The sequence below is a fragment of the Cibotium barometz genome, chromosome 40 (genome assembly GCF_041138505.1).
Source record: "Cibotium barometz isolate CiBa-2024 chromosome 40, ASM4113850v1, whole genome shotgun sequence".
In the NCBI taxonomy this organism is placed as follows: Eukaryota; Viridiplantae; Streptophyta; class Polypodiopsida; order Cyatheales; family Cibotiaceae; genus Cibotium; species Cibotium barometz.
In genome coordinates, this window is record NC_141085.1 from 14,067,783 (window position 1) to 14,211,961 (window position 144,179).

The window sequence follows — 144,179 nt, forward strand, 5'->3', positions numbered from 1 at the left end:
AAATGCACTTTAGGAAGATGTACATTTAAATGAGATAAATTCAAAAAAAGAAAATTAATTAGCCAAGATTGTATGTGCACAAATTTATTTGGGGCTTTCCCCATATGCACATGTGCACCCCCTACACACATTTGAGCTAGAAAGAGAAAAACAGTATAAGAAAATATTTAAAAATAAATAAATAAATTATTTTGAGAAAATTAAGTAAATAGAAACTAATAATCTCCATGTAAATAAAAAAAATCTTGTACTTGATTGTAATGTCCTTGGCAAATTGTAAAATAGAAAGTGAACAAATAACAAAGAGAAGGCCATACATTTAGATATTCTAATATAGATATAGTTGTGTTACTCATGGCCTAGGTAACCCACCCATGCAAACATACAAAGATTTGGTGCAAAACATCAACTACTCATCTCCTAATCAATAGGCGCAATATTTTTTTCTCACTAGTGTGATTATTTTTTCTGAATCATCATTAAAAGAGGGATCAATACTTTGGATGAGCTCGTGCACCTTTTGCTTACTTTAAAAAGTACCTTTCTAAGGTTTGCAAAAGCTTAAAAAGAGTATTCTTTTCACAATTGGGAGGCCATATACAAGAGGTGTTTGTGCATAGAATTTCAGAAGTCTACAATATGAAGAACATTGCTATATTTTTGCATTTATGCTTTACGGTGCTTAAAAGTTGAATTCTTCACTCTATCTATAACTAAATTGAAGTTGTGTTAATTTTAATTCTAACCAGGGTGCATGCCCAACAACATCCTCAAAACATTTGGGTTCAAGCTCTTGCATAACCTTTGCCACATGTATACATAATGGGTGAGCTACATAACCATCATACATCTATCTTTGAATAGGATTTTTGACCCTGCTCGACCTACGTTGTTCTAGATCTATCATTGGTGTCCTTGAGGCTACCTTATCCTTCCTTGCACCAGGTGGCCTAATAGTTGGAATCCCAAACTTCTCATCAAGGCTCTGCTCTGAGAGCGAGTAGACTCTCCATCAACATATGAATGCCTTGATGAAATGCTAGACATACTAAGAGACTGAGTCCACCTTCTCTTTGCCTTTATGTGATGCACTGTAGGGATGATTTTTTGATGCAGCCTGCCACTCTATGATCTATCAACAGATAGATAACTCTCTTAGTACACTCAATGTAATTGTGATTACCGACATGTATGTACAACCACCTGCTCTTGTGTATCAACCCCAGTCGAGTCTTTTACAACATCATATCAATTACTCATCTCATTAAAGACATCCCTGATCACTCTCCTCTCGTGTGTGACAAGGTTGTAACATTTGTACCCTTTTTGTTTAAGGGAGTAACCAATGAACACACATTTTTCAACCTTTGGATCCGACTTCCTACGTAGCTCATCAGGATGTGTACATATGCAATGCATCCAAACAATTTCAAGTGTGATAAATCTAGTTTTCTACCAGTATAATTCTCCACCATGCACTACCTCTGTGGGGATCCTTCTCATCTAGTCAGCCCAATAATGGTAAGGCATGCTCTTATCAGCCCATCAATGCACAAGAAATCTCTGCAATGTGCATATTCTTCCTCTCAGCAGAAAGACCATTTTTCTCTGTGGAGGAGTGTACATGTATGTGAATTACCTTTGAATTCCATGCTTTCTCAAGTACTCACTGAACTCGTGGAGAAGTACTCTCCCCCTCCATACAACCTTAGGCAAGCATACTTGCAAACCTTGCTTAACCATCTATCCAATAGAAACCAAATTCTTTGTCACTAACTGAGTCTAACTAAGTTCTAGAACTTTCCAGCTTCAGTTTGGCTGAATTTGGACAAGATTTGGACCAGTTTGGCTCCCTTTTTTATTTGGTTTGATCCAGGAGAGAGGAGAGATAAAAATATCTTAATATTTTTGAGTTTAAAACTCATTCACATGTGTGAGAAATAGGCACCTCCTTGAAGGCTCCCCCTTTCCTTATACCAAGGTGTCAAAATTGTATGATTACTCCAAAATATCTCATTTTTAAAGTAATATTTCATAATTTTTAACTAATAAATCTTGTACTCAGTCAACTCTTCATCTTATGTGGGCATTTACTCATTTTTGGGTATTTTCTTTTATTCATTGGATTTATCTCATCCCAACACTTGGATTAATCTTATTGGTCCATAGGAACCTTAAGTGGACCATAATCCAAAAATTTTAGAAAATCTTGACCCTTAGGCTAAGGTCTTTTAAATCATTTTTAATTGATTCCTAATGCACCTTGGAAAATTTATTTTGATTTTTTGTTTAAGGAAAATATACTTTTGATATTTGTAGAATTTATATATCCAAAAATATCTCAATATTGAATTACCACTCTCTAGAATTTTTCTTCTCTCTAGACAAAAACAAGGAAAAATAATAATTTCTTATATTCAGAAACAGGGAATGATTACAGGGGATTGAAGTAAAGGCTTATTTATTATTCAGGCTGAGATGGAATCTTAAATTCTCTCCTGCTTGAAAAACACGAGATGTCCTCATCTCGCAAAGTGGGGGTAATCTTTTGCCAGCTCTTCTTCTTTCTCCCAAGTGGCGTCTTCTAGAGGGAAGAACTTTCACTTTACTAAAAATTCTCTGAGGACTCTGATCCTGAGGACTCTGCTCTCCTGAGAATCTTCTCTTGAACGTCAAGGATTTCCTCAGGTTGGAGTACCATCTAGCCTTGAGTCGGAGAGATCAATTGTTCATCATCAAGCACGTGACTCGGGTTGGGTACATACTTCTTAAGCAAACTGACATGGAATACATCATGTACCTTGAGATGGGGAGGCAGAAGAAGTTTGTAGGCTAGATCGCCCACTTTCTTTATAATAACATACGGCCCACACTATCTGGGAGAGAGCTTCTTGTACTTACCTAAAGATAAGGAACTTCTCTTTGGCTATACTCGAATGAAGACCATATCTGATTCTTCAAACTCTCTCTCTGATCTCTTTTTATCTGCATACTGCTTTTTCCTATCTTGGACTGCCTTTATATCTTTATGGATTGATTGCATCTACTGGTCCATATCAAGCATTTGTCTGGACATCTTGACTCTGATCAATGGGTCAGACCTAGTCAATGGTGTAAGGCAATCTTGCCCATACAAAGCTTTGAAAGGACTCATCCCAATGCTTCGATGATAAGAAGCATTGTAAGAAAATTCGACCAGATACAAATGGCTTAACCATTTTTTGGGTTTCCTGTCGCAACATGACCGAAGGATATCTTCTATTACCTGATTCACTCTTTCAGTCTGGCCATCTGTTTTCGGGGTGATAGGCTGTGCTGAGATCCAAGAAAATTCCTACTGCTTTGAAGAATGCAGTCCAGAATTTCGATGTGAATTTGGGATCTCTGCCACTTACTATCCTCCTAGGTAAGCCGTGCAATCTGAAGATTTCTTTAAGGAAAACTCTGGCAACATCCACTACAGTGTATGTTTCTTTCACTGGAATCAGATGGGCAGCTTTGGTTAGCCTGTCAACTACCAGAAAAATGGAGTTGTAACCTGATTGCATTGAAGGTAACCCAGTGACAAAGTCCATAGTGATAAACAGAGAAAGAACACTTGCTCTTTTTTGCAAAGAGTTGCTATTTCCTTAGGATTTCCAGGACCTTGTGCACATGATCTTCATGATCTGCAGCATTCTTTGAGTATACCAAGATATCGTCAAAGAAGACAAGAACAAAATAATCCAAGTACTCTCTGAGAATATCCTGCATAAGACGATTAAATGTCGCTAGAGCATTAGTCAATCCAAACGGCATGACTGTGAATTCATAATGCCTATAGTGAGTATTGAATGCTGTCTTTGGGATGTCTTGCTCCTTGATTTTGATCTGGTAGTACCCGGATTTGAGATCTATCTTTGTGAACATTTGGGTCCCACTTAACCGATCCATAAGTTCATCAGTCCTAGAAATAGGATTTTTTTTAATTGTTAATTGATTCAGTCCTCTATAGTCAATACAGAGTCTTAGCGTTCCATCTTTCTTCTTTTGAAAGAGAACGGGCGCACCCTAAGGTGAGACACTGGGTCTGACGAATCCCTGCTCTAACAGTTGTCCTTAATTTCTATGGCATCAGGTACTGGCATTTTGTATGCACGCTGGGCTACTGGGGCTGAGCTTCGGGTGTAAATTCGATCTCATGATCTACTTCGTGAGACGGAGGCATCTCAGTCAGAGCTCTTCAGGGAACACATCTGCATACTCACTTAACCACTCTAGTTCTTTAGCCTTGCATTTTATGTCTACTGGATTCATCTTAACGACATAAACAGCTTGCCTCTTTTTGAGCCCTTTTAATAATTTGGAAGCCTTGACTAATTGTAGCACTGGGGATCGGGAAATTCTAGTTTCTTGAACTTTATTCCCATGAAGGTCAAGGAAAGAGATGGTTCCTTTGTGATAATGAATGTCAGCCTGATTCTTTTGGAGCATCTATTCCAAGGATTCCATCATAGATTCCCAAGGGTAGGACTCTAAACTGGCACTCTGTTACGTTCCCCATCTAGGCTAAATTGAATAAGGTCTGTCTCAAGGTGTGTGAAAAGAATCTTTCCACTGGCCAATTCCACTTGCATAGGTTTTCGTGATTTTTGATTTAGGACTAATTTACGCAGATATCTTGGGAAAATAAAAGAATGAGTGCTGCTGCCTGAATCAATCAAAAGCTTGAATTGCTTACCCTAGTACTCTGCTGTGCTGGAGTCTGGAGGACTAAAAATTGACGGTTATTCCCCTAATGCTCTATTGCTGCATAGATCTATCCTTTTTTTCCTCCACTTAATCAGCTATAGTTACAGCTCAGGCTGCTGCAATCTGAGGTGAAACTCTCTCTCTTTGGTTACTCCAATTCTATGAGGGAGTTTGGAGACTGCTTTGCATGGAGGCTGCAGGCTGAGCTGGCACTCTTCTAGGGTTGCCCTGATTTTGGCATGGGGGGCCCTGATTGGGACTGATACGAAGGAGTCTATCTCTAAATTCTGGGTCCCTGGCTTCCTTGGCCCACAGAAGGAGATGGGCAATCCTTGAGCTGGTGCCCAAACCCATGACATCCGAAGCACCTGTTCTCACTTCAAAGCTCTTCCCTTAGCATTCTTGAGAGAGCCGGAATTCCTTAGAGAGTACTTCGATGAAAAGATCTTTCTTCATTCCTAAACATTAGGAATTTTTTGGACCCAAAAAGGGCCTTCTAAAGGATTCCTAATTTTAAGGGATTAGAGCTTAAAAAGCTAGGCTTAAGGGAGACAAAGGCAATGATGACCCCTATTTTTTGCTTTGCCACATCAGCCATACCCCCCTAGTTTCACTTTTTAAAGGGAATATTCTCATACTCTCTCTCTTACTTTTTGACTTTTCTCATACTTTCTCTCTTACTATCTTCACTCTCTACAAATTGAATCTTTCTTGTCAGTTTGAAATCTCCTTTCTCATTAACTCCCACCATATCTCCCTTCCATATCAACAAAACATTCTCATATTTAGGTTGGCCCCAAAAAGTGAAAAATTTTTATTTTTTATTTTTTTACATTTTGAGGTGGAAAAAACACCACCCAACCAATATGTATGATGAAAATATTTTTTTCCCTTCAAAAAGCTTGTAATTCAAGGGTCACGTCAGAAGCCTGTCAGGAGCCAATACATCCATAACTAAATGTCAGGTCCCCACAACCCCATAAACATAATTAACTGTCAAGAACCACTACATCCATGAGATCCCGAAATTGTGGGGATCCCAAAAATTATTATTTTTTAATTTTTCTCATAAATGTAATTTATTGATGAAGAACTCCATGTTAGTATATTTGTATATCAAAAATATCATTTTCTACTTAGAAAAACAGATTTGCGTTAAGCCTGCAACAACAGCAAAGTTTTACAGTCTCTCTCACTCACTCCCTCTCTCTCTCTCTCTCTCTCTCTCTCTCTCTCTCTCTCTCTCTCTCTCTTTCTCTCTCTCTCTCTCTCTCTCTCTCTCTCCCCCTATGAGGATCTCTTTGCTTTAGCTTCTTCCTCTGCTTAGCTATGGAGCCTTTACAAGCTGTGTGTGTAGCCCCTTGTGAAGCTAGAAAACGGAAGGTTGATTTACACATTCGTATTCCTGAAGAGTATGGCAGCTCTAAAAAACCCATCCTACTGATGCACAATCTGTCCAAGTTCGTAGGATAGCTAAGGAGAAAAATGTAGATCTTTGGGTTGATGGGAATCTCTATCCAGTTGACCCTCCATTAAGAGCAAACCCTCCTTTCTGCAATTTATCATCTTTTATGCAATTTGTTGGTGAAGGAGAGCTTGGCTTGTTAGGATACTGCAGAAGATTAACTACAAGTGGAGCTTGGCAAACCCATATTCTCCAATCTCAATTGCAAGCATCACAATTCAGTCTTTTACAATGTCAAGAAGGACTTAAAAGATCATCAGATAAAATGAAAGAGATCCTCGCAGAGAATGTGGAGAAGGATGCAAAGATTCAAAGGCTAGAGGAACTTATCAAACGACTCAAAGCAACGCCAAATGGTGCTCGTGAACGCAAAAGTGTTCACCAAAAGTGTGCTAGGTGCTTGGGGAGAGAGTAAAGTAACACACTATATGGTAAGTTGTATAGTAAAAAAATAAACTGGTGTTTTAACCTTGACTTTTTCTAATTAAATTCTATTGTCATGTGTACAACACATAGTTTATGCGCATGGTGCATATTTCATGAACAAGTATGGATCGCTCGACATGAGGAGTACCCAAGGGATGGAGAAATCACATTTTAAAGCAAGAGGGGTTTATTTCAAAAATACAAGACATGGAGGTGGAGCTTATGTAGGAGGAACACGTACAAACTATCTACAAGAGATGTTCAATTGGTTTTATCGCACAACCTTTGGAAGGGTATTGGTTAGGGAGCGGGCCCAACAATCTAAGCTTGCGCAAGAGGTACGCAAGGTTGCAAAAAGTCATGCTTGGCTTGAATGGTTGCAGACAAATGCTCCCCATAGGCATGGTGCTTGGCGTGCACAAATGAGGAGACAAGGGAGGCGTTGGGTTGTGCACGCACCAGCATAAATCTAGATGTAATAAGGCTAAGAAAATAAATTTAGTTAGGTTTTTTTTCCCTTAAAAAAAACTATTAATAGTTCCTTCTCTCACTTTATTTTCATTTCACTTTTTTAGAGAGCTTGAGCTCAAGATCTACGTAGACACCCACGTAAGGACACCAGCATACCACCACGTTAGCATAGTCGTACATGGATATGGCATGCACCAAGAACACCACACGTGTTACCATGCCTTCACAAAACACAGTGCAAGGCACCCAACGACCACATACTGGCGACACCACGGAAGAGAGTGACCCCTTGGATTCTAGGACATGCCCAATGGGATCACCAGAGTCCAAACCACCTCCCACAGCAACACCAGCGCACACACATGCAGACCCTTCTAGTGGGAGCAAGTGTGTGAAGAAGACCCCACAATGCAACCACCCCAGAGATCAAGACAGAGAGACCGATGATGAGCAGTTCGACTAGTTTGGTGAAAACATTCCTACATTGTGCAGCACCGGTGGCAAGACCCTACTACCAGGACAGGGTCCCCTACCTACCTGGGAGGAACTTGATACACAGGTACCACAGCAATAGGAGGAGGAGGATTCAAACTATGAGAGAGACCAAGAGGAGGTTCTTGCTAGTGCGCGCAAGCGTAGAAAGGTCAAGCTCTTCAAGCCAAGGAAGTCCCAACCTCGCCAACGCACTAACACAACACAGAGAGCTCCAAGGAGAAGGATGCATAGGGCTCTACAAGAAATCAAGTTTTATCAGAGAAACACTGAGTTGCTTTGATAAGAAGAGCCCCTTTCTCTCGCACAGTGAAGGAGATTCTCCAACAATATAGAACAGAGTTCCGTGTGCAGGGGATTACCCTTGAAGCATTGCAAGAAGCCTGCGAGGCTTACCTTATTTGGCTTTTTGAAGACACCAACCTCCTTGCAATACATGCAAAGAGGATTACTATATGTGTCCCAAGGACATGCAACTAGCTCGGCGCATTCGAGGCCAGCGACACGATCTAGAGATCTTAGATGTTAACATTTTTTTTGAAGCAACTCTTTTGTTTCAAACTCCCCTTTGTAAACAAGTCTATCTAGCTTTCATTTGTAACCTTCTGATAATTAAAATTTTAAGTTTCTTTTACAATGTCTCAGTGTCATCATGTTTGTTTAACATGGAGTGTCTATCATGACTGAGGAAGCTATGCCAGAACAGTGCGAATTTGACCTCTGCAATGGCGATATAGGCTCAAAATTCGCACTGTTCTGGCACTTCTCCCCTAGCCACTCAGGATCATTTCTTATGCATTTATAATGAAGCTGAGCACACTAATTGTGAGAGAAATAGCAGTTTATAAGATAAAAACACCTTTAATCATGTGTAAAAATATAGTGTTTATCATCCAATGCATCAGAATTGCTCCTACAGGACTGGGGAAGCTATGCCAGAACAGTGCGAATTTAGGCTCTGCAGCGGTGGTGCAGGCTTAAAATTCGCACTGTTCTGGCACTGCTCCCCCAGCCACTCAGGATCATTTCTAATGCATAATGAAGTTGAGCATACTAATTGTGAGAAACAGTAGTTTATAAGATAAAAACACCTTTAATCATGTGTAAAAATATAGTGTTTATTATCTAATGCATCAGAATTGTTCCTACAGGACTGGGGAAGCTATGCGAGAACAGTGCGAATTTAGGCTCTATAGTGGCGGTGCAGGCTCAAAATTTGCACTGTTTTGGCACTGCTCCCCCAGCCACTCAAGATCATTTCTGATGCATTTATAATGAAGTTGAGCACACTAATTGTGAGAAACAATAGTTTATAAGATAAAAACGCCTTTAATCATGTGTAAAAATATAGTGTTTATCATCCAATGCATCAGAATTGCTCCTGGAGGACTGGGGAAGCTATGCCAAAACAGTGCGAATTTAGGCTCTGCAACGGTGGTGCAGGCTCAAAATCCACACTGTTCTGGAACTGCTCCCCCTACCACTCAGGATCATTTCTGATGCATTTATAATGCATTTATAATGAAGTTGAGCACACTAATTGTGAGAAACAATAGTTTATAAGATAAAAGCACCTTTAATCATGTGTAAAAATATAGTGTTTATCATCCAATACATCAAAATTGCTCCTGGAGGACTGGGGAAGCTATACCAGAACAGTGCGAATTTAGGCTCTATAGCGGCGGTGCAGGCTCAAAATTCGCATTATTCTGGCACTGCTCCCAGCCACTCAGGATCATTTCTGATGCATTTATAAAATGAAGTTGAGTACACTAATTGTGAGAAACAATAATTTATAAGATAAAAATAACTTTAATCATGTGTAAAATTACATTGTTTGTCATCCAATGCATCAGAATTGCTCCTAGAGGACTGGGGAAGCTATGCCAGAACAATGCGAATTTAGGCTCTACAGTGGCGGTGCAGGCTCAAAATTCGCACTATTTCTGGCACTGCTCCCCCAGCCACTCAGGATCATTTTTGATACATTTATAATGAAGTTGAGTACATTAATTATAAAAACAGTAATTTATAAAATAAAAATACTATTAATCATGTATAAAAATACATTATTTGTCATCCAATGCATTAGAATTGCTCCTGGAGGACTGGGGAAGCTATGCCCAGAACAATGCAAATTTTGGCTCTACAGCGGTGCAGGCTCAAAATTCGCACTGTTCTGGCACTGCTCCCCCAGCCACTCAGAATCATTTTTGATGCATTTATAATCAAGTTGAGTATATTGATTATGAGAAACATTAATTTATAAGATAAAAATACCTTTAATCATGTGTAAAAATACATTATTTGTCATCCAATGCATCAGAATTGCTCTTGAAGGGCTGGGGAAGCTGTGCCAAAACAATGCGAATTTGGGCTCTATAGCAGTGGTGCAAGCTCAAAATTCGCACTGTTCTAGCACTGCTCCCCCAGGCTCCCAGGGTCATTTCTGATACATTCACAAAAACATTGATGGTACAAACTAAAAAAAACAATGACATACTAAAAATAAGTTTACAAAAATTGTATTATATTCATAAGAAGTGATACATCATCTTTACAAAAGCTTTCTTACAATATTGAGCTTCCTTCTCTTGTTATTGGGCAGAGTGTGCTCAAGGAGTGATTGGGCTATTTCTTTAGGATCCTCTATGCCTATGCTTTTAGCTATACCTATACGAGCAAGAAGCTTACCCCTAAATCCAGAACCAAAAACATCGAAGGCAGGATCATGCTTGTGCGGTCATACGTGATGGGGACTATGCCTTGGTTGAGTTGCAAGATGATTCGAATTGTAAAGAGAAAATTCAAAAAATCTATCGAAGTCGAAATATTTAGATAAATATTTAATTTATTCAGAAAATCTATCGAAGTCGAAATATTTAGATAAATGATTAATTTATTCCTCATCGAAATTCGTGATTAATTTAGAAATCAATTAAGTGAATATTCAATGAATGAGATTCAGTAAAATAGTCACTGAAATATCACCCCTTTTCGAGTAAGACAGTTCATGAAAAATCTTATCAGACTCGAACCCTGAATCAAACTATGTCGGGGTCAAGCTCTTCTTCTTCAGAGAGGGTCTGGCTGACGGCCACGGTTTCCTCGCCTCATGATTCTGCCAAAAATGATATATTATTAAATTTTTATTTTGATATCGTCCACGATATCCTAAGACTTAAGAGGTTCGAAAAATAATTTCTTAAACAAGATAAATGATCTTATTGGAGATCTATGACATATGTCCGGTAATAGATTTTTCTTTATCAGTTCGTCCTCCATAAATAATCACTTATACAATAGGGAATTTTTCTACAAAACATTTCTTTATTTATAGAAAGGTTGCAATATGTACATAGAGCAGCTCGGCTCCAAAAGTCAAAATCTCCTCAGGAGACGCATAAGATGATGGTATTGGGCTATAGCCATGCCTTGATACAAACGTTCCCTTACTGCCAAAGGGAGCTACTATCTTCTCCTTATTAGGAATAAAGCAACTGAGTCTGTAGATTTGGCATGAAAGTCTAAAATTCCGAGGCGTTGATATGAAATAACACCATGTATCACTTTCAGCTTTATCAGAATCATGGTCAATGAGAGATTCTGCCTCAGCATTGCACGCTGGTCGCAAGAGGCGTGGACATACTGCCTTGCAGACCACTTGTGCTGCCGTCTCTCCGTTGGGTCAGGAAAATATAGATCCTCGAAATGGCCTGCGAGTCTGGCTCGGCTCGTTCGAGTTGTAACAGAAGAGATGAGATGTCGGAAGGCAAACGCAGTCATATCTTGTGATTGGGTGAGGTTAGGAACACTAAATATAAGTGTGGAACTTCCATCTATAAAATCAAACTCTTTGATTAAAAATCTTCATTAATGAGGCTTACGGAATGAAAATACAATATGTAAATTTCTGATAAGAATTCATTTTTCCCTATTAGCTTTCAACAAAGCTCTGATACTAGCTGTGAGATTCCCCTCTGGGGGCACCGACGGGCGGCGGAAGCAGCGTCGGCCTCCCGCATGGGGCGGGGATCCACACTCGTCGGGGCCTCGCTCGTGGATGTCCGGACGAGAGACTAGCCCGCGGATGTCTGGAGGAGAGACTAGCCCGGCGGTTCCTTCGAATCCGAGCCCAGAAAAACTCCCCTTGCTTGGAAGGCACAGGCGATTCCGCCATGGGAAAATCTTCTAAAACGGGGAAATTACTCTAACGAGTCAAAGTCTTAACTAGTTAAACTGATCTGACCGAACCTGAAGTCACATGGTCAGATCAAGAAGAGACTTACACTTGGTCCATGGAATCACCGCTTTTTTCCTCCTTTAACGAGGCACAGCTGTTGTTACTGATCCCCTCCCATAGAACAAGGTCTTCTTAGGACTTAATCTAACTAACGTAACTAATCGCATCTTACAACCGGCCCATGGGTTAGCCAACCACCCGACCACTGTATTAGTGGGATTCCTTTATAAAGATTTGATTGTGTTTTGCCCGAGTACCGAGGAAAAGAGTTCCCAGGCCCCCTAGCCGACGATTCATGCAAAAATTAAGGTAGGCATACCATGTACACACCCCAATATGAAATTGCCATTTAAAACACATTCGGCTGGCTTTAAAACAATCCTTCAATAGAAATCATAATATAACTGATCATCATCCTCCAAAATTGTGAGTCCATTGTATTACAAAATGTGTCCTCTGGACTCTCCGTTGAAGACCAGCTAGCCAACCAATGAGATCTAGTATCAAAATTTAATTCACAAAAATCTTTCCTTTTAGTCCATCCGAATCTTCCTCGATGCACGCATGGGTATCCTAGCAACTGCGAGCCCGTGCATCACTTGGTTAGAACCCTCTAGGATCCTCCTTAGGTGTCCTAGCACTTTACTCAGGGACCGCTTCGTCGGTCCTCGCCACCCATCGTACCGAAAGCACACCATTTTAACCGTACGGAGGTTGGTCAAGACCTCGGCAGGCTTTGTCGCGACTCGACGACTCCCCCGCCAGCCGTTTGCAATGAACCTCCTCTTAGTAAAACACATGCCAAATGCTTCCTCTAGCATTCTAGCATAAAACAGTCCTTTAAATGAAAACAGAGGTTCTAATGCAAGTAAAATTCCCAGTTTGAGATTAGTTCCACAAAACTCCTTTTTTCATAATTCCCAGTTTCATAATGAGGGTCCTTGATCGCTCATCAGGGTAATCTACCCATCATTTGACTGATTGCCCAACTAGATTCTTGGTGAGTTTGATCAAAGGAAAACTAGTTTAGTTTAATGGTAGTCTATTCTTTGTATTTAGGAACTAGAATTGGTTACGAAGTTTTTGCTTCATTCACATCAAGGGATGGACAAGTAGGTTTACTGTGTCCGTCCCTCTCATAGTCTAACCAAATTCATTCGGTTTAGTTCTAACAAGGATTCTTCCATATAAACATCTAGTTTTAGATAAATACCAATTTAGTGATTTAACCACATAAAATATCTAAAGATAATCTTTCTACCATTTAATTTCTCAACCTTGATTCCCTATAGGTAGAATTATGGTGGAAATTCATCTTTTGATACTAAAAATTAATTCAAATCCTTATTTTCTTAAATATCATAAAATTTTTTCTTTTAACTAAATACCAATATCTATTTTTTTGAATAAACTTGAAATACCTCCTTTTTCCATTTAATGAGTGCAATCCAAATGTCATGGGAATTCCTCTTTTATCATAAATTAAATCTATCTAAAATTTCTCTTTAAATGAAGTAAAAATATTAAATATTCTAAATATACCAAGAATTCTTCTTTTTCCATTTAAATGATTGAATTTCAAATATGATGGGAATTCCTCTTTCATCATTTAAATCTATTCGTGCATAAAATAATTTTAACTAAAATTTCTTTTAAAAATTACATAAAAATATCCATTAATCCTAATATGACAAGAATTCCACTTTTTCCATTTAAATGATTGAATTCCAAATATGGTGGGAATTCCTCTTTCATCATTTAAATTTTTTCTTTCTCCATTGGAATACATGGATCTCCATTATCATGGGATTTCCTCTTTTATTATAAAAATGAAATTACTAGAAATTTCTCTTTTTCTCTAATTAACTATTTATGCATAAATTTTCATGAATATGATGAGAATTATTCATTTAACCTAGGATGACTAATCCTTGAATATGGTAGGAAGTCCTCTTTTCATATTATGCATAAAAATGATTTATGTATTAATTTTCAAGACTTTCACCATAGCTCCGCTGCTATTATTGATAATTTTCAATAATTTTGAAAAGCATAAGGTTTAGTAATACACTATGATAGAATAACTATCATTTGGACTAATATCCAATTTATGGACTTAATCCCTAAGTTTATCATAATTTAAGTAACATAAAAGCATTAAAAAGTCATTTCTTTGGCCTCTAATTTGACTAGCATAGAGTTTACTTTTAGAATTAAGAATTGCTCCATGAGAAGCATCATTTGAATATAGAATTGGTCATAGGAATGACCATTCTTTGGGGGGGAGAGAGATATGCTTAAAAAATATTTTAATTTAAGTATAAATATAAACTTTATGTGATTAATCACATTAAAATTCATTAGAGAGCTTCATTTGCATTGAAGAACCATTCAATTAAATACTTCTCAAGCTTGAGAGGGGTTGAGAAGTGAAAAACATTTAGAAGATTAAGAAAAATCATAAAGTCACACCTTACCTCTTGTTTTGCTTGATTCTCTAGTCTTAGGAGAGGCCTCCAACCAATCAATTGGTTAGTATGTTGAGGAAAGCTCAAAGGAAGGTTGAAGAGAGAGAGAAACTCCAATCTCTCAAAATTGTAGAGGATTTTTAGGGGATAATAGAAAATATGCTTATTCTAATGTAATATTGGCATGGTCTAGTTCACAGATGAGTATACAAAAGAATGAGAGTCTATTTATAGGTGAGGGAGGCCACTAACTGAGTCCAACTAAGTTCTAGAATTTTCCAGCTTCAGTTTGGTTGAATTTGAAAAATATTTGGACCAGTTTGGTTCCCTTTTTGATTTGGTTTGATCCAGGAGAGAGGAGAGATAAAAATATCTTAATATTTTTGAGTTTTAAACTCATTCACATGTGTGAAATAGGCACCTCCTTGAAGGTCCCCCTTTCCTTACCAAGGTGTCAAAATGGTATGATTACTCCAAAATATCTCATTTTTTTAGTAATATTTCATAATTCTTAACTAATAAATCTTGTACTCAGTCAACTCTTCATCAAGATTATGTGGGCATTTACTCATTTTGGGTATTTTCTTTTATTCATTAAAATTATCACATCCCAACACTTGGATTAATCTTATTGGTCCATAGAAACCTTAATTGGATCATAATCCAAAAATTTCAAAAAATCTTGACCCTTAGGCTAAGGTCTTTTAAATCATTTTTAATCGATTCCTAAGGAACCTTGGAAAATTTATTTTGATTTTTTGTTTCACGAACACATATTTTTGATATTTATAGAATTTATATATCCAAAAATATCTCAATATTGAATTACCACTCTCTAGAATTTTTCTTCTCTCTAGACAAAAACAAGAAAAAATAATATTTTCTTGTATTCAAAAATAGGGAATGATTACAGGGGATTGATGTAAAGGATTTTTCATTATTCAGGCTAAGGAGGAATCTTACACTTAGAGGATTTGCATTGTTACTTTCCCAAAAAAATGTCCCCCTATAATTCTCAAGTGTGTATCCCCTTTTATCCTCTTAAACACACCTCTCCAAAAAATCTTCTTTACCTAACTTATATAGTTGTTCCTCTATTGGAGTTGATAAGGGGCTTTTAGCTTGATGTTGTAGCATATATTTATTCAATGTTTGATCCTCCAAAAAAAATTAAGCATTTATGAGATGCTAAAACATGTTGTGATCCTTTTCTCAGTAGAAGAGGCTGTAATGTTAAATTCCAAAAGTAAAAGAAACCATTGAGTACTTTGTCCCATCATGTAAGGCTTGTTAACAAGGTATAACAATGCCTGATGGTCCATAAAAGTACAAATCATTACGTGAAATATGGACTCTCATTTTTGCCCCTTAAGGATTTCCACACCTCTCTCTAGAGAAATGGGCTCAAGGTGAAATTTTTACAAATCAACTCAAAAGTGAGCGGAGTTTGAACATTTTGAATCTACTCTTCGAGACCTTTCCACTTATATATAGCATGATAAACAATTTTGAATATTCAAGAAGTCCCCAAATTGGTGATGACGTGACATGCCACATCATCACCAATTTGGGGACTTCTATTCTGGGAGATATTCAAGGAAAAGAGAAGAGGTGGAGAGAATCAGGCAAGAGGTGGAGATATTCTGGGAGTGAATCATGGAGAAATCAATGGGATTTGATGCTTGATGTAAACTCTATAAATTGAGGCATATCCCTAATGAGAATTTGCTGGTTTTTGAGTATCCATGCCTACATTAATCTATGTGCTAATTATTCACTAATTACGTCTTAATCATTTACTAATCACTTTGTTAATGATGTTGATTCTAGTGTTTGATCCACCATAGCTCATCATTTTGCTCAAATTTCAACACACCCTTGGTTTCTTTTTGTACAGTTCCTTGCTTTAACATAAAATGCTTTAAAGGTGAATGTTTGAGTAGGAGGGTGAATGTAAAGGCATTTTCTTCTTGTTAGATGGAGAGGCTTGCCTTGGGTGTGGTGTGGAGAATCTGGATCATTTGGAGTAATTGAATTATTCAAAATTATATTGATAACTCTTGCATGAATACTCCACATCCAAAACTTGTGACATCCAAGAGTCTGTCAAATTAAAAAAATTTTCTCATATTTAAGAACCAAGAACTATAGAAAATAAGTCCAAAAATTAAGTAAAAATTTACTGTAAAAATAATGGGTTTTTAATTTAATCTACACTGCTATCAATCTTGGTACATTTAGATAAAAGATATTTCCACACATTAGCAATAACATGCCATCCATAAGAGATAGAATCTTTTTGTAAAGCCACTGGGGCTGATTCAAAAACATATACTCTGCCTCCTTTTTATAATTTGGATATTCATCTTCAATAGCTGCAATAGCTCTCTTGAATGCCCTATTAAAAACCAAATTTGAATATAAAGAAAAATAAAGAATAAAGCTCAATATTCAAGTTATCAAGGAGAACTACTTACAATTTGAATTTAAAAAAAAGCTCAATATTCAAGTTATCAAGGAGAACTACTTACAATATTCAAGTTATCAAGGAGAACTACTTACAATTTGAATTTAAAAAGAAAAGAATAACGCTCAATATTCAAGTTATTAAGGAGAGCTTATAATTTAATCTTCCCATGCATGCCAGTTAGACTGTTCATGAAAATAACAGTCCTTCTCAAAAGATTAATGACACAATCACTCTAATGCCCACTGGAAAAAAGAAAAAGATATAAGAAAGTAAATATCGTATGTCAATTATTTTCAAAACACAAAGGAATCATCAGTTAGAGACAAACCTCTCTACATATGGTAAAATAACAAAACAAATGTTCTTATTTCTCATTGGCCTGAAATAGAATGCCAGCTCGGAAGTCTTCTTCTTCATATCAATCAATGCAAGCAACACTAAGGGATCACAAATAAATATTTCGTTGACTTGATTTGGAAGCAATTCCTTTATAAGTGCCCTACAAAAGTTTATGAAGGAATGAACAAAATATGAGAAAATATTAACATACGAGAAAATATACATATGTGAAATGTAATACCTTATACACATGAAAATAACACTGTCATCGATATCCTTATCCTTCTCTACAAGCATGTAGAGGTCCCCAGGTGCAATATAGAGATAGTCTTCCTCCACTGTCCCAACATTGCAGATTAGCTGCCCTGGTACTTGGGCAAGCCTCTGAGTATTGGCCTTCTCCAACTGCACAAGGGTCTCTAAGCTATCACACACATGTGGTGAGACCTTTTCAATCACCTCCTCCTCCTCCTCCTCCTCCTCCTCCTCCTCCTCCTCCTCCTCCTCAGAACTCTTATCATCTGACTTCGATTTCTTAACCAACTTTCTTTTCTTTTTCTTATGGGAGGGGAAGTAAATTCTTCAACTTTAATATCATCTGCCTTTGATTTACTTTTCAATGATGGGGGAATTGCAAGGATCTCAAAGGCTCTCCTATCCCTCATTGGTAAGGGATGAAGAAATTTATCCAACCTGTATCTCACCTTGCTCTAAACAAGTGTCATGTCTCTATCCATCAAAGTGACTCTTCTTGCATGGGCAACACATATGAAGCTATCATTCATGAAATCTATAAGAAAGTCTTCACAAGCTTCTTGAAGACATGCCAATGCACTGCTCTACCATCTATAATGTCTTTGCCCTTTGATACTGTCACTAACTATTCTTACAGTTCTAAAGAATGGTGCCCTAGGGATGAGCAAATGTGTAGCCTCGTGTGCTTGCCTAATCTCAGCAAACAATTTCTTTTGTCTCTGGAGGAAAGTTCTTGCCTTGGATAAATTGGTTCTGCCCTTTACTTGTTTCTTCTCTAATGGTTGCTTTGAAGTGGTTGCCTCTGGCTCCTGCTCTGTCTCTTGCTCTAGCATTGAATCTTTAGGAAGAGAGGGATCTGGGTAAACCATCCTCACAGTCTGCTTTGTACGAGCCATACTACGAGGAAGCCACAATGCGATAGGAGAAATCAGATCGTGCCGGATGTGTCTACTTGCACAGTGGGAGGAGGGCAAGAAGGTGTTGAGGGCGAGAGGCTAGCTGTCCACGGTGCGATAAAAGGTTCTGGAGCCTACCGGATGTGTCTTCTCGCATCGTGGGAGGAGGGCGAGAAGGAGTTTAGAGAGCGAGACTAGTCGCTTTTGAGAGAGGACACTGTCCACGGTGCGAAAAGCGTGCTGAATGCGGATGGTAGTATTCACGCCGTAGATGGAGATTATGGAATGGTACCCGACAAAACTTTCGCGAGCATCGACAAAAAAAGATTGAATATTTTATCCATTTTATAGAATGCGATGTCATCATTGCAAGTGTGACGTAAGCCCTACAACGTGTCACTCCTTTGGTGATGATATCAGCCCTACACGTGTTATTCAGTGATGATGTCAGCCCTACACATGGCACTCCTGTGATTATGTCAGCCCTACACGTGGCACAACGACACAATTTGTTGACATCAATCCTTCACTTCCGTCATACGTGTATGACATCAGCCCTAAGAAGATCTATATATATTCGTGCCTTGTTTAAATTTACATTTTTTTAAATTTATGTCCTTTGCCTCTTTTACACGTGCTTTATAGTTCTATTCATCGTGCGATAAAAGGGAATGTTTTATAGTTGTTTCTTGCGCCATGGATTGGCTTCCCTTGTGTCTGCAGTTTACCGTGCGATAGTCAATCCTGCTTCTTACTAGTTATTTGTCATTGCGTCATGGCCAGCATGGAGCAGGTGGTTCAAGTGGTTCACTCCTATGATCCTTTGTAAGATGTAGAGGCACTTGAAGAGGTAAAAGATGAGCCTAGTGCCAATGAGAACCTATTTGATTTATTAAGGAAAGCTGGGCACACGATGAGCATCTTCCAAATGTTGAGCCTTTATTTAATGTGCCCTTTAATTAGTAAGGACATGGCAAGCTCCATGGTAGAGAAAGAGTGGGAGGCATGTAGTATATTTGTTAGTACAGAAATTATAAATGAGGGATCATCACAATATGTTTACATGTCTAGCTTTGCCCTATCCTCATCTGCAAAGAAGAGCATGTCAGGCAGGTGGGATTCCTATTCAAAAGATAAGAGGATAAAGATATGTCTTGAACACTGCCTTCCTCACAAGAAAAAGTGCAAAGTTCTTGAGTACTACTTTGGATTTGTGGCTTATCTTTTTCTTCATGCAGACAAAGAGGACTACACAAAGGATGAACTGGAAGTTCATCAGAATAGTCAAAAGGTTGCACAAGCTTCATTTGTCACTCACAGAGATTGAATCTGATGATGAAGTTATGGACCTAGTTTCTGGTGAGATGAGGAGAAGCTTCGAAGCACAGGTTTTGATGTGGCGGATTTTAAGGTATCCACTATTATTGATGAGGGATCATATGTGCATGGAGAACACTTGAAATCAAACTTCATCCATATACTGAAAGCCTAGTCCCCCTCCCTATAGCTTAGTCTCCCTCCCTACATTCAAAGGAGACCAAATGTGCACAATCCTCTATTCCTATTGGTCCGTTGCTAATTACTTTCATTAGCAAAAGGCCCAAAATATTTTCAAATGCCCTCTAATGGCACCAACCTGCACACATGAGGGGAGAGAGGAGAGAGGTGGGGAAATGAAGAAGAGGATGGAAAGAAAAAAAAGGAGGGAGGCTTAGGGAAAAAAGGGGGGAGGCAAGAGACGGGGGAGGGGGGCGTCCAAAAAATAAAGAAGAGGGGGGAGAAGGAGACATTGAGCAATGCATAGAGGGAGGGGGCGGATAACAAAGAAGGAGGGCGGGAAAAAGGGCAGACAAAGGGCAAAAGGGGGGGAGGATACGTAGAGAGGGGAGTGGGTAGAGGAACGAATAGGGGAGGCAGTGCAGGAAGGCACATCAAGAGGGGGGTGGGAAACAAATCGAATAAGGGGGGGAGGAGCGGGCAGTAGAGAAAGGAAGGGGGGCAACGAGCAAGGGGGAGGTGGCAACACGATAAGGGGGTGAAGGCGAGGGCGCATAGTGGATGGGGGGGTGCTTTTTTAAGCTTTCTCTTAACTTGTGGCCTTGACAAAAACCTTCTTGTCTTAACACCCCCAATTAATGGATGGTTTGATTGGAACTTCCATACCATTTGTCGATCTTTTCAAGTCTTTAGTAACTTTAACATCACCACCATGAAGTCCAATGTCTGAAAGTACTTTTTTTAATGTCTTGATTTCTTGATTTCTTTGCTTTTCTTGATAAAGTTTCCAAGTAAATCCAATGTACAGGAATACAATTTTTTAAAGAAGGATGCCATAGTTTTTGATATACTTATAGGATGCTGACGCATGGCAATAGTATGTGAACTTATGATATGCTTTTGTGTGTGTGTTGAGAAAAACAAGGAAATTTATAATAAGTATCTCAAGAGAGAGCTCCAAAGTGGTGATACATGCAATCTCAAGAGAAAGAATCATCCAAGTCCTACCACAAGCACATAGTTTAGAGTGTTAGTCATGTAGACATTGGCATTTTGGGATTATTAGTTTAGATTGTTAGTCATATGGACATTGTCTTTTTGGAATTGTGGACATTGTCTTTTTGGGATTATGGAAATTTTACTTTTAGGATTGTTAGTCATGTGAACATTGTCCTTTTGGATTGTTAGTTTGGATTGAAGAGATGGGATTTTTATTTTTGAATTGTGATTTTGGTTGACGTAAACATTGATATGTTGTGTTGCAAATGTTATTGAACATGAGTAATATTGATTTGTTCTATGTTGTGAATAAAAAATAGTTATTATGATTTAAGATTAAATTGAGTATAATTGTCGAGATCATATTACCTACATTGGAGTTCTTTAATCTTAAATGTGTGTATCATGTTTGCTTTTGAGTTACAACTACAAGACTGGTATTGTGATTTATGGTTGACTCGAGCATGAGTATGCTGATCATATTATGTTTATGGTGCATTATTTATAAAGGTGGACAATTAAATAGTAACTTGAAATGCACTAACCATTTATTGTCTATTGAAATGTAATGATTATAGATAGTCTCCTCATGATGTTATGATGTATGCCTTTTACTCTTCATTAGATTTGGTTATCTCAAATGGTAGTTCACTTATATATTATTTTGCATACAATGGATTGGGTGTGATGAGCTTAATAAAAGTACATAAAAGATAAGAAATATCTAAAAGCTCACCATTTTCAATAGCTCACCAAAAAATCACACCCTAACTACACATACATGGTCCACATACGTGGTGGTGACGAGGGTGGTCACCATGTATGTGTGTTGTGGTCATAGAGAAACACAACACACATACACGACATGATGCAAAGTACACACCTCATCCACATATGTGACCAGGGTCACATGAGAACCACAACCCATACACACATTTGTCAAAGTGTACAAACACACACACACAACACACACACACACACACACACACACTTACTTCAAAATGCACACATACATACACACACTATTCGAACTGCACACATACCATACATACAAAGTCCAAATTGTATAAACTTGATTGATATATGTGACCAGAGCCACAAAACACCAATCCCCCCCCTCCCCCACACACACAAATACATAGAGTTTAAAGTGCACATGCCTCACCCACATACATGACCAAGGTTGTCATAGAGAACCACACACACATATATACATGATTCAAAGCCCAAATATACATGACCACTAAGGTGGTAGTAGAGAACCACACACACACACACACACATGGTTCAAAGTGTATACACCTAGGTAACATACGTGACTAGGGTGGTCTTAAAGAACCCCTCGCACGTTGCGCGCACACACACACACATACATAGAGAAGGAAGAGAGGTTACATGAACTCTCTTTGTCTTTGCCTCTCTCTCTCTCTCTCTCTCTCTCTCTCTCTCTCTCTCTCTCAAAATGAAAACAATTTGGAGGAAAAACAATTCAAAACATTGATTATATAAGAAAGCGAGTATGGATTGATTGATGAGGCCTATCTAGACAATTCATTGGTGTTATCTATTGTTCTCATAGCTTTACCAAATTCATATAAGAAAGCGAGTATGGATTGATTGATGAGGCCTATCTAGACAATTCATTGGTGTTATCTACTGTTCTCATAGCTTTACCAAATTCATACCAAGGTTTTACATCCACACTTTGGCTCATGATAAAGGGTAATCCAAATGCCCTTATAATGAGTTGTTTGTAGTTCTCTTGCAAGAAGAGCAAACTTGACAAAACAGAACTAGTATACGTGTGGGAGATCGGGCATTTGCTACCATTGAGAAGGAGAGTGATAACCTCAAGAAGAAAGGAAAATGTAACTACTCTCAAAAGCCGTGCCAATTTATTATTGAATGGAGCAAAGGCAAAATAAGGAGAAGAAGAAAGAGTCACGCATGGTTGTGGGGTTGATGTTCTTCAAATGCTGAAAAGAAGGAGTCGTTAGACTATGGACAAGATGATTGGGCATATCATATGAATGCCTTGCAAGCATTCCTCCTTCGTTGTGCCTAAATGCATAAGGGTTTCTACTCCATCATACTCCCAATCTTCTATAAGAGGATGCTGGTACACAACTTGCATGCCTAGTTCTTTCCTTGAGGCAGATGCAATGTTATTGCGTGTGTCTAGGCTATCGAGAACTACTTGTGTGGCCTTGGCTTGGGACTGCTGGCTTTCAGTATACTGAGGTGTTTAGGCTGCTAATAGAAGGCTCTTCTTCTTTGGTTTTGGCAGCCTTGATTAGTGCCTCTACTTCTTGCAATTCTTCTAATGTTCTACCATCAGGCATAAGCACTAGTACAGGGGGTGGGTCAATGGTCATAGGTACTGAAGGTGCATGGATGATAGGGATATCAACGTGAACGCTCCCTACTGCTTTGTAGCGACAATACTACATCATGGTGTCTCTCTAGAGTTTACCTCAACTCCTCCATCATATGTGGTTGGTATATACTAAGGTTTGGTTTAGAGATAGCACCTGAGACTGAACCTCTAAGGTAGCTAGCTACGTGGTCAAAAAGGTTGATAACTAGCCGATCTAGTGAGGCCTGGTTAGGGTTCTCACTTCTTAGGATTGGGGATCCTTCCATTGACTCGAAGCCAAAAAAAGTATCACTGGCCCCTATTGCACGTCCTTGTATAATGCTAAACTAGGTTATGTGAGCGACGAAGGTCCAAAGTAGCCTAGTGTAAGCTGGTACTACGCACCTAGCTTAATAGATGCAAAGTCGTCTAAATAGGCCTCTAATACATGTCCGAACTGTAAGTGCATATGAATATGGGCGTATTAGGGTCTAAGAAAACACACTACAAAGTTTGATTATTATTTTTTAAGTGTTGAGGAAACTTGTCCAAAATAGGTTTTAGATAGTTCTAGACACCTTGGAAACTATTGAAGTTCTTTAATGTATTGTAATGAAGAAATACATAAATTTCCATTTATGCTTAATTTATAATGGTTTTTAAGCATTTCTCTCTCTCCCCCAAAGAATGGTTATTCCTATGACCTATTCTCAATTCGAATGAAGCTTCTCATGAAGCATTTCTCTAATCTAAAAGTAATTTCTATGCTTGTCTAATTGGAGGCCAAAATAATAGCTTTTTAATACTTTTATTCTATTAAATTTATGATAAAATTAAGAATCAATCCATAATTGGATAATGATCCAATTAGTGGTTATTCTAATCACATGAATAATACTAAACTTTATTCTTTCAAATTTATTGAGAATTACTAATAATAACAGCGAAGCTATGGTAAAATTTTTATAAAATTAACACATAAATCATTTTCATTCATAATATGAAAAGAGGACTTCCTACCATATTCTAGGATTAATCATCCTAGATCAATTGAATGATTCTCATTATAACCATGGAAAATTAATTTTTATGTTTATGCATAAATAGTTAATTACGAAAAAGAGGAATTTCTAGTAATCCATTTTTATGTTAAAAGAGTAATCCCCATGACAACGGAAATCCATGTACTCCAATGAAGTAAGAGAAAAATTGTGATGCTAAAATAATGCACATTTTAATTAAAAATTAAAAAAGGATTTTAGTTAAATTTATCTTTTTGCATAGATAAATTTTAAATGATGAAAGAGGAATTTTCACTATATTGGAATCCAAATATTTAAATGAGGAAAGTGTAATTTCTAGTGTAAAGGAGTTAATGAAGATTTTTATTTAAAATTTAAGAGAAAATTTAGTTAAATTTTAAGAGAAAATTTAGTTAAATTTATCTTTTTGTATAGATAAGATTAAATGATGAAAGAGGAATTCCCACCATATTGGAATTCAAATATTTAAATGAGAAAAGTGGAATTTTTAGCTTAATGAAATTAATGGATATTTTTATGTAGTTTTTAAGAAGAATTTTAAGTAGATTTAATTTATGGTAAAAGAGGAACTCCCATGATAATTGGATTGCACTCATCGAAATGAGAAAAAGAAGGATTCCAAGTTTATTCAAAAAAATAGGTATTGATATTTTAGTTAAAAGAAGAATTTTTATGATATTTAAGAAAAGATGGATTTGAATTAAATTTTAGTGTCAAAAGATGAATTTCCACTATAATTCTACCTAATGAATTAAGGCTGAGATATTATGTGGCATAAAGAATATCTTTGGATATTTTAATTGGTAAAATCACTAAATTGATATTTACCCAAAATCTAGATATTTAGTTGAAGGAAATCCTTGTAGAACTAAACCGAATGAATTTGGTTAGACTACGTGAGGGACGGACATTAAACCTAATCAGACAAAAACTTTGTGACCAATTCCAGTTACTAAATGCAAAGAATAGACTATCGAAACTAATCTAGTTTTTCCTTGACCAAACTCACCAAGAATCTAGTTGGACAAATGGACAAAATGACAGGTAGATTACCCTCATGAGAGATCAAGGATCCTCATTATGAAACTGGGAATTATGGAAAAAAGGGTTGTCGCAACTGATCTCAAACTGGAATTTTACTTGCATTAGAACCTCTATTTTTTCATTCAAAAGATTGTTTTACGCCATAATGCTAGAGGAAGCATTTGGCTTATGTTTTTGTAAGAGGAGGTTTGTTGGAACAACTGGCGGGAGTCGTCAAGGGATGTTGCTCGTGGCAAAGCCTGTCGAGGTCTTGACCAGCCTCGGTATGGTTAAAATGGTGCGCTTCTGGTACGATGGGCGAGGACCGACGAAGCGATCCCTGAGAGTGAAGTGCTAGGACACCTAAGGAGGATCCTAGAGGGTTATGACCAGGTGATACATGAGCTCAAGGTTGCTAATACACCCATGTGTACATCGAGGAAGATTTTTGATGGACAAAAAGGAAAGATTTTTGAGAACCAAATTTTCCTAGCTCTGATACCATGTTGAAAATCCTAATATAGGATTGATCATGGTGATTAGCAACATAGATTAAGCATAAACTATGATGGGTTAAACCACACCAAGAAATCCATGAGAGAGAGAGAGAGAGAGAGAGAGAGAGAGAGAGAGAGAGAGAGAGAGAGAGTAGCACACTCAACACACAATCTCTATTTTATATAGTGTATCCATACAAAGAAAGGCTTCTAATATAGATAGCCATCATCATGCCATGTGGTAACTCTTTTTCCACATTCTTTTATGTGGCTCTCACCATTCACACAATATCTTATGTGGCATTCTTATCTTTCCACAATATCTTGCACCTCTAGGGTGCATTTGCACACTCAACCAAATAACCCAAGTTTTAGTTTACATTGCACATTCCAACACATATGACGTACCCATAGAGGTCAAGGAAGTAGACTTAGTAGAGCTTGCGGGGGGAGGAGCCCAAATCAGTATTCATTGGCTAAGAATTTGACCCCGAAAGAGGAAAGGGAGCTCATGGATTTTTTAAAAGGTCTACGGATGGATGTCCCTACTATAAATATACCGACATGAAGGGAATACCACTTGAGGTGGTATAACACATGATCCCTATGATGATTAAAGGATCAAGGCCAAGAAGACAAATACCTTACCAAATGAGTTCATCCATTGTACAAGAAGAGATTTACAAACTCATTGATGTAGGATTCATTTATGAAACTGAGCACACCAATTAGGTATCACCCCTCATCATTGTGCCAAAGAAGAATGGAAAATTATAAGTATCTGAAGATTTGAAAAAAGTCATTACAACCATGCACAAGGATCATTACCCCTTGTCATATTCTGAACATGTTTTAGAAAGAGTGGCTAGTGGTGAGGAAGACTACAATTGCTTGGATAGTTTCTCAAGCTACAATCAAGTCTCCATCATACTAAAGATCATCAAGACCACATTCATCATTATGGGAGGCACATTTTCCTACCAGGCTATTCCCTTTGGACTAACCAAATTTTAGTGGCTTATGTGCACATCATTCAAGGACTACCTATAAACTTGGTTGGAAGTGTTCATTTTCCTATCAAGCTATTCCCTTTGAACTAACCAAATTTTAGTGGCTTATGTGCACATCATTCAAGGACTACATGTGTAAAAGTGGTTGGAAGTGTTCAATGGTTATTTGTATGCTCATTCCAAGTAGAAATATCACCAATCTTGCTTAAGAAAGTTTTGAGTGTATTAAATATCCTTAAATCCATTGAAATGTCAATTGTGGGTGAAGCATGGGGTTATGTTAGAACATATTATGTCTAAAATTGGTATTTCCATGGATAAGAGCAAGATCAAGCTAATTTTGGAATTACCTCCACCCACAAACTTCAAGGGAGTACAATGGTTCATGGGATGTGTTGGGTCCTATCAGAGGTTCATTATATTCTATATACAAAATACAAGTCCATTATATGGACTACTAGTAGTCTTTCAATGGAGTGAATAATGTTAGCATGTGTATGATGAAATGAAGAGGGCCTTGGCAATAAGTGCACCCATCCTAAGATCTCCAAAGTGAGACTTAATATTTTATTGATGTTTTGAACTTTACCACCATTGGCACAACTAAAGAGTGGCATTGGCACGACCAATGGAGTACAAATTGGCCTACCCTATTTGTGTTGCTAGTAGAGCAACTAAATGATGTCAAGATGAACTATATAACCATGGGAATACAAATTGGCCCACCTTGTTTGTTTTTATAAAGGCAAATAAATGAGGCAAAGATGAACTATATGACCATAGAAAGAGAAGGGTTGGCTATGGTCTATGATATGAAAAAATAGAGATATTATCTTTTAGCCAAGAAATTTGTGTTTTTCATGGATCATCATGCATTGTTATACCTTGTCAACAAGCCTTGCATGACACAATACCATTAGGTGAAATATGGACTCTCATTTTTGCCCCTTAAGGATTTCCACACCTCCTCTCTCTAGAGAAATGGGCTCATGGTGAAATTTTGCAAATCAACTCAAAAAGTAAGTGGAGTTTGGACATTTGGAATCTAATCTTTGAGACCTTTCCCATGCTACCCTTTATTCTCTCCCAGTAGATTCTTCTCACCTTTTCACAGGTTCTTTCACAATTACATCTCCTCTTTTATAGCCGCTAACCAAGAGCTTGTTCCCACACACATCATATTCACTTGTATATTTCAACACCTCCCCTCAAGTGAATAATCCTAGCACACCTGGACCCTGTATCAAGTTTCCCTCTTACTTGATAGCCCGCGACCAGTGCCTCAAGTCCCTAAACTCCATAGTCCTTGACACACTCTCTCTCTATGTGTCCAAGGCTACTATAAGTGCTCGTGACCTTGACTAAAGTGCTCACACATACATCTACCACATGGCCTACATCATCGGTGGCTCAGAGGTGGTTTTACTTTATTGGGTAGGTTACATTGGGTTGTGGGGTCTCTCTCTCTCTCTCTCTCAGAAAAGATGATCTGACTCCACTTCCTTTGGAGCCTCCATGAAGTTTGCCGATGTCATTCCTTCTTGTCGTTCCTTCTTCACTGGGTTTGCTGTAGCAGTCTCTCGCCATGTGTCCTGGCTTTCCACATTTGTGGCAAGTGAAGGTCCTCCCTCCTACTCTGCCTCTTCCTCGTCCTCGTCCTCGAGAGAATCCTCCTCGGGTGAAGAATGCTTTTTCCTCTCCTGCTATTGAGTCGAGCCCTTTCTTCTCTTTGCCTCTACTCTCTTGCTCTAGTAGAGCTGCTTCTATCTCGTGTATCTTCAATTCAGGTACATTCTTTAGTGTTGCTACAATGTTTTCATAATCTCCTTTGTCCACACTCTTCAGAAGTACAACTAATGCTTCATCATCTTCTACCTTTTTGCCAATAGTAGCTGCTAGCTGTTGCTTAATGCTTTTATATTTGTTCAAGTGTGTGATTAAAGGTTCACTTTCCTTCATGTCCAATTTGTAGAATTGCATTAACAGATTTATCTTTGAATTTTTTGCTTGTGTACCAAATAATTTATTGAGTTCATCCCATGCATCTTTTGCCCACTGTATCCCTGTGATGATTTCATCATTTAAACTGAGTGCAATAAGTCCCAATGCTTTTTCATTCCTGCTCTTCCACTCATTTTTCCCTCTCTCTGGGCATTCATCTCTCCCTTCAACTAGTCCCCACAGATTTTTCCTCATTAGCAAATACATGGTTTTTGTCTGCCATGTATAAAATTGTTCCCCATTAAATTTGGCTATTTCCTGTGCTGAACTCATGGTGATGTGAAGGGGGTCTTACCTCTTGATCCAATTTCAAGATTCAAGGGTAGTGTCTACCCTTTTACAACTCAATCTGGTGTTTAATAGATGATTACAATAATTTTATCAGTATAAATCACCAAAAATTACACTAAATTAAGGGTAACCAATTTGTACGGGATGGTTGGAGTATCAAACCAACTCCGGTTTGCAATATGAAGGTATAGGGATCTGTATTAGATACCTAATGGTTAATTTGAACCCTCAATTGCACCAAAATATAGTGATTAGCACTGATTAATCATTGATTAGCAAATTAATGCTCTATTTTGTGTGCAGAAAACAGAGTATGCGGGGAGCCCAGATCTGGTGCCTTCCACTTCAAATGAGCTCAAATGCTTTTAAAGGCATCAATAGCAATGAGTCTAGTAGAGGATTAAGCCAAGAAACACAAGATTTGACCAAATATTGAAAGCTTAATCTCTATTTTACCAAAATCACCTGCAGATTTGATGAAGAGCTTGGATCTCACTGTAGACTTGATGAAATTGAATTCTGACTTCACCAGCTTGTAGAGCATGCTTGATTACACCTTGGGCTAGGAGGAATTAGAAGTATTTTACTTGATGAAGTAGCAATGGCAAAAATTGCAGAGAAAAAAGGCACCGGCGAAAAACGCAAAATCTCCTGAATCCTTTGGCAGTTTGCTACGCCGTTTTGATGGGCTTGTAGCCAGGTGTGTTAGCTAGCTTGTGTTCGAAGCTTGTGCCCTAATTCTATGTGTGCAAGGTGCTAGAGATCCTCCACTGGCTGGGGGTGAAGGGGGAAGTGAAAAACTAACTAAAAATTTAATTTTTTTGCTAATTATCTACTACTAATCTTAATTAATTAACTAATGGGCTCATAAATCTCATGGATTCTAGGCATGGCTCTGATACCATGTTGAAATTTGAGTAAAATGATGAGCTATGGTGGATCAAACACTAGAATCAACATCATTAACAAAGTGATTAGCAAATAATTAGGACGTAATTAGTGAATAATTAGCACATAGATTAATGTAGGCATGGATACTCAAAAACTAGCAAATTCTCATTAGGGCTATGCCTCAATTTATAGAGTTTACATCAAGCATCAAATCCCATTGATTTCTCCATGATTCACTCCCAGAATATCTCCACCTCTTGCCTGATTCTCTCCACCTCGTCTCTTTTCCCTGAATATCTCCCAGAATAACTCCACACTCCTAAATTCTCTCATGCTACCCTTTATTCTCTCCTAGTAGATTCTTCTCACCTTTTCACAATTACATCTCCTCTTTTACAGCCTCTAACCAAGAGCTTGTTCCCACACACACCATATTCACTTGTATATTTCAACAGGGTGCTCCTCACAACAAGGCACACATAAAGAAACCAAAGGTACTAAAACAGGAAATACCTAAAAAAAAAGTGGTCCTCAAGTAGGTGCCAAGAAGGGTGTTGGCAAGAAAGCTAAGAAGGAACTCAAGTTCAAGTTTACAAAGGAGGCCACAAAACCAGAGAAGACAAAGGGGGACATGGAAACAAAACCAAAGGAGATGGAGACAAAATAGAAAGCTTCATTCTCCTTTCTATTTATCATTGTAAATAGTTGTAAATTTTCTTCTAATTTTATAATCTTGCATGTAAATTCTCTTCTCATGTTGTGATGTTTTTTACTCAAAACACATTTGTAATTGAGTTTGTAATGGTTTTGAGATATTGTGCCATAATTGTCATCTCGTGACTCGAGTACATCTCTAAAAGGAAAATATTACAACTCTTAAAGGGATTCATAAAAAGAGGTCTGAATATTTTAATTCTAAAAGAACAACCTAAAAATTTACAGACACAGCAATTACAAGACAAAACTTTTCATTGATGAATTACATACGTAAATTTACAAAATCCAAAGAGTAAATAGACTTCATAAAAAAAACTCCAAAGCTTTCTTATTAAGTCATGCTTATACAATCATATTCCCAATAAGCATTTACCAAGGTTTTTGACTCCATTCGTACATTCGAATCTTTCTATTCTTCACTTGAATTGTGCCCCACTTATATCTTCACTTCCTATGATATTAAGGTGCTCCCTAATATTTAGTAGGCTCCAATGCCTACTTGCACTTACAATTTCCACCACACCATTGGATAACCTAACGCATATGTCAAGAGGCAAAACAACTTGTTCATCTACTTGCAATGGGACCCAACTACTATTTTTCTTCATCCACGGTTCGTAATAAAAGTGAATGTATAAGATAGCACGAGCTTTAAGATACCGAAATGTAACACTAAACTCTACTATTTTACACTTGAATGTATCATCCTTATGCTGCCCCTCTGCAATGTCCCACTGCTCTCCAAGCAAGGCAACCATGTCATCAACTAGTACTTTCTTGCACACAAACATGGTAAGTGTTTGTGAGAAAGTAAATTGATTGAACATCTTAACAAAAAGATGAATTGGACATACCCAACTGAGACCCATAGATTGAGATGGCTTTGTAAACTTCAAAGATCCTTGTATGTCACAAAGCATCTTTGATTTCATAACCATAACCGTCCAAGCATCAAGAGTTGGCCATTCAAAAGAAGAGAGGAGAGGAGATGTGATGATCTCTAGCTTACCAAACCCATCGTCATGCATTGGCACCACATAAGAGTGTCGGTAAAAAAAAGATCTTTTCCTTAAGAAGGTCTGCACTTGTTTTACAAGAAAATAATGCCTCACCAATGTCTGCATGGAGTGCTTGAAATGTTCCAGTAAGGCTTCATAATGGTTGCTCCTCTGTCAAGTTGGAAGGAAAAATATCTACAACCCAAAAATAAGATCATTAAACATGAAAGATGTAGCTATCGTAATATCCCAAGCCTCCTTCCTTCCCTATGATACTTACAGTTGCATGGGAATCGAGTTTGTTTACGAAGATATATGTCTCATGCCGTGTACACATGCTGTACAATGGCCACTAGGTCTCCATTGCTCGATTTTTTGAATCCCTCTAAATGACCCTTCCAATGAAGCTCCATCACATCTCGTCGTCGAACTCAGCGCAAACCAATAGCAGTAGGCTGCAAAAACCTAAGCACCCTTGCGAAATGCCTCTCTCACCCAAGCACCATCATCGTCTTTCTTATTGTACAGTGAGATCTCCTCAATCTCATCTTTTGGTCTTCTTTGTGGCGCAACCATATCAATTGTGAAGCTATAGTGTAGTAAGATTAGGGTTGGGCAAATGAGATAGAGAAGGAAAACGCAAAGATGCTCTGCAGAATAGGGTTTCGGGCTTGATGGTTTCATTAGGGTTGGGAAAATAAGATAGAGATGGAAGAGGAAGGGAGAAGAGTTTAATTTGGATATTCAAGAGGGAAAGCGGACTTTTAAATGAAATTTTTGACTACAATGAAATTTGAGATGGGTTTTTGGGGGAAAAAGTGAGTTTTGGGGGAATCTCAAAATTTTTAAAATTTTAAGGATTTTTTGAGCCACGAAATGGTTAGACCATACCTACCCTAAACCCCCTACTTAAGGGAGGATTATTGCCTTACAATTATAGCAAATGGTTGTGAAGCTGCCATGGGTTTACTACGATGTGGAAAATGAACATAAAGAGGAGTTTCGGAAATTGGACACTGAAGTGACAGAGAACTTCATTGAAGCCCCTAGAGCCATGTCATTGTACTTTGAAAAAGCCAAGGAAACTGAATCTTCTCTTCCCACCAGAGCTGGAATTTCAAAATATTCAAGAGGAGTTAGGAATTACTGAAATAGAAAGAGAGCCCTTGCCCACCCTTGATTAAGGAAATGAAGAAGGCTCCATCAACCTTTGGGATGCATCAAAGTTGGAAGAGGATGAGAACCAGAAGGTAATTTATCTATTCTTAAGTGAATTTATGTTTTGGTATTGACTGAATTTATGTGAAAGCTTATTCTTTATTTATTGCACATTGAGCTTGATGATGCCAATGGTTTCCTTGGACATGGAGGTGCTGCCCATGAAAGAGTTGGCCAAGATGCTACTCTTGCACACTACATCCCATCTATTGATAAGGAAATATTTATTGTCTACCACAGCAAATATTCTAGTGATAGTGAAATTCCACTTCTCACACTCAAGGCACTATCTAGATATACGGGCTATTCCTTTATCCCTTACAATACGCATAAGGTCATGCTGATAGAGAAGTGTGCTGCTATTTGTATCTTTGGATACGGTATAGGATTTTGGCCTTCCAAAACCGAATACTTCCTCTATTATGCTAGCTATGCTCTAGGTGCTGGACTAGAAGGCGGATCATTGTGTTGAGCTAATATTTGATGACTTCTCATCTGATATTGTTGTAGAGGGTTGTTCCATAAATAAGATTCCATCTTGGAATAGGGTTGATGATAATCTATATATCTCGGTCTTTAAATTTTTTAACTTCTGTCTCTCTAATGCTGGCTTCTTTGCATGCCTATACACAATGGAGGGGGCTACAAAGATGGATCATTATGCCTCAATTCAAGGTTTTGTAGTGATGCATCGCCAGGTTGTGAAGTGTACACAACCGGTGGAAAGAAAAAAGAGACTAATGGTAACAAAGGTAACCTTTCTGCATAGAAGTCTACATAGAAGCTAATTTCATATAATACTTTATTTTCATTATCTTAATAAATGTGTAACACAAGTGACATGCTTATCTTATCTGCATTTGTATGCTCTTCTTCACCAAAAAATATATTCTCAATTTATAGTGATTAAGTTAAAGACTTGAACCTTGGAGAGGAACTTGATGTGGAGCATGAACTCATTCATGATATGTATGCATTTAGTTTCAATTATCTTTGTTTCTATCAAGAATTTATTTAATTTTGAATTCATTTCAACATGTATGTACTTAGTTATCATTATCTTTATGTTCATCATGTAGTTTGATTTTGAATGATAATTTATTGAATCACTAGAGTTCCTCTTGAAGATTTGGTCAAAAGAAAGGACTCTTCTTGGAGAGGTGATTGCCAGAGAGACCAGAAGTTCTGCAAGTATATCATTTCATTGTTCAGCAGCTTGGGAATATTGTTGTGGATTTGTTCTCTGGAACTAGGACACCTGGTCTTGCACAGTAGCATATGTGAATTGCAATGTGATATTATTAGAGAAGGATAAGCACATTTACGAATGCTTACTAGAACCCTACTCTGCTAAGGTCATAAGTATTTCCAAGCTTAAGTAAAGTTATTCCCACTAACGTGCATTGAAGTATAATTTTCTTAACTAATGTATATATTTCTTTTGCAGATTTAGAACAAAGCCAAATAACCTAGAATACTATTGATGCCTTCTTATTCGGAACATTATTCATGTTTTGATTCTTAAGTTTGTTTATTTAGATTCAGAAGCTCCTCTTGCACTTAGAGCTTCGAACATTATGGACATTATCTGAGTTTTGCTATTGTGGACATGTGCTATGATTTAAGTAGATTTACGATCTTAAACATTGCTTATTTGTGAAGATATTGTCAATATTATTACATTTTATAACTTCATTTAATTTTATGTTATGCCATACATTTTTCACATTGATGAGCAAAAAGTGATACATGGTTTGTGAATTAATTTGTTGAATTCACTATTAACTTTGGAATGTTACTTAATACTTCTATTGGCATTGTCTCTTCTAGGCACTTCATGAAAGAGTATAATCAATTACAAAACTCAAATATCTACTCGCTCAATTGTGCTTGCTTTTTGGCCATCCACTCGTATACAAGACTGGTGCCAAAGAAATGTTCTATGCAAGAACAAAGGATGTTGTTGAGCAGGGGATGCCAGCATTTGAAGTGATAATATAGAGGCAACCCTCCTCTTCATATGATGCATTTATGAAAAAGGCAAACAACAAGAAGACATATCTTGCTTTTGCAAGCATATATATTTTGTGTTTTTTATGGTGCTTGGGCAAGAAGTAAATAACAGTATGCACATCCATCAAGCAAAAATAGCTCAACATGCTTTGAAGGACATGCTCACAAAAGCTATAAGGAGCTACCCTTCCACTTCACATTAGGCTAGAGTTCCTTTGCCTCCTTTTATGTTGTACTTCTTTTTGGTAGACCAAGAATACCTAGTATTGCACTATTTTGTGATGGTAGAAATACCCGCATAGGCATCTCCATGTGGTAGAAATTTAACTTTTTGAAGTTATCATGAAATGCTATGTGTCTCAAATTCTCCTAAAAACTAGCACTATAATGTTACTTGTTCTTACCTCAGTATTACCACTGGTAAATTTTTTATGTTGTATTATTTGTAAATTGCTTGTCAATTCATGATCAACTTGTTATTTAATGTTAATTTAGTATTCCTTTATGATTAATTACATTTGTACATATCCATACATCTTTTCGCTCACTCTTGCTCGCTCACGCATTGGTAAGTTGTCAATAACCCAACCTGGTCACTAACTCGTGCTCGCTCCACAAACACACCCGGGACGAGGAGAGAGCAGAAGAAATCTATGGCGATGGCTCGCACATAGGGAAACTTTGCAACAATGAATCCATCTTGGCCTCGCAACTTGCGCGAATGCCATTGCTCTGCCTGTGACCTGCTATTTGAAAGAAATCCCTGACGACCTTGTCTCTCACCTCTGTCCAAAAAGAGACTTTGGCATGGTACATGTACTCCACTCTCCACTCCTCCTTGATGGAACTTAGCTCTGTATAGGCGGTAGCTAATTGGGCCTTAATCCATGGGCTATCTAGTGAACTCTCATGAAGCAACTGCAAGGAAGTGAGGCTCCTACGAATACTCCTCTCTCTTGCTCTCGGAAGCTAGTCAATCTGTAATGCACTACCTTCTATAATAAACTGTTGATCTCTCCAAAGCCTGCAATAGAGCTGATCATAAGTGACAATCCAACCTCCCCCAAATCTCATCTATCCTGTTGCATATCTCAGAGTCGTGTATGAGGCTGTTGGGGATCCAGGTGCTCAAATGCATGTCTTGCCTCTAGGGATAAAATAAGTGGTGCATGATCGAAGAAAGTAGTGCCACCGCGCGTCCACAAGCTCTCTCATCTACATAGAACCGATCTAATCTGTGGATGGGTTAGGGCTTATACTCCTCCTATCGGATCTCAAGAAGCACAGATTCCTAGGGCTGCGATCGAACTCTGGTAAATGCCAAGAGTCATGTCCCCTCAAAGAAGCCAGAATCAACTCCCCCCAGGGCTGCAACCAAAAAACTCCGGTAAATGCCAAGGGTCCTATCCTCTCAAAGCCAAAATCAACTCCTCCTAAGCCGAGTACTCTGTGCTAGAAACTGTAGCCATGTCACCTTTGAGTCTATCCTCAGTAAACTCTAACATGTTGAAGTCCCCACCCATACACCAAAAATCCACTTGTGGGAGGGACCGGTGAACTGTATTCCAGAAAGTGTATTTTCTTGCAGCAGCATTCGAGGCATGTATGTTCAGAAAGCCCACTTGGTCCTCTCCAATCCTGATGGTCACCCACTTAGCTCTCCTAGTGACAATGGTGCCTGAGTCGACCATTGCAGGCAATAGCTGCTCGCTGAGACGAAAATGAATACTACACCTTGTGTCGTCCCGGAGGGGCCAAAAGCATGGGACCAAAAGGTGTGACTCTTGCCGTGTAGGAGCTTGCCGCAACGGGCATGCCCCTTTGAAGGAAGAGAATAGAGGAAGATGATACTCCTGGAGGTAGAGAATGTCGAAGGGCCCTCAGACTATTACTCTGTTAAGCTCCTCTCTAAGGACCCCGCACCTCTGATAGCACTATGGTCCTCCCAAACCCTGAATGTTCCATGAAACAATCCACATAACTAAGATCTTTGGGAGGTGAAATTGTCAAAACTGCCCTCCACTCAAAAAGTCTTGGGTGTGGGTTTCAATGGAGAGTAGTCATTGCCTGTCCTAGGGCAAAGCCATGCCAAATGGGCACGAATCCTTCCCTCCATGTGGAGCCACTCTGTGTTCGAGCCCTAGAATATGCATACTTTGGGCTCCACCTGTCTCACAATGCAAGTATCTGTAGGAGGGAGGAAGGGGTGCTACCACTGAAACATGAAGAACCACAAAAAGGAGCACCTCTAGGCTAGAGAGCACCATCTCCCTTTCCGGATCTCTGTGTGGCCAAAGCCACCAACTCCATCCCTGCAAAAGTGGCTAGAAGTGAGTAAGCATGTTGGTGATATGCACATCATACACATGGTGTGAGACCTTTATGGCCTGCCCATGAATTGCAGTAGACACCGACTCCATGCTCCAATCTATCCTTGGTGTTGCACTCAGGAAGAAGGAGAAGATCATTGCACAACTCTCTGAGGTGGAAGTCCTTGAGTGATGTAAAACCAAGCATATATGAATGGGAGCCACTTTCTCCTCGAAAACACTAAGCTCCTTTGACGCGAAGGCATCAAAAGAAGCTATAGTAGATAGGCTGCCTCAGGACCCGCAGAGGAGTGGGAGGGCCGCCTGGCAACTCTGGAGAACGAGCTCACACGTGAGGTAGCGATAGTCATCTCTACCGGCTCTATGAAATGGTGGATCAAACGGATGACTAAACTAGCCTGCTGCCTATGCTCTAGGTCGAGAGTGGTTGGAGGGCGGTGGAAGTGCTCCGACGAGGCGGAAGGGAGGGGAGGGGGTTTCGATGAAGTCAGAGCGCGGAGGGATTTACAAAAGGAGGAAAGCCAAAGGAAAAGGCTGGGTGGGGGGGAGGAGGGGGGAAGGGATGACCACGGGGCGGGGCAAGAGCTTAAGCGAGGGACTGGTGGGGGGGAAGAAGGGGTCGCCTGTGAGGGAGGGGGGTGCGGCTGCGAGGTCAGACCTGCCGAAGGCTTTGAAGGGTTAGAACGCCTCGTCAATGGCTAGAGCAGGACCACGACGAGGCAACGGTCTCTAGAAAAAAGGGGGGCAGGTTTCTCGAGGGTACTTTGGGGGAGGCATCATCGTGTCAAGGGGCTCATAATGGTTCTTTGACAAAATCGTATCCTCTTGTGTGTCCTGCCAGCCTAGTGCACCTGGCGACGTCACTCTACTCTAGAAGTTAGACGATGATTCCACCTTGAGCTGACAGTCTGCCACTCTCTTGCACCGGGCCTAGTGCACCTAGCGGCGTCACTCTACTCTAGAAGTCAGACGATGATTCTGCCTCGAGCTGACAGTCTGCCACTCTCTTGCACCGGGGCTGAGCCCTAATGCTCTGATGTCTGGGGGCCCGTATCCCCCTAACCCCACCGATGAGGATCTGAACTAGGAACCCAAGGGGGGCACTGGTGGCTTGGGAGGCCAGAGTACTCAACTCTTTGCGGAATAAGATCTCCTCGGAGGCAAGGAAGCGATATGGCATGAGGGACTAACTATGGAGAGACTATGCAGATACGAAGAGATGGAATCCTGACCGTCCGAGCTAGAACTAAAGTGGCAATGGGGGGGTCCATCATTCTCCCAATAACACCACCTGTCATCACTGGAAGGAGATGAAGGTATTCCTTCCTGAGAGACCAAGAAAGCATATTGTCACAGAAAAGCCTAAGATGCCAGCCAGAGGGTCGGATGCTAGGCCGAAGCCATGCTGCCACCTCACAAATAAGGCCTTGGCCATACACAGTGTGACACGGCTCAGCTGCATGACTCTGTCCGATGCTGCAGGCGAATTAAACTCAACCTAGCAGTAACCAAGCCCTAAGGGATGAATATTGGTGATGTTTCTAGGCTCGTCAAGAAGGCATGCCTGTAAATAGATCCTTGAGCTGTCCACACGCCAGGCAGCTACCCACGTTCTTGCAGACCAAGGTGGAGGCCTCCATAGATGTAGCTATCGAAGAGAGAAGCTAGATGTTTGATTCTAAGAAAGAAAGGTAAGGAATGGCGACCTCGGTCGCGGATGACCCATGGAGTCCTCCTGCAGGTTCAAAGACCAAAAGTTGTCGAATCTTGCCTAAAAGAGAGAACTACCTGAAAGCTAACAGTGCTTCACCAAGGAGACAAAGGGGAGGGACGATGTAACTTCCACCAGAGAGGGCCCGGGGGTTTTCGCCAAACTCTCGACCCTTAATGCAATTAAACACCGAAATCGGCCACAGCGTTAAGCATATGCCACTTAATCCACAAAAGTGTAAAAGAGATGTCTGCACAGCTAAGACCATATAGAGGCCGGAATGGGCCGACCTCCCCTTGGAGTATTTTACTACCCAAGGAGAAAATATCATGTATAAGCTTTGAGGGCCTTACTCTCCCCACGGGAGATGCCGGATTATCCATATACAAATGCCATAACACAACCCAACAAGAGAACCATAAAATTCAGCCGGTACACAGGTTGTATAAATGTCGAGGCAATAATATAATCCATATATCTCCGTGTGGGTACGGATTCTTCCCCAAAACCACGGGTCTTCATGCAATAGAGCCGGTACTATAGGTTTAGCTCTCCATTTAGCCGGTACACGTACAATAGCTGGTAAAGTAGGTACAATGGCTGGTACAATAGGTACAATGGCTGGAACAACAAGTATAATTGTTGGTACATTAAGTACAACAGGGTACAATAAGGACGATGGTTGGTATAGCAAGTACAAGGGATGGTACAAGTAGAGTGGGGCTGGAAATCATAATAAAATGATTAAATACCCTTGCCTTCAGTATTTCTTCGCGATCGATGGAAGCCTCCAAGATAGTCCCCAGCAATAATCAGTATACGTCATGGGCAACCTTCAAGAGAGAGAAATCATCATGCCAACTTGTAACGGTGGTAGAGGCTAGTGTGCAGCAAGAGAGCCTCCCAAATGAAGAGAGGGGGCTCCAATTTATAAATTTGGGCCTCTCATGAGTTAAAATGGCAAGAGAAGGCTACAATGACAAGTGGAGAGCCACACAATAGCTGAAGTGACAAGTGTGAGGCCACTTGTTCCAATTTCTAACAAGTGTCATGCCACTTGTTTTACCTTGGTCCACTTTCTTGCCACTTGTTCCAATCTAAGAGATGGGTCCTTCTATAAACTTTATCTCTAAAAATATCCCAATTGGTAGCCGATTTGTCATAGGTACTTTGGCAACTCTTGGTATTTGCTTAATTCCAGACGTAATGACGCAAACAAAATTTCCATTGGAGATAAGCCAAAAATAGCAACTCTCCTAAATTTTAGGAGTACGATCCTATGTATTCTAGGATAATCCCCCATTCCCAAAGCTTGTACTTTCCAAATATTTAGACGCCCTGGAGTCCACCATACTCCTTTCATATAGGAAATGTCCATGCTAGTGAGACAAATAGATGAAGGGGGGAAGTGAAAGATTGGAGAGGCAAAAACACAGAATGGAAGGGGGGGACCTGGTGGCCTCCTAGGTGGAGAAGAAAGAGGAAGAGGAGGGCAAGGAGGTGTAGTGGGCGAGGATTGGGGGGGCACATATAGTTGGCGGGTTACGATAGGGGGGGACGAGAGCTGGTGGCGAAGAGGAAGGGACAGAGGCAGAACAATGTCTGGGGGTTGAGGTGAAGGAGGGAGGTGAAATAGCAGGGGAAAGCAGGGACTTGAGGCGGGCAATAGCAGCGTAATGGAAGGGGGAGAGAAACTCAGCATGCGTCAAGACCCCTAAAAGCTAGTTGGTGTTAGGCAAACCCCCAAGGGGAGGGTTTCGTGAGAGTTAGTAGCTAGTTGGAGCTGCCCAAGAAGCTTTCATGGATCACTCCAAGGGATGAAGTTCATCCAAGGGGTGGAGCCACGGATACCATGATTAGTTTCAAGAAGAAGGATTCATGTTTGTGTTCAGGGGGGCAAGGCAAGAAAAGGAAAGGGGACAAAGTGAAACAAATGCACAAATATCTACATCGGTGAGTTGGAGTGTATTCAGAGACCTAAGGCAAGGTTTTCAATGAAAAGGTTGCCAAAAAGGGAAGGATGACAAGTATGGGAGACTGTACGTGGATGCATGGGATGATGATAGTCATCCAAGGTCAAAGGTTGGAATCCCGTCATCAAATTTAGCAGGAGAGGATGTCATGTGCATGCACAAGGACATGTATAATCCCAAGCGAATCACTGCTTTGCAACACAAATAAACATCACGATTGGAGCAGAAGCAACGGTCACAAGCATAAGGAGGCCTAGGTTGAAAGAACATAGAGTTAGGGTTTGCAAAGGGATTGCAGCTTTGGAGGTTCAAAGATATCCATTGCTAAGAGATAGAGAGAGAGAAAGTAAGATGTGATAATGCTCAAGATTGTAGGACTCAATAAAGATTGTATTGATACTTTGAAAGCTCCACCAAGAACATGCTTTTATAGGCAAGTAGCCTTATCTTTTGACTCAATCAAACCAAGGACTAGTCTACCTAGGGAAACTTTCTCCACACTTGCACAATCTCAAATCCAAGCCTAAAAGATTGTTCACACACAAAAACACACTAGTACACTCATAAGGAGTGTTCACTCATAGTTACACACTTTGGCTATAAGCTACCCTTTGACTTTGGAACCCATACAATGATAAATAGCTAGAGAACATGTGTTGTCTCCAACAAACCTCCCTACAACAGATGTTCTAATGCTTAGGGATTGATACAATGCTAGATACACATATGTTCTAACAAGTGATACATTTCTGGATACATTAGAGGCCTAATACCCATAGGATTGATACAAATCGTGGTTGGAGGTTACCTTTCAAATGTTAGGCCAATAATTCAAAACACACAAAAGATGAGATTGACACACACACACACACATTGATTATTACATCTCGTTTTGGATTTGATCCGGGTAGAGTATCCCACACATAAATAAAAAAGGGTTTTGTTCAAGGAAGAGGAACCCCCCCTCCGTTTGATGTCAGTAAAGAGAAGTCTTTTTCCAACGGCATTTCCAAGGCACTATATATAGGGCCTAAGCACTAAACTTCCGCCGTTAATGCTCGGATCCTGTCTTGTATGTCAATGAGGGTTGCCCCCTGCCCACCCCCCCTTTTGTGTGCCATGCTTGGCTGCCTCTCTAGGCAGCTGCAATGTGTGCACTGTTGGTTGGCTGCCTAGGCTGTGTTGGGTGCCTTGACTGGCTGTTGGCTAGGCCTGGTTGCTGCCCAAACAACTGCCTAGGGCTAGCTTGCCTCCAAGGCTTGGCCATGTTGCCCCTCTAAAGGGTACTTGCCCCACAAGCCCAATCACACAAAAAAACAGTGCTCTTCCATTATCTCTCAGATACGACGCACTTGCTATCAATGAGGCCAACAAATTTTGTGCAGCTTTAGCAGAGCAATTTGCTTTGATAGAAAGAGAAAATGATGAGAGGAATACCTGGGAGCTCCAACATCTATGACACCTAGAGACACATACCTCTTCAGCCTCTGCATTAGGGTTGCTTTGATATCAACCATGAGGTCCTTCCCAAAATGTGCCCTAAACACACCTGAAAACCAAGGTTAGTCCCTAGCCTTGGCTCGGAGAGATCAGTAGATACTCGCGGTTGGGAGGTGAGCTAGCCTGCTACCTCATGATTTGGCTTAGGGCTTCTTGCACAATCCCATAGGCCCGTGTCTAACTCCGGTGTCCCATACCACCAAAGCTTGCCCGTAGGCCATCACGCCAACCTCCGTACTTGCCATGTGCGTGGCATGAGCATGTCTGCTCTCTTGGTCCAAGCCAGACCTTCAACGGTGCATCTGCGCAACTATGTCTCATAATAACCCAAGCTTTCACTTATATAGTTCAAGTTTTTGGGTCAATTTTTGCACATTTTGTTTTTTGTTATTTTTTAATTTTGTACATAAAAAATATTAAATTGGGCTTTAAATTTAAGGAATTAGGTGTTGGGCTTTAAATTTAAGGAATTAGGTGAAATAGATCTTAAAATTGATTTTGGGACATAGGGTTTACCTCAATCTGGACTCCTTACACGAAGAAATTGGATTAGAAGTAATGATTTGGGGTAAGATTTGGAAACCAAAATTATTTCTGTGTTTTGCAGGTTTTTTTTTGCATTTTTGCATTAGTATAAAATTATGCAGATTAACCTAACTTAATCCACCTATAATTTTGGCCACAAGCGGTAAGTCTTTTGATTGTCCGCATTTAATGCGTGCAGACTTTAAGTCAAAAAGAGAATCTTGGAAAACTCCAAAAATCCTGACCACTCTTTTTCTGGTAGTTGTGGTGAAACTAAAAATCATAAACCACAAACCAAAAACCGTAAAACACAAACCGAAAACCGAAAACTACGAAAGTAAAAAGTTAAAAAAGGTAAGCCGAACGAACCAAAAAAAAGGTACACCCACAAGTTTGCCTATTATTGGTTTTATGCCATTCGTGTACTTGATACAAGATCCAAAAATTATAATTTCCCATAGTTAAGGGACCCACCTTAACTATAGGAAAACTCTCTGGTCGGCCCAAAAAAGTGCATGCATAATCTTTCTCAAAGTGTTTAGAACTGTCTGAAACCCATTTTGGACAAGTTTCTCTAAAATCTTAAAAATTTAAAAATTAAAAATTATTTATAAAAAAAACTTTCCAAAACATTTTCCTAGCTTTGAAACCATGTGAAATAATATGCAGTTGCAATCTGGGTGCATAGATTTTGAGGAAACCACATCGACCCAAGTAGGCTCTTATCAATCTATCTTTATCTTGGGACCCTCTTCAAGAACGAGATTCACTGTGTTACAGGACTTAAGACTGTCAACAAGCACTGACACTTCCTCTAATCTGGAATTGATGGAAGGGATACCAGACCATGGGGGAGAAATCCCCACTCTCAACCAATAAACGCTAGACCCACCACTAGCTTAACAAGCCGCATGACTAATTACTTATTCAGAGGCTCAGCTTTGACTACAATATCTACACTTAACCAAGCGGCATATCAATTTGGGGATGTGGGAGTGGAGGTTAGCTCCAAGGCCACACCTAGTGTTGCCTTACACATGAGCCCATGCATGTGGGAATCCCTGTTCACATGGGACCAATCTTAACCACCAATCGATGCCCATAGACCAAAACCTCACCCAAAACTTACTGCCAGATGGTAGGATTGAAGAGGAGGTGCAAGAGGTAGAAGCCCTAATTAAAGCGGCTAATGTTAACAAGCTTACAATTGACTCAAACATGCTTTATCAAGTGCCTCGATTATCTTATGTGCTTTGGATTAGAACAACATTTTTCACATTTAATCATTAAAGTCTTCTATTTAATTTGTGCTCACATATCTTCGGGACCACAAGTTTAGATTCCTAGTAAGCTTTACTAGACGCTAGCTTATCCATGTAGAAATGAGAAAAAGGGAGGGGTTAGCTATGGTGTACATAGTGAAGGAATATCATCGTTAAGTTTTGGCAACCCAATTTACCTTCTTTATTAATGGCAATGATCAAGATCTACTTTATATCATAAAACGATGTGTATCAAGTCAAACCACTCATTGCTTAGTTATTTTGATGAGCTTAACCTTACACTCATAGTGCAAAAGGGAAACAACATATGCTTATATATCATCTTTTAAGAGGACATAATAAAGAACCAACATTGGTGTAGACAATGATGTTCTTAATCAATGTTCTCAAGGCTACTCTATTCCAAATCAATTTAGCACCTAAGTGAAGACCTGAGTGGATTGGATTCGATTTTAAATCTTCATTCGATTTCAATTTCTTTATACTATATTATAATATAATGAAATTGTTGGAATAGGCCATTTCTACACACAATCATGGGCCATTTTCCAAAACGTAACCTTTGTGAAGACATGTTTCTTCGGATTTTTAGTAGATTTATTTTTTTAATATTAAAATTTTTTAATATCATGATTTGAATTTATATAACTGATTATAATGTAATAAAAAATAAATTTTTATATCTTAATTTGAATTTATATAACTAATTATAATGTAATAAAAAATGATTATGTATAGCTTGATTTGACTTTATGTAACCAATTATAATGTAATAAAGAAATAATTAGATACTTGATAATAAATTCTTATTAATCTTTAAAAGTTTTAAATGAATACAATTTCTAAGTACAAATCAAATTGTTATTTGAATCTTCAAATTAGATTCATAGTATCTAGTTTTTTTTGTAAACTTTAAATAATTGCTATTTGAATCTTCAAAATAGATTAATAGTATCCAATTTTTTTGGGTAAACTTTAAAGAATTTGAAATCCACATTCAAAATGAAAAACTTAGCATCGAAATTTATGTTACGGGCGATAAAGGTTGGGGCACATTCACATCACCTTCCAACATGCACATGCCATGGCTCGTTAGTAAAATGAGGCCAAACATTGAAGATATTGCCAAAAAAAGGTTGAGAGAAAAGTTAAATATATTAATTTTGTTTATTATAATTTGAGGAGGGGAGTATTAGTAGAAGAGACTTGGAAAAAAAAAGCGACAAAAGCCAACTATTGTATCTACCCTTGGACAAAACCCATAAATTTGGTTATCCACCTTGGAGGAAAACCCATTATTTGGATAATTGGTGTCCACCTTAAATACACTTCTTGGATGCTTAGTATCGAAATTGAGAGTACACACACCCATTTGGATTCCTACCGTCCCCATAAAAGGTGTGTACTTGTCTAAGGAACACCAAAATTTTATCAAAACCGATTTTAATATGTTGAACACATAATTAAGTGACCTAAAAAAAGTATCAAAACTGCGATTGCATACGATTAAATACAATACATCCTTACACTTCAACTTAAAAACAAATAATGTGTAACAATATTTAAAATAGATACAAGGTATCCATATCTCATCCTAAATTGATTAAGAAGATTAAAAATTATAAGCTCATAAAAACACATTTTATGCTTGAATTGGATACCATGCATTTATTTTTTAAAAGATATTCAATATATATTTTTTGGTCTCATTTCTAATATAACGATATACATACAAAAAAGTACGCATGGAAGAAGATTATTCTCAACTCCATTCTTCGTTGCTCAATCAAAAGAAATGTATCTTTGGTAATGATGGTGCTACACTCATAGAGGTGCTAGGGCGGGGGGATCTAGTTTGAGAGGACGTACATGTGGACATGGTTAGCATGAAAGGCCACCACAATAACAAGATTTATAGTCATTATTTTGGTACACACGGTGGTAGAGGTTTCTACCCCCATTCTAGAGGGAGATCTAGATCTCATGGTAGAGGTTGTTGGCAACCACAATAGTAGAATAAATATTGCATTGAGTGTTATTATTGTGGTAAACTTGGACATATGGCTAGAGATTTCTACAAAAAGCAAAATGATCTTTGTGGTGGTAGAGGGCTACATGATCATCTAGCAATAAGAGATATACCGATCATTGTTTGCTATGAAGCATGTGATGGACACTATGATGTCACGTAAAGGGAGTGATAAAACATGGTATATGGATTCATGTGCATCAAACCACTTGACATGCCATGGAGAGTGGTTTTATAACATGATGCCTACACAAACTAAAAGGATTAGACATGTGAACATACAAAAGCTGAAATCTATGCAAACAAAGGGCATTGTTGGTGGTCTACCAAGATTCAAATATGATAGGAGCACACATGTTTGTGATGCATGTCAATTTGGGAAATAAACAAGGTTGCCATTTCCCATGGATAGTCCCGGATAGTCAAATGAGTATAAAACCACTTGAGGTTGTGTGCATAGTGACATTTGGGGTCCCACTCAAACTCAATCAATAAATGGAAGTAGGTACTACGTTACATTTATTGATTTCAGCAAGATGACACAGATTTACTTCTTAAAAGAGAAGAGTGAAGCATTGGGCAAGTTTGAAGAATTCAAAGCACTTGTGGAAAAGAAATATGGTCACTCAATTAAATGCTTGAGGAGGACTCATGGTGGTGGTGAGTATACTTCACATGTATTTGATGGGTTCTTGAGAGAGCGTGGTATTAGACGATAGCTCACATGCAGGTATACTCCTCATCAAAATGGGGTTACTAAGAGAAATAATAGAAAGATAGGTGAAGTGGCAAAAGCATTGATGAACGAGAAGAGTATGCCATTTTATTATGAGGAAAAAGTATGTGCTGCAATGGTGTACATCTTGAATGAGACACCTATAGTTGCCATACATGAGAGTACTCCTGAAATGCGGATGACAAGTTTTAGGCCCGCTATGAGACATTTGAAAGTTTTTTGATGCATTTCTTATGTGCATGTGCTAGATGATGAGAAGAGGAGGAAGCTAGACCCAAAAGCTGAAAAATGTGTGTCCATTGGGTATGTTCAGGATAGAAAAGCTTACAAATGCTACAATCCAGTGACAAAACAGGTTCTCATTAGTAGAAATGTGATATTTAATGAGATGGCTAGCTAGTATAAGCAAAGTGAGAGTGTTATGATTGATAACATTGATGAAAATGAGAATGTACATTTACCTTTGGAGGAGTTTACTAGTATGTTTAGGCCACATGAGACATCTAGTAGTGACAATGTAAGCCCATGGTCAAAAATATTGAGACATGAAGCTAGAACCGAGAGTAGTGCATTGAACAAGGGTAAAAAGAAAATTTAAGGAATTGGTATTGGGAATGTAGGTTATGACTCATCAAGTTCAAAGAGTCTCGATGATGAGTTGGGAATCCAAGTGGTAAGAATTCTAGGTGTGAGGAATGACAAGTATGTACCACCACATGCTAGAGCTCAGGGAGCTCGTAGTGACACAAAACCATTGAGGAGGTCACAAAGAGTGAGATATCTAGTACAAAGATTCACATACACTGGGCATGCTATGTATTATGTATATATGAAATCTATAGCTAAGCATGTAAAGCCTTCTTGTTCTGATGAGGCTATTGGAAAGAAGCATGGGACAAAGCTATGGATGAGGAGATGGATGCTTTGGCACATAATAATATATGGGAAATAGTTGAGTTACCAAAAGGAAAGAACGTAAATGGGTTTACAAAGTCAAATGCAAATCAAATGGATCTGTGGAAAGGTATAAAGCAAGAGTGACCACTAAAGGTTATTCACAGATACATGGTCTTGATTATGATAAGACATTTAGCCCTTTGGATAAAATGGCTACAGTGAGATCTGTGATTTCATTGGATGCATCTAAAGGTTAGGAATTGCATCAAATGGATGTTAAGAATGCATTCTTGAATGGAGAGCTACAAGAGGAAGTGTTTATGGAATAGCCAAGGGGTTATATACACCCAAACTTTCCCACATATGTATGAAAATTGAAGAAAGCATTATATGGGCTGAAGCAAGCACCATGAGCATGGAGTGATAGGATTAACAGGTATCTTGTGAGCATTGGATTTCATGTGGGAAATTCAAACTCGTCATCACTATATGTGAAGAAGACAGATCATGGTGTGGTGTCATTTATGTGGATGACTTGATAGTCATAGGTGATTGTGGGAATGACATTGCCAATGTGAAGATAGCATTAAGTAGTTAGTTTGACATAAAGGATTTGGGAGAGCTGAGATTCTTTCTTGGCATTGAGGTTATCAAGACATCACATGGTATTTGTTGATGCAAAGGCAATATGCCTTGGACATGTTGGCAAAGTATGGCATGACTAGATGCAAGCCTATGATGCCACCATTGGAGTAGAACATAAAGCTAAGGGCTGATTTTGGTGATGAGTTGGATGACGTTACCATGTATAGGAGGATGGTCGAGAGCTTCATTTACTTGACCATTACTAGACCGGATTTATGTTATGCAGTGGGCCTAGTCAATCACTTTATGCAGAGTCCCAAGAAGTGACATTTGGATGCTGTCAGGAGAATCATGAGATATATGAAGACAACAACCCATTATGGTTTATTCTATGAGCATGGAAAGGATGTGATGGTTATGGATACACAGATAGTAGTTCTTATGAGACAGGAGGTCTACTAGTGGGTATGTATTTAGCATGGGAAGTACTGCATTGAGTTGGAGCAACAAGAAGCAAGTAGTGATTATGAGACATGAGGTCTACTAGTGGGTATGCATTTAGCATGGGAAGTGTTGTAGTGAGTTGGAGTAGCAAGAAGCAACCCAAAGTTGCTTTATATAGCATAGAGGTAGAGTATAGAGGAGAAGCTATGGCTGCATGTGCGGTGGTATGGCTAGAAAAGGTACTTGGTGATTTGGGACAACATCATGATGTAGTCATTGTCGTACAATATGACAAAATGAGTAGTATACAATTGGCTAGTAATCCAATTTATCATACAAGGACCAAACACATAGAGGTCCACTATCATTTAATTAGAAAGAGTGTTGGATGGACAGATAGAGTTGACATATGTGAAGACTGAAGAGTAGATTGCAGATATCTTTACCAAACCACTTGATAAAGAGAAGTTTGAGTACTTCAGAGATAGACTTGGAGTACATGAGATGGACATGGTGAGCTTCAGAGGGAGTGTTGAGAATGCAAGCTCATCGGGAACTGGTGGATAGCGTTAGTGTGTGGACACTAGCCTAGCAGCATGTGTGGATAATAATGGCCATGCCCAATTGGCCAAGTGTGTGGACATTAGCATTATGTTTATTTCAGTGTGAACTTATCATTATGTAGTGTGTTATGTTTTGTGGAGGAAAGCTATGGAGCTTCTCTACTTTGTGTGTGTTGATGGAATGAGAGCAATGACAGTTTAGGTGTGTCTCCTGTGCTCCCCTCTACATGATGACTTTCACAAAGTTTGTGTTTTGGAAAATTGGCCAATGTAAGTGTATATAAATGGCGTGCTCATAGTACTAACTTGACTATATTATGTTATAGTAAGTAGATGTCTTGTTTTAAATTATTACTCTTTAGTTATTTTAATATTTTTAAAATTGATCCTTTTTTTATTTATATGTCTTCCTTGTTGGTATTTGAGTTATGTGAGATGCTTGGCGTAGTTAATTATAATTTAAGATTATGTAATATTATTTATTCATTTTAATTTTTACTTCATATTAAAATGATTATGTGAGTGATGTCATAATATTCAATGATTGAAAAAAAGGTGATAATTGGTTTTTTTAACACACATGTCTAGCTTGGAAGTTGTTCTTGTCTAGCTTCTCACTCACAATCCAATTTAGACATAGTGACTTGTAGTAACTCTCACATGCTAGAGAGAGGATATTCTATAACTAAACAAGACTTGCATTAAATTTTGCACCCATAACAATCTTGTAATCTCCAGTAATCTTTCTAACAGTAGATATACACACATTCACGTGTGGTACTATAACTATATAGTCACTTATGTGAACCAAACACATCAACATATATGTGCCATACATGTGTAAATCCCAAAATGTTTGTAGGCAGTTCAAATTAACCACTATGTAAAGATAGATTCAATGCGGGGCAATCTAACAAGAGGCAGCTTCACTGTGGGTTCTAGCACTCTATGTGAAACATACACAAAAACATTGTATAACTAAAAACTGTCATTGTCGACACTTCTACAAAGTGTCTGCGAAAACCTTGCAAGCACTCCAGATGCCTAAAATAACACTAAAAATACCTTTGTGTCCCAAAAACATGGTATATTCTATTCTTTTTCTTCACTGAAGGGAGCTCCCTAAGATATGACAATGCCCCTTCCTAATGTGCTTACTACCACCACTATCCCTGATTAGCAACTACCTATTGGAGAAATTTGCTTATGAACCAAAGGGAAAGTGATGGAGTTACCCTTACCCATGTACCTGTTCCTTTTCTTATCTCATGCTTACCTCTTAAGCTCGTTACATAAACCACTGCTCTGATACCATGAGAAGAATGCGAGAAAGAGGGTGAGCTTGAGCTCCTTGTAAGCAAACTTCTTCACACACACACACACATGAGTAGACACACATGAGAACTTGAGATCCTTACCAGAAACTTCTTCACACACACACACACACACACACACACACACACACACACACACACACAAAAGTAGACAAGCACACAAAGGAGAGATCTACATTTTCTTCTTTCTTATTCACTTCTCTACAACCATAACATAAAGATAAGTGTACATACTATAAAGAAAAGTACTCTACTACTAAAAAAAACAAAGTACATAGTGTGGACCCAACTATCTTTATGAGCTAGCAATATAACTATACCATAACTCTAATAAACTAAAGTGGCCGTCATCATAAAGCCTGTTAAGCACTGGTAGCTATCAACCATAATCTCACCAACGATGCCTGTGGCATAAATGTAAAGGTGTTATCATGGTGTGTCATCCATGTCTGCGCTATTTGATCTTGATATCTCATCATCTTGGTGGGTAGATCCATTTCCCTTATTAGCATGGTGTGTCATCCATGTCCGTGCTATTTGATCTTGATATCTTATCATCTTGGTGGGTCCATTGCCCTTATTATTCAAAATGATACTATTGTTTCACCACATTTTTTGGTGAGATCCACATATTTTTTTCCCCTTAAGGTGGGGTCATCAATGGTAGTTAGCAATTGTTTCTAATTTTTTTTTAGTCTTTTGCTTAATAAGTTGTGATTAAACAGATTCCTCTACTCTACCCCCATTTACTTTTGATAATCATGACAAATATTAAGGGAAGCAATTCTTAGGGTAATGTCAAACTTATCATTAAAAAATTCTTCATTCGTGGGAGAGTAATGTTACATTTGAGACTCTATACATACCTTGTTGTGGGTTGGTTAAGGTCCTTTGGTAGTCCATAATCATCTTTTTTTGTGTTGTTTATGGAGATGGTAGTGATAGCTACTACTCTAAGGTTATATGCTAGAGGATTGAGAGTACATGGGTAGTGAAATCGAAAGATATCATGATTACCCACAATTTTAAGTAATGGGTGTGATATAAAAGAGGACATTACCTTCACTATAGTGCTAGTGTGACTCTATGTGGATATAAGTGAGGATGCCCTTGAAAATTATTTATTCTCCTAACCTAATCTTTGTGTTTATTTTATTGAGTGAGGCACATATAATCATTCCTCCTAGAGGCAATCCCTTTTTCTCTTTTGATGGTGGCCTAACAATATATATGCCTGGGGATATCTTGAACCAAAACCAGCAACATCTAGTCACTTATCACTTAGCTTCTCCCTTTCTACACATCTCAAATTTAGGTGATACATGCATGCATTGTAGTCTCATAGTGCTTCCCCCACATTGTATTATATACTCTAAATCTGAGTGTGGCTAGGATCTACAAGTTAAAATCACATTTCTTTTCTAGTTTTAAGGATTGAAACTATTATCTACCCTTGCCATCAAGATATAAGCTAAAGTCTCTCAGCTTGATTTGGTCGTCTACACTACCAAATGTTTGCTTAAACATTTCTAGGTGATGGATTAGATTCTTCTTCACGCAAAAACTTGTGTGGGAGCTTGAATATGTGCATTGGCTTCACTTTAAAGCATTAGGGTCATGCACTACATGACCTACCTCCAATCACGATCCCCCTTCATATGGTACTATGGGGTTAGGAATGCATATGGAAGTTATGGATTTGGTAATATCCCATTGGCTAGGTCTATAAGGGTCTTCGTAGTTCCCCCATGGGTTCCATATCCTAGTGCCATTGGAACATATGGAAGTTATGGATTTGGTAATATCCCATTGGCTAGGTCTATAAGGGTATTCGTAGTTCCCCCATGGGTTCCATATCCTAGTGCCATTGGAACATATGGAGCAAGCCCGTTTTGGGGCCACATGTTGAGGCACTTATGGCCCTCTATTATAACATACGGAGCAAACCCATTTTGAGGCCACATGTTGAGGCACACATGGCCATCTATATTTTATAAGGGTCTTGGTAACCCCCTATATCCATATCCTAGTACCATTGGAACATATGGAGCAAGCCCATTTTGAGGCACTTATGGCCCTCTATAACTATATAGTTTATAAGGGTCTTGGTAACCCCCTATATCCATATCCTAGTACCATTGGAACATATGGAGCAAGCCCATTTTGAGGCCATAGGTTGAGGCACTTATGGCCCTCTATAACTATTGCTTGTTACACCTATTGTGTGCAGTCAATGGCTCTTGCGAATATATAGTGGGTTGTTGAGGGGTGGGTGTAACTGCTTGTAGTTAAGTAGTACTTGCCAATAACTCCCTCTATATTAGGGTGCTCAAGCTATTAACCCCACCACATTTGCATTACCATCTCTTTCAATAATGTATGGTGCATATAGAGGTTGAGGATACATATGTAGCTTGCTCTACATGGTTTGCTAGCTATGGGTGGAATGGTTGGGTTGATTTCTACATCATTTGTGCACACATAGCTGTGCCTTCATGGGTTACACATGGAAGCATGAAGAAGTGAGTAATTGGCTCCCTTGTATAAGCGATAAGCAAACTCTTTAGTACCCCAAGTGGGTTGGAGCGGTGCTTGTAATGGTTTTGCTGCTCTACTCACTTACTTGCCATGGGTTGCTAATAGAGGTTGGGTTTGGTCTATTGAAACCCTCAATATATTAGTGTTGTATTATTAAAGTCATGCTTGAGGATAAAGTTTACAGTCATCATGTCCAACCATGAAGTGAATAATAGTCATATATGTGAGTGTCTTTTAGTTCCAGTGGAGGAATCCATTCTTGTTGACTATCCAAGGACGAGATAGAGGCTAAAAAGAAGGCAGGCCTATGCTTCATTTGTGATCAGCCAAGCCATTTGAAGGGTGAGTGTCCAAATAAGGCCAAGAAAAAGGAGAGAGGGAAGGTTTCTACGGCTGTGTCTACCCGTGAGGATATTGTTTTAATTGTATAGAATGATCTTATTGTAGATGCATAAATAAAATATAGTCATGTCTGTGGGCATAAAGTTATGGTCATATCTGTGAGTTTTAACAAGTATAATGATCAAGCATGCATACCTTACTTTTCAAAAACATGAAACCATTTCAAACACACAAACTTTTTTTTTTTGTCTCTCATGCCAAAACTTAATTCTGATGTTCACTCAAGGCTTCCTTGATTTTTGCCAAATCTAGCTAGTCAATCATACATAGCAATCTTCAACAAGGTAAACTTAAATAGCATCCACCAAACCAAGAAGGAGGAGACTAATATGATAAAAGAGACAAGCAAGAAAAGGCAAGTCTATGGACTTGTGAATAGGAGAAAGAAAGAAAGAAAATGCATTATCGTCCATGAACAGGAAGCTAAAAGATAGCCTATGGGACCATTGAGAGCCACCAAAGTTGTGTATAGAGTCTTTATCCACAAGGGAAGAGAGGAGTGCCATGGGCATGTGTGGTATGTCCAGAGAGAAAACTCTGTGCAGGACCAATATTAGGGTGTTGGGCATGGAGACGAGCCATTTCACAATCAAGAGGACTCGTTTGAACAAGACCTTCTAGCCAAAGGCTTTGCCAGGAGCATGTGTGGTATGTCCAAAGAGAAAACTCCTTGGAGGACCAATATTAGGGACACTTGCGTGGAGGTGGGTTGTTTCACACTTAACAATCAAGAGGAGTTGTTGAACAAGGCATTGTGGGCGAAAGGCTTTGTCCATGTTTGAAAGGACCGTATAAATTAACCAGGGTGTGGCTTTTTGACGACCACGTCAGGTGTACCTATAACATCAATGTACATGGGTTCCTAGATAGATACTCATGGCCCATGTGCTCATCCATGCCCACATGTGCTCATGCATGGAGTGTCTTTGTGGGTCATCAAGGAAGACATCAAATCAGTAAGAATCGAGACCAATCTAACTGCATGTCTTCTGTTGCATGATCATAAGAGAGCATGCTTCCTCTCTCATGTATGCATTGGTGTATGTATGCATGTATGAAAGTGAGATAAGTTTAGTGGATGCAAGCAGCTGCTGGGAAGATAGATTTATGTGGTGAGAGTCATGCAGACATGCTGCATATGGCAGGAACCTTTGTTTGTAAGATCCCTAACACCCCAAAAGCAAGCCCATGGTTTCTTCTTATGTGGGTCTTTTAGGGCATCCAACTTTGCCAACATGCTCGGTCAGCCTGGAAACGCAGAGGAGGATGATCATGAAGTCCTCGAGGCAGACAAATGGCGAGACGTGCTTCCATGGAATGCAAAGATTACAGACCACATGAAACGTGGACAGGCTAAAGAAGCTTTACAGGTTTTTCGGCAGATGAGTCAGAGAGGAGTGAAGGCAGACACTTACACGATCTCAAGCACCTTGAATGGATGCAGCATTTTAGGAGATTTGGAAATGGGCAAGCAGATCCATGCCCTCTTCGTCTCAAGTGTATCAGAGCCAAGTGTATATGTGAATAGCACCCTTATCAGCATGTACGCAAACTGTGGAAATGTGGAGGACGCCCGGCAGGTGTTTGAGAAAACTTCCAATCATGATGTGGTGTCTTGGAATGCTATGATCACAGGTTATGCAAAGCATGGGTATGCTGGGGATGCCATCATCTTGTATAAGTCAATACGCTCTAGCAATACACAGCCTAATGATGTCACTTTTACCAGCGCTCTTAATGCTTGTGCCAAATTGGAAAACCTAGAATTTGGAAAACAGATTCACAAGGATATCCTTATAAGAGGTGTCAAGACTAGCATATACATTGACAATACTCTTATTGATATGTACAGTAAGTGTGGTAGCATAGAGGATGCATGGGAAGTGTTCAGCAAAATGCCAGAACGGGATGCTATATCATGGAATGCCATGATTGCAGCATACGGAAAGCATCGTCCATCCGAAAAAGCATTCACAATCTTTCAGCAAATGCAACATGAAGGCATGCAGCCAGGTGAGAGAACATTTGTAAGTATCCTAAATGCATGTAGCAGTGTAGAAAATCTTGATCAGGGCAAACAGATACACGCCCTTGTTGAAGAGAACGAATTCCAAAGCAACACTATTGTGTGTAGCACTGTGATTGATATGTACACTAAGTGTGGCAGCATGATGAGTGCACAGCAGCTGTTTGAAAGGATATCGAGGTTGGACGTGGTGACATGGAATGTGATTATTACTGCGAATGCCAAGTATGGGTACATGAAGAAGGCACTTGAGCTTTATGAGAGAATGGAAGTGGAAGGTGTGAGGCCCAATGAAGTAACCTTCTTGAGCATCTGCCATGCATGTGGTAGCCTAGCAGCTCTGGAAAGAGCTAAACAGCTCCATGCTTGCATAGTAAAAACAGGGATTTACTCAGACTTACCATTAGGCAATGGCCTCGTTGACATGTATGCTAAGTGCAAAAGTCTAGATGATGCACGCCACGTATTTGATAAATTGTCTCAGCGAGATGTTATATCTTGGACCGCCATCATTGCAGGTTATGTGCAACATGAGCAACATGAAGATGTTTTTAATCTATATAGCCAAATGCAATGGGAAGGCGTGTACCCCAATGAAGTAACTTTTCTAGCTCTTTTGAATGCAATCAGCAGCCTAGGAAGTCCGAAGAAGGGCAGGCAAATCCACTGCCAAATGATGATTATGGGGATTAAGTGTGATTCAACCATGGCGAATACCCTCATACACATGTATGCTAAATGTGGAAGCTTAAACATAGCACATGAAATTTTTGACAACATGCCAAAACATGATGTGATTACTTGGAATGCACTGATTTCAGGCTATGCCCAATATGGGTATGCCGAAGAGGCCTTTAAGCTCTTCTCACAGATGAAGGGAGAAGGTGTAGTTGCAAATGAGGTAACCTTTGTGAGCATCCTTGATGCTTTTGCTAGCCTAGCAGCCTTCGAACAGGGCAAACAAGTTCATGCTGCCATTCTTAGTGTTGGACTTGAGTCAAGTGTTTTTGTAGGAAGTGCCCTTATTGACTTGTATGCCAAATGTGGAAACCTTAACCATGCCCATGAAGTTTTAAATAGAATGTTGGAACGAGATGTCGGATCATGGAGTGCCTTGATTACTGCATATGCTCAACATGGTCATGGCAAGAAGACCCTCCAACTTACTGCTCAAATGTGTAGAGAAGGCATAAGACTAAATCATATCACTCTCATTAGTATTTTGTCTGCCTGCAGCCATGCTGGCCTTGTCAATGAAGGCTGCTTCTTTTTTAATTCTATGAGTCGGGACCACGGTGTTAAGCCTACAGTGAAGCATTATGCATGCATGGTTGACCTTCTTGGGCGTGCCGGCCGACTAGAGGAGGCATATGACTTGATACAAAAAATGCCAGTTCAGGCTAGTGCTGCATTATGGATGGCCTTGCTCAGTGCATGTAGAATCTATGGTAACATTGATCTTGCAACACGGGCAGCTGAAAGAGTCCATCAGCTTGAACCACAGAATGCTGCACCTTTTCGACTGCTATCTGACATCTATGCTTCTTCAGCTGGTAGGTTGGCTACTATTGAAGAGATGATACAAGTGAAGGATGGAGGTTTTAGAAAAGAACTAGGATAATGAACAATCCGATGTCTCCACCACCAAGAAGCACTTACAGCTTATTGCATGCATATTGCATCGTGAGCACATTCTGAGAGAGAAAGGTAGAGGGATAGAAAGACTATGGGAAACACAGAGAGTGCATCTGCCAAAGAAGGGGATTTGTTACCTGGAGGCAGATACCACATTGCCACTAGAGTGGACCAGAGGCTGAGGGCTTAAGGCATGTAAAGAGACAAGCAACCAGACACAATGGCCACAGCCAGGATCTGCTCCAAAGAGGCGCTTCAGCAGAAAACAAGAGATTCATGGGAAGGGAGCCAAAATGGTAGCAGAACGGATGGAGAAGGGCAGAACTCCTAGGAGTTCACATTTGTTGGTTGAGACCAACCCCAATAGCGGGCCCATCATGGGAACAAGCATGGCACAAAAATGATTGTTGGGCCTCATTCATGCAAGGATGCAAGCAGCTTTGCAGCCATTAGTCCTCAACCTCAACCTTCACTCTCCCCTCTATAGCATCTCAGGGGCCATTAAACCAATTGCTGGTATGGCATCCTATGGATACTCTACACTGCTGTTTCACTGACAAAAGTTCCAGAGCAGTTTTTTAAAGACCTTACAGCTATATTTCAGTTCAAATTCTCAAACGTAACGAAGGCTACCTAAAAGCTATTACTCAGCTTGCATAAATCATTTTCATTGTAATTCTGCAGGTCTGAGTAGCAGCTTTGCAGGTCTGGATAGAAAAAGCACCAGATGGCACCGCTTTATACCTAGTAAGTGCTTTCACCTTTTGAGCTGCAGTTTTCAAAATCTACTGTATTGTTATGGCATGCTTTTAACCATAAAAGGTTTGTGGATATGTTCACAACAGAGGATTGTGATATGTTCACAAGAGAGGACATGAATAATGTCCAAACAGGATCCCTCTCCCCACTTCGTTCCAACTTCCATCCTTCCCATCCAGGTTATATTTTCTAGCAAATGCCCCAAGATAGGGGGTCTTAAGGTGGAAACACCCATTTTGGAAGGTTCGCATGTCCGACAGGCATTTCAGCCATTTCCACATTTCCATTGCCATAATGGCGTGCTTCTCTGTTTTGGTCGTTTCCCCCTGGGTTGTTTCCGAGTTTCCACAACAATGCCTGCAATTTCCCCTTTGCACCCTAGATTTTTAGCTCAGTCTAGGCCAAGTAGCTTGTTTTTTGGCTTCTATCCCTTCTCCTCTCCCCTCTTTTCCATAGTCTGGCATTTTCTTTCCTTTCCATTTTCTCTTTGCTCCTCCTTTGATCCTCCTTGCTTGTTTTCATTCCTGTTTCTGTTGGTGCCCATTTCTGTTTCCCGTAATTATGCTCCAAGTAGAAGACTCTGCCTCTTTTGTGACTCTCCTCTCTAGGCACGCAGCATTTTCCTCTTTCTTCTTTGTGTTTCCCATGTTTGCTTTCCTTTTCTCATGAGAATATGAAATAAACTGGGTTTGTGGCATGAGGATATAGTGAGCTGGAGCTCCCCCTCTCTGCCCAACAAGCACCTCCCCCATTGTGAGTCCCCTTGTGCATCTTTCTCCTCTGTGCCCCCCACCCAAAGGCTCTTACGCTTGCCTCCCTCCTTTCCTCCTCCTTGGGCTGTCCTAGCCAAGGCATCCCCTTCCACTTATTGCTTGCCACCCCCTTCCGCCTCCTAGTTGCATTTTGCACTACCTTTCCTCACTGCCTTCCAGCCCTTGTTTCCGGATCAAGTTTGACTCACCCACTCGGGTTGCGACGACCTTGTCGTTGAGCCTGTTTGGCAATGTGCAGCTCCCATGTTTACTTCACTTAGTGGAAGCACAGCTTCTCTTTGGACTCGCAGCCATTAGCTAGAGTCTTAGGTTCTCGATCTTTGTTTACTTCACTGGCCTCCCGAAGGAATAGCACACACTCCTCCTGGGGTTTTGGTGGTCTCTAGGCTAGGTTCGGACGCACCTCCAGAGAGCAGAGACCCCCAGCATGCCTAGTAGCCGTGGGAGCCCAACAGGCAGAAGTGGCGGCAAGCCCGTTGTTGTCGAGGTTGACATGGCAAGAGTTACACGTCTGATGACATAGCTGTGAGGACTTCTTAGTCTATTAGTATTTTGCTAGACGTGATCAGAGGCATAATACAGACAGTAAAGACACTTAGAGCGGAAAGCTGTGTTGTTTGCATTGAGACAAGGTACTCTCTTAAATAGAGCCCGAAGAGTTACAAATGAAGAGGCACATACCTTAGTGTAAGGGTGTGACTCCTGAATTAAAAGTCATGTCTTTTACATGTAGAGATGTGTCCTTCAATCAATAGATGTCTCTTTGATAGATGTGTCCTATGGTGATGACCCATCTGATACTTTATAAATCACTTTGAGGACTTCTTAGTCTATTAGTATTCTTGGATACATGATTAGACACTTAGAGCGGAAAGCTTTATTGTTTGTATTGAGATAGGGTACTCTTTTAAATAGAGCCCAAAGAACTACAAATAAAGAGGCACGTCCCTTAGTGTAAGGGTGTGACTCTTGAATTAAAAGTCATGTCTTTTAGACGTAGAGATGTGTCCTTTGATTAATAGATGTATCTCTTTGAATAGATTAGGGAGATCAAGTCACAATCATGACAACAACACGCGAGGTAACGGTTTCCATGCCAAACTTTTGTGAACATTTTACCTCAAGATATCCCTAGTGGATAGCTTGGACCAAGATCAGGTCACTAACCCAGAGGGCCCAACGACCACTCCTCTAGCTGCCACTTGGTCGCGCCCTACTCTCACCCTCCCTCCCATCTTCGCGAGCTCCCCAATTGTCATAAATCCCTAATTTCCTAGGCTTAAGATTAAACCCTATGCATGTACATGGCCATGGATGGGTCACCATTTGACTTGTCAGTGTGGCATGCCAGGTGTTCTGTTTACATGTACTATGGATGGATCTTGGGGAGCCCATTGACATGGCAGGACTTATTTCCAAGTGGCGTTAGTAGATGGGGCTTCTTTCCTTAATGAGCTCAAATTGAAAAGCATAAGTGCTTGTGAATTTGATTTTGATTTGTATGTCTGGTTTTGAATGCTTGGTTCAAAAGCTTGTGATGTCGAGACGATGGGGACGCCCCGATGGACAAGTGTGTTGCATCACTTACTTACCTAACGTGACATTTGACGGGTTTTGCAAGTGGTAAGTATTTAGTTTAAAACCTTAATTCATATTGAATGGTTTGTCAGTTCGCACAACACTAAATTTTCGACTGGACAAAGTTTTGTCCGGCGGCACCAAATGTCCAGATCACCCCATGCTTCCACCACTTCATATGCTCTCTCCTCTCTCTAGAAAAAAGGAAAAATATTCGTACTTATCTTTTTCTTGGCTAAGAAAACTAATTTTGAGAGTTTTTGTTCATATCTTATGAAGGAAATATTTGGTTGTAGTGGTGAAAAAACCTAGAGCTATAGCTTGCTCTCCTCTATAGGCTGCCACAATGAATTATATTCATCCTACTCTTAATGGGGAGCAATTTTTATATCTCCATAGCTGCTGGAAAGGTATTTTACAGCTCATTATTGGTTGCTTTCAGCTGTCGTTCGACATCTTTTTGACTGTGTGTATTGTCCTCATGTCACGTGCACACCTTAATCCGGTGCCACGTAGACATGATTAATGGGCACAATGTGAATACATTTTATGACATTTTTGATGACTTTTTATGGCCTGAAAAGTGAAAACAGACCTAATTACGATTTACTATCACTTTACTATATAAAGGTAGGTCATGGGTCATTCATAATCATTCAAAGACAGAGATTGCAGAGCCAATACCAAGGACATGCAGTTTAACAGTCTGGATCAGCTAAGTACATCTCCAAATCAGCGTTTTCTATTAATACGCAGTGGAGGACAGTAAGCATAAGTTCATTCATAGCCTTCACAGTCCAGATCTACATTTGATCTATGACAATCATTGTAATTACTCATTCATTCAGTAATATATAGTAGGAGTAGGTTAGGTAAAATTCTATCTCTTCTCCTTCTCTCTACTTCTCTATGTCATGAGCATGTGATTAGTGTTAATCTTTATTGCTTTGCATTTATCATCATTAAGCATGCTTCCGCATAGTAGTCATGTTATATCTCATTGAGAGGAACACTATCATGTGCTGTTGTCCAAGAATTGGGGTCTACAAACCCTAATTTCAGACCTACAAATTTTGCAACAGCTCTTAAGTCTTGAGGATTCAATGTTGAAATATTGGTAAGAATGAAAACTTTCACCTTGCCATTCGATGTCATGTGTTTCAAGTACACGATGAAGGCAAAACAATGATTCTACTATGAGCTATGAGAGTTCTTGCAGTTCATGCTATTCCATTGCAAGTTTTGAAAAAGAAAGCCGTGGGAATTTTTGTGGAACAAAGATGAAAAAGAATTCTTTAATGAAATGTATGTTGATATGCCTAAGTGCAAGAGGCCATTGACAAGAATGTTCAAAGGTGGGAAGCGGATTCACTCGTGATCACGTGGGGATGGGATCATGGTGCTCTCACGGTGATGAAGGGCTGAGGGGTGCTAGTCATTTGGAAGATATTGTTTGCTACTATCTTCACTAGCATTGTGGAAAGAAGTGGTAGTTTGACAAGGCTGGGCCTTGGACTGCCCCCATCGATGATGCTTGATTTTGAAAAAGAGACTTCTATTAAGTTAGAATTTTTTTTACAAAAAGGGAGATTTTAGACCAAGCGAGGGGGAAATCTCAAGCAATCGGGTGCCTTGTGCTACCTACAAGGCCCCATATGAGAGAGAGTGAAAAAAATGCCATGATCCCATTCTCTCATAAATTGGCCACCTGTTCTCTCTACAACGCTCGAAGATCCTTGAATCCTAGCCCAAGTGGCCATGAACGTGTGGATAATATCACACCAGATCCTGCAAATGCTCAAGGTATCGTAAACCAAAGTGCCCTCCATGTCCTCAATGCATCTAGTCTTCCATTTGTCAGGCTGTGATGCTAGCAATGATCTCCCATGCAGTGTCCAACCTCTGTGCTGGAGGTACGTAGCCTGACTCTGGCATGTCCTAAAGATGACACCACCGACTCACTACTTGGGTGAACACAAGCATGAATCCTTCTTCTTGAAACTGATCATGGCACCCTTGGCTCCCCCCCTTGGATGATTATCATCCCTTGGAGTTTCTCCATAAAAGCCTTCCTTAGCAGCTCCAAATGGCTAGTGACTCTCATGAAACACCTCCCTTGGGCTTTGCTTGACAAATTGGGGGTCTTGACACACGCTGACCTACTTTACTTGGACCTGTGCACTTCTTTTGGGACCCTTTCAGCACTTAGTATTGCTGAGCCTAATGCTGATACAATGTTGCATGGTCACCACACCATCTTAAGATCAAGACACGAGCATGGTTTCATCTATATGCAATGCAATAAGGGTGGATGGGACGTTGCAACATGTAACATGCAGCGGAAGTATTCGTAATTAAGGATCTTGTCACACAAATTCTCACATCACCTTCTGTATCCTGAGTTTCACGAGTTTAGCAATCCACTTTTATGACTTCAAACTTTAAGAGATTGAGAGAGAGAGAGAGATAGAAACTGTACATCGTATGGGGTCCCGAATTACCCACTAAAGGGCCCCCTATCCCGTTACCGGAATAGTATTTGGGTTATTACTTTGAAGAGACTGATTGTGGACTGACGATAAGCCAAGCGCAAGATCTCGGAGGACCAAGAGTCAGCCTGAATTGACACGGCTGTAGAAGCACCAATGATGACCAATCTCGAGCCTATGCACTCTTCCCAATGGATGTAGGAAGGCTGCAATTCTGAGGCTTAGAGAAGGGTTGATTGGGACTGTTCTAGGATTGATGCTGAAAACTGTATGTATGCTGAAAACGCAAGGTGATCTGTAATGCTGTAGATGCTGCGTTTTGATGAATGAAAGGTTGCATGCTCAAGCATTGATGCTCCTATATGCTGATGAATGAAACGCTCATGGGTGGCTGATATGTTGAATGCTCCACTCGCTTATGCTCCTTGTGCTGAAGGCTCCAAGCGTTGAGGTCTTGTTGGCTGAATATGATATGAATGAATGAATGATGAAATGCTCAACTATTTATATGGGCTTTTGATGCTGGCCGGCTGTTGGCTACAGAGCTGGCCGACTGCATCATGTCTTGGATAAATGGATAAATAAGGTAAAAATGCCAATTAAATGCTATAAATTATGGAAAAAATACTTGAATAATACTGAGTAATATTCTGATGCTTCTGCCATGGTCTATGTGGTCTTATGTGCCTATGGGATGAATGATATGCAAAATGCAACCATGAGCTGATGCAAACCCTAAGGCTTCTACCGATTCTACATGCATGAATACATCTCTTCAAGTGGGTTAAGGGACTTGGACTGACTAACTGACTGTCTAAGGCTGAGGAATGACCTACGTAGCTCGTGCCTGACTTATCTTGGACTGAGGATCACAATGGGGTCACGGCGTTGACAATTATCATCCTCAAGGGTACTAATAATGTACAATGCTGCACTAATGATGATGAGCCATCTTGTCATCATGCACTATAGTGCAGAGTGCATGTGACATTCCTCCTACTTAGCTTGGCGGCAGGTTCATGGCTTCCAAGTAGTCCGCCACCAACAAGTGGGGGTACTCTTGACAGAACTCCTCGTCTAGCCAAACGGCTTCGTGGGTACCTTGATCTCAGAACTTCATATATAGAAATGATGTATCCGTCGACTAGAAACCATGCTTTCAACGATGAAGAAGGATCTGCTCAGGCTCGATGACTTCTGCTTCGTCTACCATGTCTGGCTGCTGGTCATCTAAAACATCAAGCACTTCTGGTCCAACATATGGTTTTAGCCAAGAAACATGGAAAACATCATGCATTGTCTAACTGTTAGGCAACTTCAACTTCATGGAGACATCACTTATCTTTTTAACTATCAAGAAAGGTCCAAAACTACGGAATGAAAGCTTGGTGAGCTTTCATTCCATGGGTTTTGCTTATGTGGACTACTCTAATGATATGGCACTTGACGTGTCCATGTCAACGTGATGAGTCCATGCCACCATGTGACATGGCATGGACATACATGCATTATGAACATACATGCTATCATGTGCATATGTATATCATCCATATGATGGCCATGTACGCATGTCCATGGTACATACATCATCCACACATGATGGCCATATATGATATCATAGATTATGTTTGGATGGTCATAATGGTCTACATATGTATGGAATGGGTTGTAAGGGATCTCCACATGCTTAATCTTTTCTCGGTGTGCTTTTAGGGTCCATTTGATCCACATATAGTCGTTATGGACTCTATGTGATTTCTATATGCTTGGTCTTCTCAAGGTGTGCTCTACATGGCCCATGTGATTTTGTACATGCTCGTTGTTGTCCTTGTGTGGTTTGTATAGTTGGAATGGACTCTATGTGATCTATTTGCTCATTCTTCTCCATTAGGAGGCATTTGGACATCAAAAGGACTTTGTAAGAATTCCTAATTTTAAGGAATTAAGGCTAATATTGTTGAGGCTTTAGGTGATAAGAACAATGAAGAGGCCTAATTTTAGGCCTCTTCATAGCTTTTCCACCCCCCCTACATACGTAGTTTTGGGTCCCAAAAGTGTTGAGATGTCAAGCTCAACACAGACTGACACTCATGATGTGCTTGGGTGATCGTTTGACCTTTACACCACTGGCACATTTAGTAGCTGACACGACAAATCTTTGCCAGTGATTGTATAGTTGGACTACACCTACCTACGCCAACCGAGTTATGGCACACTTATCTTGCCAGTATATGTTCATGGACACTTGTTGCTCCCCAAACTTTGAGTTCTGTGACGCCAGACAAGCCAACTCTTCCTCACTACACTCTCATGGAAAACAGATGAATATTGGAGCTGTTGATCATCCTATTTCATCATTTGGGCAAATTTGGTTGGAAATCTTTCCATCAACCTAAGGCGAATCTATTATATTGAGATGTTGTGAATGATTCGCTTGCTTTGGTTCTTTGGCACTCCTCGAATTGATACCCATGTAACCATCAATGGAACTTGTATGATGTAGAATGAATAGGTCTATGACAAAGTGACTGAGGTTTGTCTCTTGATAAAGTAGCTGTCACCCGAAGCTTAACTCATGGCTTGCCTCCATTGCTAGAGACTTATCAAGTTTTAGAAACCTTGGCAGATCCCCCTTACTTTTTCAATGCTAATATCTCATAGTTTTACTGCTTACCATGTAAATAAAAAGAGAATCTTTAAAGATACCAAATAGTTCTTAAAGTGAGGTAATATTACCTAGTGCATCTGTAATTGCTTTATAATGATAATGCATCTCAATGTGCTTTGTGCAAGCATGAAACACTGGGTTGCTTGCAACATCTAATGCACTTTGGCTACTATGGAGGTGGGAGACTGCTATCTAACACCAAAAAATATATTATTATATCGATATGAATTATTTAAAAATTTATTCTTTAAAATAGCTATTTTTAATTTATGTAATATATAATATTTAAAAGAATTAGTTTTTAAATTAATTTTTTATTTTAAAAATATATATTTTAATTAAAAAATAAATAATATATATAAATTAAATACTAGTTCAAAGAAATAGCCTTCTTATTAAAAAGTTATTTAATTTTTAGAATTATGATTTTAAAATATTTAATTTAAAAAAATATATGTTATATCAAATTCCTTCTCGTTTTAAAAATCTAAACAAAGATATAATGTATATATAACTCAATCCTTGTAAAATGAGTTGGTTTACTTGTAAATATTAAAGCTTAGAATAAAGGATTTGGAATTCTCGCACTTAGTGTTCTTGTGATTAATATAAGACTATGTAGCCTAAGTGTTATAACTCTAAACTTAATCTCACACTGATAACCAGGGTCGTCAGCTTCTTACTTCCAATGCATTATACACAGATACACAGGAGAAGAAGCTCTTGCTCAAACAAATGGAGCCTCCCTCATTCAATGGGGCAAGATCAAAAATTGAAAGGGATGTAGAAGTTTGGATTGAGGCTATGGACGACTATTTCTCAGCTCCAGTACATGAGCTGGAAATTAATCCATATTTGCCAGGTTTTGTCTCATTGGGATGCTAAATGCTGGTGGAAACAATGGTATTAAGATAAGGGGATTGCCGAAGGTTCCTAGACCTGGAGTGACACTAAACAAGTTGTGAGAAGGACTGCTATCACCTCCATCTCATGAATCCATTATGATAAATGGGTTCTTCAGTCTCAAGCAGCTGAGCTTAACTCTAGAGAAATACTACTCAGAATTTATCACACTTTGCAAGTATGCTCCGCTTATGACCACGCAACAGGTGGCCCATTTTTGCCAAGGGTTGAATGAGCCCCTAGACTCTCGTCTTGAAGCAATGAAACCAACCACTTTGCAAGATGCTCTTACCCAAGCCAAGCTATTGGTAAAAGAAGTAAAGAGCAATCAAGTCAAGAAGAGATTCTATCGTGAGTCTAACCCAAGGAAATGTTTCCAAAGGAATTTCTAGTCAAATCCTCACAATATTCCTAATCAGTGCCCCAACAACTTTGTCCCCTGCACTTATACAATTTCTACCATGGAGCCCTATGGGAACCAAAGGTGTTTTTATGGTAATGAAGTTGGCCACTTCAAAGTTGGATGTCCCAAACTTGCCAGATCCTCATTTAATCTTGGTGCTATTTTACTAGGTGGCCAAGCAAACCAGGGCCGTGGGATCCCCAACCACCAAGCTAGACAAAGTGGTGGTGATGGATGTGGCAAAGGAAGTGGACCGCCGGTTGCTCACACTAGTGCCATGATTAGTGAACCGACCTTAGAAATGGGAAAAGAAGAGCAAGCCACCGTCCATGCGGCTGTGTAACATCAACTCTCTTACCCAGAGTTTATGTCGAGATGAGAATATCTCAATTTTTTTAAAGGAGGGAAGGATGTAAGATACCCATTGTAAATATAGCATATTAAGCACAATATAGCATATCCATTGTAAGTATACTTTAGGCAGCTCATTATGATTGCATTTAGCTATTATTTTTTATCTCTAAGTGTTAACCCCATTTTTGGCGGTTAACTGGGTGGACGGATTCGACAGGCCCCATTGGATTTTCTTCGAAACATTCGGAGTCATTAATGAGTGATTGGCATCAAAGGTTTTATTAATTTTGGTCACTTTGTAATTTTGTTCACTCGAGTGGTTTTTTGCACTTAAATGCATAACTTATGATTCTTTTGCTCTAATGAGCTACACACGATGTAAACAAGGGATAACTGAGCTAAGTGTAATGTCGGCATCAAGTTCACATGTATAATAGTAGTCTAGCACACACTAGATGATAGATTTACTCAATGGCCATCCGTACTTGGGTGCCTGGCCACTTAATAAGTTTGTATAAAGCATAACTCATCTAATGAGAATGGACATTGCCCTTATGTGAGAATTGAGAGTCTTGCCTCTTCTTCTTTCCTCTATCTCTTGTGTGTGAGTGAGAGTGAGCGCTTTCTTCTCCATCTCTATACCTTCTTGCTATGAGAGGGACTTGGCCATCAACATTGTTCGGTGACAAGCAATGGAAGCTACTATTAAAGCTAGCTACTACACAACGGTTGGAAGGTCTCCCTTGGGAAGCTGAATACGGGTACAACCTTAAACCCCACGACATATTAATCGATAAACCTAAATCTTGATCTACAGGAGAGTGTGGGTACAATGCATTTCTATTTGATTGCTTTGGCATTTAGGAAATAGGATTAATGTTAGCGCCATTGCCAGGGATTTATGGTTATTATCCTAGCTTGTGTGTGGTATTGTATGATACTTATCCAAGTATTTTTTTCTAGTCTGTGAGCTCATTGTGTGAAAATACTTATCCAAGTATTTTTTCTAGTCTGTGAGCGCATTGTGTGAGTGGAAGAAGAGAAAGTGGATAAGGTTGGCTCACTCAGGGATTTGAGTGGGTTGTTTTGTGTTTTTGTTATTTGATTTAATGTTTTTCATTTGATTTGATGTTTGCGATGATAATGTGTGGATTAGATTTGGTTTATTAGGAGTTTTCTCATTAGATTTGTAAAAATTATGGAGTAGATAATCAAATCGTCATTTTTTAGCACGAAATTAGTCATAACTTCAGCTCCCAAACTCAGAATTCGATTCTGTAAGCACTGTTGGAATTGGGAGATCAAGCACTATTTGGGTTAATTGGGACTCGTTATGTAGGCATGTTCGAAAATCTTGGGCTCCGTGATCATAGCACCCACAAAAGCTATAGTTGCCATTGTAACGAGCTCTTAAAATTGGACATTCGCTAGTGGTATGTCTTGATGGCAAATGGAACACTAATGTATCTCTCTCCTTGGGTACATTTGCATATTGTCCAAAGCTTTACTGGCCTTCATTTCCTCTTGGGAGAGCTTTTGAGAAGCCAGTCGAAGTCATTTTCGCTAAGGTATTACCTTCAGGTATAGGTTTTGCAGTAGTGGTGCTATCACCGTTGGCTGTTGACGTAACAAACTTAGAATGTGAAGCTTTGACTCCCCTTGTCATTAAGTTATCTACATAAACTGTGACATCCTCCCATGTGGTGATACCTCTAATGACTAAACCATTATGGATATCTTCATGTTTAATCCCGTGGATGAATCAATCAAGCAGTTGATTGTTAGAGAGGCTCTCATGTAGAGTACAACGAGAGTTCAAATGCTTGAGATGACTAATAAAATCTCTCACTGACTCATCTTCTTCTCTCTCAGCTTGTGCAGCTGTGAAGCTACACTCTATAAAGCTCCTCCACACACAAATTGCTTCGAAGCCTAGTAAAGTTTAGATGTTCTTAAACTCTGAGGGTCCGATACCAATCATCACATGTCTTGCCATCTAGTGTAAGGCTAAAGGCGTTGGTCTTTGCAAGCTCATTCCTCTCACCTAAGGCCTCGCAAACTTGATGGAAGACCTCGAAATGTCTTCTAGGATCGCCCTCTCCATTGAACTTGTGCGTAAGCTTCAATATTTGTGCAGCCACTCGAGATGCATCCTGCCCCTTGCTCTAGGTTGCATTGGCAAAGTAGAGGAAGATGCAAGAAATCGAGGATGTTGGGTGAGGGTTCCTCCTATTGTGGCCCTAACAGATGATAACTAGGCTTGGACCCATTGTTGTAGGGACTGATACAACCGTGGTTGCTATAGTGGTGACCGAGGGCATGAAACTATTGGGCAATGTTGCGTGGTTGGTCACAGGTGGTGTTGTTAAGCGATGTAGTACCCAATACCACAGAGTTTGGGATTGTGCTAACAACACCTTGAGTGGGTACCTCTCTACTACAGTCTTGGAATGTGAAGCCCGTGCGAGTAGATTCTTAAAGTCTTGTGTAATCTTGAGGAACAATAGCAACAGTTGGGGCTTGGTCCATCGTATAGCCAGGCATCACCATATGTGGGATCAGTAGGGCTTGTTGATGGTGTCTCCATCTCACTCAACGTAGGGCCTCGCGTATTGCTTGTCCCAACCGGGAAACCGCATGGGCACGGTGATTCCTTGTCTAAGCCTCTCTTGCTCTACAATAGCCTGAATACATTCCACGACTATTCAAAGTCGCTCTTCCCCGTCTGTGGAAATAGAAACACTTGCTTGATTTTCTCTGAGCTAACAGCGTAAATAACGTAGCCAAGTTTGTCAAGGTTTCCTGGGTGGCATAGAATTCCCAACTCTCTGTTTGCAATAAGGTGTATGAGAATCTTACACCTAGATCCACCTTGGATATAAATTCATGTGGTCTTGTGCTCTCTAGGTTGTCAGTCACTTGGGTAATTGGTGGAGCTTGGGTGGCTTGCCTAATTGGTGCGGTTTGGACCGCTAATTGTTGTTGGGCTCGGCGTAAGGTCTCTTCCTCTTTTGCCCTAGCCACTTCAATTAGGGCTTCTACCTCTTACACCTCCTCTTTAGTCCTACCATATGGCAGTAAGTTTTGGGTGAGGTTTTGGTCTATGGGCATCGGTTGGTGGTTAAGATTGGTCCCATGTGAACAGGGATTCCCACATGCATGGGCTCATGTGTAAGGCAACACTAGGTGTGGCCTTGGAGCTAACCTCCACTCCCACATCCCCAAATTGATATGCCGCTTGGTTAAGTGTAGAGATTGCAGTCAAAGTTGAGCCTCTGAAGTAATTAGTCATGCGGCCTATTAAGCTAGTGGTGGGTCTAGCGTTTATTGGTTGAGAGGGGGGATTTCTCCCCCATGGTCTGGTATCCCTTCCATTGATTCCAGATTAGAGGAAGTGTCAGTGCTTGTTGACAGTCTTAAGTCCTGTGTAACACACTGAATCTCGTTCTTGAAGAGGGTCCCGAGATAAAGATAGATTGATAAGAGCCTACTTGGGTCGATGTGGTTTCCTCAATGTCTATGCGCCCAGATCGCAACTGCATATTATTTCACATGGTTTCAGAGCTAGGAAAATGTTTTGGAAAGTTTTTTTTATAAATAATTTTTAATTTTTAATTTTTTAAGATTTTAGAGAAACTTGTCCAAAATGGGTTTCAGACAGTTCTAAACACTTTGAGAAAGATTATGCATGCACTTTTTTGGGCCGACCAGAGAGTTTTCCTATAGTTAAGGTGGGTCCCTTAACTATGAGAAATTATAATTTTTGGATCTTGTATCAAGTACACCAATGGCATAAAACCAATAATAGGGAAACTTGTGTGTGTACCTTTTTTTTTTGTTCGTTCGGCTTACCTTTTTTAACTTTTTACTTTCGTAGTTTTCGGTTTTCGGTTTGTGTTTTACGGTTTTTGGTTTGTGGTTTATGATTTTCGGTTTCACCACAACTACCGAAAAAGGAGTGGTCAGGATTTTTGGAGTTTTCCAAGATTCTCTTTTTGACTTAGGGCCTAAAGTTTGCACGCATTAAATGCGGCCAATCAAAAGACTTACGGCTTGTGGCCCAAATTATAGGTGGATTAAGTTAGGTTAATCTGCATAATTTTATACTAATGCAAAAATGCAAAAAACCTGCAAAACACAGAAATAATTTTGGTTTCCAAATCTTACCCCAAATCGTTACTTCTAATCCAATTTCTCCGTGTAAGGAGTCCAGATTGAGGTAAACCCTATGTCCCAAAATCAATTTTAAGATCTATTTCACCTAATTTCTTAAATTTAAAGCCCAATTTACTGTTTTTTATGTACAAAATTAAAAAATAACAAAAAAACAAAATGTGCAAAAATTGACCCAAAAACTTGAACTATATAAGTGAAAGCTTGGGTTATTATGAGACATAGTTGCGCGGATGCACCGTTGAAGGTCTGGCTTGGACCAAGAGAGCAAACATGCTCATGCCACGCACATGGCGAGTACGGAGGTTGGCGTGTCGATGGCCTACGGGCAAGCGTTGGTGGTATGGGACACCGGAGTTAGACAGGGACCTATGGGATTGTGCAAGAAGCCCTAAATCAAATCATGAGGTAGCAGGCTAGCTCACCTCCCAACCGTGGCCAGCATCCACTGTTCTCTCCGAGCCAAGGCTAGGGACTAACCTTGGTTTTCAGGTGTGTTTAGGGCAGATTTTGGGAAGGACCTCATGGTTGATATCAAAGCAACCCCAATTCAGAGGCTGAAGAGGTACGTGTGTCTAGGTGTCATAGATGTTGGAGCTCCCAGGTATTCCTCTCATCGTTTTCTCTTTCTATCAAAGCAAATTGCTCTGCTAAAGCTGCACAAAATTTGTTGGCGTCATTATAGCAAGTGCGTCGTGTGTCTGAGAGATAATGGAAGAGCACTGTTTTTTTGTGTGATTGGGCTTGTGGCAAGTACCCTTTAGAGGGGCAACATGGCCAAGCCTTGGAGGCCAGTCAGCCCTAGGCAGTTGTTTGGGCAGCAACCAGGCCTAGCCAACAGCCAGTCAAGGCACCCAACACAGCCTGGGCAGCCAACGAGCAGGGCACACAGTTGTAGCTGCCTAGAGAGGCAGCCAAACATGGCACATAGAAGGGGGGGCGGGGGGCAACCTGTTAGAAGTCATCTCCTATCTATTTTTATACACCAGGGCCTTTGTTGTGGGTGTGCCGGCCCTTATGAGGTGTTTTCTCATTTTTTTCCACTCTCCGCATTTTTCCCCATTTTTTCCCATTTTTCTGTGGCTTGGGAGGCAGCCCTGAGATGGCAGGAGGACCCAGCAGCTGGCCTATAGAGCAGAGTTACATGCCTCTCTCTCTCTCTCTTGTGCTGTGATTTTCTGCACTACGGTTTTTGCTCTTGTGTTCCCAGATCTGGTCATCATCTCCGCTGCGTATTCTGACATGGTCTCAGAGCCTAGGCTCTAGATAGTTCTTGGGATTTGTGTGAGCAAGAGGGGGACTGGTGTGTTGCTGATTGGTGGACTATTTGGGACTATTCGGGAAGAGGAGAAGCAAGAGGACGGCGGGCTGATTTTTGCTGTACAGCCACTTGTTGCAGGTTTTGGCCTCTCTTTACAACAAGGTATCGCCCATGAAAAAGATCTCCTTGGAAGTGTAGATGCGGGTTATGAACCCTGCAAAGTCCTCGACGATGCGGCAACACATTAACAAGCTGCAGGCTCTTCAGCAGGAAGTTCTTCAGGCTGGGAAGGAGATATCGTTAGAGGACATGGCCATAACGTTGCTGTCACACTTGCCCTCTTAGTACTCAGCATTTTACTCGTCTTTGATTACCAGTGGTAGGCTCAGCACCATCACGTGGGAGGAGCTTGTGCCCATGATCTTGGACCAGGAGGAACGATTCACGAACCCTCCTCAGGGTGGAGGTTCGGAGGCCTTAAATGGCCAACGGTCGAAAGGCCGTAACACGGGCAAAGGGAAGGCTTCGTTCGGAGAAGTCTTCTAAGAAGAAGTCCGTTATACTGACTGCGAGAAACTAAAGGCAGAGAGGACCTGCAATGATTGTGGCAAGAAAGGCCACTATTGGAGGTAGTGTCCCAAGCGGAAGACCGAGAAGGGTGAAGATTCCTCAGCAGCAATCATGAAGACTCCGGCTTTTGTGCACCTGGAGGTGGTGGACACCGTTGTTTCATTTTCTTCAGGCAGGGAGGAGATTGGAGGACTCTCCACGCAATGGATACTTGGGAGTGGATTCTAGATAGTGGTGTTTCCAGGCACATGACTCCTTCCCATTCCGGTTTACAGGATCTCTGCAGGCTTTCTGGTCACATTCTTACTGGGGGGGGATACATCCACTATCCCAGTTCACAATGGGGGCAGGATGGAGATAGTTCCCGATGGTGGCAGGGGGGAAGCATTCCTCCCAGGTGTTGTATGTTCCATCACTTGGTTTTCATCTGTTGTCAGTGCATCAGGTTTGCAAGACTGGCGTACGGGTGGAGTTTGATGAGCATTTTGTTTCTCCGGGACAAAGCAACAGGCCAAGTGGTTTGGGAAGGCGGAGTGGAGAATGGAGTTTACAAGCTTTCAGCACTCTCTCTCCCAGGTCCTCAGGTTTGTGCTGAGTGGGAGTCTGGTAATGGCCACTTAAGTGTGGATACGCTGCAGGCACAGGCTTTCCGGGACCAAATGGTGGATAGCTTGCCAGTAGATGGCAGCAGTTGGCAGGAACTCTCCAGTACTGATGTTGGTAGTTCTTGCGTGTCAGTCAGAGGAAACTGAACAAGTAACTTTTGCTCTGATGTCTCGTAGTATTCGAGACAAAGAACCTCCTGTCGATGAGGATGTTCTTTCCACGGGGACCTTTCGGAAAGCCGAGCAGGTGGCAGTTGATTACTTGCAAAAGGAGATGGTTTCTCCAGGCTTTGTGGTTCCGGATTCAGAGGGGGTGGTTGACAGGTTTCAGAAGGCCTTGCGTGGTCTTCACCAGGTTTCCAGGTCTTGGTTTTGCACCGTAATAGGTGTTGATCCTTGTGAGCAGTGTGATGCCTCTTCGACTCAGAAGTGGAATGGTTCATTGATGTGGTTGATGGACACCAGATTGGACGGGAGCTTCCTGATGACTCTTTTTTGGGAGGCAGGATTGCGTTTCCTGTGGTTTCTGCGGCATGCGAAGGATCATGGACTCTTGTACACAGGAGGGGGATTGTTGGATGGAGTCCAACTCCACGGATGGAGTGACTCAGTTTGGGGAGGAGATCCGGACACGAGGAGATCTACTTCAAGCCCAGGAGCAGTTTTATGAAGCAGTAAGAGGCAGTCATCTTTTGCCTTGTCTAGGACAAAGGCAGAGTATCGGGCTGCTTGTGATGCTCCTTGTGAGGTGGTGAACTTTGAGATGCAACCACATCCGTCTCTTCAAGAATGATCTCCTTCACTTCCTTGATTTCTTCTTCATCTTCTTGTGGTGGCAATGCAGAGGTTGCATTGCAGGTTTGGGCTTCCACTGGAGGAACCCATGGTCATCCAGAGGCACTTTGTTCGTGAACAGATCGTTGCTGATGACATCTTGCTAGAGTTCTGTTCGACGAAGGACAGTACAGTGGACCTCTTCACGAAGTCGCTATCTCAGGATTTGCTCAGGCGCGGCACCCCAGCTCCATGTGGTTGGTTTCACAGCCAGGAGCTGAGAGGGGGTGTTAGAAGTCATCTCCTGTCTATTTTTATACACCAGGGCCTTTGTTGTGGGTGTGCCAGCCCTTATGAGGTGTTTTCTCATTTTTCCCCACTCTCCGCATTTTTTTCCCATTTTTTTTCATTTTTCTGTGGCTTGGGAGGCAGCCTGAGATGGCAGGAGGACCCAGTAGCTGGCCGACTGATGGCACTGGTCCACGACTCCATTTATGTGATGGCCGACTGCTCACAATTGGCCGACTGGCTGCATTTGCTGGTCGTGGAGTTTCAGGGCCAATTGGCTGGCTTTAGCACAGGCCGACTGGGTATATGGGACCATATAAAATGGCCCCCAGCCCCCATTCCATTTTGTATCAACTCCGGGATCTTCTTGTGTATATAGAGCAGAGTTACATGCCTCTATCGCTCTCTCTCTTGTGCTGTGATTTTCTGTACTGCGGTTTTTGCTCTTGTGTTCCCAGATCTGGTTATCATCTCCGCTGCATATTATTTTGACACAACGCTCATTGACATACAATGTAGGATCCGAGTGTTAACGGAAGTTTAGTGCTTAGGCCCTATACATAGTGCCTTGGAAACGCCGTTGGAAAAAGACTTCTCTTCACTGACATCAAACGGAGGGGGGGTTCCTCTTCCTCGAATAAAACCCTTTTTTATTTATGTGTGGGATACTCTACCCGGATCAAATCCAAAACGAGATGTAATAATCAATGTGTGTGTGTGTGTGTGTGTGTCAGTCTCGTCTTTTGTGTGTTTTGAATTATTGGCCAAACATTTGAAAGGCAACCTCCAACCAGGATTTGTATCAATCCTATGGATATTAGACCTCTAATGTATCCAGAAATGTATCACTTGTTAGAACATATGTGTATCTAGCATTGTATCAATCCCTAGGCATTAGAACATCTGTTGTAGGGAGGTTTGTTGGAGACAACACATGTTCTCTAGCTATTTATCATTGTACGGGTTCCAAAGTCAAAGGGTAGCTTATGGCCAAAGTGTGTAACTATGCGTGAACACTCCTTATGAGTGTACTAGTGTGTTTTTGTGTGTGAACAATCTTTTAGGCTTGGATTTGAGATTGTGCAAGTGTGGAGAAAGTTTCCCTAGGTAGACTAGTCCTTGGTTTGATTGAGTCAAAAGATAAGGCTACTTGCCTATAAAAGCATGTTCTTGGTGAAGCTTTCAAAGTATCAATACAATCTTTATTGAGTCCTACAATCTTGAGCATTATCACATCTTACTTTCTCTCTCTCTATCTCTTAGCAATGGACATCTTTGAACCTCCAAAGCTGCAATCCCCTTGCAAACCCTAACTCTATGTTCTTTCAACGTAGGCCTCCTTATGCTTGTAACCGTTGCTTCTGCTCCAATCGTGATGTTTATTTGTGTTGCAAATCAGTGATTCGCTTGGGATTATGCATGTCCTTGTGCATGCACATGACATCCTCTCCTGCTAAATTTGATGACGGGATTCCAACCTTTGACCTTGGATGACTATCATCATCCCATGTCTCCACGTACAGTCTCCCATACCTGTCATCCTTCCCTTTTTGGCACCCTTTTCATTGAAAACCTTGCCTTAGGTCTCTGAATACACTCCAACTCCGATGTAGAGATCTGTGCATTTGTTTCACTTTGTCCCCTTGCCTTCTTGCCTTGCCCCTAAACACAAACATGAATCCTTCTTCTTGAAACTGATCATGGTATCCGTGGCTCCACCCCTTGGATGAACTTCATCCCTTGGAGTGATCCATGAAAGCTTCTTGGGCAGCCCCAACTAGCTACTAACTCTCATGAAACCCTCCCCTTGGGGGTTTGCCTAATACCAACTAGCTTTTAGGGGTCTTGATGCATGCTGAGTTTCTCTCCCCCTTCCATTGCGCTACTATTGCCCACCTCAAGTCCCCGCTTTCCCCCTGCTGTTTCACCTCCCTCCTTCACCTCAACCCCCCGACATTGCTCTGCCTCTGTCCCTTCCTCTTCGCCACCAGCTCTCGTCCCCCCCCCTATCGCAACCCGCCAACTATGCGCTCCCCCAATCCTCGCCCACTGCATCTCCTCGCCCTCCTCTTCCTCTTTCTTCTCCACCTAGGCAGCCACCAAGTCCCCCCCTTCCATTCTGTGTTTTCGCCTCTCCAATTTTTAACTTCCCCCCTTCACCTGTCTGTCACTAGCGTGGACATTTCCCATATGACAGAAGTATGGTGGACTCCAGGGTGTCTAAATATTTGAAAAGTACAAGCTTTGGGAATGGGGGATTATCCTAGAATACAAAGGATCGTACTCCTAAAATTTAGGAGAGTTGCTATTTTTGGCTTATCTCTAATGGAAATTTTGTTTCCTCATTACATCTGGAATTAAGCAAATACCAAGAGTTGCCAAAGTACCTATGACAAATGGGCTACCAATTGGGATATTTTTAGAGATAAAGTTTATAGAAGGACCCATCTCTTAGATTGGGACAAGTGGCAAGAAAGTGGACCAAGGTAAAACAAGTGGCATGACACTTGTTAGAAATTGGAACAAGTGGCCTCACACTTGTCACTTCAGCTATTGTGTGGCTCTTCACTTGTCATTGTAGCCTTCTCTTGCCATTTTAGCTCATGGGAGGCCCAAATTTATAAATTGGAGCCCCCTCTCTTCATTTGGGAGGCTCTCTTGCTGCACACTAGCCTCTACCACCATTACAAGTTGGCGTGATGATTTCTCTCTCTTGAAGGTTGTCCGTGAAGTATACCGATTGTTGCTGGGGACTATCTTGGAGGCTTCCATCGCGAAGAAATACTGAAGGCAAGGGTATTTAATCATTTTATTACGATTTCCAACCACTGTACTTGTACCATCCCTTGTACTTGCTATACCAACCATCGTCCTTATTGTACCCGGTTATACTTAATGTACCAACAATTATACTTGTTGTTCCAGCCATTGTACCTATTGTACCAGCCATTGTACCTACTTTACCAACTATTGTACGTGTACCGGCTAAATGGAGAGCTAAACCTATAGTACCGGCTCTATTGCATGAAGACCTGTGGTTTTGGGGAAGAATCTGTACCCACACGAAGATATATGGATTATATTATTGCCTCGACATTTCTACAACCTGTGTACCCGCCGCTGATATTTATGGTTCTCTTGTTGGGTTGTGTTATGGCATTTGTATATGGATAATCCGGCATCTCCCGTGGGGAGAGTAAGGCCCTCAAAGCTTATACATGATATTTTCTCCTTGGGTAATAAAATACTCCAAGGGGAGGTCGGCCCATTCCAGCCTCTATATGGTCTCAGCAGCTGTGCAGACATCTCTTTTACACTTTTGTGGATTAAGTGGCATATGCTCAAGGGTGTGGCCGATTTCGGTGTTTAATTGCATTAAGGGTCGAGAGTTTGGGGAAAACCCCCGGGCCCTCTCTGGAAGTTACATCGTCCCTCCCCTTTGTCTCCTTGGTGAAGCGCTGTTAGCTTTCAGGTAGTTCTCTCTTTTAGGCAAGATTCGACAACTTTTGGTCTTTGAACCTGCAGGACGACTCCATGGGTCATCCCTGATCGAGGTTGACATTCCTTACCTTTCTTTCTTAGAATCAAACATCTAGCTTCTCTCTTCGATAGCCGCATCTATGGAGGCCTACACCTTGGTCTGCAAGAACGTGGGTAGCTGCCTGGCGTGTGGAGAGCTCAAGGATGTATTTACAGGCAAGCCTTCTTGGCGAGCCTAGAAACATCACCAATATTCATCCCTTCGGGCTTGGTTACTGCTAGGTTGAGTTAAATTCGCCTGCAGCATCGGATAGAGTTATGCAGCTGAGCCGTGTCACACTGTGTACGGCCCAGGCCTTATTTGTGAGGTGGCAGTATGACTTCAGCGTAGCGTCCGAGCCTCTCTGGCTGGCATCTTAGGCTTTTCTGTGACAATATGCTTTCCTGGTCTCAGGAAGGAATACCTTCATCTCCTTCCAGTGATAGGTGGTGTTATTTTGGGAGAATGATGGACCCCCCCCCCACCATTGCCACTTTAGTTCTAGCTCGGACGGTCAGGATTCCATCTCTTCGTATCTGCATAGTCTCTCCAGAGTTAGTCCCTCATGCCATATCACTTCCTTGCCTTCGAGGAGATCTTATTCCGCAAAGAGTTGAGTACTCTGGCCTCCCAAGCCAATGCTTTAGAGCTTGTCCTCGCCCCGTCAGTCTAGGAGGGCGCCTCTAGTGCCCCCCCTCGGGTTCCTAGTTCAGATCCTCATCAGTGGGGTTAGGGGGATACGGGCCCCCAGACATCAGAGCATCAGGGCTCGACCCGGTGCAAGAGAGTGGCAGACTGTCAGCTCGAGGCGGAATCATCGTTTGACTTCTAGAGTAGAGTGACGCCGCCAGGTGCACTAGGCTGGCAGGACACAAGAGGATACGATTTTGTCAGAGAACCATTACGAGCATTTATCTTAGGAGCCCCTTGACACGATGATGCCTCCCCCAAAGTACCCTCGAGAAACCTGCCCCCCCTTTTTTCTGGAGACCGTTGCCTCGTCGTGGTCCTGCTCTAGACATTGAGATTCCTGCGGGGCGTTCTAACCCTTCAAAGCCTTCGGCAGGTCTAACCTCGCAGCCGCACCCCCCTCCCTCACAGGCGACCCCTTCTTCCCCCAGTCCCTCGCTTAAGCTCTTGCCCTACCCCGTGGTCATCCCTTCCCCCCTCCTCCCCCCCACCCAACCTTTTCCTTTGGCTTTCCTCCTCCCCCCCACCCAGCCTTTTCCTTTGGCTTTCCTTTTGTAGATCCCTCCGCTCCGACTTCATCGAAACCTCCTCCCCTCCCTTCCGCCTCATCGGAGCACTTCCACCGCCCTCCAACCACTCTCGACCTAGAGCGTAGGCAGCAGGCTAGTTTAGTCGTCCGTTTGATCCACCATTTCATAGAGCCGGTAGAGATGACTATCACTACCTCACGTGTGAGCTCTTTCTCCAGAGTTGCCAAGCGGCCCTCCCACCCCTCTGCGGGTCCTGAGGCAGCCTATCTACTATAGCTTCTTTTGATGTCTTCGTGTCAAAGGAGCTAGTGTTTTCGAGGAGACAGTGGCTCCCATTCATATATGCCTGGTTTTACATCACTCAAGGACTTCCACCTCAGAGAGTTGTGCGATGATCTTCTCCTTCCTCCTGAGTGCAGCACCAAGGATAGATTGGAGCATGGAGTCGGTGTCTACTGCTATTCATGGGCAGGCCATAAAGGTCTCACACCATGTGTATGATGTGCGACTCACCAACGTGCTTACTCACTTCTGGCCACTTGTTGCAGGGATGGAGTTGGTGGCTTTGGCCACAGAGATCCGGAAAGGGAGATGGTGCTCTCTAGCCTAGAGGTGCTCCTTTTTCTGGTTCTTCATGTTTCAATGGTAGTACCCCTTCCTCCCTCCTACAGATACTTGCATTGTGAGACAGGTGGAGCCCAAAGTATGCATATTCTAGGGCTCGAACCACAGAGTGGCTCCACATGGAGGGAAGGATTCGTGCCCATTTGACATGTTAGAGTTGAGTGAGGATAGGACTCAAAGGCGACATGGCTACAATTTCTAGCACAGAGTACTCGGCTTGGGAGGAGTTGATTTTGGCTTTGAGAGGATAGGACCCTTGGCATTTACCGAAGTTTTTTGGTTGCAGCCCTGGGGGGAGTTGATCCTGGCTTCTTTGAGGGGACATGACCCTTGGCATTTACCAGAGTTCGATCGCAGCCCTAGGAATCTGTGCTTCTTGAGATCCGATAGGAGGAGTATAAGCCCTAACCCATCCACAGATTAGACCGGTTTTATGTGGATGAGAGGGCTTGTGGACGCGGTGGCACTACTTTCTTCGATCATGCACCACTTATTTTATCCCTAGAGGCAGGACATGCATTTCAGCACCTGGATCCCCAATAGCCTCACACACGACTCTGAGATATGCAACAGGATAGATGAGATTTGGGGGAGGTTGGATTGTCACTTATGATCAGCTCTATTGTTGCAGGTCTTGGAGAGATCAACAGTTTATTATAGAAGGTAGTGCATTGCAGATTGACTAGCTTCCGAGCGCAAGAGAGGAGTATTCGTAGGAGCCTCACTTCCTTGCAGTTGCTTCATGAGAGTTCACTAGATAGCCCGTGGATTGAGGCCCAATTAGCTACCGCCTGTACATAGCTAAGTTCCATCAAGGAGTGGAGAGTGGAGTACATGTACCATGCCAGAGTCTCTTTTTGGACTCAGGTGAGAGACAAGGTCGTCGGGGATTTCTTTCAAATAGCAGGTCCTCACAGGCAGAGGAATGGCATTCGCAGGTTGCGAGGCCAAGATGGATTCATTGTTGCAAATTTTCCCTATGTGCGAGCCATCGCCACAGATTTCTTCTGCTCTCTCCTCATGGATGTCCCGGGTGTGTTTGTGGAGCGAGCATGAGTTAGTGACCAAGTTGGGTTATTGACAAGTTACCAATGCGTGAGCGAGCAAGAGTGAGCAAAAAGATGTATGGATATGTACAAATGTAGTAATTAATCATAAAGGAATACTAAATTAACATTAAATAACAAGTTGATCATGAATTGACAAGCAATTTACAAATAATACAACATAAAAAATATACCAGTGGTAATACTGAGGTAAGAACAAGTAACATTATAGTGCTAGTTTTTAGGAGAATTTGAGACACATAGCATTTCATGATAACTTCAAAAAGTTAAATTTCTACCACATGGAGATGCCTATGCTGGTATTTCTACCATCACAAAATAGTGCTATACTAGGTATTCTTGGTCTACCAAAAAGGAGTACAACATAAAAGGAGGCAAAGGAACGCTGGCCTAATGTGAAGTGGAAGGGTAGCTCCTTATAGCTTTTGTGAGCATGTCCTTTTCAAAGCATGTTGAGCTATTTTTGCTTGATGGATGTGCATACTATTATTTACTTCTTACCCAAGCACCATAAAAAACACAAAATATATATGCTTGCAAGCAAGATATGTCTTCTTGTTGTTTGCCTTTTTCATAAATGCATCATATGAAGAGGAGGATTGCCTCTATATATTATCACTTCAAATGCTCGCATCCCTTGCTCAACAACATCCTTTGTTCTCGCATAGAACATTTCTTTGGCACCAGCCTTGTATACGAGTGGATTGAAAAGATGCAGGGGGGAAGAGAGCTTGAGCTCTTGCAAGCACACACACACACTCACAAAACCCTAATAGAGAACACACAAGGTGAGAGGCTGAAAATCTTCTTCTTCTCTACTCAACACTCAACACACCATATACAAGATAAGAGTACACACAATATGAAAGGTACTCAACCAAATACATACACGGGTTCTCTATAGTGTGAACCCGACTAAATGAGCTGGCGCTATAACTATGCCAGTCTCTAGAATGGCTGTCACACAGCCTGCCATCCCACTGGCCGCATATCACCCAAGATCTCACCAACCATGCCAGTGGTGTAAGTGCGGGGCCTATCCCCCAGGCGGGTCATCAGTGTCCACCGCCTCACTAGAGCTCGATATCTCAACACTCCCCCTCGAGCTCAACTCCATCTCATGTACACCAAGCGAAGCCCTGAATCTGCGGAGCTTCTCTGTACCCAATGCTTTGGTGAAGATGTCAGCTACCTGATCCTCTGTGCTGACATAAACAAGGTCAAGGTCTCCTGCCAAGACCTTCTCTCTGACGAAGTGGTAGTGGACCTCTATGTGCTTCGTACGAGCATGAAAGACTGGGTTCCTGGCCAACTGTATACTACTAATGTTGTCACAGAAAATGACAACTTGTCTATCCAATGATAGACCCAAATCTGCAAGTAGCTTTCTCAACCAAGCTACCTCACATGCTGCCATAGCAGCTCCTCTGTACTCGGCCTCTGTACTCGATAGAGCAACCGTAGGCTGCTTCTTGCTGCTCCAAGTCACAGCAGCACTCCCCAAAGAAAACATGAATCCACTGGTAGATCTTCTATCTGAGATACTACCAGCCCAATCAGCATCTGTGTACCCATGTACACATATCTCTGTCCCAGTCTCATAGAATAGTCCACAATGCAAAGTAGACCTCACATACCTCAGTATGCGTCTGACTGCATCCAAATGCGGTTTCCGTGGAACCTGCATAAACTGACTCACCAACCCAACAGCATAGCTCAAATCTGGTCTGGTGATCGTCATGTAGATCAAACTTCCTACTATGCTTCTGTACATAGTAGGATCCTCCAAGATCTCTCCTGAATCTGCACTCAACTTGCCATTCTGATCCAATGGCACAGAAATAGGCTTACAGCCTATCATACCATACTTGGACAACATGTCCAAGCCATACTGTCTCTGCAGTAATCCAATACCATGTGGTGACCTAATCACCTCAATGCCCAAGAAATATCTGAGCTCCCCCAGATCCTTCATCTCGAACTTCTGTCTAAGCAAGATCTTTACATCAAAGATCTCTGCATCATGGTCCCCCGTAATGATCAAGTCATCTACATAGATGACAACAAGCACAACCCCTCTATCACCATGTCTCACGTACAATGAGAAATCTGCATTGGCTACATGAAAGCCAATAGTGACAAGATATTCAGAAATCTTGTCAGACCATGCTCTTGGTGCTTGCTTTAAGCCATACAAGGCTTTCTTCAACCTGCAAACATGCTCGGGGTGACCCACATCCTCATAACCAGGTGGCTGCAACATATACACCTCTTCTTGCAAATCCCCATGCAAGAATGCATTCTTTACATCCATCTGATGTAAAGACCATTGCTTTGACGTAGCCACTGCTATCACAACTCTCACCGTTGCCATCTTGGCAACTGGGCTGAAAGTTTCCTCATAATCAATCCCATATGTCTGCGCATATCCTTTGGCTACCAATCTAGCCTTGTACCTGTTTATGCTTCCATCACTGTTATGTTTAACTTTGTACACCCACTTGCATCCAATGGCTTTCTTGCCTTCAGGCAATTGCACTAAATCCCAAGTTTCATTTCCATATAGTGCATCCATCTCCTCATCCATAGCTTTCTCCCAACACACATTTCCAACAGCCTCATCAATGCATGTGGGCTCAACAACCTGCACAACCTTTGCCATATATGCATAGTGATGTGCCACATAACCATCATAAGTAAACCTCTGCACAGGGTTCTTCACTCTCCCTGATCTTCGCAGCTTTTCATTCATGGCCTCCATAGCCTTCTTTACACCAGGTGTTCTCATAGCTGGGATCCCAAGCTCCTCATCAAGGCTCATATCTGAGCCACTAGACTCTCCATCAACATGAGAATGCCCTGCAGAAATGTCAGGCATACCAAGGGGCTCAACCACTTTCTCTTTTCCTTTACGTGATGTACTAATCACATTTGCAGGGCTGGTATTATGACGCAGCCTGCCACTCCATGGTCTATCAACTGACCCACTAGATGAGGACTCTCCTGGTCCACTCAAAGACTGTGATTGCTGACCTGCATTCTGTGCAACCACACTTCCACTCACATCAGCCCCAACAGCTTCTTTTTCAGCAGCATACCAGCTGCTCATCTCATCAAAGACAACATCCCTGCTTACTCTCAACTCACGTGTAGCAGGGTTATAACACCTGTATCCCTTTTGCTCAAGGGAATATCCAATAAACACACATTTTTCAGCTTTCGGATCCAGCTTAGTTCTCAGCTCATCTGGCACATGCACATATGCAATGCATCCAAAAACTTTCAGATGAGACAAATCTGGTTTTCTGCCAGTAAACTTCTCCTCTGGAGTTACATCATGTATGGCTGCAGTTGGAGTCCTGTTCATGATGTATACTGCTGTAGAAACAGCCTCAGCCCAATAGCAATGCGGCATATTCTTCTCTTCCATCAATGCTCGCGCAATCTCAGCAATGTGCCTGTTTTTCCGCTCAGCAACTCCATTTTGCTGCGGAGTATATCTGCATGTGAACTGTCTCCGAATACCATTCTTCTTCAAAAATTCAGAGAACTCATTGGAGAAGTATTCTCCCCCTCCATCTGACCTTAGGCACTTGACATATTTTCCTGTTTGCTTTTCAACCAAAACTCTGAAATTCTGAAAGTGAGTGAAAACCTCACTCTTCTCCTTCATGAAATATACCCACACTTTCCTTGTGTGGTCATCAATGAAAGTGACATAGTACCTGCAGCCTCCCATAGATATGGTCTTCGTAGGACCCCATACATCTGAATGCACAACATCTAGTGCATTTCTGCTCACATATCTGTTATGTGGAAACACATGCTTTGTTTGCTTCCCAAATTGGCATGCTTCACATATTTTCTGCATACCTTCCACTTTAAATTTTGGCAGCCCTGTCACAATTCCTTTTGTCTGCATAAACTTCAATCTCTGCACATTCACATGACCAATCCTTTTATGCCATATGTCTGTGTCTGCAACAACTCCTGAACCATTTGCAAACATTGCAGCACTCATTTCAGGCATGTCTACATCCAACGTAAACATTCTGCCCACTCTGTTGCCTTTTGCAACCAACCTGCACTTGTCTTTGAAATCTTCAACATAACACCCATCAGGGTTAAACCGAACCTGCAATCCCTGCTCAATCATCTGGCCAACTGAAACCAGATTCTTTGTTATGTTCGGTACATGAAGTACATCTGCAAGGTACTTCACTTTGCCATCCTGCATAGATAATGGCACATCTCCAACGTGGGCAATTGGATGAGCAGTGTCATCCCCTGTTTCCACAAAACCTGGTCTTTCCGGGTTCTTCATCTCCTTGAACCACTCCCCATGACTCGTCATGTGGTTTGAAGCGCCTGAATCCACATACCATACATTATCTTTTTGTGCTGCATCAACATTTTCAGACATGGCATTCACAACATGCTGCATAACAAACAACCTTTCATTGTCCTCATTATTTCTGCTTGAGGATGCATAGTTGTTTTGCTGTACTTTCCCATTTTGCATGTCAGCCTGCTTCTTATAACATTCTGACTGCACATGTCCTGGCTTACCACAATAGTAGCATTCACGTGCATCATTATATTGCCTTTGTCAATTTCCACGGCCTCTTTGGCTCCCCCTGCCTCTGAATCTGCCTCTTCCACCTGCGTGTTGTTGTTGTTGTTGATTCTGGGACTGTTGTTGTTGTTGCTGCTGCTGGTCATAATTCTGATTACCTGTTCGGCCACCTCCTTGACCGCGTCCACGGCCTCCTCTACCTCGTCCTCTTCCTGAACTCGTGTAGAAGGCCTGTTGCTCTGAACTGTTTTTGCTTTGTGAAGACTGTTGGTCTTCACCCAAGCTCTTCTCTTCGATAATCAGCATAGACACCAAATCTGTAAAGTTGGGGATGTTTTCCCGAGTCTGAATGGACGTCTTGAACGCCTTGTATTGTGGCCCGAGACCACGTAGACAGACTTCCACCTTGTCATCATCATCTACTGACACACCAATAGATGCAAGGGATTCCACAATACCCTTTATCTTCAGCGCATAGTCATTCACAGACATGCTCTTTTTCTCCACAGTATGAAGTTCATTCTTTAACTGTATCTTACGTGCCTTGGTATTTGTTTCATAAAGCTTTACCAAGGTGTCCCACGCCTCCTTGGGGGACTTGGCATCCTGAATGTGCCCAATCATGGTGTCCTGTATACTAATGGAAAGCCAATACATAACCTTCCTGGCTCCTTGGTTCCAGTCTTTAAACTCTTTCACATCTGCAGCAGTCGGATTTATATCCGGTATCTCCGGTGCCTCTTCATGTTCACCTTCTATGTAGTCCCAATAGCCTTTTCCCATCAGGAAATTCGTTAACCTGAACCTCCAAGCATGGAAGTTATTCTTGTCCAGCTTCTCAGCCACAATCTGTGTTATGCCATCATTAGACATCTTGCCAAACACACAATTTTACCAGAAACTGCACTCTGGTTTTTCTGCACAAATGCTGTATTTTCTGCACAGCGGTACTGTAGTACTCTCAAATGTCACAACCAGTGATTCAATGCACATACATACACCCAATGGCAACTGTAGACCTCTTTGCAGCACCCACAGTGTCTGCACAGTCAATCTGTCTTCCTGCAGTTCTTAAAACAGAGTTCTGCAGAGAATCGGTGACTTACCCGCAGTGCTCGAAATCGCCTGCTTTCTGAAAAACGGAGGTCCAGACGCGCCTGAAACGCGACTTCAGCCCGAAAATTGGAGTCCGAAGGACTGTATAGTTGCCCTGTAGCTTCACTCCCGCGAAGAAAGCTCCTCAATCGGAGATCGTTTGCCGGTGCCTCCCGTAGAGCTCCCGACAAGGGTGTAGTCACCAACACAATAGGGAAGAGTAGTTGTAGCTCTTACCCTCGTACCGCTTCTTGTGGTTCTCTTGCTTGCAGCTCAGCCCTTAGCACGAACCAGGCTCTGATACCATGAAAAGATGCAGGGGGGAAGAGAGCTTGAGCTCTTGCAAGCACACACACACACTCACAAAACCCTAATAGAGAACACACAAGGTGAGAGGCTGAAAATCTTCTTCTTCTCTACTCAACACTCAACACACCATATACAAGATAAGAGTACACACAATATGAAAGGTACTCAACCAAATACATACACGGGTTCTCTATAGTGTGAACCCGACTAAATGAGCTGGCGCTATAACTATGCCAGTCTCTAGAATGGCTGTCACACAGCCTGCCATCCCACTGGCCGTATATCACCCAAGATCTCACCAACCATGCCAGTGGTGTAAGTGCGGGGCCTATCCCCCAGGCGGGTCATCAGTGTCCACCGCCTCACTAGAGCTCGATATCTCAACATGGATGGCCAAAAAGAAGCACAATTGAGCGAGTAGATATTTGAGTTTTGTAATTGATTATACTCTTTCATGAAGTGCCTAGAAGAGACAATGCCAATAGAAGTATTAAGTAACATTCCAAAGTTAATAGTGAATTCAACAAATTAATTCACAAACCATGTATCACTTTTTGCTCATCAATGTGAAAAATGTATGGCATAACATAAAATTAAATGAAGTTATAAAATGTAATAATATTGACAATATCTTCACAAATAAGCAATGTTTAAGATCGTAAATCTACTTAAATCATAGCAAATGTCCACAATAGCAAAACTGAGATAATGTCCATAATGTTCGAAGCTCTAAGTGTAAGAGGAGTTTCTGAATCTAAATAAACAAACACAAGAATCAAAACATGAATAATGTTCCGAATAAGAAGGCGTCAATAGTATTCTAGGTTATTTGGCTTTATTCTAAATCTGTAAAAGAAATATATACGTTAGTTAAGAAAATTATACTTCAATGCACGTTAGTGGGAAAAACTTTACTTAAGCTTGGAAATACTTATGACTTTAGCAAAGTAGGGTTCTAGTAAGCGTTCGTAAATGTGCTTATCCTTCTCTAATAATAATCACATTGCAATTCATATATGCTACTGTGCAAGACCAGGTGTCCTAGTTCTAGAGAACAAATCCACAACAATATCCTTCTCTAATAATAATCACATTGCAATTCATATATGCTACTGTGCAAGACCAGGTGTCCTAGTTCTAGAGAACAAATCCACAACAATATTCCCAGGCTTGCTGAACAATGAAACGATATACTTGCAGAACTTCTGGTCTCTCTGGCAACCACCTCTCCAAGAAGAGTCCTTTCTTTTGACCAAATCTTCAAGAGGAACTCTAGTGATTCAATAAATTATCATTCAAAATCAAACTACATGATGAACATAAAGATAATGATAACTAAGTACATACATGTTGAAATGAATTCAAAATTAAACAGATTCTTGATAGAAACAAAGATAATTGAAACTAAATGCATACATATCATGAATGAGTTCATGCTCCACATCAAGTTCCTCTCCAAGGTTCAAGTCTGTAACTTAATCACTATAAATTGAGAATATATTTTTTGGTGAAGAAGAGCGTACAAATGCAGATAAGATAAGCATGCCACTTGTGTTACACATTTATTAAGATAATGAAAATAAAGTATTATATGAAATTAGCTTCTATGTAGACTTCTATGCAGAAAGGTTACCTTTGTTGCCATTAGTCTCTTTTTTCTTTCCACCGGTTATGTACACTTCACAACCTGGCGATGCATCACTACAAAACCTTGAATTGAGGCATAATGATCCATCTTTGTAGCCCCCTCCATTGTGTATAGGCATGCAAAGAAGCCAACATCAGAGAGACAGAAGTTAAAAAATTTAAAGACCGAGATATATAGATTATCATCAATCCTATTCCAAGATGGAATCTTATTTATGGAACAACCCTCTACAACAATATCAGATGAGAAGTCATCAAATATTAGCTCAACACAATGATCTGCCATCTTCCCTTTCACCTTGCTTTTAGTACAAATTATATTCAACTCTTCCATAATTCCACTTATGATGGTGGAGGGTTGCTTCCAATTTTGAACATCCAAAGCAAGATCTACAATGCTTGTATTAAAAGCAAATATAATTCATGTCACAATTTTAAATGTTAGCATGGCTAGGTCAAGTAGGGATCTTCATTGTGATATGTATGGAGAGTCAACTCATCTTTTGGTTCGAAAATGTCTATTGGTGGATCTCCAACGTTCTCAGTTTCCTCTCCACCAATGCTACTACTCTTTGCTTGTGTTGCTTACCTCTTGCTTACCTACAAGGCCTATTCTACAAGTTATCTTCCTAGGTTCATAAGTGGCATGAGTAATGTGGTTGTCGATGTAATAGACTAGGCATGGGATGTAATGAGAGTATTCTAAATATACGGCACACATGCAAAACACATGTTATATCATGTAATTATATTATAATACATGAAAGACAAACGATTCTCACTTACCTTATATGTAATCTCAGATTGTGCTCGTAGAAGTAATACAGACTTATGTTGTTGATATAGATCCATCTCTTCATCTGGTGCTATATGTTTTTCCATGTCCAACCACCATGGACAATGATCTGTCTCAATACTAGAAATAGCATGTGTATAGGTGTAACAAGAATAAGAAAAAGTTACAGTTGATTATGGTATTACAAGAACTCAAAGGATACACACTTACTCTTTCTATTGGAAGTCTTCATACATATATAATGGTGTATCATTGCAAGCCCATATGGTTGCTAGCGGAGGTATGCTCTCAAGTGAACCCACACTCACAACCTGCTTAGTACATAAGCTGATTTCAATAGGTATCATAAATGATTTATTTAAGAGGTCAAGAAGTATATAGGAAGCAATTCACTTGTAAATAACACATTGTGTAGCCTTGCGAAGACTAGGATGTTGCTGGATGTCATTGTTGAATCTTGATGAGTCTTGATGGAAGCCTTTTTAAAGTACTTTCTTCGATTGGTCATGACACTCTCGGCAGTGTACACATTGTCATTAGGAAGCCTTACTCTATCTGCATTATGTATGTCATGCAACAAAGATATCCCCAATTCGAAGATTTGAAGCTAATAAACAAACATGTGCAACCAAACTTGTATCTTCCTCTTGTCATTAGGTAAGTACTCCAAGGTGCATATAAGAGATTAGGAATTGTCAAGCATCCCCACAAGAAAGGATTTATCATTATCTTTTTAATGCAGATAGTAGCAATCATGTTCAATTTCTTCTATGTGGCAATGTGTTTCTTTCCTAAATCCTAAACCCTAAACTCTTTGGGACAATATATAGATGTATATTAGGTATATCGTTAATTATTCTTGTTTTATTATATTATGTTTTCTATCAAAAGATGAAATGGAACAAAAAAAGGATGAAAAGACAAAGGGCATGGATGATGAGGCCAAAGAAAAGGTCATAAGAGGTGGAGTGTTGTATAGAGGAAAAGTATGAAAGTATGCGAGGCTTGCAGATCTTCACAATCGTAAGTGTTACTGGTGTGCTGTCCTTTCTTTGCCTTGGCATAAGCCAAGCAACCACATTGTCAGAGAGGAAAAATTGAACATGATTGTTGCTGTCTACATTAAAGATAAAGACAAATTCTTTCTTGTGGAGATGCTTGACAATTTCCAGTCTCTTATATGTACTTTAAAGTACTTACCTAATGACAAGAGGAAGATACAAGATTGGTTGCACATGTTTGTTTAGTGGCTTCAAATTTTCGAATTGGGGATATCTTTGTTGCATGACATACGTAATGCAGATAGAGTAAGGCTTCCTAATGATAATGTGTACACCGAGTGTGTCATGACCAATCGAAGATATTACTTTAAAAAGACTTTCAAGACTCATCAAGGAAGCATTAGATTCAACAATGACATCGAGCATCATCCTAGTCTTTGCAAGGCTATACAATGTGTTATTTACAGGTGAACCGCTCCATATATACTTCTTGACCTCTTAAATTAATCATTTATGACACCTATTGAAATCAGCTTATGTAATAAGCAGGTGGCTTCTTAAGCTTATGAGTGTGGGTTCACTTGAGAGCATACCTCCGCTAGCAACCATATGGGCTTGCAACATACACCATTATATATGTATGAAGACTTGCAATTAGAAAGAGTAAGTGTGTATCCTTTGAGTTCTTGTAATACCATAGTCAACTATAACTTTTTCTTATTCTTATTACACCTATACACAGGCTATTTCTAGTATTGAGAGAGATCATTGCCCATGGTGGTTGTACATGGAAAAACATATAGCACTAGATGAAGAGATGAATCTATATCAACAACATAAGTCTGTATTACTTCTACGAGCACAATCTGAGATTACATATAAGGTAAGTGAAAATCGTTTGTCTTTCATGTGTTATAATATAATTACATGATATAACATGTGTTTTACATGTGTGTCGTATGTTTAGAATACTCCCATTACATCCCATGCCTAGTCTACTACATCGGCCAGCCACATTACTCATGCCACCTGTGAACTTAGGAAGACAACTTGTAGAACAGGCCTTGCAAGCAGGCAAGAGGCAAATAACACAAGCAGGGAGTAGGGTGGGAAGAAAAAAGAGACTAATGGCAACAAAGGTAACCTTTCTGCATAGAAGTCTATATAGAAGCTAATTTCATATAATACTTTGTTTTTGTTGTCTTAATAAATGTGTAACACAGGTGACATGTCTTATTTTATCTGCATTTGTACGCTCTTCTTCACCAGAAAATGTATTCTCAATTCATAGTGATCAAGTTAAAGACCTGAACCTTGGAGATGAACTTGATGTGGAGCATGAACACATTCATAATATGCATGTATTTAGTTTCAATTATCTTTGTTTCTATCAAGAATTTATTTAATTTTAAATTCGTTTCAACATTTATGTACTTAGTTATCATTATCTTTATGTTCGTCATGTAGTTTGATTTTTTTTGAATGATAATTTATTCAATCACCAAGGTTTCTCCTAAAGATTTGGTCAAAAGAAAGGGCTCTTCTTGGAGAGGTGGTTGCTAGAGAGGCCAAAATTTTTACAAGTATATTGTTTCATTGTTCAGCAAGCGTGGGAATACTGTTGTGTATTTGTTCTCTGGAGCTGGGACACTTGGTCTTACAGCAGCATACATGAATCACAATGTGATATTGTTAGAGAAAGATGAGCGCATTTACGAGTACTGACTAGAACCCTACTCTGCTAAGGTCATAAGTATTTTCAAGCTTAAGTAAAGTTATTCACACTAACGTATATATTTCTTTTGCAGATTTAAAACAAAGCCAAACAACTTAAAATACCATTGATGTCTTCTTGTTTGGAACATCATTCCATATTTTGATTCTTGTGTTTGTTTATTTAGATTCAAAAGCTTCTCTTATACTTAGAGCTTTGAATATTATGGACATTATCTCAGTTTTACTATTGTAGACATTTGTTATGATCAATGTAGGTTTCTTGCATTTGTTTATTATGACTAAGAAGCTCCTTTTACTATTATAGCTTCAAACATTAAGGACCTTTATTTCAGTTTTGCTATTGTGGGCATTTCTTATGATTTAAGTAGATTTACAATCTTAAACATTACTTATTTATTAAGGTATTGTCAATATTATTACATTTTATAACTTCATTTAATTTTATGTTATGCCATACATTTTTCACATTGATGAGTAAAAAGTGGTACATGGTTTATGAATTAATTTATTGAATTCACTATTAACTTTAGAATGTTGCTTAATACTTCTATTGACATTGTGTCTTTAGGCACTTCATGAAAGAGTGTAATCAATTAGAAAACTCAAATATGCTTGCTCAATCATGCTCACAGACCCAAATCACAAGAAAAAAAATAAAATCTGCTCGCTCAATTGTGCTTCCTTTTTGGCCATCCTAGGATGTCTCCTATCTTCTCGTAGGTGCTGGATGCACGTGAGCGGGTTTGGCAACACACAAGGGAGGTGGTCCCTCTTGCTCTCCTGAATTTCCTATTGACTCCCTTCACTCCAAAGGAGTTGGTCGAGACTATGATAGCACTATCTAAGGGCAAATGCCCGAGAGAGAACGGGCTTTCGGTTTCCTTATTTCTCTGACAATGATATCTCATGGAAGGCAGCTTCAAAGCTACCTTCAATGAGGTTATGATCATGGGAGCCATGCTAGAGAGGCTTTTAGAGGGGCTGATGAATTTGATTCCCAAGGAGGGTGGTGACAGATTGAAGATCACCCATCACCCTCCTACGGACAGGCTATAAAATTCTAGCCAAGGCCATCAGTGGGCTACAACTCTTCCTCCCCGACTTGATCCATTGCACATAGACATGTTTCGTCTAGGATCGGAGCATTCTGAACATCTTCAATTTTTGAGAGACGACCGCTTCGACCAAGTTGCGACAGTAGAATCTTATTGTTCTCCTCCTTGATTTTAATAAAGCCTATGATAGAGTAAACTGGGGCTTTCTGGAAGGGACGATCTACATGATGGGATTTTTTGAGTCGGTCCAATGTGTTTCTGGACTTTACTCGGCTTCACATAGCCAGGTTCTCATTCAGGGAGCTAGAGGTGACAGATTTCCTCTCGCTTGATTTGACAGGGCTGTTCACTAGCACCTTATTTATTTTTGTTTGTAGCCAAGGCCATGAGTAGTTTTGTCTCCCCTCAGGAGACAGGCTCCAAGGATGTCTTTCCATCCATGTGCAAGAGGAGCTACTTAATTTTCAGTTAGCCGATGACACAGTAGCACACGTGTCCGGAGATAAGGAGAATCTCTGGAGATTTGCCGAGGCGCTATAGATCTTTTATCGTGCATGTGGAGCGCAGATCAACTGCAAGTCGTGTGGATTTTGGGAAGGAAGTTTGAGATGAAGGATTTGGGAGATCTGTACTATTTTTTAGGAATTGCGGTCATTCGCACACCTGAGGGTATTTGGCTGTCACACAGAGACAGTATGCATTGGACATGTTTTTGTCCAAGTATGGGATGGTTGATTGTAAGCCAATCTCGGTGCCATTAGATCAAAATGGCAAGCTTAGTGCGGATACACGTTATGTGTTGGAGGATCCCACTATATACATGAAGATTGTGGGTAGTTTGATCTAATGGCCAGATTTGAGTTACATTGTTGGCTTAGAGAGCCAGTTTATATAGGTTTCGCGCAAACCACATCTTGACAGTGTGTGTGACGCACACTTTGGTATTTGAGTGCCACTGTTGATTGTGCATTGTTTTATATGCAAACCTTGACTTGGTGTTTAGTTAAGGATTTTTGGTTGTTAACCCTTGCCGGATGCTTCTATGGCACATCAATGCTGGCCACTATCACCAGCCTGGACATTTCCCAGTATGCAAGGGGCCTGGTGGACTCCAGGATGTCTAAATATTTGGAAAGTACAAGCTTTGGGAATGGGGGATTATCCTAGAATACAAAGGACCACACTCCTAAAATTGAAAAGTGGACCAAAGTGAGACAAGTGGCCTGATACTTGTTATAAAGTGAATCAAAGTGAGACAAGTGGCCTCACACTTGTCACTTCAGCTATTGTGTGGCTCTCCACTTGTTATTGTAGCCTTCTCTTGCCATTTTAGCTCGTGGGAGGCCCAAATCTATACTTTGGAGCCCTCTCGCTTCATTAATGGAGGCTCTCTTGCTGCACACTAGCCTCTGCCACCGTTACAGGTTGCCCTAATGATGGCTAGTAGCTACTCTCTTTTTCTCTCTCTTGAAGGCCGCCCATGAAGAATACCGGCTGTTGGGGAGTGTTTTGGAGGCTTCCATCGCGAAGAAATACTGAAGGCAAGGGTATTTAATAATTTATTATGATTTCTAGCCATTGTACTTGTTGTACCAACCTTTGTACCTACTGTACCAGCCATGGTAATGGTTGTACCAATCCTTGTACTTGTTGTACTTGCTATACCACCCATTGTATCGATTGTACCAGCTTTTGTACTTGTTGTACCAGCCACTACACCTGCTGTACTAGTCATTGTACATGCTGTACCAACATTTGTACTTCTTGTACCTACTGTGCCAGCCATCGTATATCGACTGTACCAACCACTGTACCTACTGTACCAACAACCACTATACCGACTGTACTAGCCATTGTACCTACTGTATCGACTGAATGGAGGGTTGTACTTGTTGTACCAGCTATTCAATAGAGTGCTCTTCTTCTCTATCTACTATCTTATGATATTGCTTACTTGCTTGCTTTCTCACATACAAGCTCTTATATGTGCTTTCTCGCTTGTATGTGAGAGAGTGAGCGTGAGAGATTAAGTTGTGAGGAGGGTCGAGCTTCCATTGGAGTGCGAAGTGGAGCTTTCGGGTGCGGCTGCACGGCAGTATCGTTTCCTACGAGAATCCTAGGCAATGAGTTTTCACGAGGTGAGTGACACACCCCGACTGTGCATTTGTGTGCTAGGCCATGGTAAATTGGTTCCCGAGTGTGGTTGGGAAAAGCTCCATGACATTGGATTGTTCCCTGTGTTCTCTCTACGGCACAAGGGCTTCCCATACCTAGCACTGTTGCCGTGGAATAGCCCCACCGCATAGCATTAATGCATTTTGAGAGCTAGTGAATGGTTAAATTGATCAAATTTATGGTTTTTGCAAGAAAAGAGTAGATAGAAAATCTTAAAAGAACTTTGATCTTGCTGCATATTCTTGCTTTTGTTACATTCTTTTGTTTTCTTAGGAATTCTGTGTTCAGCTATTCATGTTGTCCTGAAATTGTGTTTTCTTTGATTGGGGTCCCCTAACCCCATTGGATTAGATCCCTAATACGTAGATTAGTGTCCAGGTACATAACACTTGTCGTTGCTTGGGTCTTGTTGATTCTCCTCCGAGGGATAATCTTTTATGAGCCCTCAACTCATTTATAAAGGCTTTGGGATCTAATAATAGAGTAAAAGCTCACTTGTTTATAACTATTGGCTTGCACACCATCCCACACCCATAAGTGCCCATAAGTCACGTATAACCTGTGCATACCCACACTAGGGCCGCCCTAGGCATAAACCTGCCTCAAACATACATGACAGACATTATGACTCATGAAGCCATGACACTCCTTGGCACACGAAATTTTGCAAGCGAATTTGGTCAGGGAGTAGTGACAATTGGTTGGAGGCCCTCAAGAGAAGCACAGATGCTCGCTCACAAGTTGTCATCGTTGTGAATGTACATGCAGATCCACCTCTTGGCTTCGAAGCCGAGGGGGAAGAAAATGAATAAGCAAACCTCTTGGGCCTTTGCTGTCATGGTAGCAACGAAACCCGTTTCAAATCATATGAAACCGACCGAAACTTTTACAAAATGTTTCAGAATATGAATCTCGTTTTTTATTCACCTAAAATTTTAAGGCCCAAAAACCTTACATGCCAGTTTCATACATACACATTTTCGAAGCGCATTTTTTCTTGTTGCTTGCTACTTGACTTCACACGCACGTCCTTTCCTGCCTGTCGATGACTGGTCGACCATCTTGAGAAGGACGCTTCAACCTTGGCCAAGGCCTAAATACATATTTTCATGTATATTCTAAACTTATATTTTTGCATTTTTTGTATGAAACTTTTTTTTGACATTCCTTTTTTGCTTGGTAGTGACTAGTTGACCATCTCAACAAGGACGTTTGAGCCTTGGTCATGGCCTAAATACATATTTTCATGTATATTCTATATTGAAATATATATATGCATTTTTTGTATGAAACTTTTTTGGGCCTTTCAAAAAATACGAAACTTCTGAAACCTTTTTGAAACCTGTTTCAAATCAAGCGTTTCTGAAACTCCTGGTAACTATGTTTGCCACGTGAAGGCCTCAGTGTCATGTGCACACATGGACATGGCTGGTCTTCCAAGGCTAATCCCTAATTAGGCGCAATAGATAAATAGTAGGATTAGAGCAGGAGCAGCTTTGACATGCATGAGAAGGCTTTTCTATGGTCCAAAAACCAGTCGGCCAGGTAAAAGGAGGGTTATACTTCCAGTCGGCTGCATTTATAGATTTATTGGTCCATGGAACTGGCCAACCAGTTTTGCAGGCCAATTGAGTTAGTCATCCAAAAGCCTATAAAAGGCAATGCTTGTGTTCATTGTGATTCATCTCTGTTGGATATGCTCCATCACATGCACACATGAACATCCTCTTGGTCAAGTTCAATCTCAAAGGTTGTTGTGAGCGTAAATGTAAGGAGGAGTAAAAGGATGAATGCCAAAGTCAAAGGGTAGATTCCCATCTTGATGTAAGTGATGATGTAGGGCAAGATAAGCCACATGGGATGATTGAGAGAATCAAGGGATGTGGAGATATTCGTGGAAAAGGTGGAGTGAATTAAGGAGATGATTATGGGATGAATCTGGTCACATTTCATGGCTATTTAAGAGCCTCAAGCTAATGAGAATGTAAGCTGTTTTGTGTCTATCTTATGTCCTCTTTATAGTGATTTTAATTAACTTGTAATTAAGTTAATTACGTCATAATGGGTGTGTTTATCTTTGATCCTCCCTAGATCTTCATTCCCACTTGGTATCAAAGCTCAAGCGTTCTTTTAGGGTTTACTTTTTAGCATTTTGTGGTTTTTAGGGTTTCTCGAAATTCTAGATTTTCAGGGTGTGTGCTACACCTATCAGTACCATATCTACCGCACCTCTTCACAAGTCACAGCATCATCTCCACAAGTTGTCCGCCGCCACAACCTGTACGTTGTTTGCTACAGCCGCCCATTCCCTGTACGTATAGCCCCCCATGGTACCATCTTCAGGACGTTTTCACTCTTCGATTACTACCCGTGTAAGCCTCAGCCTTTTAAGCTTCAAGGTTTATCAAAGCCTTAATATAAGGCTTATGAAAGCCTTTGTTTAAGGCTTATCAAAGCCTTGATAAAAGGCTTGATAGCCCGTGCAACAGACCTGTGCGCAAAAAGAAGGTACGAGAGGAGAGAAAGAGCTCATTTACAATGCGCATATAGTAGGCTCCAGCCATGAGCTGAAGGGGGAGAGAGAGAAGAAGCGGATCTCCTCTTTGGCCTGCAAATATCCGATCGGTGCACTGAGAAGAAAACGGCCACCCTTGCCAGCTAATTTTTATCAAAAATATTTTTTTCAATGGTGTAAATTGTCCTTTCACAAGGGGTGTTTCACATGGGTGGTGAAAACTCTTGTGCATATGGGTTTAATAAGCAAGTTTTCAAGGTCATCATCTACCAGGACTCCATTAGCATGAAAGTCGTCATCGACGTTGATGGTAGCATCATCAAGGAAATCTTCATAAAATGGAACTTTCGGTATCTTTGTTATTTTATGATTGAATTGTAATGTAATTTCATGGTAAACTCCTCTTATAATGATGAAGAGGTATCATGGGCTTTTTAAAAGTCATGTAATGCTCTCCATTGCCAATATGTAAAATCACCTCTAACCACCGATGATGTAGGTTATGTGATATGTCTATGTCCACATTGTCTCTCACTTGGCCATGTAGCCCTCAAAGGGGAGATTGATGGGAGTGTTGGGTCTCCATGCCCAACTCATGATAATGCACATGAGGCACTATGTTTTCATGGAGTTATGATGGGGCTTTGGAGGGATACACTATGCCTAGAAAATACATGCATTTTATTTCATGTAGAGCTATGCTCATAGGAGCTATGCTTGCTGTTGCATCATGTTTTCATTTTCATGTTCCATGTATGGATGCTGTTGCATCATGTTTTCATTTTCATGTTCCATGTATGGATCAAGGAGGGTGTTGGATATGCTCCATCACATGCACACATGAACATCCTCTTGGTCAAGTTCAATCTCAAAGGTTATTGTGAGCTTAAATGTAAGGAGTAAACGGATGAATGCCAAAGTCAAAGGGTAGATTTCCATCTTGATGTAAGTGATGATGTAGGCAAGATAAGCCACATGGGATGATTGAGAGAATCAAGGGATGTGGAGATATTCATGGAAAAGGTAGAGTGAATCAAGGAGATGATTATGGGATGAATCTGGCCACATTTGATGTATCATTTCATGGCTATTTAAGAGCCTCAAGCTAATGAGAATGTAAGCCGTTTTGTGTCTATCTTATGTCCTCTTTATAGTGATTTTAATTAACTTGTAATTAAGTTAATTACATCATAATGGGTGTGTTTATCTTTGATGCTCCCTAGATCTTCATTCCCACAATCTCCCCCCATATGGGGAATGTCATAGATAGGTTTTATGTTTCCTCTTTTGGAAGGCCAAAGAGCACAGAATCTATACAGCTTTTTGTACCATATGAATATACTGAATACACAGCCATCTCTCTCTCTCTCTCTCTCTCTCTCTCTCTCTCTCTCTCTCTCTCTCTCTCTCTCTCTATTTGCATTTTGCATCAAGATGTTCCTATCTCAGTGTTTAGGGCTGAAAGAAGACATAGAGCTTCCGCACATGTAACATTAGTATTAGAGCTTTAGGCTGATTTTGAGATAGTGTTGTGCCACATGCACTTTGCACTGCAGTGCATGGTGACAAGATGGCTCATCATCATCAGTGCAACATTGCACATTCCTTTAGGATGATAATTGTCATACGTCGTGATCCCATTGTAATCCTAAGTCCAAGATAAGTTAGGCACGAGCTACGTAGGTCATTCCTTAGCCTTAAACAGTGTGTCAATCAGTCCAAGTCCCTTAGCCCACTTGAAGAGATGCATTCATGCATGTAGAGTTAGTAGAAGCCTTAGGGTCTGCATCAGCTCATGGTTGCATTTTGCATATCATTCATCCCATAGGCACATAAGACCACATAGATCATGGTAGAAGTATCAGAATATTACTCAATATTATTCCAGTATTTTTTCCATAATTTATAGCATTTAATTGGTATTTTTACCTTATTTATCTATTTATCCAAGACATGATGTCATGAGAATATATTTTAAGTCCTCTAGAAAAATATTATTTATCCCCTCTTGAGTAATTTGGGGACGCCTAGATTACTCTTGCGTCATGCCGGCTAGGTTAATATCGTGGGTGATACCACTATAAATATTAATACGTGCGGTATATGACGTATGTTTGAGGCCACCTATGATTATTTCAGTTAGGTTTGTATGGCAGGGTGATTCCTGGGGTACTTACGCCTGGTAGTCATGAGTTGGTGATGATTTGTGCTTGTTTAATATTTGTGGGATTAATTTAATAATTAATTAGGCTTATATTTTCAGGTGATGAAGACTATGGAAATTGAAGAGTTTACTTTGGAAGAAATGTCTTGGTTCATCACATTTCATTTTTGGCAAGCATAGTAGCTTGTAGCCTTATCAAATGATTTTTCCATTTTGAACTTTAGGAAAGATATATTTATTTATGTGAAATTTATTAAAGCCTATGGCTTTACCCTAGTCCCAATTTGACACTCTATTTTTGTTAAAGAAGAGTGCCGTGCTCTCTAAAAGGCACATCTTGTATATTTTGGGGACTATGGCCTAATTTTGGTGAAAAAAAGAAAGCTAATAAAGAAATACTCTTGTGTGGAGAGAGGCCACGCACAAGAGGGGGGAAGATTGCACCCAATATGGTCTTTTTGGAGCTAAGTATTTTTGTTTAAGTGTTTAATTTTTCAGTTGATTTGATTTAGTTGAAGCTTACAAGCAATGGTTTTTATGATTGAATTAATTCTCTACTTTTCCACAATCAATTCCTAGAATAAGATTCCGGTTGCAGTGGTATCAGAGCTTGGGCTAGGAGATTTGTGGAGAAGGTAGGAAAGGGCTTCAACTTCTCAAAAATCAAGAAAGTGCAGGAATTTATCCAGTGGACAGAAGGGTGTTTTGTAGGTCTTTACCCAAAGGTCAAAGATTCAAAACTAGATCTACTCTCAAACCCACTCACCACCCTGCAAAACCATCCTCTCTATCAAAAAGTGGTTTTTCCAAATACTCAGTGAAATCAAAATCTGACCGTATGGATGAAATCCTCATAGCCAAAAACCTCACGGGTATCTCTCAGAAATCAGAAAGCTTCAAGGATAAGTAAATCTATAATGGACGGAGCAGGTAAATCTGTGTAAAAGCCATGCAAAATTCTCAAAAAAAGAAAGCCAAGGAGAAGCGCACGGCGGCAGCCTGCCGGCGCAAAACGACGTGTGGAGAAGAAAAAAAAATACCACAAGCTTAAGTCCATAAGCTAATCAAGCTTAATCCTTGTTAATCTTAATCAAGCTTACTTTTCCCAATCCCCATACAAGTCACATCACTTTTTGAACCTCTACTTTTTCCTATTTTCAAATTTGAAGAGAAATTTCAAAGGTTTCCAATTCTGAAAATTTCTGGGTGCAGAAAAGTGATTTACAGGTTTTAAAAAGTTTGAAAATTGCCTAGAAAAGGCCAGAAAATTCCGAAATCGCTTCTGAAAAATTTTGAAAAATTTAAGAAAATATTACAGAGTTTGGGCAAGGTTTATAGGATTGTTTCAGCAGGTTTCAAAGTGCAGAAAAATTATTTGATCAACAATTCGACTAGCCCAAGACTCTTGAATCACGCGGAATCGTTCGGGATTTGTTTGAGGCGACGAGAACTCAAATTCAGCCATTGAACAGCGTTTTTTCAAAAGAGATTAAAGCACATGAGGGTACTTCTTCTAAACCATTTACTAAATCTTTTTATGCTTCAAAGAAGATGTATAAACCAGATTATGACAAAGGCAAGGACGAGGCTAAAGGCAACATGAGTACCAATAAGAGAGTCAATGGTGGCAAACCGAAGACATCTCCTATCAAATGTTTCAAGTGCCACAAAGAAGGTCACATAGCACCGAATTGTCCAGAGCGTACCAAGAATTCAACACCAGCAGCAGCAGCAGCTCGAGTCAACATGATTGAAGAAGACGACAATGAAGAAGAATCATTCGAGCAAGAGGGTAATTTCGATCCAGATTACTCAGAATAAGAAGGTAAACCTCATATTCATTCTTTGCTTAAAATAAAAGGAACGATAAATGGACATGAAGTTCTTATTTTGCATGATGATGGTAGTACACATGATTTCATTTCTGAAAAGGTACTTAGAGCACTAAATCTTCATTCTTCACCTACGCATTATAAAGTCAAAGCAGCATTTACTTGAACAAAGTATAATTGCATGCAAGAGGTGAAAGATTTGGATTTATGCATCAAACCTTTAACAGAAAAGAGGGATTTCTTAGTTGCACCTTTACAAGGGGTAGATATAATTTTGGGTATGCCTTGGAGACACAAATACAATCCTATTATAGACTATGACACTCATAGCATTTCTCTAAGGAAGGACAATGAAAATATTATCCTCCAGTGTCAAGTCAAAGGAGAAATGAGTCCTTTGTTGAGTCACACTCATGCAAAGAGAGCTCTAAGAAAAAGAGACAAGACTTACATGGTATGGGTTAACCAGCTTGATGCTGAGTTGGACACATCCAAAAGACCAAAGTTTGATCTTTTTATCTCCAAATTTAGTGACTGTTTCATGGAAGATCTGCCTCCAGGATTACCTAAGTCTAGGCCTGAGGATCATAGTATTGACTTATTGCCTGGAAATTCCCCGCCTTGTAAAGCTCCCTATAGAGTCAACAATTTAGAGCAAAAAGAAATCCAAAGCCAAATAGAAGACTTGCTAGAGAGAGGCCTTATTCGACCTAGTAGTTCACCTTTTGGAGCTCCAGTACTTCTTGTTAAGAAGAAGAACGGAACTTACCGAATGTGTGTAGACTATCGTGCATTGAATAAGATTACTGTCAAGAACAGATATCCTATTCCTAGGGTAGATGATCTTCTTGATAAGCTTAGAGGATCAAAGGTCTTTAGCAAGATTGACCTAAAGTCTGGGTATCATCAAGTTCGTATGACTCAATCTGACATTTTCAAGACAGCTTTTAGAACCCAAACTGGTCATTATGAGTTTTTGGTTATGCCATTTGGTTTGACCAATGCTCCAGCTACTTTCAGCCGTATGATGAATTGCATATTCCTTAAGTTTCAAAGTTTTGTTATAGTGTTCTTTGATGACATTCTTGTTTTCAGCAAGGATCGACAAGAACATGAACAACACTTGAAACAAGTATTCAACCTTTTGAGAGAAAATGAATTGTATGTCAATCCTGAAAAGAGTTCTTTCTTTCAAGAGGAGATTGAATACTTAGGTCATATAGTGTCGACCGAAGGGATTCGTGTAGATCCTAAGAAAATTGAGTGTATTGCTTCTTGGCCTACGCCTAGAAACATACATGATCTTAGATCTTTTCTTGGCTTATGTAGTTATTATAGAAAGTTCGTCAAGAATTTTGCTTGTATTGCTCATCCTTTGACTGAACTCCTTGAGAAAGCTACAAATTTCAATTGGACTGAAAAGCAAGATAAATCTTTTGCAACACTCAACAATGCTTTAACACAAGCACCAGTTCTAACACTACCTGATTTTCAAAGACCATTCTTTATAGTAGTGACTGATGCTTGGCAAAGGATTTGGAGCTGTTCTTATGTAAGACAACCATCCTATTGCTTATCAAAGTAGAAAGCTTAAGCCTGCAGAGCAAAATTATAGCACTTATGATAAGGAATTAGCAGCAGTAGTGCATGCTTTGAAAATCTGGAAGCATTACCTAATGGGCTCTGAATTTCTTATCAAGACAGACCAACAAAGCATTAGGCATTTGCTTACGCAACCTCTTATTTCAGATAGGCATATCAAATGGGCAGCTTTCATTCAAAGTTTCCAACCTATGATTCAATATCAACCTGGAAAAGAAAATGTTGTTGCCGAGGCTTTGAGTCGAAGACCAAATATCAACAACATTTCCATTATTGAAAGTGAACCATTTGTACTTATGAAAGAAACTTACGAAGTTGATCCATATTTTTCTCAAATATGGATCAAATTGCGTGAAAACAATTGGACACCTCACGAAAGTTATTCTCATAATGATGGCTATCTTTTCTTTGAGAAAAGATTGTGTGTTACTCAACCTTATAGACAGCTTGTCTTGGAAGAGATGCACCAACCACCATTTGTGGGACATAGAGGAGTTTCCGCAACACTTCAAGTAGTTTCTCGAGAATTCTATTGGCCTCATTTGAAGAATGATGTAGCTAAGTTTGTAGCTAAATGTAACATTTGCCAAACAATCAAAAGCTACAAAGGCAAAGCTTTAGGATTGCTTATGCCTCTACCTATTCCTGATAGACCATGGGAACAAGTGTCTATGGATTTCATTACTGGCTTCCCTACTACTTCCAGTTACCATGACATGATTTGGACAATAGTGGACAGATTTAGTAAGCAAGCCTATTTCATTCCATGTAAAAAGACACTAACTTCTCAGCAAGCCGCGAACATATTTGTTAAGCAAATTTTTGTTCATCATGGACTACCCAAAGTGATAGTTTCTGATAGAGATTCTAAATTTTGTAGTCACTTTTGGGTTGCTCTTTTCTCAAACTTAGGCACTAAGTTAGATTTTTTCACGGCTTTCCATCCGGAATCGAATGGACAAACCGAAGTTACAAATAGCACTATCTTAGATATGCTTAGAGCCTATGTTTCCCAGCAACCTAGTGCATGGGATAAGTACATACACCTACTCCAATTTGCTTATAATAATACTCCTCATACTGCTACTAGTCGAGCACCATTTGAGATCATCTATGGTAGAGCTTTGCCTATTCCGGCTACTAGACTCTCTCATAAGATTGAAGCTGCCGACCAATATGTTAGAGACTTTGATCGCATTCTATCTGAAGTGCGTGATTGTATTGCAAGAGCTCAAGAGAAGTATACAACTCAAGCAAATAGGAAGCGCAAAGATTTTTCATTTCAAGAAGGTGATTATGTACTTTTGAGAATTGAAAAACGTCGATTAAAGAGTGTGGACAAATTCCCTGCAGTGAAGCTAGCGCCTAGATATTATGGGCCATTTAAAATCCTTCAAAAGATTAATGATGTGGCCTATAGACTAAAGCTTCCATCTAATTGGAATATCCACAATTCTTTTCATATCCATCTCTTGAAACCTTTTCGAGGAACACTTCCTACTCACCCAACATATGAGGAACCACCTCTTATTGAAGGAGAGAAAGAAGTACTAGTTCCTGATGCTATCATTGACCAAGAGATAATAACAACAAGAACAGGTAATCAATACCTCAAGTATCTTTTGACTTTCAAGAATCATCCACAAGAAGATGCTAAATGGATGCCTGAGAAATTTTTCCGAGTTTACCCTGAAATTCTTCATTCTTTTCAAACCCAGCAAATCCGCAATTGAGGACAATTGCAAACTCAAGCAAGAGGGATGTCATGAGAATATATTTTAAGTCCTCTAGAAAAATATTATTTATCCCCTCTTGAGTAATTTGGGGATGCCTAGATTACTCTTGCGTCGTGCCGGCTAGGTTAATATCGTGGGTGATACCACTATAAATATTAATACGTGCGATATATGACGTATGTTTGAGGCCACCTATGATTATTTCAGTTAGGTTTGTATGGCAGGGTGATTCCTGGGGTACTTACGCCTGGTAGTCATGAGTTGGTGATGATTTGTGCCTGTTTAATATTTGTGGGATTAATTTAATAATTAATTGGGCTTATATTTTCAGGTGATGAAGACTATGGAAATTGAAGAGTTTACTTTGGAAGAAATGTCTTGGTTCATCACATTTCATTTTTGGCAAGCATAGTAGCTTGTAGCCTTATCAAATGATTTTTCCATTTTGAACTTTAGGAAAGATATATTTATTTATGTGGAATTTATTAAAGCCTATGGCTTTACCCTAGTCCCAATTTGACACTCTATTTTTGTTAAAGAAGAGTGCCGTGCTCTCTAAAAAGCACATCTTGTATATTTTGGGGGCTATGGCCTAATTTTGGTGAAAAAAAGAAAGCTAATAAAGAAATACTCTTGTGTGGGGAGAGGCCACGCACAAGAGGGGGAAGATTGCACCCAATATGGTCTTTTTGGAGCTAAGTATTTTTGTTTAAGTGTTTAATTTTTCAATTGATTTGATTTAGTTGAAGCTTACAAGCAATGGTTTTTATGATTGAATTAATTCTCTACTTTTCCACAATCAATTCCTAGAATAAGATTCTGGTTGCACATGATGCAGTCGGCCAGCTCTGTAGCCAGTCGACCAACATCAAAAGCCCATATGAATAGTTGAGCATTTCATCATTCATTCATTCATATCGTATTCAGCCAACAAGACGTCAACGCTTGGAGCCTTCAGCACAAGGAGCATAAGCGATTGGAGCATTCAGCATATCAGCCCATCAGCGTTTCATCCATCAACATAAAGGAGCATCAACGCTTGAGTATTCAACCTTTCATTCATCAAAACACAACATCTACAGCATTCAGCCCTATAGATCACCTTGTGTTTTCAGCATACATACAGTTTTCAACATCCTTATCTTCATCGTTTTGCTACAGCACTTTGGTGAAGGTAAAACTTAGCGTTCATATTCATTTTCAGCATTCATACATAGCCTAGAACAGTCCCAATCAGCCCCTTCTCTCAGCCTCAAAATTGTAGCCTTCCTACATCCATTGGGAAGAGTGCATAGGCTCGAGATTGGTCATCATTGGTGCTTCTACAGCCGTGTATAGTTCAGGCTGTTGAAATATACAAGTGAATAGGGTGTGTGTGGGAACAAGCTCTTGGATAGAGGCTGTAAAAGAGGAGATGTAATTGTGAAAGAACCTATGAAAAGGTTAGAAGAATCTACTGGGAGAGAATAATGGGTAGCATGAGGGAATTTAGGAGTGTGGAGATATTCTGGGAGATATTCAGGGAAAAGAGAAGAGGTGGAGAGAATCAGGCAAAAGGTGGAGATATTCTAGGAGTGAATCATGGAGAAATCAATAGGATTTGATGCTTGATGTAAACTCTATAAATTGAGGCATAGCCCTAATGAGAATTTGCTGGTTTTTGAGTATCCATGCCTACATTAATCTATTTGCTAATTATTCACTAATTACGTATTAATCACTTGCTAATCACTTTATTAATTATGTTGATTCTAGTGTTTGATCCACCATAGCTCATCATTATGCTCAAATTTCAACATGGTATCAGAGCCATGCCTAGAATCAACCAGGTTTATGACCCCATTAGTTGATTAATCAAGATTAGTAGGTAATTAGCAAAAAATCAAGTTTTTTAGTGCGTTTTCACTTCTCCCCTTAACCCCGAGCCAGTGGAGGACTCCATTCTCCATGCACAGTCAACATTAGGTCTTGCCCTTTTAATACAAGCTAGCCTACACACCTAGCTACAAGCTCATCAAACGGCACAGCAAAATGCGAAAGCGTTGAGGAGAAATCGACGTTTTTTTCAGCGCAGTTTTTTCTGACAGTTTTGCATATCTTGTGCTCATCAAGCCAAATTGCTTCAATTCCTCCTAGCCCAAGGGGTAATCAAGCATGCTCTACAAGCTGGTGAAGACAGAAATCAATTTCATCAAGTCTACAGTGAGATCCAAGCTCTTCATCAAATCTGCAGGTGACTTTGGTAAAACAGAGATTAAGCTTTCAATATTTGGTCAAATCTTTTGTCAGATCTGGACTCCCCGCATACTCTGTTTTTTGCACACAAAACAGAGCATTAATTCACTAATCAATGATTAATCAGTGCTAATCACTGTACTTTGGTGCAATTGAGGGTTCAAATTAACCATTAGGTATTTGATACAGATCCCTATAACTTCAGATTTCAAATCGGAGTTGGTTTGATACTCCAACCATCCCGTACAAATTGGTTACCCTTGATTTAATGTAATTTCTGGAAAAATTGGTTACCCTTGATTTAATGTAATTTCTGGGAAAATTGTGCTGATAAAATTGTGAAAATCATCATTTTGCATTTAACCCTTGGTTAATGCCTGTAAATCTCACTCAAATTCAAGATTATTCACAGCCAGAGTTGCATTTGGGAATGTGCATAAGAATGAATGCTATACGCATTATATATTGGGCACATTTTATCAGTGTAAAAATGAGAACAGACACTGCCCTTGTCCAGATTAAGGCAAGAGGTAAGACCTCCCGCATAATTTTGGGTTTGCATTGCATAATGACACAAGACAAACATAAAAAGCCCAAAGGAACTGTCAGTAAAACATTTAAAAATGTTGCTTACATGGAGCAAAATGACCTGACGGACGAGCTCATGGCCCCAGCCATGAAAGAAGAAGAATATCTCTTCCCAAGAAGAGGATCCACACCAAGAAGAAAAGCTGAAGGAAGACATGGACACAAGAAGAGAAGCTGTCCCAAGAAGACTGAAAGAAGAGACGGACGCGTGGAGAGAAGCTGCCACGACAAGAAGACTGAAGATAAGAGAAGATGTGAGGCTCCAAAGAGTGAGGAGCCATGTGAAAATCTCTGAGAGAGAGAGAGAGAGAGACTCCACAACCCAATGTAACCTGCCCCAACAAAGTAAAACCACCTCTGAGCCACCGATGATGTAGGCCACGTGGTAGATGTATGTGTGAGCACTTTAGTCAAGGTCGCAGGCACTTATAGTAGCCTTGGACACATAGAGAGAGAGAGTGTCAAGGACTATGGAGTTTAGGGACTTGAGGCACTGGTCGCGGACTGTCAAGTAAGAAAGAAACTTGATACAGGGTCCAGGTGTGCTGAGATAACTTGAGGGGAGGAGTAGACACTGGTCGCGGACTACCGAGTAAAGGGAGGCAAACTTGGTATAGGGTCTAGGTGTACTAGGAGTATTCACTTGAGGGGAGGTGTTGAAATATACAAGTGAATAGGGTGTGTGTGGGAACAAGCTCTTGGATAGAGGCTGTAAAAGAGGAGATGTAATTGTGAAAGAACCTGTGAAAAGGTTAGAAGAATCTACTGGGAGAGAATAATGGGTAGCATGAGGGAATTTAGGAGTGTGGAGATATTCTGGGAGATATTCAGGGAAAAGAGAAGAGGTGGAGAGAATCAGGCAAAAGGTGGAGATATTCTGGGAGTGAATCATGGAGAAATCAATGGGATTTGATGCTTGATGTAAACTCTATAAATTGAGGCATAGCCCTAATGAGAATTTGCTGGTTTTTGAGTATCCATGCCTACATTAATCTATTTGCTAATTATTCACTAATTACATCTTAATCACTTACTAATCACTTTGTTAATTATGTTGATTCTAGTGTTTGATCCACCATAGCTCATCATTATGCTCAAATTTCAACACAGGCTGACTCTTGGTCGTTCGAGATCTTGCGTTCAGCTTATTGTCAGTCCACAGTTAGTCTCTTCAAAGTAATAAAGCAAATACTATTCCGGTAACGGGATAGGAGGCCCTTCAGTGGGTGATTTGGGACCCCATACGGTGTACAGTCTCTCTCTCTCTCTCTCTCTCTCTCTCTCTATCTCTTAAAGTTTGAAGTTATAAAAGTGGATTACTAAACTCGCAAAACTCAGGATACAAAAAGGCGATGTAAGCATTTGTGTGACAGGATCCTTAATTATGAATACTTTCACTACATTACTCCAAGCCCTTGAATGATACTCATTTGAACTCTGAAATAAAGGAGCCTTTGGTCGTGTTTTTCTTCTTTTTTGACGAGATTGGTGTATCCATCTGTCGATGCTAACAAAACGACAGAAGCATTTTCTGAAATCATTGAGTCAGTTAAGGACCGCTGGACCAAAGCACAGGAAGCTTATAGCAAACAGGCAAATAAGTCTAGACGAGATGTCCACTTCAAGAAAGGGATTGGGTCTATTTGCGCATCAAGAAACTGAAATTGAAACAAGTGGGCAAAGGTTGTCCCAAGCTTTCATTCCGTAGTTTTGGACCTTTCCCGATAGTTAAAAAGATAAGTGATGTCTCCATGAAGTTGAAGTTGCCTAACAATTGGACAATGCATGATGTTTTCCATGTTTCTTGGCTAAAACCATATGTTGGACCAAAAGTGCTTGATGTTTCAGATGAACAACCACCAAAAGTGGTAGACAAAGCAGAAGTCATCGAGCCTGAGCAAATCCTTCTTCATCATTGAAAGCATGGTTCCGGTCGACGGATATGTCAGTTCTATACGAAGTTCCGAGATCGAGGTACCCACACGAAGCCGTTTGGCTAGACGAGGAGTTCTTTCAAGAGTACCCCCAGTTGTTAGCGGACTACTTGGAAGCCATGAACGTGTCGCCAAGCTAAGTAGGAGGGAATGTCACATGCACTCTGCGCATTGTACTGCATGGTGACAAGATGGCTCATCATCATTAGTGCAACATTGTACATTATTAGTACCCTTTAGGATGATAATTGTCGTACGTCATGACCCCATTGTAATACTCAGTCTAGGATAAGTTAGGCACGAGCTACGTAGGTCATTCCTTAGCCTTAGACAGTCAGTCAGTCAGCCCAAGTCCCTTAGCCCACTTGTAGAGATGCATTCATGCATGTAGAATCAGTAGAAGCCTTAGGGTTTGCATCAGCTCATGGTTGCATTTTGCATATCATTCATCCCATAAGCACATAAGACCACATAGACCATGGCAGAAGCATCATAATATTACTCAGTATTATTCCAGTATTTTTCCCATAATTTATAGCATTTAATTGGCATTTTTATCTTATTTATCCATTTATCTAGGACATGATGCAGTCAGCCAGCTTTGTAGTCAGCCGACCAGCATCAAAAGCCCATATGAATAGTTGAGCATTTGACCATTCATTCATTCATATCATATTCAGCCAACAAGACCTCAACTTCATCAGCACAAGGAGCATAAGCGATTGGAGCATTCAGCATATTAGCCCCATCAGCATTTTATCCATCAGCATATAGGAGCATCAACGCTTGAGCATTCAGCCTTTCATTCATTAAAACGCAACATCTACATCATTCAGCCCTACAGATCACCTTGCGTTTTCAGCATACATACAGATTTCAACATCCTTATCTTCATCGTTTTGCTACAACACTTTGGTGAAGGTAAAACTTAGCATTCATATTCATTTTCAACATTCATACATAGCCTAGAACAGTCCCAATCAGCCCCTTCTCTCAGCCTTAGAATTGCAACCTTCCTACATCCATTGCATAGGCTCGAGATTGGTCATCATTGGTGCTTCTACAACCGTGTGCAGTTCAGGCCGACTCTTAGTCCTTCGAGATCTTGTGTTCGGCTTATCGTCAGTCCACAGTTAGTCTCTTCAAAGTAATAAAGCAAATACTACTCTGGTAACGGGATAGGAGGCCCTTCAGTGCGTAATTCAGGACCCCATATACGGTGTACAATTTCTCTCTCTCTCTCTCTCTCTCTCTCTCTCTCTCTCTCTCTCTCTCTCTCTCTCTCTCTCTCTCTTAAAGTTTGAAATCATAAAAGTGGATTACTAAACTCGTGAAACTCAGCATACACAAGGCGGTGTGAGAATTTGTGTGACAAGATCCTTAATTACGAATACTTTCGCTGTATTAGTCCAAGCCATCTTGAACGATACTCATTCATCCCGGACTCCGTATAAAGCAGCCTTTGTCGCCGTTTCTCTTCTCTTTTGACGAGATTGGTGTATCCATCTCTCCATGCTAACAAAATGACGAAAGCATTTTTCAAAATCATTGAGTCAGTTAAGGACCGCTGGACCAAAGCACAGGAAGCTTCTAGTAGCAGACAGGCAAATAAGTCTAGACGAGATGTCCACTTCAAGGAAGGGATTAGGTCTATATGCGCATCATGAAATAGAGATTGAAACAAGTGGACAAACGTTGTCCCAAGGTTTCATTCCGTAGTTTTGGACCTTTCCCGATAGTTAAAAAGTAAAGTGATGTCTCCATGAAGTTGAAGTTGCCTAACAGTTGGACAGTGCTTGATGTTTTCCATGTTTCTTGGCTAAAACCATATGTTGGACCAGAAGTCCTTGTTGATATTTCAGATGAACAGCAGCCTAACGTGGTAGACGAAGCAGAAGTCATCGAGCCTGATGAGTAGATCCTTCTTCATCGTTGAAAGCATGGCTCCAGTTGACATATACGTCAGTTCTATATGAAGTTTCGAGATCCAGGTACCCACGAAGCCGTTTGGCTAGACGAGGAGTTCTTTCAAGAGTACCCCGAGTTGTTGGCGGACTACTTGGAAGCCATGAACCTACCGCCAAGCTAAGTAGGAGGGAATGCACTCTGTGCACTGTAGTGCATGGTGACAAGATGGCTCATCATCATCAGTGTAACATTATACATTATTAGTACCCTTTAGGATGATAATTGTCGTATGTCGTGACCCCATTGTAATCCTAAGTCCAGGATAAGTCAAGCACGAGCTACGTAGGTCATTCCTTAGTCTTAGACAGTCAGTCGGTCAGTCTAAGTCCCTTAGCCAAGTTGAAGAGATGCATTCATGCATGTAGAGTCAATAGAAGCCTTAGGGTTTGCATCAGCTCATGGTTGCATTTTGCAGATCATTCATCCCATAGGCACATAAGACCACATAGACCATGGCAGAAGCATCAGAATATTACTCAGTATTATTCCAGTATTTTTCCCATAATTTATAGCATTGAATTGGCATTTTTACCTTATTTATCCATTTATCCAGGACATGATGCAGTCGGCCAGCTCTGTAGCCAGCCGACCAGCATCAAAAGCCCATATGAATAGTTGAGCATTTCATTATTCATTCATTCATATCATATTCAGCCAACAAGACCTCAACGCTTGGAGCCTTCAGCACAAGGAGCATAAGCGATTGGAGCTTTCAGCATATCAGCCCATCAGCGTTTCATCCATCAACATATAGGAGCATCAATGCTTGAGCATTCAGCCTTTCATTCATCAAAACGCAACATCTAGAGCATTCAACCCTACAAATCACCTTGCGTTTTCAGTATACATACAATTTTCAACATCCTTATCTTCATCATTTTGCTACAGCACTTTCGTGAAGGTACGCTCACCAAAATTTTTGCCCATTCTGTAAATTTTACTAGATTTAAAGGTCAACACAAGTTTAAGAATAATCTTAACGTATTGTATAATTTAATTGTTGTAAATGTTGACATTAAAAAAAAAAAAGAGAAGAAGCTTATAACATGAATAAAACTCCATCATTTATACCACTAGCAAAAAGAACATAGGGCTTAAAAAATTGAGTGTTTTTATCTCTAGTTTCTTGTATACCAGGCCATTTTTCACCCTAGATGTACTTTTTGTGTGCACAAAATGCTTTTATAGGATCGTAGCAACACCTTTGTAAGTAGTTCATACATGTGAGCATACATGTGGGATAAAACCTTGTGCTCCACACATGGTCAATGATGTATCTAAGAATTTAAGGCTTCTAAAATGACATTCTTTCATAACATATGGAAACTTCTATTTGAATACTATCCTCATTATTAAATGTAAATTTAACATAAACCATTTGCCATGTGACATTAGATTACCAACCAAACTTTGCATGACTGACTTGAAAGAAGATTTAAAAATTCTTACGATAATTGGACGACTATAAAGATTAATAAAAATTTGCCAAATTTGTACAAAAAATGTGTGGTGCATGTGGGCATTGGTATGTATGTCCATGCATATGGAGAGAGAAAAGTTTTGCAAAAGGATTTGCTTGATGTTCCACCCTTTCCTAGTTACATATGTGCTTTATTTACATGGAGAGAGACAAATGTATTGGAAAAGCATTTGCTTAATGCTCCACTCTCTGCGGATGACATATGTACTCTGTTTTGTAAGTTCTCCTACATGAGAAGTAGCCATTGTTGTGGTGAGCACTCAAACACCCGTTAGTTTCTGGTAGACAATAGATGGTGGCCAAATATGCCCAAATGGTTAGGAGACCCACTTATATAGACAAAAGTATTGAAAAAGCATTTGCTTTAATACTCCACTCTCTGTAAGTGAGGGATGTGCTCTATTTTGTAAGACCCCCTATATGAGGAGTGGCTATTGTGGTGAGCACCTAAGCACCCTTGTCAGTGCCAAATGTGGCCAAATGGTTAGAAGACAACTTATGTAGATTTAGTGCTTTGCTAAGTAGAATGCATGCTTGATGAGTAGCCATTGTTGTGAGTGCCTGAACAATTTCAACACTAGTTGGCGGTCAAATGTTGCCAAATGGTTAAGAGACGGCCTATGTAGACTTGACACTTTACCAAGTAGGATGCACGCTTGTACAAGCTGTGACTGCATTAGTGAGCACTGTGAATAGCAAACTGAGGACCCTTTTTGGATTACAAGGCTCGTTCAAGAGTTTAGATAGTCTCAGATTATTTTGGAAGCTCCAAATCGCTATCAAAAAATTTGTCCAAATGGCTATCAAAGCTCCTTATCCGGACCACACAGATGGACAAACAACTATCAATTTATAATCGAAGCTTGCAAATAGTAATATTGTTTACACTCCACTTCTTTTTGCAATTTACTGCTTTGCATTGTGAAGATTCTACTTTCGCCATTGTGTGTGTTGATAAAAAATTTCTTATTCTTACAACAAAGTTTCTTTGCTTCAAAATCTAGGTTAGTGAAATGTAATTCAAATTATACTCATCCACTATGATTTACTACTTGAGCCAATATATGCCTCTATGCCTTATCTACATGGCCCCATCACGGTCATTTATCAATGATAGAGAGCATATTTTGTGTTAAATTCTCTACTCGGTAATTTTCCATTACAATCATTTATCAAGGATATAGAGCATATTTTTTTGCATTAAACTCTCCACTCAACAATTTCCCATTGGTCATCATCATAAGCTAGGGTATTACTTCATGTATACACAAAAGTAAATCGAATATTCAAAAGTATAATGCTCCAAATTTAATCACAGTGAAGTCTCCACTAACATATTCACTACATAGAGAAATGTATTTCTACATAGTGAATTGATGCCTTCTGAATTCTCTAGGTACCTTGTGAATTCTCCATAGTATTCTCTAGGTACCTTGTGAATTCTCCATAAAGTTCCCTAGTTTTCAAACGGTTTTCTCTAAACAAGCATTAGGCTATATAGGAAACTCCTTTCTCTATTTATCACATGATAAATATCACCCTCTAACTCCAAAATTCACCATTTCACAAGAGATTTCCTGTGTAGGGAACCAACAAAAGTTCCTTGTGGCAAGGACTTGGAACAAGCAAGACTGCCCACCCTTTCCCAATGGGCGGTTGTTGTGAAACCAGCCTCATTCAAGACCTGTGCAGTAGCCAGCATCATCAGCTTCATACCTGAAGACTCTTGGGCAAGGGTAATGGAAGAGGGGCACCAGATTTCAAGTATTGCCGGATGGAAACGAGCTTCTTTTTTATCTTCCTTACCACCATAGGCCTGTAATTGCACGCCATCACCAGCCATACTGCTGCCTTCAACTTGCTCAGAGAGGACCTCAGCTTCTCTGACAAGGTCTCGTCTCTTGTGAACTTGTAGCTGCGGAGATACAACTGTCTGTTCCTGTAGCTCTCATACCCTGGACAATGGTAAAACATGCCATCGTCCCAACCGTAGGACGGTGCTTCAATCAGCATGTGGTGTTCTAAGGCTTCCTCATAGTAGTTCTCCCCATACCTTGTGCTGTGTGAGGAATGGGAGCTCACCAAGCTGGCTTCCATGTGGGTATCCATATTGCCTACACCACCACATTTTTGCAGACTGAAGTCTTAATTAACCAAAACTATTCGAGTTCTTTAAAGAAGATGGTTAATCTCAAAAGGCAATTGAGCCCAAAACGAACATAATGTGAGGGCAACATATGAAAACATCAAAATGATGATGAGAACATGGCATACCAATACAGTTTGGATGAGATAAAGAGGGGTTAGTCAGCACAACAGCGTGCTCGTCGGCGACGGTAGACCAGAATAACCAATCAGTCTAAAGCTTTATGCAACCAAAGCTCAGCATAAAATGACCTTGGTTGACTTGCTTAAAACACTCTTCTAAGATGAGGATAATAGATCCACCAGGTGGCTAATCACTCACTATCATAGCCAAACCAAACAAACTTTGAGGTGAACCCCTGCCATAGCCATACCATACAACCCAGAATAACACAGTAGCCATATCATGCAAACCAACACAACAACACAGGACCAGGACTCCCGGAAAACCCAACCGAGAGCAGAGGGCCTCACCATCATACCTATATCAAACATAAAAACCACAAATAAATGACAATTTGGGTTAAAAGAGGGGTCATTATACCTAATATCACTCAAGTAAAGTGAATCAAGAGGTCCTTGTTGCCATAGCTAAACCTCATCATCTAACCTTTAAAAAAGGTTGAAGAAAAAAGGTGAAAAATCAAGACAGAGGGCAGAAATAGGTAAAACCAAGCAGCTCATATTTCTTTCAAAAAAAAAAGGGGAGTGCATCTGCCATGGCTTGAATCAGAGAACAAGCAGCTCAAATTAAGAACCAATAAAGCACTTTCCTCATAAAAGATTAGTGTTTTCTAATCACAGATTAGAGTACTAGTATTAAGCATGCAAAGCCTTGCATGACACAGAACTAGACTCCGGTAAGCACACCATGTCACGAAGAGAAACCCTAAAACCAACAGAAAAGCTCGCAGAAACCCAAAACCCAGAAATTTGAAGAGAGCAAACTTCTAGGCTACAGACAAGAGACCCATTTCTATACCTTGCTCTACAAAACGGCCAACGAAGGAAGTGAAATGGGAGGAGGGCACAGTCCTTTGCAAATTCTGAAGATTATAAAGCCATTAAGAGCGCTCCTGAGTCCTCTAACGCGGGAAAACACACGCTGTGGAGGAAAGCAGGGGTTGGCGGGAGCGTATCCACGGTGTTTCGGCCATTTGAGGCCAAGAAGAAGACAGCCCAAGATTCCGAGAAGCCGCCATAGCTGTCGGTCGCCCTCAGCACAGACAGTACACACAATCCCACGTGAAAGAGAAAAAAAAGGGTGTGTTTCACTTTCCCCGAGGTTAAACATAGGTCTTTATTCCATGGCCAACATTGACTCCACACTAGACTCCAGGGACGAAACTAATGACAAAAGCGTTTCTCTCTTATAATGACAAAAGCGTTTCTCTCTTAGAGTCTCAGATCGAGCCCGCTTGTCTCTAACCCTCACTCGAAAAACAAACAAGAGTCGAGAATCGAAGGGAGTGAACAATATAGAGCAAGGTTGCATTTTGACGGGCGGCATCGCGGCGACGGATGACACCCGTTTTTGGGCCGTAAAATATAGCCACTTATTTCGAGTGACCATCAATAAAAAAAGTAAATTGTGAAAAAAGGGCATTATTTTTAGTAAATCCGTCATTTTGAAGGGTGACTCAGCCCGTCAAAAATCGTCTTTGATGTGAAGAGTAACAATATCCAAAATATTTTTTCTCAACAAATCATAAAACCTATAGACTGTATACTGACTTTTTTTTGAATGATTTCTGGAAATTCAGAAAATATAATTTGTATAATGTCTGTGAGGCTGAATTCACAAAGTCACAAGGTTCCGAGCGGAAACCTTATGAACCACAAAGTTCACAAAGTTCACAAGGTTCCGAGTGACGGAAACCTCTGTAAACCACATGGCACGATTGAGAAACAAAAACGGTGAAAAGGCTTCTATATATATATATATATATATATACCTAGGTGAATCTAGGAACATGCTCAAATTCACCTTTTAGGAACGTGCATGTTATATACTCATGGTCGTCAGCCCACAAGATTATATGACTATCAACTCCATTATGCATAGTATGGACTAGATACTACGATATCCCCACTAACGTCATTAGTGCCAAATAGTGGGTGTAGAACTCTGTATCAGTGCCCAATAGTGGTAAAAGGCTTCTAGTCTTCAAAGACCTGAAAGATATTTATGTGAAACTTAGAGGTGAAGCTTTTTCACCACTTGAGAAGATTATGTGTTCTAAATATTTGTTGACTTCATAACCTTTGGATTATTTTTTATCAAGATGGGATTAAGCGGGCTTATATGAAAGACTATTTTAAAACGATGTCACTTATAATGGCCATCAATGTCTCTAGATTAGGTCTAGATCCTACATGCTTTCCCAACATGTATGCATGCTTCTTTGCACTTTGCAATAGAGAGTTGGCCATGTCTGAAACACATGCATCATACAATGCTATCTTTTTCTTATGACCCTCTCCCGACATGCGACTCCCATGTTTAGACTCTGCAAGATTTGTCCTTGGTGTAGTAATCATACAAACAAGTTAGTGAGAGTACCGCTGACATGAATTCTCCCCAATGTGCAATACGGATTTCCCACCAACTAAACCAACTATCCAAGGCAAGGATGTTTGATTGTCTCACTCGCCTTGCTTCTCCACCAATTGTGAATATGTTTACTCTAATACATTGCCTCCTCTTTTATCAATGCATTTCTCCATTTCTCACACAATTCTTTGCGTTCCATTTGATCTTCTTTTCTAACATTTCGAGTTGTGTAATTTATCAAATTCTGTTCCCAAAAGACGTGATCTTTCACGACCCTCCATCTTCTTATCAGCCCCTTTGTTATATATTATTCTTACAGCATTCCAATTGGCTTGTGCTTCATTGGCCACCATGAAGCCATGGAAATCAACTCTTTCATAACCATTCCTTTCCATTGTTTGATTAAGCAAAGTCCAAAGAAGGACTTAGGATTTCATGTCTTCCTCTTTCATCTCACACGTTGCAGTAGTCATCAACTCTTGAACCCTACATATTATTAAATATAAATAGCTATTTATTGTTACATTGATTAGCACTATACCTTTATTAAAATAAATAAGTGTATATATAATAACTTATTACACTTACGATGGGTCATAAATGTGGCATGCCATTGTCACCCAATCATGTACTCTATACGTATGATCAAATCGCCTCCATGCAAGATGGAGGTCACCATGACCAATTCATCTCATTTAGTTCACTAAGTCCACACCTGAAGCTAGACCCTTGGTCAACATTTTGAATATAAAACACCTTTCACTTAAGCAACCCTTGTTGGGGGAACCTACTAAATTCTTCTTTAATAGCAAGATAGCATCAAAGCCAAGCCTAGCAGGAAAAACCTTATTTCTTTCATCTGCAACAATACTTCTCAATCTACAACCCAAAAAAAAAATCAATAGTACCCAAAGAACTACACCGATAATTTTTATCTTATTAACATATTAAAAAGGGTACCTTCAATTCTCCACTAGGGGAGCTTCCAATAAATTGGTCAATTCAATATCTCCAATTGTATCATCTTCAACCCTATCTTTTTTTAGCACTGAATACATTATTAATTCTTTGGCTATTTTCATCTAAACCTTTCTTGGTCCAACACTCTTATCTCCTTGAGTAGCTGGCTGAACTAACATTCTGGTTTTCTCAATGGTGGCAGCTTTAGATGTCCCTAGCTGTGCTATATGCTTATGTTTCCCACAATGAATCATTAATCTTGTATAACACTCATTCAAGGGAATGACAAAATAGACTGAACATTGGCACGTCATAATGCACGTAGCAAGTATCTTGCAAAAGTGACAAATCACCTTAATGTGTCCATCATCTGCAAGTATACCCACTACTAACTTCCTAACCAATGAACCCTTGAAGTAGACTTCATTGTGAATGCCAATATTTGGGCGAGAGCCTCCTACACTGTAACATTCCCAGGCATTAGCTGACTCTCATAGTGCCATCAAACGATTGTCTAATTGTATTTTCTCTTGCCTCTATTGTTTTAATTTTGAAAATTATCTAACTATAATTTTATTTTTGTTTCTATTGACATAGATGTTTATCCATCATCTTATGAAGAATAGCAACCTATACAATGCATATTGGGGTTATTTGATGTTTTGCATGGGACAATAGGAGAACTACAATACATAGGTAGATCTTGAACACAATTGGCACAATCCGGTATTTTCTTTTATGACCATTTCTACAAAGCTAATGGGGATAACCAACACACATATGGTAACCTGGAAGGACAACAATTACCATCATGGAATATTGTGGACTGGCCAATTTCACATGCTTCTATTAGTGAATCATATAGAGCCAAACTCTTTGCGGAAGTTCAACGTTCATTACGGCCAAGTATTGCAACAAGAATTGCGAAAGTGAACATATGCATACTTATTTCAGTGTTTGTAGACTTTTTTCGCAATAAGTACCCACAATAAAGGTTAACAAGACAATGCTCACATATAGAGTTAATGTCTTGATTTTCTTGATTATGGTTGGGACAAGAAAATTTTCAATAAGGAGATTTGTGAAGTTGTGTAAAAAACAGTTCTAGTGAAGTACATGATTGGGTCTCAAAATTATATAATGTCCTTCTATTATCAAGGCAATCGGTTTATTGGTGACAAAATTGTCCTAGTGCAGTACATGATTGGGTCTCAAAATTATATAATATCCTTCTATTATCAACACAGTCGGTTTATTGGTGACAAAATTGTCCTAATATTGGATCAATATTTAGATACATTTGGTGAAGGAAATCAATTTATTGACATAGAGGTATATGAAGGGGGAATATTATTGACTGTTATATCTCTTAGGCAGTGATGTACACTTACTCACAAATACTGAAGCCAATTTGCCAAAGAGCTTTACATTCATTATTAACAACAAAAAGGTAATTTCAATGTAATGCTTTCTTATTTCACTTTACATTGAATTAGTCTTTTGAATTCATATCACTAACAGCACATGACAACATGTATTACAAAGAAGAGAGAGAACTACACACTGTAGAGATATACCAAATGGCATTCTTAATATCTTCCACGGTTAACTTACTTTCTATGTACAAAAGTAATAAGAATGACACTTTTTCATCTTCAAAATATACAGTGGTCAATAATATTGAAGACAAACTCTAGTATCTTACTTACTCTGCATGGTAGTTAGGGAAAGAAGATTAAGCTGCATATTCAAAATTACAATGGGTGAACCACTTTGCAAGCTTTTTGTTTGATTCTCTTGAGTTCCTTCAAAAAGGATGAAAAGTGTGGATCCAAGATAAATGTCATTGATTGTACATCTGGAGATAACTCAGACCTTAAATTTCCAGTAGAAGTAAAATTAATTTGAGAGTGCTTCCAAAGATAGCCTATAACATGTAACTACAAAATGAGATATTTAGAAAATTACCTTAAGACCACAAGAATTATTATGTCAGATAGTTCAGTTGTGCTCCTTCTCAAGATCCTCAAACAGTCTTTAGATAGTGCAATCCTACTTTTAACATCAATCTCATCTATTTCAATATTCACATTGTCTCCAAGATCTGCTAATTTTTGCAAGTTTCTAACATCTTGGAGGGAAATTTCTTGAGCAAGAAGTATCACCTTCAGGATCTTTTTTTTCTTGAGAGATTCTTCATAAAGAGCTTTCCCCCTTATGTTCCACCTTCACTTCTTCACCTTGCTTTAACTTTCTTGTTGGTGGTACTAGGAGAATATCTCTCATCTTGACGTTCACCCATTCAACATGATGAAGAAGCTTGTCATATCTCCAATGTACCCTCTTCAATGTCTCCATGTCCTTGTGCATGGTTGTTAACATGTGTGCATGTGCATTCAACATGATGAAGAAGCTTGTCATATCTCCAATGTACCCTCTTCGATGTCTCCATGTCCTTGTGCATGGTTGTTAACATGTGTGCATGTGCAACTACTAACATAGTGTCTTGAAAGAATTCTATGAAGAAATCCTCAGCCTGCTTCCTTAAGGATGTAGACTGCACTTCTCTGCCACCTTATTCCAAGTGACCATTGATCATAAACCTCTCTTAGAAATCTCTTAAATGGAGGCTTAGGGATTACAAACCCTATGGCCTTCTGAGCTACCTTAGAATACTAATGTTTTGAGAAAATCTTTTCTTCTTTGCTTGGTTCAATATGTGCATTGACTTTCCCTTCCTGGGATGTGAAGCTCTAGCTATAGCAACCTTTTCAATAGGAGGGCCCTCTCCACTCTTCCTGATAGATGACTTTGTTCTTGCCATGAATAACTCTAAGAAGAAAAAACACACTGATAGCCCTCAAAAGTGATTTGGGTGTATGGCAAGACAGAAGAGGTGATAATATCACTTTATAAGGCTACTTACTGTAAATCAAAGTCTTTAGGTGATAATAGCCATCTAAAGCAATGAGACTATTTCAAAGGTCTCCTAAAACACTTTTATTGCGAAGCTACTTCCCTGGCAAAGAAAAGAGGAGTCAATGAGAAGTCAGATCACCTGTTTTCCTATAGAGAAAAAGCATGGCTTGAGAGGGTAGGCTAACACATACAATCTACAGAAATGGAGAGATTGGTGAATAAGGAGATGTTGAAGCAGGTGCACAGTGGGTCAGCAGATTCACTAAAAAATCAAAAACCATAACACGATGCAAATACAAGGCATACTTCCAATGGGTTTCTCGAAAAACATGTAGGAAAGGTAAGTATCTTTCTTGGAAACCGCGGCCATGTGTCTTGAAAACAACGTTGAAAAGTGGTGCGCAAATCAAGAAGAAGCGTGCAACACTATGGCGACTTTATTGCATACTTTTTTAACAGTTGTTTCATCTCTCTTCATGCCTCCACGTCTCCTACTTTATCTACTACAGCTCTCAAAGTTTCTGAGTCTCTCCAACTAGATCTCTTCCCACTACTTCCACATGGACATCATCACCTATCTCCTGCTCCCTCAAGCTGTGGTAACCTGTCCTACACCCACCTCTCCTGGACAGCTAGATTCTTTCCTCTACTCCCAGTGAAGCAGAATTCTTATAATGGACCCAAATGAGAAAGGTATCTTATTTTGTAGTGAATAAAATAACTATGCAAGTGAATGGGTGTGTGTGGGAACAAGCCCTTAGCAAGAGGCTGTAAAAGGGAGTCTGTAATTAAGTGGGTAGCAATGAAAAGGTGAGATAAATTTACTGATGAGAGAATCAAGGGTAGCATGAGTGAATATAGGGGTGTGGAAAGATTCTAGGAAAAGGTGCCCCTAGATGTAGGGGAGGTGGCACAAATCAAGGAGAAATCAGTGGGATTAGATGCTTGGCATCTTGTGGATGTATAACCTATAAATTGAGGCATTGGCCTAATGAGAATAGACATTTTCGAACCAAAAGATAAGTTGACTCTCCATACATATCACAATGAAGATCCCTACTTGACCTAGCCATGCTAACATTTAAAATTGTGACATGAATTATATTTGCTTTTAATACAAGCATTGTAGATCTTGCTTTGGATGTTCAAAATTGGAAGCAACCCTCCACCATAATAAGTGGAATTATGGAAGAGTTGAATATAAATTGTACTAAAAGCAAGGTGAAAGGGAAGATGGCAGATCATTGTGTTAAGCTAATATTTGATGACTTCTCATCTGATATTGTTGTAGAGGGTTGTTCCATAAATAAGATTCCATCTTGGAATAGGGTTGATGATAATCTATATATCTTGGTCTTTAAATTTTGTAACTTCTGTCTCTTTGATGCTGGCTTCTTTGCATGCCTATACACAATGGAGGGGGCTACAAAGATGGATCATTATGCCTTAATTCAAGGTTTTGTAGTGATGCATCACCAGGTTGTGAAGTGTACACAACCGGTGGAAAGAAAAAAGAGACTAATGGCAACGAAGGTAACCTTTCTGCATAGAAGTCTACATAGAAGCTAATTTCATATAATACTTTATTTTCATTATCTTAATAAATGTGTAACACAAGTGACATGCTTATCTTATCTGCATTTGTACGCTCTTCTTCACCAAAAAATATATTCTCAATTTATAGTGATTAAGTTAAAGACATGAACCTTGGAGAGGAACTTGATGTGAAGCATGAACTCATTCATGATATGTATGCATTTAGTTTCAATTATCTTTGTTTCTATCAAGAATTTGTTTAATTTTAAATTCATTTCAACGTGTATGTACCTAGTTATGATTATCTTTATGTTCATCATGTAGTTTGATTTTGAATGATAATTTATTGAATCACTAGAGTTCCTCCTGAAGATTTAGTCAAAAGAAAGGACTCTTCTTGGAGAGGTGGTTGCCAGAGAGACCAGAAGTTTTGCAAGTATATCGTTTCATTGTTCAACAAGCCTAGGAATATTATTGTGGATTTGTTCTCTGGAACTAGGACACCTGGTCTTGCACAGTAGCATATATGAATTGCAATGTGATATTATTAGAGAAGGATAAGCACATTTACGAACGCTTACTAGAACCCTACTCTGCTAAGGTCATAAGTATTTCCAAGCTTAAGTAAAGTTATTCCCACTAACGTGCATTGAAGTATAATTTTCTTAACTAATGTATATATTTCTTTTGCAGATTTAGAACAAAGCCAAATAACCTAGAATACTATTGACACCTTCTTATTCGGAACATTATTCATGTTTTGATTCTTGTGTTTATTTATTTAGATTCAGAAGCTCCTCTTACACTTAGAGCTTCGAACATTATGGACATTATCTCAGTTTTGCTACTGTGGACATTTGCTATGATTTAAGTAGATTTACGATCTTAAACATTGCTTATTTGTGAAGATATTGTCAATATTATTACATTTTATAACTTCATTTAATTTTATGTTATGCCATACATTTTTCACATTGATGAGCAAAAAGTGATACATGGTTTGTGAATTAATTTGTTGAATTCACTATTAACTTTGGAATGTTACTTAATACTTCTATTGGCATTGTCTCTTCTAGGTACTTCATGAAAGAGTATAATCAATTACAAAACTCAAATATCTACTCGCTCAATTGGCCATCCACTCGTATACAAGGCTGGTGCCAAAGAAATGTTCTATGTGAGAACAAAGGATGTTGTTGAGCAGGGGATGCCAGCATTTGAAGTGATAATTTAGAGACAACCCTCCTCTTCATATGATGCATTTTTGAAAAAGGCAAACAACAAGAAGACATATCTTGCTTGCAAGCATATATATTTTGTGTTTTTTATGGTGCTTGGGCAAGAAGTGAATAACAGTATGCACATCCATTGTCACGTAGGCTGTAATGCCTGTGAACCGACGGGTGGCAGACCGGATGGCCATGTCCGGGGTTCAGTGGGAGAGGACGCCCATGCGGAGTCATGGGCGGCCAGGCTAGTGTGGATGGCAGGCCACACACTATATAGCCTGGGGGATGAGGGGCAATCCTCATTCTTCCTCTATGGCTGGGTGGTGAGCCCAAGGGCGTCCCCTCTTGTGGTAACGCCTGTAGCGGCGTTACGGATATCTAACACTGGGATCCTGAGCGCTACGAATGCTCTCACGTGCGGCTCTGAGCATATCATTCATATCTTCAAGGAAATCCTTGACAGATTGAATCTTCTCCTTTTCTAGGCCTACAGCCATCGGAGATCTCAGCTAGAATCCATACATTAACATGAATGCTGTAAATCCAGTCGCTGAGTGTTTGGAGCTGTTATAGGCAAACTCCAATAAGGGCAAGTACTCTTCCCAATTAGATTGCTTCTTACTAACATAAGAACGCACATATCCTCTAGAATTTGGTTAACTCTTTCAGTTTGACCATCAGACTCCGGATGATCTGCCGTACTCATACTCAGAGTAGTATCCAGCTTTTTGAAGACTTCCCTCCAAAAATAACTGTTGAACTTTCTATCTCTATCCGACACTATATCTGCGGGCAGGCCATATAGCTTGTAGAGATGTTCAATAAAGAGTTTTGCCAACTCTGGCGTTTTTACAGTTTTCTTCGTGGTGGCAATAAACTTTGCCATTTTAGTTAACCTGCTTACTACCACCCACACCGAGTCATTCCCTCGACTCGTCTTGGGTAAACCGGTAATGAAATCCATGGAAATGCTTTCCCATTTCCCTTGAGGAATCTCCAACGGATGGAGTAGTCCTCCAACCTTAAGACGTTCATGTTTATTGACCTGGCACTTACTGCATTCCAGCACATAAGTCTGGACATTCTTAAACAAACTAGGCCAATAAAACCGTCTTTTTTACTAGTGCATAGGTCTTCTGAATCCCAGGATGACCCGCACTTGGACTATCATAACTTTCTTTACTAATTTGGGCCCGAAAGTCACCAATAGTTGGTACACATACTCTACCCTTGTAAAGTAAGTACCCGTCGTCGTCAATGGAGTAATTAGCATATTTCTCCCACGTGTCCGGTCGAGCTCGACCGCCGCTATGGGCAATCCGACGTGCCATTAACTGGGGAAGTCATTGGTAAGCAAATGTCTAGTAGTACTCACGCAAGCCGTGATTTGGTATTTCAACCAAAACCCCAAGGCAAATTTCATGCCTTGATTTTGCATCATGTCATTAGCACAGAAGCTAATGTACTGGAGAGCACTCTAGTAGTGCAAGTTCTTAGACTATGCTACTAGATATTTGTAGACTACGCTACCATGTTGCATCACCAACTTGTTAAAACTTCTCCTTGGAAAGCTCTACGGCCATAGGAGAAATAAACTAGAGCCAATCTAATCATGCATTACAAGGATTAATTCCAAAGCTGAGAGATACCTCTCTCTTAGAGTAACATCATTGCACAAGCATATGCTCTAGAATCTTGTTGAGTTTCTAACTACCATCAATCTACGGATGGTTAAACTCCACTCTAACTCAGAGTAAATGTAAGTTTTGAAAATTTCCCTTCAAATATAACAATCAAACTTCGTATCTCTTATGCCATACTATATATGCGGGCAGACCATATAGTATGTGGAGATGTTTGATAAAGATTGTTGCACCACTATGGGTGTCTCGAGTTGCATCCAATCACTTACAACTCTTTGTACCAGACACATCCCTTCAAGTATTGTCTGGACTCACACAACTATTCGAGTTTATGTGATATTTGAGGATATCCCTCCTTTCCCTCAAGAAAGGTTTTTGTCCTCAAAAATTTACTCTCAAGCGGACTACGCGCTAGTGTCATAGGTCCAAGAACAAATCTAGACCGTGTTTAATATCATATGTTATATTCTTGAGTCCTTCAAGAAACTTTTAAACATCTTGCAACGAAGATGTGGTATAGTGTCTACGCACATATTGTGGTACTATTGATAAACAGCTTTGCAACAGATCAGTGGTTTCACACTTGTAACAACGTGCTTCATTGTTGCATATTATTACCCTTCATAAGCGGTTACACACTTATGAATTATTTGGGTGGGTTGACCATCTATCAAGAAAAATTTCAAACTACTAATAACCACATTATCAATCCACATATAATGACTGAGCTTACTGCGAAGCCATAGGTTGCTAGATAATTGATGGTAATTACACAAGCCCAATGTCTCATTACGTCATACATTCAATATAAATGCAAACATCACAGTACTTCGTGATGATGAACTTAGGAATTTCATCCTATCCCTGTTTGGTGTTGGTATGAAGTATAACTATGAGAACATTATTTGCTGCCTTCCATTATTGCAGCAAAGCTACCTACCCATCACAGGTGGCAATCTCTACCAAGCTATAACCAATGACAAGCAAATAAACAAGTACTTTTGTAAGAACTTCATAACCATATCACACCAAACTCATAATCACTGCGGATTAAATGCCAGGGCTTGCAAAATTGAATGTTATCTGATAGGTAGAGGGGATCATCAAACTACGGATGACCTCGACAACTCACTAGGACTAGTGATGTGTAACTTTTAAGTTACTCCACTCTCCTTGCTTATTCCATACCATCGAACAAATCGGTCCCTCGATTTGAGCAACGTCAACATATTTATGAGTACCTCGATACTCATGGATTGTGGTTCGGTAATTTAAAATGTTGATCTAGAGTATCTTTCACTCGAGGATCTTAATTTTATTAGCAGCTATGTATTAGTAGTGAGTAACTACGTACCCACTATCATCACACTAGTAGCTCCATACTAGTCTGTCAGTAACTCCGTACCCAATGGCGTACCTCCCCCGAGTGGGAGTACCATATACAACCATCTATAACAAGATGCTTAAGTCACTTGCTGCTAAGAAGTGACTACACAAATTGACATACTAGTCTGTGAGTAACTCCGTACCCAATGGCGTACCTCCCCCGAGTGGGAGTAGCATATACAACCATCTATAACAAGATGCTTAAGTCACTTACTGCTAAGAAGTGACTACACAAATTGACCCCTCCATTGCACATTGCAGTACAATTTCTGGTATTACAACACGAATTTTTGGACGTCCTTATCATAGAGGTCAACTAATTAACTAGTGCATAGGTCTTGTGGAGTCTCGGCTGACCTAACCACACCACTGGTGACTTTCTACAAAAAATGTGGCGCCGAAGTCACCACCTATGTACTTTAACTCCGTAAAGTACATGGTCTTCATCTATCATCTATGGAAAGTTGTAAACATTCCTGCGATGGATTTTTATCACCCTAAAATTATTGTGCACTATTTTAGTGTGAAGAGCTTTTTTCCTGGGTACCATGGTTCACCCCAAGCTCATCTGTTGCTAAATTCTCCGATTTAACAAAAGATATGTCTGCCTCCGAACACTCCGGTTCAGCCCCAGACTTTGAGTTTTCTTAACACTCCGGTTAAGTCAAAACTCACCATATACAGTGGATTTACCACTAAGCTCTCCGGCTTAGCCTCCTATCCTAACTCAGCCCGAGTTTATGTACACTACATATGTCGGATCCGATACTAACAACAACCAGGCTCGTCTGGAGTGAGATACTACTCACTATTGCCATGTAAAACCTTATTAAATCCTAGAAATGCTCCACTCATTTCCCAGGGGTCATACAACTTATAGGGTTTACACGCACGTGAACTTTGTAAGCAAAATAGCCTATCATGCAATATTACAATTGCTTATGTAGGAAAGTAATATATTTCCCAAATTCATATGGTAGCAACTAAAATGTGCTCACAATCGCACACTTATGTTGAACATAGGCAAGACTACGCTTGCAAAATGCTATAGGGCGTCCCCCATGCATGAAATTGTCCAACCAAACTAGTCTTACTGCTAACCTCTAGACTTAGATCACTCCGGAAGAACTAAATCACTCTGTTAGCACTAGCACACCATCATGGTCTTGCTACCTAGAGCTTCTCCAAACTCTGTAATTGGGTTTTATCCCAACTTATGGCTATATTTGGTAATTTTCAAAGTTCAAATTTTATCTTGCACATTTTATCACTACAGACAAGTGTACATACAGACCTGCCAAAGAGTCAAGTTACATGCACAAGCCTTGGCGTCCCATTCCACCAAGACTACAATCGATTCCGTGAGACTACTAAAATAAGGGGGGGTAAGGTCACGTAGGCTGAAATGCCTATGACCGACGGCGGGCAGACCGGATGGCCATGTCCGGGGTTCAGTGGGAGAGAACGCCCATGCGGAGTCATGGGCGGCCAGGCTAGTGTGGATGGCAGGCCACACACTATATAGCCTGGGGGATGAGGGGCAATCCTCATTCTTCCTCTATGGTGGCTGGTGGGTGGTGAGCCAGAGGCCGTCCCCTCTTGTGGTAACGCCCGTAGCGGCGTTACGGATATCTAACACTGGTATCAGAGCGTGGTTCGAGGGGATCGTGAGAGTCCGCGCATGAACGGGGGACTGGAGCCCACTCGATGGTTTTCATCCACAATCTTCTCACCCTTATCTCCACAAGGGAGTGTGTGGAGGGAGGCGGCCAAGGAAGAATGGAGGGGAAGAACTCTCTCTCTCTCTCTCCCCGTCACACACACCAAACAATTGGAGGTAAGCTTCTCGTTTTTTTTCCTGCGTTGAAGCTTGTGTGGGAAATATATTTTTGTTTGGAAATGGTGAAGCTTGTCTGCGAAAAATCGTTGAAGCTTAAATCGTAGAGCTTATCTGGAACGAAGAGATTTCGAAGACAACTTGTGTGTGATGGGGGGCGACACCAGCCCCACGACCTGCAAAAGCAACGCAGCATTGCGCCGTTTGAATAATGCGAAGAGCAGCCCACCAGCCCACCAGTTTGAATAATGCGAAGAGCAGTTTGAATAATGCGAAGGGCAGCCCACCAGCCGGGGCGAAGGCCAGCTTCATTTCCTGCCCCTGCTTGTGTCTCTGCCCATCGAAAGCCTGGGAAGAGCTGAAGACGCACAACATCGGCTGCTGCAGAACTGCGCTGGTGTTGTTGGGCGGGTAAATGGCGAGCGGGCGGAGTTGACTGCACTGGTGTTGCTGGGCGGGTAATGGCGGGCGGGCGGAGTTGACGGCCCTGCTCTGTGAGGCTCGGCCAGGCCAGCCAGGCCTAGGCGGCCAGCTAGGTGGCCAGGCCAGCCAGCTAGGCGGCCAGCCACGCGACGGCGCCGGCAGCGGCCAGCCAGGCGGCAGCGCGGCCAGCCAACGGCGGTGCCAAAGCAGCCAACCAACCAGCAGGCGGCCACCAACGGCCAGAAAAGAAAAGAAAAAAAACATTTTTTATATTTTTATTATTCAATTTTAATAAAATTAAAATTGAGAAAATTTCAAACGAATCCTCTCTCGTAAGGGGAGGAAAGTTAATCCCCGCAAGGGATAATCCCGGCAAGGCACAGCCTTTCGACCATTTTTATTTTTGTTATGAAGGCTCTGGGAGCGTAGCCTCACCAGATTTCAATTTACACTTTTGCGAACGTCGTCTTGCTAGAGTCAAGTTTTTTGTTCGGACAAATTTGTGTTTGTTTTGTAGTGACAAACAAATGTGTTCTTCTGTAGACACACCTTCTCTCAATGTCACCACTCAGGTCTCGTCCGGAGTAACTTGGTCTTAATTCGAAGTGAATTGAGAATGACACATGTGCACATTTGGTTCAGAGAGACTAAATTTAAGTTGAGCATAGACTTAGTATTCACCATCAAAGTCACGTAGTTTGGCTATAGTGTAAATCTAAAACTGCGGTGTGTTTTACTTGGGCTAAGAGGACCGACAATGGCGTCAGTTGTGCCCAAATTAGACGAAGTGCTTATCACGAGATATCAAGGTAAGCCTAATTGAGCCGTAGTGCTCATAACCCTTCACAATCTTTTAATAGTTGCTAGAAGATTGTGATAAACTTTGGCAATAAAAACCATGTACAAGCGTAGTCTTGATGTGGTTATGCCTTGTGTCCAAACAAGTTGCTTACTGTTTGTAGCAACAAAAGGCCTTGGCCCGTAGAGGCAAGCTGGCCCTTGTTGGTAGTAACAAAATAGTGTCACTACTTGGGCCTAGAGATTAGTGACTAGTTTGATTTAGTCACGTGATTGCCTGGTAAAAGTAATCCCTAAGGTGTGTATTACTTGGGATAAAGGGGCTAGCAGTGCTGCTAGCAGTACTCAATTGAATGGTTTATCTAGGAGTACTAATTTGAGGGATATAATAGCAGATTTAGAATTGATTTGTAGAAATCAAAGGTAAATCTGAAGGGGTATAGTCTTGAGATGTAATGCTCAATGCCCTTATAGAAGTTGATCGAAGAGAACTGTTCTTAAACTTACTAGCATGGTTTTCTCTTCTTTTTATTGCCATGCGTCGACATCCCACTGCTCGAGAGTTTGTGGTGATCTTTCGAGGGGGGAAAGAGCCTTTTTATATGTCACATCAATTGGTTTGGTGGTAATTTGATGGTATGGGACATCAAATTCTCACGGAATCGATTGTAGTCTTGGTGGAATGGGACGCCAAGGCTTGTGCATGTAACTTGACTCTTTGGCAGGTCTGTATGTACACTTGTCTGTAGTGATAAAGTGTGCAAAATAAAATTTGAACTTTGAAAATTACCAAATATAGCCATAAGTTGGGATAAAACCCAGTTACAGAGTTCGGAGAAGCTCTAGGTAGCAAGACCATGATGGTGTGCTAGTGCTAACAGAGTGATTTAGTTTCGGAGTGATCTAAATCTAGAAGTTAGTAGTAAGACTAGTTTGGTTGGACAATTTCATGCATGGGGGACGCCCTATAGCATTTTGCAAGCGTAGTCTTGCACTTTACCTTCCCCTTCTGCGTGACCTGCAATGCACATACTAGTTTCACCCTTGCAATCTAGACTACCAAACACAAGCATGTCAATCTGAATAACATAGCCATACCTTTGCTAGGCTCCTCATTATTTGCAGAAGTAACCTTCTCAGCATGTGCCTCTTTAAGCACTACCAACCGGCGCTGAGACCTCAGTGCAGGGTCTCTCCTATAGGGATCCTCAAGCGAAAAGTGTTGGAAGTTGTAGGTATCCCATTTTTGGTTTCTTTGGTGGTTCTGGATATGGAAGCACCTCATGAGAAATATAATATTCTTCTTCGTAGACCTTGGCTACATCAAGCTAAAGTCCGCAACATAACTAGGAGAAGATCACTATCCGGAAGGGCCAAAAGAAGGTGAAGTTTATTGCCACGAAGAAAACTGTAAAAACGCCAGAGTTGGCAAAACTCTTTATTGAACATCTCTACAAGCTATATGGCATGCCCGCAGATATAGTGTCGGATAGAGATAGAAAGTTCAACAGTCATTTTTGGAGGGAAGTCTTCAAAAAGTTGGATACTACTCTGAGTATGAGTACGGCGGACCATCCGGAGTCTGATGGTCAAACAGAAAGGGTTAACCAAATACTCGAGGATATGTTGCGTTCTTATGTAAGTAAGAAGCAATCAAATTGGGAAGAATATTTGCCCATATTGGAGTTTGCTTATAACAGCTCCAAGCATTCAGCGACGACTGGATTTACACCATTCATGTTAATGTATGGATTCCAGCCGAGATCTTCCATGGCTGTAGGCCTAGAAAAGGAGAAGATTCAATCTGTCAAGGATTTCCTTGAAGATATGAATGATATGCTCAGAGCCGCACATGAGAGCATTCGTAGCGCTCAAGATTGCGCTAAAACATTATGTAGATAAAGGACGTAGAAAGGTGACCTTTGCAGAAGGTGACTTTGTATTCCTCAAGGTTCCTGCGCAGTCAGAAACCATGAAAACGGGAAAGTGTAATAAACTTTCTCCGAGATATTGTGGTCCTTTTAAAATCCTTAAGAAGATTGGGGACGTAGCATATAAACTTGAGTTACCGGAGAGTTCTCAAGTCCATCCTGTCTTCCATGTCAGTAAACTGAAGAAATCAGTTCACGGGTTAGAGAACGCAGTGTCTCCAAAGATTTTGGTGGACTTGATAGAGCCACCAAAGATACCACATGAACCTGAAAAGATTCTACAGTATCGTGATAGACAAACCCGACATAAAGTGTACCAGGAGGTACTTGTTAAATGGACAGATAGGGATGAGGAGGTAGCTACCTGGAAACGCCGTAGTGCAATTTCCAAAAGGTTTCCCCAGTTTGTTTTCGAGGACGAAAACTCTTCTTAAGGGGGGGGGGTAATGTCACGTAGGCTGTAATGCCTATGATCGACGGCAGACCGGATGGCCATGTCCGGGGTTCAGTGGGAGAGGATGCCCATGCGGAGTCATGGGCGGCCAGGCTAGTGTGGATGGCAGGCCACACACTATATAGCCTGGGGGATGAGGGGCAATCCTCATTCTTCCTCTATGGCTGGGTGGTGAGCCAAAGGCCGTCCCCTCTTGTGGTAACGCCCGTAGCGGCGTTACAGATATCTAACATCCATCAAGCAAAAATAGCTCAACATGCTTTCAAGGACATGCTCACAAAAGCTATAAGGAGCTACCCTTCCACTTCACATTAGGCCAGAGCTCCTTTGCCTCCTTTTATGTTGTACTCCTTTTTGGTAGACCAGGAATACCTAGTATAGCACTATTTTGTGATGGTAGAAATACCAGCATAGGCATCTCTATGTGGTAGAAATTTAACTTTTTGAAGTTATCATGAAATGCTATGTGTCTAGCACTATAATGTTACTTGTTCTTACCTCAGTATTACCACTGGTATATTTTTTATGTTGTATTATTTGTAAATTGCTTGTTAATTCATGATCAATTTATTATTTAATGTTAATTTAGTATTCCTTTATGATTATTTACTACATTTGTACATATCCATACATCTTTTCGCTCACTCTTGCTTGCTCAAGCATTGGTAAGTTGTCAATAACCCAACCTGGTCACTAACTTGTGCTCGCTCCACAAACACACTCGGGACATCCATGAGGACAGAGCAGAAGAAATCTCTGGCGATGGCTCGCACATAGGAAAAATTTACAACAATGAATCCATCTTAGCCTCGCAACCTGCGGATGCCATTCCTCTGCCTGTGAGGACCTGCTATTTGAAAGAAATCCCCGACGACCTTGTCTCTCACCTCGGTCCAAAAAGAGACTCTGGCATGGCACATGTACTCCACTCTCCGCTCCTTGATGGAACTTAGCTTTTTACAGGCGGTAGCTAATTGGGGCTCAATCCATGGGCTATCTAGTGAACTCTCATGAAGCAACTACAAGCAAGTGAGGCTCCTACGAATACTCTTCTCCTGCTCTTGGAAGCTAGTCAATTTGCAATGCACTACCTTCTATAATAAACTGTTGATCTCTCCAAGGCCTGCAATAGAGCTGATCATAAGTGACAATCCAACCTCCCCCAAATCTCATATATCCTGTTGCATATCTCAGAGTCATGTATGAGGTTGTTGGGGATCCAGGTGCTCAAATGCATGTCTTGCCTCTACCAGGGATAAAATAAGTGGTGCATGATTGAAGAACCCGTCTAATCTGTGGATGGGTTAGGGCTTATACTCCTCCTATCGGATCTCAAGAAGCACAGATTCCTAGGGCTGCGACGATCGAACTCTGGTAAATGCCAAGGGTCATGTCCCCTCAAAGAAGCCAAAATCAACTCCCCCCAGGGCTGCAACCAAAAAACTCCGGCAAATGCCAAGGGTCCTATCCTCTCAAAGCCAAAATCAGCTCCTCCCAAGCCGAGTACTCTGTGCTAGAAACTGTAGCCATGTCACCTTTGAGTCTATCCTCAGTCAACTCTAACATGTTGAAGTCCCCACCCATACACCAAAAATCCACTTGTGGGAGGGACTGGTGAACTGTATTCCAGAAAGTGTATTTTCTTGCAGCAGCAACAGCATTCGAGGCATGTATGTTCAGAAAGCCCAATTGGTCCTCTCCAATCCTGATGGTCACCCACTTAGCTCTCTTAGTGACAATGGTGCCTGAGTCAACCATTGCAGGCAATAGCTGCTCACTAACGGAAATGAATACTACACCTTGTGTCGCCTCGGAGGGGCCAAAAGCATGGGACCAAAAGGTGTGACTCTTGCCGTGTAGGATCTTGCCGCAACGGGCACGCCCCTTTGAAGGAAGAGAATAGAGGAAGATGATACTCCTGGAGGTAGAGAATGTCGATGGGCCCACAGACTATTGCTCTGTTAAGCTCCTCTCTAAGGACCCCACACCTCTGATAGCACTATGGTCCTCCCAAACCCTGAATGTTCCATTAAACAATCCGCATAACTAAGATCTTTGGGAGGTGAAACTGTCAAAACTGCCCTCCACTCAAAAAGTCTTGGGTGTGGGTTTCAATGGAGAGTAGTCATTGCCTGTCCTAGGGCGAAGCCATGCCAAATGGGCACGAATCCTTCCCTCCATGTGGAGCCACTGTGTGTTCGAGCCCTAGAATATGTATACTTTGGGCTCCACCTGTCTCACAATGCAAGTATCTGTAGGAGGGAGGAAGGGGTACTACCACTGAAACATGCAGAACCACAAAAAGGAGCACCTCTAGGCTAGAGAGCACCATCTCCCTTTCCGGATCTCTGTGGCCAAAGCCACCAACTCCATCCCTGCAAGTGGCTAGAAGTGAGTAAGCATGTTGGTGATACGCACATCATACACATGGTGTGAGACCTTTATGGCCTGCCCATGAATAGCAGTAGACACCGACTCCATGCTCCAATCTATCCTTGGTGCTGCACTCAGGAGGAATGAGAAGATCATCGCACAACTCTCTGAGGTGGAAGTCCTTGAGTGATGTAAAACCAGGTATATATGAATGGGAGCCACTGTCTCCTCGAAAACACTAGCTCCTTTGACGCGAAGGCATCAAAAGAAGCTATAGTAGATAGGCTGCCTCAGGACCCGCAGAGGTGCGGGAGGGCCGCCTGGCAACTCTGGAGAAAGAGCTCACACGTGAGGTAGCGATAGTCATCTCTACCAGCTCTATGAAATGGTGGATCAGACGGACGACTAAACTAGCCTGCTGCCTACGCTCTAGGTCGAGAGTGGTTGGAGGGTGGTGGAAGTGCTCCGATGAGGCGGAAGGGAGGGGAGGGGGTCTCGATGAAGTCGGAGCAGAGGGATCTACAAGGAGGAAAGCCAAAAGGCGGAAGGGAGGGGAGGGGGTTTCGATGAAGTCGGAGCACAGGGATCTACAAGGAGGAAAGCCAAAGGAAAAGGCTGGGTGGGGGGAAGAAGGGGGGAAGGGATGACCACGGGGCGGGGCAAGAGCTTAAGCGAGGGACTGGGGGAAGAAGGGGTCGCCTGTGAGGGAGCGGGGTGCGGCTGCGAGGTCAGACCTGCCTAAGGCTTTGAAGGGTTAGAACGCCTCGTAGGAATCTCAATGTCTAGAGCAGGACCACGACGAGGCAACGTTCTCCAGAAAAAAGGGGGGGCAGGTTTCTCGAGGGTACTTTGGGGGAGGCATCATCGTGTCAAGGGGCTCCTAAGATAAATGCTCGTAATGGTTCTCTGACAAAATCGTATCCTCTTGTGTCCTGCCAGCCTAGTGCACCCGGCAGCTCACTCTACTCTAGAAGTCAGACGATGATTCTGCCTCGAGCCTGACAGTCTGCCACTCTCTTGCACTGGGTCGACCAAGGCTGAGCCCTGATGCTCTGATGTTTGGGGTCCCGTATCCCCCTAACCCCACTGATGAGGATCTGAACTAGGAACCCGAGGGGGGGCATTGGAGGTGCCCTCCTAGACTGACGGGGCGAGGACAAGCTCTAAAGCATTGGCTTGGGAGGCCAGAGTACTCAACTCTTTGTGGAATAAGATCTCCTCGGAGGCAAGGAAGCGATATGGCATGAGGGACTAACTCTGGAGAGACTATGCAGATATGAAGAGATGGAATCCTGATCGTCCGAGCTAGAACTAAAGTGGCAATGGGGGGGTCCATCATTCTCCCAATAACACCACCTATCTCACTGGAAGGAGATGAAGGTATTCCTTTCTGAGACCAGGAAAGCATATTGTCACAGAAAAGCCTAAGATGCCAGCCAGAGGGTCGGGCGCTAGGCCGAAGCCCTGCTGCTGCCACCTCACAAATAAGGCCTGGGCCGTACACAGTGTGACACGGCTCAGCTGCATGACTCTGTCCGATGCTGCAGGCAAATTTAACTCAACCTAGCAGTAACCAAGCCCTAAGGGATAAATGTTGGTGATGTTTCTAGGCTCGCCAAGAAGGCTTGCCTATAAATAGATCCTTGAGATGTCCACAGGCTAGGCAGCTACCCACGTTCTTGTAGACCAAGGTGGAGGCCTCCATAGATGCAGCTATCGAAGAGAGAAGCTAGATGTTTGATTCTAAGAAAGAAAGGTAAGGAATGGCGACCTCGGTTGGGGATGACCCATGGAGTCCTCCTGCAAGTTCAAAGACCAAAAGTTATCGAATCTTGCCTAAAAGAGAGAACTACCTGAAAGCTAACAGCGCTTCACCAAGGAGACAAAGGGGAGGGACGATGTAACTTCGAGAGAGGGCCCGCGGGTTTTCGCCAAACTCTCGACCCTTAATGCAATTAAACACCGAAATCGGCCACAGCCTTAAGCATATGCCACTTAATCCACAAAAGTGTAAAAGAGATGTCTGCACAGCTTCTAAGACCATATAGAGGCCGGAATGGGCCGACCTCCCCTTGGAGTATTTTATCACCCAAGGAGAAAATATCATGTATAAGCTTTGAGGGCCTTACTCTCCCCACGGGAGATGCTGGATTATCCATATACAAATGCCATAACACAACCCAACAAGAGAACCATAAAATTCAGCCGGTACAGAGGTTGTAGAAATGTCGAGGCAATAATATAATCCATATATCTCCGTGTGGGTACGGATTCTTTCCCAAAACCACGGGTCTTCATGCAATAGAGTCGGTACTATAGGTTTAGCTCTCCATTTAACCGGTACACATACAATAGCTGGTAAAGTAGGTACAATGGCTGGTACAATAGGTAAAATGGCTGGAACAACAAGTATAATTGTTGGTACATTAAGTACAATCGGGTACAATAAAGACGATGGTTTGTATAGCAAGTACAAGGGATGGTACAAGTACAGTGGCTGGAAATCATAATAAAATGATTAAATACCCTTGCCTTCAGTATTTCTGCGCGATGGAAGCCTGCAAGATAGTCCCCAGCAACAATCGGTATACTTCACGGGCAACCTTCAAGAGAGAGAAATCATCACGCCAACTTGTAACGCTGGTAGAGGCTAGTGTGCAGCAAGAGAGTCTCCCAAATGAAGAGAGGGGGCTCCAATTTATAAATTTGGGCCTCCCATGAGCTAGAATGGCAAGAGAAGGCTACAATGACAAGTGGAGAGCCACACAATAGCTGAAGTGACAAGTGTGAGGCCACTTGTTCCAGTTTCTAACAAGTGTCATGCCACTTGTTTTACCTTGGTCCACTTTCTTGCCACTTGTCCCAATCTAAGAGATGGGTCCTTCTTTAAACTTTATCTCTAAAAATATCCCAATTGGTAGCCCATTTGTCATAGGTACTTTGGCAACTCTTGGTATTTGCTTAATTCCAAACGTAATGATCGAAACAAAATTTCCATCGGAGATAAGCCAAAAATAGCAACTCTCCTAAATTTTAGAAGTACGATCCTTTATATTCTAGGATAATCCCCCATTCCCAAAGCTTGTACTTTCCAAATATTTAGACACCCTGGAGTCCACCATACTCCTTTCATATGGGAAATGTCCACGCTAGTGACAGATAGATGAAGGGGGGAAGTGAAAGATTGGAGAGGCGAAAACACAGAATGGAAGGGGGGGACTTGGTGGCCGCCTAGGTGGAGAAGAAAGAGGAAGATGAGGGCGAGGAGGTGCAGTGGGCGAGGATTGGGGGGACGCATAGTTGGCGGGTTGCGATAGGGAGGGGACGAGAGCTGGTGGCGAAGAGGAAGGGACCGAGGCAGAGCAATGTCGGGGGGTTGAGGTGAAGGAGGGAGGTGAAATAGCAGGGGAAAGCGGGGACTTGAGGCGGGCAATAGCAGCGCAATGGAAGGGGGAGAGAAACTCAGAGCATGCGTCAAGACCCCTAAAAGCTAGTTGGTGTTAGGCAAACCCCCAAGGGGAGGGTTTCGTGAGAGTTAGTAGCTAGTTGGGGCTGCCTAAGAATCTTTCATGGATCACTCCAAGGGATGAAGTTCATCCAAGGGGTGAGCCACAGATACCATGATCAATTTCAAGAAGAAGGATTCATGTTTGTGTTCAGGGGCAAGGCAAGAAGGCAAGGGGACAAAGTGAAACAAATGCACAGATCTCTACATCGGAGTGGGAGTGTATTCAGAGACCTAAGGCAAGGTTTTCAATGAAAAGGTTCCCAGAAAGGGAAGGATGACAGGTATGGGAGACTGTACGTGGAGACATGGGATGATGATAGTCATCCAAGGTCAAAGGTTGGAATCCCGTCATCAAATTTAGCAGGAGAGGATGTCATGTGCATGCACAAGGACATGCGTAATCCCAAGCGAATCACTGATTTGCGACACAAATAAACATCACGATTGGAGCAGAAGCAACGGTCACAAGCATAAGGAGACCTAGGTTGAAAGAACATAGAGTTAGGGTTTGCAAAGGGATTGCAGCTTTGGAGGTTCAAAGATGTCCATTGCTAAGAGATACAGAGAGAGAAAGTAAGATGTGATAATGCTCAAGATTGTAGGACTCAATAAAGATTGTATTGATACTTTGAAAGCTCCACCAAGAACATGCTTTTATAAGCAAGTAGCCTTATCTTTTGACTCAATCAAACCAAGGACTAGTCTACCTAGGGAAACTTTCTCCACACTTGAACAATCTCAAATCCAAGCTTAAAAGATTGTTCACACACAAAAACACACTAGTACACTCATAAGGAGTGTTCACGCGTAGTTACACACTTTGGCTATAAGCTACTCTTTGACTTTGGAACACGTACAATGATAAATAGCTAGAGAACATGTGTTGTCTCTTCAACAAACCTCCCTACAACAGATGTTCTAATGCCTAGGGATTGATACAATGCTAGATACAGATATGTTCTAACAAGTGATACATTTCTGGATACATTAGAGATCTAATACCCATAGGATTGAGACAAATCCTGGTTGGAGGTTGCCTTTCAAATGTTAGGCCAATAATTCAAAACACACAAAAGAAGAGACTGACACACACACACACACACACACACACACACACACATTGATTATTACTTTTTGGATTTGATTCGGGTAGAGTATCCCACACATAAAAAAGGGTTTTATTCGAGGAAGAGGAACCCCCCTCCGTTTGATGTCAGTGAAGAGAAGTCTTTTTCCAACGGCGTTTCCAAGGCACTATGTATAGGGTCTAAGCACTAAACTTCCGTCAACGCTCGGATCCTGCCTTGTATGTCAATGACGGTTGCCCCCCCTTCTGTGTGCCATGCTTGGCTGCCTCTCTAGGCAGCTGCAACTATGTGCCCTACTGGTTGGCTGCCCAGGCTGTGTTGGGTGCCTTGACTGGCTGTTAGCTAGGCCTGGTTACTGCCCAACCAATTGCCTAGGGCTAGCTGGCCTCCAAGGCTTGGCCATGTTGCCCCTCTAAAGGGTACTTGCCACAAGCCCAATCACACAAAAAAATAGTGCTCTTCCATTAACTCTCAGACCACACGACGCACTTGCTATCAATGACGCCAACAAATTTTGTGCAGCTTTAGGAGAGCAATTTTCTTTGATGAAAAGAGAAAACGATGAGAGGAATACTTGGGAGCTCCAACATCTATGACACCTAGTCACACATACCTCTTCAGCCTCTGCATTAGGGTTGCTTTGATATCAACCATGAGGTCCTTCCCAAAATCTGCCCTAAACACACCTAAAAACCAAGGTTAGTCCCTAGCCTTAGTCCCTAGCCTTGGCTCGGAGAGATCAGTGGATGTTAGCCACACGGTTGGGAGGTGAGCTAGCCTGCTACCTCATGATTTGGTTTAGGGCTTCTTGCACAATCCCATAGGCCCGTGTCTAACTCCAGTGTCCCGCATACCACCAACGCTTGCCCGTAGGCCATCCACACGTCAACCTCCGTACTCGCCATGTGCGTGGCATGAGCATGTATGCTCTCGTGGTCCAAGCCAGACCTTCAACGGTGCATCCGCGCAACTATGTCTCATAATAACCCAAGCTTTCACTTATATAGTTCAAGTTTTTGGGTCAATTTTTGCACATTTTGTTTTTTGTTATTTTTTAATTTTGTACATAAAAAACAGTAAATTGGGCTTTAAATTTAAGGAATTAGGTGAAATAGATCTTAAAATTGATTTTGGGACATAGGATTTACCTCAATCTGGACTCCTTACACGGAGAAATTGGATTAGAAGTAACGATTTGGGGTAAGATTTGGAAACCAAAATTATTTCTGTGTTTTGCAAGTTTTTTGCATTTTTGCATTAGTATAAAATTATGCATATTAACCTAACTTAATCCACCTATAATTTGGGCCACAAGCGGTAAGTCTTTTGATTGGCCGCATTTAATGCGCGCAGACTTTAGGCCCTAAGTCAAAAAGGGAATCTTGGAAAACTCCAAAAATCCTTTCTGGTAGTTATGAAATCGAAAATCATAAACCACAAACCAAAAACCGTAAAACACAAACCGAAAACCGAAAACTACAAAAGTAAAAAGTTAAAAAAGGTAAGCCGAATGAACAAAAAAAAGGTACACACACTTGATACAAGATCCAAAAATTATAATTTTCCATAGTTAAGGGACCCACCTTAACTATAGGAACTCTCTGGTCAGCCCAAAAAAGTGCATGCATAATCTTTCTCAAAGTGTTTAGAACTGTCTGAAACCCATTTTGGACAAGTTTCTCTAAAATCTTAAAAAATGAAAAATAAATTATTTTAAAAAAACTTTCCAAAACATTTTCCTAGCTCTGAAACCATGTGAAATAATATGCAGTTGTTGCAATCTGGGCGCACAGATTTTGAGGAAACCACATCGACCCAAGTAGGCTCTTATCAATCTATCTTTATCTCGGGACCCTCTTTAAGAACGAGATTCAGTGTGTTACAATAGGACTTAAGACTGTCACAAGCACTGACACTTCCTCTAATCTGGAATCGATGGAAGGGATACCAGACCATGGGGGAGAAATCCCCACTCTCAACCAATAAACGCTAGACCCACCACTAGCTTAATAGGCAGCATGACTAATTACTTCAGAGGCTCAACTTTGACTGCAATCTCTACACTTAACCAAGCGGCATATCAATTAGAGGATGTGGCAATGGAGGTTAGCTCCAAGGCCACACCTAGTGTTGCCTTAGACATACACACGAGCCCATGCATGTGGGAATCCCTGTTCACATGGGACCAATCTTAACCACCAATCGATGCCCATAGACCAAAACCTCACCCAAAACTTGCTGCCAGATGGTAGGACTGAAGAGGAGGTGCAAGAGGTAGAAGCCCTAATTGAAGCGGCTAGGGCGAAAGAGGAAGAGACCTTACGCCGAGCCCAACAACAATTAGCGGTCCAAACCACACCAATTAGGCAATTCACCCAAGCTTCACCAATTACCCAAGTGACTAACAGCCTAGAGAGCACAAGACCACATGAATTTATATCCAAGGTGGATCTAGGTGTAAGATTCTCATACACCTTATCGCAAACAAAGAGTTGGGAATTCTATGCCACCCAGGAAACCTTGACAAACTTGGCTACGTTATTTACGCTGTTAGCTCGGAGAAAATCAAGCAAGTGTTTCTATTTCCATAGACAAGGAAGAGCGACTTTGAATAGTCATGGAATGTATTCAGGCTATTATAGAGCAAGATAGGCTTAGACAAGGAATCATCGTGCCCATGCGGTTTCCCGTGACTTACATTGGGACAAGCAATACGCGAGGCCCTACGTTGAGTGAGATGGAGACACCATCAACAAGCCCTACTGATCCCACATATGGTGAGGCCTGGCTATACGATGGACAAAGCCCCAACTGTTGCTATTGTTCCTCAAGATTACACAAGACTTTAAGAATCTACTAGCACGGGCTTCACATTCTAAGACTGTAGTAGAGAGGTACCCACTCAAGGTGTTGTTAGCACAATCCCAAACTCTGTGGTATTGGGTACTACACTGCTTAACGACACCACCTGTGACCAACCACGCAACATGGGTCCAAGCCTAGTTATCATCTGTTAGGGCCACAATAGGAGGAACCCTCACCTAGCATCCTCGATTCCTTGCATCTTCCTCTACTTTGCCAATGCAACCTAGAGCAAGGGGCAGGATGCATCTCGAGTGGCTGCACAAATCTTGAAGCTTACGCACAAGTTCAATGGAGAGGGCGATCCTAGAAGACATTTCAAGGTCTTCCATCAAGTTTGCCAGGCCTTAGGTGAGAGGAATGATCTTGCAAAGACCAACGCCTTTAGCCTTACACTAGATGGCAAGACATGTGATGATTGGTATCGGACCCTGAGAGTTTAAGAACATCTAAACTTTACTAGGCTTCGAAGGTTATTCCTAAAGCAATTTGTGTGTGGAGGAGCTTTATAGAGTGTGGCTTCACATTTGCACGCGACTGAGAGAGAAGAAGATGAGTCAGTGAGAGATTTTATTAGTCATCTCAAGCATTTGAACTCTCGTTGTACTCTACATGAGAGCCTCTCTAACAATCAACTGCTTGATTGATTCATCCACGAGATTAAAGAGGTATCACCACATGGGAGGATGTCACAGCTTATGTAGATAACTTGATGATAAGGGGAGTCAAAGCTTCACA

At 40.8% G+C, this 144,179-nt stretch overlaps 1 protein-coding gene across 2 annotated transcripts; it reads left to right on the forward strand.

Moving 5' to 3' along the window:
• The first annotated feature begins 54,674 nt into the window (after positions 1-54,674).
• Positions 54,675-100,653, forward strand: LOC147615229 (pentatricopeptide repeat-containing protein At4g13650-like). Of its 2 annotated transcripts, XM_086779279.1 has the most exons (4): positions 54,675-57,837; positions 58,006-58,068; positions 92,379-92,492; positions 92,583-92,615. In XM_086779279.1, exon 1 carries the CDS (start codon positions 54,782-54,784, stop codon positions 57,305-57,307), a length of 2,526 nt encoding a protein of 841 aa, XP_086635405.1. In that variant the 5' UTR covers positions 54,675-54,781; the 3' UTR covers positions 57,308-57,837; positions 58,006-58,068; positions 92,379-92,492; positions 92,583-92,615. The 2 variants fall into 2 exon arrangements, with proteins under 2 accessions (XP_086635405.1, XP_086635406.1); XM_086779280.1 differs by lacking the exons at positions 92,379-92,492; positions 92,583-92,615 and adding an exon at positions 100,520-100,653.
• Positions 100,654-144,179: the final 43,526 nt, after the last annotated feature.

Coding starts and splice junctions, on each gene's coding strand:
- LOC147615229 (XM_086779280.1), top strand. CDS start 54,782: ATGCAGACATGCTGCATATGGCAGGAACCTTTGTTTGTAAGATCCCTA.